This window comes from Trifolium pratense, linkage group LG4 (assembly GCF_020283565.1).
Source record: "Trifolium pratense cultivar HEN17-A07 linkage group LG4, ARS_RC_1.1, whole genome shotgun sequence".
In the NCBI taxonomy this organism is placed as follows: domain Eukaryota; kingdom Viridiplantae; phylum Streptophyta; class Magnoliopsida; order Fabales; family Fabaceae; genus Trifolium; species Trifolium pratense.
Window position 1 is genome coordinate 11,668,342 of NC_060062.1, and position 139,370 is coordinate 11,807,711.

General features: G+C 32.8%; 11 protein-coding genes and 2 long non-coding RNA genes across 20 annotated transcripts; 4 read left to right on the forward strand and 9 right to left on the reverse strand.

Annotated features, from left to right (window-relative positions):
* Positions 1-14,359: 14,359 nt before the first annotated feature.
* On the reverse strand, positions 14,360-15,103 carry LOC123924062. Its single transcript, XR_006814572.1, has 2 exons — positions 14,818-15,103; positions 14,360-14,710 (listed from the first exon to the last, which is right to left on the reverse strand). It is a non-coding gene; the product is annotated as an uncharacterized LOC123924062 (long non-coding RNA).
* Positions 15,104-26,293: 11,190 nt separating this feature from the next.
* On the reverse strand, positions 26,294-29,381 carry LOC123923201 (protein PROPEP914-like). Its single transcript, XM_045975879.1, has 3 exons — positions 29,244-29,381; positions 26,996-27,097; positions 26,294-26,595 (listed from the first exon to the last, which is right to left on the reverse strand). Exons 1-3 carry the CDS (start codon positions 29,347-29,349, stop codon positions 26,549-26,551), a joined length of 255 nt encoding a protein of 84 aa, XP_045831835.1. The 5' UTR covers positions 29,350-29,381; the 3' UTR covers positions 26,294-26,548.
* A 2,169-nt stretch (positions 29,382-31,550) lies between these two features.
* On the reverse strand, positions 31,551-32,909 carry LOC123924352. The gene is made up of 2 exons (XR_006814673.1): positions 32,752-32,909; positions 31,551-31,881 (listed from the first exon to the last, which is right to left on the reverse strand). It is a non-coding gene; the product is annotated as an uncharacterized LOC123924352 (long non-coding RNA).
* A 4,743-nt stretch (positions 32,910-37,652) lies between these two features.
* On the reverse strand, positions 37,653-41,676 carry LOC123923154 (purple acid phosphatase-like). Of its 2 annotated transcripts, none has more exons than XM_045975819.1 (8): positions 41,509-41,676; positions 40,456-40,656; positions 40,197-40,308; positions 39,345-39,574; positions 39,056-39,194; positions 38,394-38,614; positions 38,170-38,291; positions 37,653-37,871 (listed from the first exon to the last, which is right to left on the reverse strand). In XM_045975819.1, exons 1-8 carry the CDS (start codon positions 41,674-41,676, stop codon positions 37,685-37,687), a joined length of 1,380 nt encoding a protein of 459 aa, XP_045831775.1. In that variant the 3' UTR covers positions 37,653-37,684. The 2 variants fall into 2 exon arrangements, with proteins under 2 accessions (XP_045831775.1, XP_045831774.1); XM_045975818.1 differs by having other exon boundaries at positions 37,653-37,877.
* A 5,616-nt stretch (positions 41,677-47,292) lies between these two features.
* Positions 47,293-51,429, forward strand: LOC123920991 (purple acid phosphatase). The gene is made up of 8 exons (XM_045973364.1): positions 47,293-47,726; positions 48,326-48,526; positions 48,669-48,780; positions 49,011-49,240; positions 49,446-49,584; positions 49,984-50,204; positions 50,388-50,509; positions 50,938-51,429. The coding sequence occupies exons 1-8, from the start codon at positions 47,541-47,543 to the stop codon at positions 51,137-51,139; spliced, it is 1,413 nt and encodes a 470-aa protein (XP_045829320.1). The 5' UTR covers positions 47,293-47,540; the 3' UTR covers positions 51,140-51,429.
* An 8,618-nt stretch (positions 51,430-60,047) lies between these two features.
* LOC123924529 (actin-related protein 7-like) lies at positions 60,048-65,987 on the reverse strand. Its single transcript, XM_045977456.1, has 7 exons — positions 65,756-65,987; positions 64,216-64,416; positions 63,852-63,993; positions 62,375-62,619; positions 61,180-61,363; positions 60,742-60,809; positions 60,048-60,561 (listed from the first exon to the last, which is right to left on the reverse strand). The coding sequence occupies exons 1-7, from the start codon at positions 65,831-65,833 to the stop codon at positions 60,409-60,411; spliced, it is 1,071 nt and encodes a 356-aa protein (XP_045833412.1). The 5' UTR covers positions 65,834-65,987; the 3' UTR covers positions 60,048-60,408.
* A 678-nt stretch (positions 65,988-66,665) lies between these two features.
* Positions 66,666-71,748, reverse strand: LOC123921200. 2 transcript variants are annotated; one of them, XM_045973639.1, is made up of 4 exons: positions 71,454-71,732; positions 71,085-71,362; positions 68,584-68,972; positions 66,666-68,541 (listed from the first exon to the last, which is right to left on the reverse strand). In XM_045973639.1, exons 1-4 carry the CDS (start codon positions 71,623-71,625, stop codon positions 67,005-67,007), a joined length of 2,376 nt encoding a protein of 791 aa, XP_045829595.1. In that variant the 5' UTR covers positions 71,626-71,732; the 3' UTR covers positions 66,666-67,004. The 2 variants fall into 2 exon arrangements, with proteins under 2 accessions (XP_045829595.1, XP_045829594.1); XM_045973638.1 differs by having other exon boundaries at positions 66,666-68,972; positions 71,454-71,748.
* A 1,267-nt stretch (positions 71,749-73,015) lies between these two features.
* On the reverse strand, positions 73,016-73,922 carry LOC123923416 (photosystem II 5 kDa protein, chloroplastic-like). The gene is made up of 2 exons (XM_045976104.1): positions 73,490-73,922; positions 73,016-73,142 (listed from the first exon to the last, which is right to left on the reverse strand). Exons 1-2 carry the CDS (start codon positions 73,743-73,745, stop codon positions 73,072-73,074), a joined length of 327 nt encoding a protein of 108 aa, XP_045832060.1. The 5' UTR covers positions 73,746-73,922; the 3' UTR covers positions 73,016-73,071.
* An 8,135-nt stretch (positions 73,923-82,057) lies between these two features.
* LOC123881534 (tRNA-dihydrouridine(20/20a) synthase-like) lies at positions 82,058-87,548 on the reverse strand. Its single transcript, XM_045930243.1, has 13 exons — positions 87,416-87,548; positions 87,025-87,273; positions 85,773-85,899; positions 85,369-85,496; positions 85,202-85,271; positions 84,991-85,093; positions 84,074-84,191; positions 83,869-83,950; positions 83,652-83,713; positions 83,327-83,399; positions 83,140-83,220; positions 82,931-83,011; positions 82,058-82,513 (listed from the first exon to the last, which is right to left on the reverse strand). The coding sequence occupies exons 2-13, from the start codon at positions 87,234-87,236 to the stop codon at positions 82,349-82,351; spliced, it is 1,302 nt and encodes a 433-aa protein (XP_045786199.1). The 5' UTR covers positions 87,237-87,273; positions 87,416-87,548; the 3' UTR covers positions 82,058-82,348.
* Positions 87,549-89,316: 1,768 nt separating this feature from the next.
* On the forward strand, positions 89,317-100,796 carry LOC123924389 (altered inheritance of mitochondria protein 3-like). Of its 5 annotated transcripts, XM_045977263.1 has the most exons (10): positions 89,368-89,519; positions 89,610-89,708; positions 89,893-90,144; positions 90,268-90,483; positions 90,563-93,517; positions 93,690-93,874; positions 93,969-94,110; positions 94,192-94,245; positions 97,435-97,566; positions 100,463-100,709. In XM_045977263.1, exons 3-7 carry the CDS (start codon positions 89,938-89,940, stop codon positions 94,048-94,050), a joined length of 3,645 nt encoding a protein of 1,214 aa, XP_045833219.1. In that variant the 5' UTR covers positions 89,368-89,519; positions 89,610-89,708; positions 89,893-89,937; the 3' UTR covers positions 94,051-94,110; positions 94,192-94,245; positions 97,435-97,566; positions 100,463-100,709. The 5 variants fall into 5 exon arrangements, with proteins under 5 accessions (XP_045833220.1, XP_045833217.1, XP_045833219.1 ...); XM_045977265.1 differs by lacking the exon at positions 89,610-89,708 and having other exon boundaries at positions 89,371-89,519; positions 100,463-100,796; XM_045977261.1 differs by lacking the exons at positions 97,435-97,566; positions 100,463-100,709 and having other exon boundaries at positions 89,345-89,519; positions 94,192-94,439.
* A 14,113-nt stretch (positions 100,797-114,909) lies between these two features.
* LOC123921045 lies at positions 114,910-122,604 on the forward strand. Of its 2 annotated transcripts, XM_045973445.1 has the most exons (13): positions 114,910-115,292; positions 115,421-115,742; positions 116,594-116,771; positions 116,853-116,902; positions 117,744-117,836; positions 117,916-118,004; positions 118,554-118,632; positions 119,043-119,125; positions 119,608-119,686; positions 119,786-120,494; positions 120,845-120,931; positions 121,057-121,672; positions 121,986-122,604. In XM_045973445.1, exons 1-13 carry the CDS (start codon positions 115,261-115,263, stop codon positions 122,125-122,127), a joined length of 2,559 nt encoding a protein of 852 aa, XP_045829401.1. In that variant the 5' UTR covers positions 114,910-115,260; the 3' UTR covers positions 122,128-122,604. The 2 variants fall into 2 exon arrangements, with proteins under 2 accessions (XP_045829401.1, XP_045829400.1); XM_045973444.1 differs by having other exon boundaries at positions 114,996-115,292; positions 119,608-120,494.
* Positions 122,605-125,050: 2,446 nt separating this feature from the next.
* On the forward strand, positions 125,051-128,308 carry LOC123881662 (DNA-directed RNA polymerases II, IV and V subunit 11). The gene is made up of 5 exons (XM_045930383.1): positions 125,051-125,217; positions 125,300-125,389; positions 125,478-125,556; positions 126,393-126,488; positions 128,020-128,308. The coding sequence occupies exons 1-5, from the start codon at positions 125,165-125,167 to the stop codon at positions 128,050-128,052; spliced, it is 351 nt and encodes a 116-aa protein (XP_045786339.1). The 5' UTR covers positions 125,051-125,164; the 3' UTR covers positions 128,053-128,308.
* A 253-nt stretch (positions 128,309-128,561) lies between these two features.
* On the reverse strand, positions 128,562-132,497 carry LOC123922108 (cation/H(+) antiporter 28). The gene is made up of 4 exons (XM_045974854.1): positions 132,339-132,497; positions 131,087-132,091; positions 129,648-130,241; positions 128,562-129,170 (listed from the first exon to the last, which is right to left on the reverse strand). The coding sequence occupies exons 1-4, from the start codon at positions 132,495-132,497 to the stop codon at positions 128,562-128,564; spliced, it is 2,367 nt and encodes a 788-aa protein (XP_045830810.1).
* Positions 132,498-139,370: the final 6,873 nt, after the last annotated feature.

Genomic DNA, 139,370 nt, shown 5'->3' on the forward strand with positions numbered 1-139,370 from the left:
AGCGGTTCAGAGCTTGTATATCACAAAGTTCAGAGTTTGTTCAGCGTACGTTCAATCCTTAATAATTGTATATTTGTTGTAGCTGAATCTACTAGTATATATACCACTAGAAAAGAGTCGTTGCAAAAGGAGCCGTTGGAGTTGATAATCTTTTGTCTTCAAGCAGTCTGTCTTGATGCAGTTTGGTTGTATCCAAAACTAAGAAAGAGTTTCAGTTACTTTGACTACTGCAGAGTGGACTTTCCTTATTCAGCTAACAAAACTGAAAACCCACGTTCTCAAGTAAGGACAGACAAAACGAGAGTAGCTGAACTGATCAGGCTTGAAAGGTCCTTTTCTTCATTGGTAGAAGAGTTGACTAGCAAAGGAATCTTCACAGCTTTCAAAGAGATCTTCAGACTTTTGATGAAGCTTAGTAGTCAGTCAAGAAGTTCTGAAGACTTCATCATCTGAAGGTTGTATCTTCTGAAATCCAACATCTTCTGAGCGCTTGTGAACTTCTGAATTCACATCCTCTGAGGTTCACTCAGAGCTTATATGATACTTATATCTGCGCACTTAAAATAAATTTTTAGTCCTTCCAATTGTTTATTAATACTTTGTTATCATCAAAACCTTTATAGATTTAGGGGCAAACATTTTTAAATCAATTTTGTTCCAACAATCTCCCCCTTTTTGATGATGACAAACATAAGTATTAATTGACAATTGTTGTTAAATTAACTTATCATGTTTCTCTTAGGTTTATGAGGTTTGCAAGCTCCCCCTAAGATTGATACTCCATAAAGTCTGAACTTTATGTTTTATCCATGATATTTTAATTTAGTATAAGATTAAGATGGTTTGAAATAAAACAAATTTCATATCTTTCTTCAGAGTGAGAGGTTTGCAAGCTCTCCCCCTAAGTCTCATAAGGCTAAGTTAAAATTGCACTCTTAACTTATCCTTACTTATGAAATTTATTTCAGTTTCAACTAACTTAGTCTCCACCTTGAAATACGTAAAACAACTTAAAAGTAACAACTTTTAACTTAACGGATAAAAGCGAGATAAAAGTGTGGTTTCAGTTTTTGAACTTATCACTTATCAATTAATGCGTAACTACTCCCCCTTTTGTCATTATCAAAAAGTAAAAAAAATTGATATAACCAAGACAGTCAAAGAAGAAGAGTGGTTGTTACAAAGGTGAATTAATTTCAAAAGCAAAAACAAACGCGCTCAAAGGGTTATAAAAAGGTGAACGAGTTAACATGCCTGCTTCACGTAAAAACAAGAATAAACAAGTGAAACAAGAGAGATTAGGAATAATGAAAAGATTTAGTTTACGCATCGCAGAGTTTAAGAGAAGGAAAGAAGACGAAAAACGCGAAGAAGAGGAGAAAAATAAAGAAAACAAGAAACCACAAGATGCTGAGATAATAATCATCTCATCAGATTCTGAAGCTGAAGAGAATGAAGATGATGCTGACTATGTTGAGTTCTTGGCTGGCTATGTTCCAGAAGAAGAACATCAAGAAGAAGAAGAAGAAGAGCAAAACCCAGATCCCATAGAAATTTCATCAGATGATGCTGAGGAGAAATCAGAGATTTCTTCTGAGTTTTATCCATCTGATTAGGATTAGGTTGTCTTTTTCTTTTTCTTTTTACCAATGTACTCAACAATGTTAGATCATTAATAAAAATTTTCGTTTAAAAGCTTCGTGTGTTCTTATGTTCTTATTTACGAAAAAAAATTAGTATAAGCAAAACATAAACATAATAACGTGAAATATATAAACCAGACGAAAAGAAAATTGTTCAGAGGATAATCAAGAAAACAAACAAAAACACATCTTAAAACAAAAACAACTTAAAATAAGTGCATAGCATCCTAGGGTTTCTTAAGGAAGGCTAAGAGTTGGTCAAATTTGTCGTTCAAAGATCCCACATTGGAAACTAAACCATCCACCTTGGTTTCCAATGTTTGGTGAGCAGCTCTTTGCCTTTCCAGACCTTCTTGTTGCTCCCTCAGAGCTTCTTGAAAGATCTGCAACTGATCAATAACCATAGGAGCTTGATCTTCAACCAAAGGCACTTGTTCTTCAACCAAAGGTGCCTTGCCTTTATCAGAGGGTGCACCTTCCTCTGGATAGTCAATCATCAGCACATCCTCTTGATTCTGAGAAGCCAGCACATCATCCTCTGAAAAGTCCTCGGGTTGCAACTCATTTGCCAACTGGGCAACTCTTGCAGCAGCTTCTTCTAACCTTTCAGACTCAGACCTCTGAGTTTCAAGACTCTGAAACAGCTTGGAGTCTATCCAGATGACTTTGAAAGCGTTCAGACGTTGTTCAGCAGCAGCAAGTGCTTCCAGCTTAGCACGTTCAGATTCAGCATGATTAAAAATGGTTAACCTTTTCAATTCAGCCCTAGCCAGACTTTCCCTCATGAAGCTTATCACATCCAAGTCTCTTCTTCCAACTACAGCCTTAATTTTCTCAGCAGCACCATCCAAAGCATTGCAAATCCTTGCCTTAATGCTTGAAACTTCCAAATCCACATCAGAAGGACAAACTAGAAACCTGACCTTTAACATAGATAATCTAACCAAGTCATCATGAAACTGAGTGGATAGATTACTAAAAGGGTTAGATGATGAGGATGAAGGATTGGGAATGGTAGAGAAGTTGGTTGATTCATTAGCAGGATTGTCAATAATGACAACTTCTGCCTCTGAAGGCTTGGGGGCACAAGTATGAATACGCTCAGGAGAAGCATATTCAGCACTTGGTTGAGGTTGAGGTTCAGGGGTTGATTCAGATGATGAGATGTCAGAGGTTGATTCAGGATAAATGTGTTCAGGGGATGGTTCAGGAGATTTGTGGTCAGTTGTTGGTTCAGGGTTAGGTTGTTCAGGAGATTTAAGTTGGGATGATGGTTCAGCAGGTTTAATTGGAGATGGTTGTTTTGTGGTTGAAGCTTGTTCAGGGTTAGGAATAAGTGATTCAGGTTCAGATGGTGATATGATAGGTGTTTCTTTTTGGGGTGGAGGTTGAGGTGATTTAGGTTTAGGAGGTGATGAAGGTTTCTGGGTGAAGGTTTGATTATTAAGAGGGTCTGGACTAAGATGTTTCTCTAGTTCAGACAAAGGGTTGTCAGAGGTTGGAATATCAGAGGTTGGTAAAACAGTTCTGAGAGGTTTGGTGTAACCTATTCCAATCTCATTTTCATTAAAGACATACTTAGTAGACTTACCTTTATCTTTAGGGGTAGGAGCAGGTCTTTTCCTCAAACGTGCAGCCAGAGTCTCTTCATCAGATTCAGTCTCATCTTCTGACTCAGATTCTGCAGATGAACTGTCTACTTCAACAACAACAGGCTCTTTTGAAGCTTCTTCAGTAGCCTTGGTAGCAGATTCTTCATGTTTTCTCTTAGTCCTTTGCTCAGCCATAGATCGTTCAACTTTAACTTTCTTTTGAGCCAAAAGATCTGGCTTAGGTAGATCATCTTGAGCTTCAGCCTTTCTCTTTTGCTTCCTAGAAGGGTTATACTGGTTTGCAGGAGCCTTTGGAACCATACTCCTATCAACAATAAAACCTTCTTTTCTGAGCACTTCTAAGTAGTCCTGAATTACATGCTCAGCATCAGCTTCAGATATAACTGGGTAGCCTTCTATGTACAGACGATCTTCAAGCCTAACAGAGAACTCTTGAGGAGGAGCAACAGGCTTAGATGCAATCAAACGCATCTTGGATAGAAAACTAGCATTCAGAATCTCTGGATAAAACTTCTTCTGAACCAATTCTGGGTGGAACTTCTGCAAGTTCTGAACCACGTGACCTTGATATAGAAGATCTGACAACAACCTGGGATAAACTATAGTAGTTTTCCTCTGAGACTTACTTGCAAAAATTGCTTCACAAATCCGTTCAAAAAAGTAATCTCCAAGATTAACTCTCTTCCTTGTCAGAAGGAAATATAACAAATGACGATGCGTCCAGGAGATTGTATCAGTCCCTCCAACTCTTGGACTGATAGAAGCAAGGATTATCTTGAACAAAACTCTGCACTCGTCAGTCAATCCTTTGACTTTCCCTTTCAGCTTGAAGTCAGTGCAGATGAGATGCAGAAGATCATCTCTATATCTGGTATCCTTTTCAAAAGCATCTAACTCTATCCCAGAGTTAGGTAGACCAAGGAGAGCATTGAAATGAATTGGTGAGAAAGCCATATTCATCCCACAGATGTTAGACCTAATCTGAACACCTGTAAATTCCAGCAAGCCCATTTCCTTCCTAGTTTTACCCTTCAGACTAGGATTCCTCTCAATAGCAGCAATCTCTTCCTTCTTTGCTTCATGTTTATCAAACACTCTTGCTTTCATCCAAAATTTCTTAAGCAAGTCTGGGTAGATAGGACCGTTAAGCATGTCGAAGTACTTATCCCATCTTTGTGATGTAAAGTACTGCTTAACTTCAAAACCATTTGCAGAAAGACTATCAAAGTCCACAATCTTCTCAGACAGAAAGCAGAGTTCAGATTCAGGAAACTCCATCTCGTTCCCAACAATCTGAAGATTCTTGAACATAAACGGTGGAATCTTTGTTGAAGAAGATGACGAAGGTCCGGCCATTGTTGGAGATTAGGGTAGGGTTTGGAAAACTAACGAGAGAGAAAGAAAGTGTGTTGGAGGTTTAGAGAGAATATGAAAGTGTAGGTTGTGAAAGTGAATAGTGTGCAAGTGTATTGTGTAAGTTTATTTAAATGAGTACAGTTAACATGAAAATAGCAAATTTGGGAAGTTACGCTAATTGACAGAAAGTTGAATACCAAAAATCATCATTAACCACCCACTACCTGACACACGTAGACCACGTGCAGAAATTTACTCGGTAACTGCTATTTTAATGGACAACTGTTCAGCAGTGAATACTAAACGTTTCCCACTTAAATAGTTCAGAGCCTCTGAGTTATTTAAAATTCTCTATCAGAGTTAGGTACTTCAGAGCTTGTGTTTCAGATGATCTGAATCATAAGTTCTGATATACATAACTTCTTACACTTTAAAAGCCCCCAAAAAAATTTTCATTCAGAGATTGAAAACATGTTCAGATGTTTCTTTATAAAATCAAATCTTTCAACAGGTAAGGCTTTAGTAAATATGTCAGCCCATTGATTTTCAGTATCAACAAACTTAATATCTATAATGCCTCTCTGAACATAATCTCTGATAAAATGGTGTTTAATTTCAATATGTTTGGCTCTAGAGTGTAGAATAGGATTTTTAGATAAATGAATGGCTGCAGTATTATCACAATATAAAGGAATATTGTTACTGCTTACCTGATAATCTTCTAACTGATATTTTAACCAGAGTAGTTATGTACAACACTTAGCTGCTGAAATGTATTCTGCTTCTGCTGTAGACAAAGCTATAGTAGTTTGTCTCTTACTAGCCCAGGAGATAAGGTTTTCACCAACAAATTGACAATTGCCACTTGTGGATTTTCTTTCAATTTTATCTCCAGCATAGTCAGCATCACAGAATCCATTTAGCACATAATCATTGGATTTCTTATAGAGAAGTCCAAGATTAGTTGTTCCTTTCAGATACCTAAAGATTCTCTTTACAGCTGTAAGATGAGATTCTCTAGGATCTGACTGGAATCTTGCACATAAGCATACACTGAATAAAATATCTGGTCTAGAGGCTGTCAGATAGAGTAAGGAACCAATCATACCTCTGTAGACCTTTTGATCTACTTTTCCTTCATCATCTGACTTGCTCATGTTGGTAGTTGAGTGCATGGGAGTGTTCATTATCTTGCAGTCATCTAGATTGAACTTCTTCAGAAGTTCCTTGGTATATTTTGATTGATGAACATAAGTTCCTTCCTTCTTCTGATTGATTTGAATTCCAAGAAAGAATTTCAATTCTCCCATCATGCTCATTTCAAATTCATCCTGCATTATCTTAGAAAAGTTCTTGCACAAGGAAGCATTAGTTGAACCAAAAATAATATCATCAACATAAATTTGAATGATTAAAATGTCTTCTTTGGTTGTTTTTCTAAAGAGTGTGCAGTCAACCTTTCCTTTTTCAAAACCCTTTTCAAGAAGGAAATTACTGAGTCTATCATACCAAGCTCTTGGAGCTTGTTTCAGACCATACAGTGATTTCTTCAATTTAAAAACATGTTCTGGGTTTGAGACATCTTCAAAACCAGGAGGTTGCTTAACATACACTTCTTCAGAAGTAAAACCATTTAAGAAGGCACTTTTAACATCCATCTGATACAAGGTTATTCCATGATTAACAGCATAAGATAGAAGTAACCTGATTGCTTCAAGTCTAGCAACTGGTGCAAAGGTTTCAGTATAGTCAATCCCCTCTTGTTGACTATAACCTTGTGCAACCAATCTAGCCTTGTTTCTTACCACTTCACCTTGTTCATTCAGCTTGTTTCTGAATACCCATTTTGTTCCAATAATGTTCTTGTGTGAAGGCTTAGGCACTAGAGTCCACACATCATTCCTTTGAAATTGATTCAGCTCTTCTTGCATTGCTACAATCCAAGCATCATCTTTCAGAGCTTCATCAATCTTTGAAGGTTCCATCATTGAGATAAGACCAACTAAAGATTCCTCATTTCTTAGTTGAGATCTTGTCTTCCTTGGACTATCCTTGTTGCCTAATATCAGTTCCTCTGGATGTGATGATTTGTATTTGAAAGTATTTCTTGGGGGCTCATCATCTTCAGACTCATCAACATCAGGTTCAGCAGTTGCTTCAGTTCTTTGTTGTTCAGAGTCTGTAGGAACTGTTGTATTCAGAGGTTCTTCAGAGAATGGATGTTCTGAGTAGTTTGGAATATCTGAATATTGATCCTCTGATACCTGAAATCTAGACAAACCTTCCACAAGCTCTGACACTTGGTCAGGCTCTATGTCATCAAATTTGACATGCATAGTTTCTTCCACAGTATGTGTTTCAGAAATATACAGTCTGTATGCTTTTGAGCGTTCAGAGTATCCTATAAAAATACCCTTATAACCTCTAGCATCAAATTTCTTTAGATGGACTTTGTTATTTAAGATGTAACACGTACATCCAAACTGATGAAAATAAGAAATATCAGGTTTTCTTCCTTTGAACAATTCATAAGCAGTTTTGTTCAACTTAGATCTGATATAGATTCTATTTTGAACATAACATGCTGTGTTTACAGCTTCTGCCCATAAAAACTTTGCTACATTTGTTTCATGCATCATGGTTCTGGCCATTTCTTGCAGAGTTCTATTCTTCCTTTCTACAACCCCATTTTGTTGAGGAGTTCTAGGAGAAGAGAATTCATGCAAAATGCCATATTTTTCACAAAAGTTTTCAAAAGGTTCATTTTCAAATTCTCCACCATGATCACTTCTAACTTTTAAAATAGTGTAGCCTTTTTCATTTTGAATTTGTTTGCAGAAGATGCTAAACTCATCATAAGCTTCATCTTTTGTTCTTAGGAATTTTACCCAAGTCCACCTACTGTAGTCATCAACAATCACTAATCCATACTTCTTTCCATTGATAGAGGCAGTGTGAACTGGCCCAAAAAGATCAATGTGAAGAAGTTCCAATGGTCTTGAGGTAGAGACAATGTTCTTAGGTTTAAAAGATGATTTTGTAATCTTTCCTTTTTGACATGAACCACAAAGTGTGTTTGAGTGATATTTGATTTTAGGTAAACCTCTGACAAGGTCAAGCTTACTAAGCTTAGAGATTAACCTCCAGTTAGCATGGCCTAACCTCTTATGCCAGATCCATTTTTCTTCACTCAAGGTCAAAAGACACATCACTTTTTGTTCATTCAAATCAGAAAGATTAATTTTATAAACATTGTTCTTTCTCAGACCTTTGAATATCATGGAGTTATCAGATTGTTTAGACACAGTACATGATTCCTTATTAAAAACAACTACATAACCATTGTCGCAAAATTGACTTATGCTCAATAGGTTATGTTTGAGTCCATCCACTAACCAAACATCATTAATAGATAGGGAAGAATTACCTACTGTACCTGTACCTATTATCTTTCCTTTTTGATTACCTCCAAAGCCAACAGATCCTCCTTCTTTCATAGTCAGCTTAGAAAATAGTTGTTTATCACCAGTCATATGCCTTGAACATCCACTATCTAAATACCATGAGTGATTCATGATACTTCTTTGAGTGGTAGGCTGTATGAGAAACAACTTTAATCATTGCGATAGAACTCTTCATCAAGATTAATGATAAAGTCATCCCAGTATTCTTCCTCTTCATTTTCCAAGTTCTGATTGTTAACTTGAGAACTTGTCAACCATTGGTCTAGGACATAAGCCCTTCTTCCTTTGCATAAGACTTGTTTCCACACTCTAGGTAGGACATATCATTTCCTAGTTGGTAAATCTGAATGGTACATAATTTCAGCTTTTGGTACCCATCTTCTGGGTCCACGCTTGTTAGTCCACAAATGCTTACTATGTTGTCTAGTGTTAGAGAAAGATCTTGGTTTGGAATAATAACCTTTTTGAAATCTTTTCTTTGTTTGAAATCTGTTATTTTTCCAAGATTTGGATTATTTATGATTCCAGGGTTTGTATTTATCATCAATCCTATGTTCTGATTGATTATATCTACTGACTCTAGAATCATAAATAACCTGAGTCTTGTACTTCATCTGAGATTTGGAGTTTGAATTTTTTCTTTTAAAAACATCTGATCTCTTAGATTGACTAGCTTCAGGTACTGAAGTTCCTTTGGATCCAGAATTTGAAGTCTCAGATGTTGGAGCTTTCAGAACATCTGAACTAATGTTATCAGGTTCTGAACAACTTCTATCTTCTGAACTTTTCTTTCCAGATCCTGAGGAACTAGGTTCCTCTGAGCTGTCAGCTTCTAAATCACTCAGATCATCATTGTCATTTTCACAAATACCAGGATTCTTTCCCTCTTCACTTGGTGGAACAACATAATAAACCCAAGATTTTCCAACCTTTTTGGCAAAGGTCTTCAGCTTTGAATATGTTCTACCATATTCATAGCCAAGTCCTTCTCCTCTATGTCTCAAAACATTATAAATTCTATTAGCAGCTTTGCTCTTTCCAAGATTGAGATGCACAAACTGTTGAAGAGCTATTTCCTGCTCATCAATAGGTTTGTGACAAACAGCACAACCCTTTTCAAAGTCATTTACTCTATTCAGAGTTTCTTGATATAGACCTTGAAAATGTTCTGTTTGTTCAGTCAGAGTGTTAAGCTTTTCTTGTAAAACTTTTTGTTTACTTAACACTCTGAGATGTTTCTCAATGACCTTGTTAAGTGCAGTTATTAGTTGAGATTTAGAGCAGTCAGAAAATACCTCATCAGTTACTTCTGAATCTGATTCTGATTCATCGTCTGAGTCTACATCTGAGTCAGTTGAAGCCATCAGGGCTAGATTTGCTTCTTCTTCTTCCTCAACTTCTTCCTCAGATGATAGCTCTTCAAAGGTAGCCATCAGACTCTTTCTCAATTTACTCTTGAATTGTTGCTTCTTTGAGCTGTATCTTTTGCTTTTGTCTTTAGCAGACATTTCTGGACAGTCAGCAATAAAGTGTCCTGGCTTCTTACAGTTGAAGCAGTTCTTCTGATCATCCTTTTTGCTGACAAAATTTCTGGAGCTGTTACCTCTGAAATTTCTTTTGTTAAATCTGTTCCATTGTTGAAACTTGGTGAATAAAGCAAACTCATCCTCATTCATCTCATCCTCTTGACCATCAGCAGAAGATTCTTCTTCAATATCAAGAAGCTGAGTCTTAAGAGCCTTAGAAGTAGTCCTAGTTGACTGTAAAGCCACTGACTTGGACTTCTTCTTAGTTTCTGAGTCAGCATCCAGAACCATCTCATGGCTTCTGAGATTGCTTATCAGAGCTTCAAGACTCAGAGTCTTGAGATTTTGAGCTTCCTCTATTGCAGTGACCTTGGGTCTCCAAGCAATAGGAAGACTTCTCAGAATCTTCTGAACATGGTCATAGGTGGAATAACTTCTCTTAAGAGCTTTAAGACCAGATACAAGGATTTGAAACCTTGTAAACATAGTCTCAATGTTTTCATCTTGTTGCATAGTGAATAGTTCATATTGCCTTATCAGAAGACTAGCTTTGGCCTCTTGAACTTTTTCATTACCATCATAGGTAGCACACATAGAATCAAAGATAGATTTGGCAGTAGACTTATCCTCTATTCTGACATAATCTTCATGTCTAATAGCACCAACAACAATGTCCTTTACTCTATGATGCTTAGCGTAGGTTTTTAAGTTAGCTGGTGTGAGTAACTTTCTATGCTCAATGGACAATCTTCCATGTTCATTTAAGTTTTCAAAAGTTACTCCCAGCTCAACCAAATCCCACAACTCATGATCAATAGCAGTAATATTGCTATACAGTCTTTCCTTCCACCACTCAAATAATGATGCATCACCATTGAATATAGGGGCTTTTCTGTTGCCACTATGTTCATGTGATTCATTACTCAAGTAGTCAAAACCAAAGGCATTTCTAGGACCACCACCAGCTCCACTGGCCTCACCGGCTTCACCGGTTGTTCTAGTACTACTATCGTCTCCTCCAGACATAGTGTTCTCACAAGATCTTTACTGTCTCACTGTTAAGTGAAAGTAACAAACCAGGCTCTGATGCCAATTGAAGGTGTGAAAACACAAGAAGGGGGGGGGGGGTTGAATTGTGTTTTAGCTAAGTTAAAACTTTTTCAAGTTCTTAACTCAACTACGTTAGCAGCGGATAAATAACACAAATAATAACAAGAGAGAGAGAGAGAAATCACACAAGCAGTTTATACTGGTTCCTCTCACAAAACGAGAGTAGTCCAGTCCCCTTGCACTTCCAAGGGAGTTCACTATAATCACACAAGATTACACCTGCTCAAGCACACAAGCAAGAGACTTCTCAACAATGCTCAAGCACACAAGCTTAAGACTTCACACTTAAGCACACAAGCTTAAGTTTCTCAAGTAATAGTAAAGTATATAACAATATACAAATGCTCTTAACAGAACCTAATGAGAGCCAATACAAAGAGTACAGAGTATTAGACTAAAGTGCAAAAAACACTTAACAGCGGTTCAGAGCTTGTATATCACAAAGTTCAGAGTTTGTTCAGCGTACGTTCAATCCTTAATAATTGTATATTTGTTGTAGCTGAATCTACTAGTATATATACCACTAGAAAAGAGTCGTTGCAAAAGGAGCCGTTGGAGTTGATAATCTTTTGTCTTCAAGCAGTCTGTCTTGATGCAGTTTGGTTGTATCCAAAACTAAGAAAGAGTTTCAGTTACTTTGACTACTGCAGAGTGGACTTTCCTTATTCAGCTAACAAAACTGAAAACCCACGTTCTCAAGTAAGGACAGACAAAACGAGAGTAGTTGAACTGATCAGGCTTGAAAGGTCCTTTTCTTCATTGGTAGAAGAGTTGACTAGCAAAGGAATCTTCACAGCTTTCAAAGAGATCTTCAGACTTTTGATGAAGCTTAGTAGTCAGTCAAGAAGTTCTGAAGACTTCATCATCTGAAGGTTGTATCTTCTGAAATCCAACATCTTCTGAGCGCTTGTGAACTTCTGAATTCACATCCTCTGAGGTTCACTCAGAGCTTATATGATACTTATATCTGCGCACTTAAAATAAATTTTTAGTCCTTCCAATTGTTTATTAATACTTTGTTATCATCAAAACCTTTATAGATTTAGGGGCAAACATTTTTAAATCAATTTTGTTCCAACATTATCTTCATAAAAAAATGTCATGCTTTCATCCCTACAAATTGTTTATGCATGCAATTATCGTCATGTTGTTAAGTTGATTTGTATTTATGATAATTTTGCAAATACGTATTGAGCATTATAAAATGTTTATCCAAAAATAAGAAGCTCAATGTGATTTTTAAGTCAAAATATTTGTTACTTTTATCTTTATATTTTGATTTCAAAAACTCATTTAATTCATTTTATTTTGAAAAATGCTAAAGTTTTGTAAATAAACTTTTTATATTGTTCTAGAAATGCTTGATTGTTAAAATTTAAATTCATAAGTTATTGTTAGTTCAAGTAGGTGATATTGAACGACTTGATTGAGAAAATTAGAAATCCTTAATGAAAGTAAGTATAATTATAATGGTAGTATTTTTGAAAGAAATCAAAGTTGAAAGATGTTGTTAACTTTTGTTTAGAAAGGTAGTATCTTTGAATAAAATCGAAGTTAAAAGATAATGTTGATTTTTGCTTAGATATGTAGTATTTTTGAAGAAGATCGAAGTTGAAAATGTTAATTTTTGTTAACTTTTGTTAATTTTTGAAAGATGTTGAATGACATTAAAGAATAAAGTTGGGATGTTGTTTTACATTTTATTTTTATTTTTATTACTTTAACAAGATGATTATCTGTCTTGTTGATAAGTTGTATGCGTTGTTAACGTATGGTCATGGGTTCTAATTCTTTTTTTTTTTTGTCAAGTAGTCTAGTGTGGCTAGAAATTCTACCTTTTAAGATGGATGAGTGGAGTGTCCGGGGTTCGAACCCCGGCTCCTGCATATAAAATGCTGATGTCCCTACCAACAGCTAAGCTCAAGGAGACTGTTTGTTGGGGGGTTCTAATTCTAATCTAGATAAATTCTAATATGGACCACTTCATTAAGCGGTCCATTGTGGACCTGTCATGAATAACATTATAACGAATACGAATTTTACAAAATCCACTGTTGGATTGAAAGTTTATAACATATCAAATGATTTTCAATTTTTCTAAATTTTTTTTATGGATGATCTGTATGATATAAACTTTCAGTCTAACGGTAAATTTTGAAAAATTCTTATTCGGTAAATCACTTGTCCGCGGTGGGCCACTTACCGTAGCATTGGCCTTCTAATCCATCCTAGGCCAAATTTTATCTTACTATTTTTTTAATAAATTTTTAGTCTTTACAAAATTAGGATCTTTTGGTCTAGTGGCGAATGGTTTGGGTAGTCGCTTGAGGTCATGAGCTATATCCTCAGTTCCATTGTAAACTAAAAAAAAATCTATTTGGATTAAATTACTTTTAAACTTATAAAAAAATAACTTATACAAATAAATAATTGTCAAATCTCAACTAACTGAAATAACAGTTACTTAAAATTTCTTCATGCACCGGTTTTTATTTTGCTTTTATTTTTTAGCTTATGAAAAATATTTTTTACAAACAACTAAACTTTGATTTATAAGTTGCTCCAAAAAGATATTAATTTACAAATTTTACCTAGTGAAAATGGTGAAGGTTAACATGTTGGTGCACTTGTGCATGATAAACAAAAGTATACAAAATTCACCGTTTGGTTGAAAGTTTATATCATATAGATTATTCATACAAATTTTTTATAAATTTTTTGACAAGCTTATAAATAATACACAAGAGCTTATTTATTTTTCCAAGTTTAAAAATAAGTCAATCCAACACCCCATAAATTTTATCCTTAAATCATATTTAACACTACGAACCTACTAATTTCAAAAATTAACTCAACTCTTAATGCCGTATTAAATCATATTTCAATTAGATTGTTCAAAATCACTAAATTGGGATGATGGACAATAGATACTTAGAAATTGTAATTTAATGGTTAGTCGAACAGATTGCGGTACCATCCGTAGGATTTCTGTAAATACCCGAAATGGAATGATGGCAGAAAGAATTTTGATACAAACATAACAACTGTGACTAGGGAAATCAAATTTCTCTGAAACAATTCAATACCACCTAATTGGAATGACACACATATGGTTCAAAATTTTGACAATATAAACGCCTCAATATCAACTAGTTTGATTAATTGCTACTCAAAAAACCTATTTATCAAGAATTGATAATTAGGTCTCTACCAATTCTATCATAAGAACTAAGAAAATAAATTGACCAAATTGAAATGAAAAATATTTATGAATTTAAAAATCGACAATCTAACAGTTCAATATCAAGTAGTTAGATTTACTATTACAATAAAATATTTAAGTATATTAAAAAATTTAAGTTTTTTTGTAAAAAAATATAATTATATGTGTTAATGGTTAAATCATACGTTTTTTTATAGAAAATATCATGTGTTGTTAAAATACTAAAATTATATTATTTTAAAGGATATTAAATAATATTAAATTATTTGAATCTTGTTAAAAAAACGTGACAATCTAGATTATAATATTTGATGTATGTTTGATTTATTCTGGAACATGATTGATGACTATATTTATGTGAAGGATAAATTTATAAATATTAAAAAGTAGTGTTTAATGATGAAAACTTAATAAAGAAACAAAATCCGCAATAAATGATTGTTACCTATTAACCACCTCAGCGATGTACCGGTACACCTCCACATAATACGTGTACCGAAAAATTCACTTAAAAACAAAGTGATTTTATTTTACAGGAACAGAAACCAAATCTCGTTATAAAAGTAGGGACTGAAAACATATTTTATCATACAATTATTTATAACTAAATCGTTACATATAAAGTCCTTCAAGAATGTTTGATTTCATGCATATCCTATGGGCTTCATTAGAAATTCACACACACAATAATAAGCACGGCAGTCTGGAATCAAAGGAGCTGGGCACGTAAATTTGAAACAATCAGAATCAACTTTGCAGTTTAATCTTTTATCTGCTGTAATATAAAAAAAAATTAAAAAATAAAAAATTATTGTAAGTGGTGAATTATTTTGCATAAAAAGATAAACAATAAAGTTCAAAAGGATTCAAACAATTGTTTACCAGGCCAACCTTTGGCATCTTCAACTACAACATGAAATAAGGAAATAAAGAAGATCATTAAATGAATAAACTTAACGATTTCAACCATTATTTTTTCTCCTAATTAACCTTACAACATATAGAAATGTATTGACCACTTTATGTAGTAAGAGTATTGTGTTTTATTTATTTGTTTCAATTTGTTGTACATATATATATCGTAAAAAAAATCTTAGAATTAGAATCATTATTAAAATTATCATAGGTAATAAATTTTTCTTTTTTTGGTAATTTAGCTCACTCAATAGATAAGGGCAACATTTTATTATAATTTTTTTAAAGTCTAGCCTTTTATGAAGTATAGAGGCACAAACTAAAAAACAACAAAAATTTAAATTTAAACAAAAGGACAAGAAAAAAATAGTATTTCAATTGTCTTTTTTTTTTAAAAAAAAAATTAATAATTTTCTAACACATAGATAGGGTTTAACGACATTGATTAATATATTATAAGCCTATACCTGCGGTTTTTCGACCTTTACCTATAGAACTTTATCGTCATATGTCAAATTTTAGTTTTTTTTGACAGCTTATGCCTACGGTTTTTTTTTTTGTTGTTGTCAAATTTTAGTTTATAAATTATTATTATAATTCAATTTTTTACTGAAATCAAATTAAAATAAAATTAATATTTAATATTAATATAAAAATTATTTACACTTCAATATAAGCATATCTCAATAAAAGAGCATGATATGGTTCAACTTGAAGTCTATCCCATTTTATTTTATTTTTTTTTGTTTTTATCCTCTGGTTCTTAGGGGGAGGGGGCTCTATTAGTCCAGAGTTCGTGGCGAGTTCTGGCATCAAGTGGTTTCAGTCCTCTCCCAAATGCAGTTGTGGAGGATCGAACTATGATCCTCCCTACCAAAGTTGACTGTCAATCATCACTGAACCAACTAACATTTGGTAAGTCTATCCCATTTTTATATTTAAGCAAAACGTTTATATTTGTCGTTACAAATAAATGCATTTATATATGCAAATATTTTTTCTTTCTTGATTAATTTTTGCTTGAATGTATGTAAATTTTATTAATAGTAGTCTCAAGGGGTGCTATTACTATATATAAGCACTACAACAAGCAATCACATAGACGAGGAAGCTGGACCTCCAAATACATAGCCTCTTAGGATCTCGCTTTCCGCCACAAGAGAACACATGCTTTGTCATGAAAGGTTGCACAATGCATCTCTTGTGGCTATTTATCCAACAGAGTTCGCCACACAAAAACTAGAATTTTATAAGGTAACGAACGAACTCTTCCATAGCTTTCGAATTGCCTCCAAATTAGCATCCTCCAACCCCTCAAAATGTGGTAGGTACGAGGTCAAAAGACGACTTAGAGTGCGTTTGATCTGCTAAAAAAATAAGGGACTGAACATGACAATTTTTGTTTTACTGTGTTTGATTTTAAAACTGTTCCTGATATTGGACAAACTGGGGGCCAAGGGACAGGACAAAACTTGAAAGTCTTGTCCCCCACGGAATTACGGGACAACTTTTTGTCCTCAGCACAAGTTGTCTAAAATACCAAAATAACCTTTTATCCACCAAACATTGTACAACACAAAGTTTGTTCAATACCTTAAATTTTCGTCATGTGTTGTTCTGTCTTATATTGTTCTGTCCAGTAGTTATATTTTGCAGTTCAAACGCACCCTCAACAGACAAACGATTTGACTTATTGACAATCCAAGTCAACTGATCTTCATTCCCAACTTGTAGAGAGACCTGATTAAGAAGCCATATCCACCTCCCATTGAAAAAGTGTCCTTTTCCACGTTAGTTGCCATCTAGAATCGATCATATCACTAACTAAAGCTTCTGGATTAGCATTAACCAATGCGTTTGATCTGCTAAAAAATAAGGGACTCAACAGGACAACTCAATTTATACTGTGCTTGATTGTAAAACTGTTCCGGGAACTGAACAAACTAGGAGGCAAGGGACAAGACAAAAACTGAAATTTTTGTCCCTCACTAAACCACAGTACAACTTTTTGTCCCAAGTACAAGTTGTCTAAAATACTAAAATACCATTTTAGTCACCAAACATCGTTAAAACAAAAAAATGTTCAATAACATAAAAGTTTATTTTGTGCTGTTCTGCCATGTGTTGTGTTGTTTTGTCTTTTGTTGTTCTGTCAAGTACTTATTCTTTAACAGATCAAACGCAAATTTAACTGGTTAAGTTAGTTGACTTAATGTTTAAAGGTTGGAGGTCCAGTTAACAAGGAGCCCCATAAAGCCTTGGGAATAATTTCAATAAATGATCTGGCCCCAACCAACTATCTATATATGTTTCCAAGAAGCTGATTTGTTACCATTACTACCCTTATTGATCAACATCCAAACCCTCCATCATAAAGAGCTCAACCTACTATTAGCAACCTGATCACCTTCACAACAAGCAACTAGCTATATCACCATATTTGAACTTCAATAGATCTTGCCAAACGAGCTCTCAGATATGGGAGAGAAAGAAGTTACAACTTCACAATTCATGCATGCATGACTATCAAAGATCCCTATTACAATTATTTATAGCTGACTCATTACACAAAGTCCTTCCACATAGTGTTAATTTTGCGTGCTCTCATTCCCCTACGTGGTCGCATCTATTTCATTTCACTACTAACTAAATTATTTTCACCTAAATCCTATAGGCTTCATTTGACATCTACTCCCTTCGGTTATATATATATATATATATATATATATATATATATATATATATATATATATATATATATATATATATATGGGGAGGGATCAAATTACACCGGTGTAATTTTATCAATAATTACACTCATTAACAACCCTTGATCTTATTTTGATCTAGTGGCTATTAATTAGTCACTTATAAAATCACAACATTCTATATTAATAAATTAAAAGATCTATTTTTTTTCTCTTACCCTGTTTTTCTTTCCTTTTTGGTTTTTATTACACCTTACTCTTCTATTGTGCCGCCATAGTCCGCCAAACTGTCGAAATCCCTTTCTTGCAACTTGCTACAAGCATCACTAAGGTTCGTTGCTCAAAACTTGGTCATTATTTTCTTTCACCTTTTGACCTATCCTTTACTTTTGGTCAAGCAGGAAATGTGGCTATTGTGGAGAATATGGTCATTATCAATCAACTTGCAAGAGTAAAACAACATAGCATCATGCTCACTTTGTAAGTACTTTTTTTTTTGGGTTTGAATTAGCATTATAGAATCAAAATATTACTAGCACAACAAATAACGATATAGTTCTAAGTTTCATACTATTTTGCAGGTTTTTATGCAAGGACTTTAAATTGAAATGACTCGTGGATATTTCCTAGGCATTATTTCATTTCTTGTTTTATAGAATTTATAGTACTATTTTGGCAAAGTTTGGAATTCGTCATTACAATGGAAACATTGTTTGGGCACTACTTGGGGAAAATACTAGAGTTTGCTATATATGATTTGACATGTACATGATGAAAATCTCATTCTCGAATCTACGAGAATTTTTATAAAAGCCTTTCATTTGCTTCTTTTCGATGGAAGTTTTATTTTTCCGGAATTAATCCTAGATAATCATAATACTACAATGTTACGTACTACAAAATTTGTAGAATTTTGTCTATGTAATTTTTGTTTCATTGTGCTGATTGCTATTTTTTTTTTGTTGCTTCATGTGTGTCGATTGCTATACAGACAATACTAGTATTTTTAGTTTGATTTAAAAAAAAATAAAATAAAAGAGGATGTTGAGAACAGTAGCGACAAATATGACTTTATAATTTTGTATTGTAAAGAAGGTGTAATAAAAACCAAAAAGGAAAGAAAAGGAGGGTGAGAGAAAAAAAGAGATCTTTTAATTTATTAATATAGAATGTTGTGATTTTATAAGTGACTCATTAATAGCCACTAGATCAAAATAAAATCAAGGGTTATTAATGAGTGTAATTATTTTAAAATTACACCGGTGTAATTTGATCCCTCCCCTATATATATATATATATATATATATATATATATATATATATATATATATGAAAATATTTACTTTTTATATTTATCGTAAAGTTAATGTATCTACACTACAATGTGATATGGTTTTTTGTGTTTTTGTATTGTGGAATTTGGTGAGATATAATTTTAGGGAGAAAACTCTCCTCAAATATATGGTTATATGAAGAATACTAAAGTTCTTATTTTATTCATTATGTTTATGGCTCTATATATAGAGCTACATAAAAACAAATCATATATTTTTAAAACAAAACTAATCCTATAATAAATTCTAAACAAATCTTAAATATTCTAAATAGAAATATAAATCATAAAACCTAATATTATCATATTTTAAATATAAATCTAAATAGTATTTAAATCTAAGATCTTCAGAAGATATTTAGGCATATTATTCTCAACACTCCCCCTTGACTGAATATCTTTTGTGCGTATCCAATCTGAGCTTCTTGAAAAATTATTCTTCTTGTTTTGATTCTTCTTCTTATCGCAAGCTTTAGCATCTTTGTGCCTTGTGAACTTTATGGTAGAAACATTGCATTTGTTATGACTTTTAGGTGATTTTTCACAAGCATATTTATTCTCCTCCTTAACTTGAAATTTCTTCAAAATACCTGAATCTTCCCGATCTTCTTTGAATTTAAGTTCTTTTTTCTCTTCAATAATATGATCATTCTTCATTAAATCTAAAACAAATCTTTTGCCTTTAATCTGAGATGTGATCACTTCCTTATTGTTTTAATCCTTAATCACACAACTTTTATGTTCAAATATCACTCTATAATTTTTCTCCAACAACTGAGCAACACTTAAAAGATTCTGATTAATTTCAGGAACATATAAAACATTGGAAATTTGTTTCATACCTGCATGAGTTTTAATTGAAATTGTTCCAATGCCTTCTACTGCAATTTGTTCTCCATTCCCAATTCTGACTTTGGAAATAGAAGTTTTATTGAGCTCTTTGAAAAGATCTCGATCATAAGTCATATGGTTTGTGCAACCACTGTCAATGAGCCATTCTTTTGACGGTTTGTTGGTTGTAAAACCTGAGATTGCAAGTAGTAGTTCCTGGTCTTCTTCATATTGTTCATGAGCAATGTTAACATCTCCTTGTTGTTGTTGTGATGTGCATACCTTCATCATATGACCTAATTTACCACATTTTTCACATTTTGCATCAGGCCTCCACCAACAATTCTTTGGTGAGTGATTATCCTTTTTGCAATGAGGACATGGTTTGTGTTGGTATTTCTTTCCAAAACCTTTTGCTAGACATATACCATCTATAGTTCTTTCTTCCCTCATAAGTCTTCTTTGTTCTTGTGCCTGCAATGCATGTAACACTTCTGGCGGAGTGATTTTACTCAAATCTTTTGTGTTCTCCAAGGCGGCTATAGAGGCTTCATATCTTTCAGGTACCGTTATAAGGAGTTTTTCCACAATTCTGGAATCAGAAAATTGATTGTCTAGTAATCGTACCTTATTAGCAATACCCAATAATTTATCAGCGTATGTCTTGATTGTTTCATCCTCCTTCATTCTTTGCAACTCGAACTCTCTCAATAAATTCATAACTTGCATGCTTCAAATCCTTTCATCTCCTTTATATTCTTCTTTTAGGTAATCCCAAATTTCTTTTGGTGTTTTGAGAGTCATGATTTTAATAAAGACGGTTTGTGAGACACTTGCAAACAAACAAGTCTTTGCCTTTGCCCTCTTGATTTTTCTTTCTTTATGAGTTTTCATCTGTTCTACTGTGGGATCTTTTGGTAACGAAGAAACATCGTAATCATCCTCCACAGTTTCCGATAGATCTAGAGCATCTAAGAATGCCTCCATTCTCACCGCTCAAAGATCATAGTCTTCTCCATCAAAGATCGGAGGAGCAACCTTTGAAAAATCCATCTTCACAGGTCCTTATGAACGTTGGCTCGGATGCCACTGATATGGTTTTTTGTGTTTTTGTATTGCGGAATTTGGTGAGATATAATTTTAGGGAGAAAACTCTCTTCAAATATATATGAAGAATACTAAAGTTCTTATTTTATTCATTATGCTTATGGCTCTATATATAGAGCTACATAAAAACAAATCATATATTTTTAAAACAAAACTAATCATATAATAAATTCTAAACAAATCTTAAATATTCTAAATAGAAATATAAATCATAAAACCTAATATTATCATATTTTAAATATAAATCTAAATAGTATTTAAATCTAATATCTTCAGAAGATATTTAGGCATATTATTCTCAACACAATGTTATCTAGATACATCAACTTTATAATGTATCTAAAAAGTAAATATTTTCTTATATATAGGACAAGAGGGAGTAGAATAATAAGAAACACATTTTGGAAGAGTAGGAGCTAGGCAAGTAAACGTAAATTTGTAACAATCATGCTTAAATCTACAACTTAAACTTCCATCTCCTGTAATATAGAAAAATAAAAAACAAATATTATTGAAAATGGTGAATTATTTTGTATGAGATAAACAATAAAGTTCAAAGGAATTCAAACAATTATTTACTAGGCCTAACTCCACCAACTTCAACTACAACATGAAATAAGGAAATAAAGAAGATCATTAAATGAACAAACTTAACAATTTCAGCCATGGTTTTTCTCCTAATAAACCTTACAACATATAGAAATGTATTGACCACTTCATATTGTAAAAGTATTATGTTTTGTTTATTTGTTGTACTTATAGATCGTAAAAAGAACTTCATAGAATTAGAATCATTATTAAAATTATCATAGGTAATCAAATTTTTTATTTTTTTTTGGTTATTTAGCTCACTCAATCGATAAGGCAACATTTGATTATTTATTTATTTTTTAATGTGTAGCCTTTTATGAGGTTTAGAGGAAAGAACTGAAAAACAACAAAAATTTAAATTGAAACAAAAGGACAAGAAAATAATCAGTTCAATTGTCTTTTTTTTTTAAAAAAAATAATAATTCTATGTAGAAACTATTTTAAAATTAATTTTATACTCTAAAATAATAAAATATTCAATGAAAGGAAAATTAATTTCTTAAATTATAACTTACCATTTTTTGACATAAAATAGTGTAATAAAGTGAATTGTTATCACAAAATTATATATTTATGTTATTTTAACATAAGTGGAAAGGAAATTGCAACTAAGTTTCTTTTAAGAGATGCGGATGTAATTTACTCCTATTTTTAAACTTAATTAAATTGATTTCCAATACTGACAATAACCATCAACGCACTCAGAAGAATGAAATATATAATATGGACAATCATGGTCAGAATCGCAGGGAAACGTGGTTTTAGCTGCATTGTCAAAGAAGAAAAAAACAATGTTACTAAAAGGTGATAAAATATATTGTGTATAACATAAATTAGAAAATAGAAAATTGTGTGAAAAATAACTTACTTCTAATGGTAGCAAGCGAGGGAGAAAGAAAGATAAACAAAGCATAAACAAAAATGAGAAATTGAGCCATATTTTTTCTTCTTGGCATGTCACAAGCAATTTTTTTTATCACTTTATAAGTAAAACTTTCATACTTTTTTTAACTAAAATTAAATAGTATTTAACATTTAGGAGTTGCAAGAAGTCATTTAAAAAGGTTCAATTAATTAGAAATGTCACTAATCAATAAGTGTGTCGCTTTAGTTCACTCAATTAATCACTTAACCTTAGGGTCTGTTTGGTTTGGGGGTTTTGGAGGGGAGGTGAGGGGAGGGGAGGTAATATTTTAATTTTTTTGTGTTTGGTTCAATTTTTAGGAGGGGATATGAGGGGAGGGGAGGTAAGCAGAATCCCTCCTAAACTCAATTTTTGCTTCCCCCAAATCGGGGGGATTTGGAGGTGAGGGGAGGGAAGCTTTTTCAAAGTTTATTAAACTGACAAAATTATCCTCAGTATATTTTAAAATTCCAACAATGGCATCGAAAAAATATTGATTAGAAGTACGTTTCAAAATGCACGATTCCAGAGGAAGAAGATGAAGATGAAAGAGAGAAAGATAGGGAGAGGAAAATCGAGTGGAAGGGGTAAGGTGGTTACTGGTTTTGATGATGGCACCGTTACGCTTTTCAACCTCACTCTTCTTCTGTTCTCTTTCTTCAACACCTCAAGGTTCTTCTTCTTCTTCTACTTCTTTCAATTTTTCAATTCCTTCAATTTGAATAGCTTTTGTGGATGAACATTGGTTTTGGGAGAGGTGGGTAGTAAGTTGTAGAAAGTGGAAATCAAAATCATAGGTTAGAGGTGAAATTTGATTCATTCAATTGCTTCAGTTTTTGAATTGTTTGTTTTGGGTAATTGGGTATTTGATTTTGATTGGTAAATAGTAATCTTTACTTGTTTTAATTTGAGTGTCTTTTGGTAAATAATAATAAAGAGATATTATTTTTTATAATATGAGTGTTATAAGATTTTAAGGGTAAAAAAGTAAATTGCTTTTAAAATATCTCCCCTCCCCTTGTGAACCAAACATATATTTTATTAAAATACCTCACCTCCCCTCCTCTCCCCTCTTTTGAACCAAACACATATGTAATTAAAAAATTTCCCTCCCCTCCCCTTCCCTCCCCTCCCCTCTATAAAAATACCTCACCTCCCCTCCCCCTATTTTGAACCAAACATGCCCTTAGTAAATTCATTGTTTATAGGTCGTTCGGGTAGACTTTGTACTTTCTTGTATTTTTGATTGGAGTGTTAATCCTTTAGAGTGTATTCTTAGCATTTAAGGGATTTTCATTGTATTGTAAGGATTTGAGTACTCATTTGTACTCTTTATTAATATAATTTTTTATTATCAAAAAACAAAAACAAAAAAAAAACTTAACCTTAGTAAAAAACTCACATATAAAATCTTGTTATTGTCAAATTTCATTTTATTTTATTAAACTTGATTATATATATATTTTTATTTATATTTTAACCTTTCGTAAGTGATAAGTGAAATTCCAAAATATAAAAAATAGTAATAAATGATGAAAAAAAGGTTTAAATATATTTTTTCCTTTATATATATATATCGCTAAAAATGAAAATGATGGGTCTGCGAACAAACTCACAACATCCAAGTTAATAGCATAAAACGACATACCCAAGCCTACAAAATAATGTAACAAAATAAAAGTAACTGAAATACTCTTGTCGTCGGATCTTCATCGTTGATGACCTTATCATTGGTTGAATCAGTAGTTGATCAAACAAATACCGCAAAAACAAAAAGGCAAACGAACACCACACGAAAACGGAAAATCAATCAAACACCGAAAAAGAAATATACAAGGATGATCCTTATGGTTGTTTTCAAAGCATACTATAATTTGTTTTGCATCGTAAGGGATTGAGTACCTCTTATCCTCCCTTATAATACTATTTTGCTTATAAAAAAAAAAAATTGAAGCTTTTGATTATATTTGTCCAACCCTAACATAAAAGGCTTAGCTTTCTATTCATCACTGTCAAGTGGGTGTAGCTGGCTAGTTAGGATCTTTAATGTTATTCCGTAGAGACTTCTAAATCTTTTCATTATTTTTCTTTAGTTTAATTTTTAAATCAAGAATCAAAAAGTATTATGAAGATTTTTTTGTGTTGAATGGTGGAAGGTTTCTCCGATACAGCGGTGGAAGACAAACAATATTTTAGATATTGCAACCAAAGTGATTATTCGATGTTGAGATTTTGAGAATTTGTAGAAATCAAATTATTAAAGCTTTGTAAGAAAAATTACAAGAATAAGCAAAATTATAATAGAATTCAGTATACAAGAGGTACCAAAAGTATAATTCACTAATATCTAACAGGCTAGAGACGTGTAAGCAAATGACACATCAATATAAAAAATAAACACATGTAACCTCCGACCACAATCCAAAAATCTCATCGAGAGAGAGGCAAGAATCAACCACCAAGAGGATAGATATAAGAGGACTCCAATCAACCAGACCTCACGAAGACTCAAGTCCACACTTCACCCTATACAATGTGTAAGTTACTAGTTAGTAGAAGAAAAACTCACGCTAGTTCTTATTACACGGTCGGGTATGAGTATCGGTGGGTTAGAGTTTAGAGAACAGAGACCGACCATGTGCATCCGTGCCAACTCTATATTTTCCAATTCTCAAATCCGACCACCGACCGACCCGCCCGATTCATCAATGGTTATATCGGTTTGAGCGGTTTTCGGGCGGGTCACAAATGTTTGCACACCCCTACTACAATTGTACTCCCTCCGTCTCAAATTATAAGAAAAAAACCTATTTTTTTGTCCCAAATTATAAGAGAAAAAAATATTTTCAAAAATGTTTTTTCCTTATTTTTATAAAATTAAATGCAAACTGCATTTAATTTCTTCTATCTCATTTTCTCAATAAACAAAACCCACAAAAACATACATCCCACGAAGGGAGTAATAAATGTGATTTGGGACGGAGTGAGTAAATTGTAATTCCCACTAAGAATCAAAACAAACAGATATTTCAATTCCTGATTGTTTAAAATCTCTAAAATCAAAAAATTTCTAAACATCTCTAAAATCATAAGTTATTTTAAATAGTTAAACTCTCTAACCTGAACATTTATTAAATGTCAAAATTACTATTTTAATTTATAAAAAAATAGTAAAAATTAACTTTAACTATTTTAATTAAATCATCAATATAAAGTAAAAAATATATATTTGACTGGTAAAGCAATTATATATATTACGCTTTACCATGGTACGGCCAAAAATGAGTGAATGAAAAAATCAAGACCTGAAACCATGCATTTTGTATGTTTTTCTTCACTCTCGAGTTAGGGATGTCAAGAAAACCCAAATCTGATAGACCCACCCGAATTCAAACATCATTCAACGGGCGAAACTTGAGTTGACTGAGTTTGGGTTCGGGTGGCACCTGAATATATTGGTGTAGGTTTGGGTAGTATCAAACCCACACCCGAAACTCATTCACTCATCCGTTTATATATTAAATTACATATTTACCGCTATGTATTTTGCTCCCTTTTAAGTTTTTGAATGTTGTACTGGTGCATGTTGTAGTGATGATAACATTTGATGAATTGTTTAGTAAAAAAAAAAAAACTATTTTGAAATTTACAAACTATATTACCAAATTATGCTACATTTTGCATTTTATCAAATATAGTTCGGGTCGGGTTTGAGAAAATAATCAATTATGTGTGTTCTTGTTACGGGTTTCGGGTTTGGATGAAAAAACCCGAACCCAGCGGGTGTGGGTGTGAGTTTCATTTTTCCACCTGAACAACATTTGAGTTTGGATTTGGGTGGCACCCGAATATTGGGTGTGGGTTTGAGTAGTATCAAACCTGCACCCATGGGCACTCATTGTCATCCCTATCTCGGGCACTTTCAACCATGATAATCATTAAAAAAAAAAAAAAAGGGGTTTTGCAAAATAGAAAAACTATTCCTTCTTCATTCACAATTGACCTTTTATAGCCTAATTACAATCATGCATGGTTTAATTAATAACTCGCCAATAACCACAAGGTGGTTATAACTAACTAAACAGAAATCATAACTATTTTACAAGGACTAAACAACAACCTTTTACTCCCAACAAAGTTATTTCTAAAAATAAATTTTTAAACTTAAAATAAATGCATTCTAAATATACAATATCTTGTTTTCAATTGATCGAGGAGTGGCCTTTAATAATTGTGGCCCCGTGGAGCGTCTCGTGCTACAATTGTAATTCCTGCAATGCAAAGAACAAAAAAAAAACAGATATTTTAATTCCGTTCAAAATCTCTAAAATTATAAATAAAAAAATTAAAATGATCTCTAAAATCATAAGTTTTTTTTTTAAATAGTTTTTCATAAAAATTATTTATGAGAGAAGTTTTTTTTTGTTCAAAAATATTAATTTATGAAGTTAAAATCTATAACACGAACATTTAAGTTATTAAATATTAAAATTACTTTTTTAATTTATAAAAAAAATGAGGAAAAATTAACTTTAACTATGTTAATTAAATTATCAATCTAAAGTTTAAAAAAATATTGACTGGTAAAGCAACTATATATACATATACCAAAAAAACTATATATACAATTATTTTTAGGCAAAGTGAAAGAATTAAAGAGTTATAACTTACGAGAATTTGTTGGCTGAGGCATAGTTTCAAGCTTATCGTTCCTCGAAGCATTACGCTTTACCATGGTGCGGCCAAAGATGAGTGAAAGAAAATAATCAATACCTGAAACCATTTTGTATCCTTAATTTTCTTCACTCTCGAGCACTTTCAACCAATATGATTTTTTTTTTTTTTTTTATGTATATGTGTATATATCTTAAAACTTGCTTAATGTCTAGATTTATTAGGTATTTATAAAGTTTATGATTCTCATATTTTCATGAAGTCAAAATTTGTGCTCTTTGTTTTTATCCACGTCAACTTCAGCTTTCCTCACTTGTTTTTGTTTTTTCTTAAGCATGCTTTGCATGCATTTGGACTTCTTCTTTTCTATTCTTCGTTTCACACTTGTCTAATCTAATATATATTAATGTTTTGAATAAATCAAATATATTTAACCATTTTTGACCATTAACAATTGGATTCATATTCTATAAATTAGTAAAATTACTTGCAATAATTTATATCCACTCCACCATGCTTGATTCTGCGAATTTCAACAAAAAAATATATAGAACTACCAAAATATATAAGAGAGCACTTCTTTGAAGCCATATATAAACTCTTAGCAGCTTAATTGATAGTGAGAATAAATTGAACATGTATTTGAACTTCAAGGTACGTATGTAGTTCGATTCTCACGTAAGGCAAAAACTCTATTAGAGAGGGGTAGAGAAAATCGTGAGGTAAAGCGCCGGAATTGCCTACTAAATACGTAGAAAATGGCTCGGGCTGTTACACAAACCATTACAAGTTCAAAAGTTTGGTAAAGTAGCAAAAGGTAAAAAGACAAAGCAATTTCGGCATATCATTTGGTTGGCAACGACGTGGAGCATTTGACGTATGCGAAATAACTTACATATTGTTTAGAGGTGAATGTGTCAATGTACCTTCTATAGTTGATAAACTTATTTATATATCATGGTTTTGGTTTGTAGGTCGATTAGGAAGCAATGTTAATTTACCTTTTTCTAATTGGTGTAGCAATCCTTTATATAGTCTGCTTCCAATGTATCTAAAGTGGTTGTTCTTGAATTGTAAGGGTTGATACCCCTTGCACTCTTTATAATTTAATCTTTGCTTATAAAAAAAAAATGCTTAAAGGTAATATAATTATTTTTAGTGTAAATTACATTTTTCTTTTTTATGAGATGTTTAAATTACACTATACTTTTCACTCTTATGTTATAATATACACCATTCTCTTTTATGCAAAATATATTAGTGAAAATTACACTTTTCGCCCTTGAAAGATGTTTGAATTTCATTCAGCATCCCTCTTAAGTTAAAAACTACATTCCACTCATTTAAAAACGTACTCCACATCATCAAAACTTCAAAACCTCCAATGCATAAGTTTTCATTATATTTTTTTAGACCAAATGCATCCATATATGTCCGTTTAATTTTTCGTTTGTATAACAATTAAGTTCTTATATTTTTTAGGTAACAAATAAGTCATATTTAAGTTTTCTAGCTGACAAATTGGTATTTTAAGTTTATAATTTGTTCCACTATTATCCTTCTTCTAATTATCCTCCCTTCCAAATGGACTTCAATTGTCTGAGTCTCATGGTACACATCAGATTGAGTCTCAAATTCATCATATAGCTATCATCAAAATTAACGGTCACCTCATGTTTTTGTAAACGTATGATATATAACTGACCGAAAAGGTAACAGTGCAATAAGTTAGAAACTTAAAAAACATATTTGTTACCTGAAAATTTTAAAGAACTTAACTGTTACAAACGTAAAACTTAAAGGATCCCTCAATGCATTTGACCTATTTTTTACTCACATCATTAACAAATAATAATTATTGTTGTAATATAAAATATAAGATGTTATACAAAAAAAATATATATAAATCTTGGATAAATTACTAAACTCGATTAAAAAAATTATTTTAAATTGAATTTTATAATCTAAAAGTAATATTAAATTTTTAAAGAAAGGAAAATTAATTTGTTAAATGATAAATTATATATTTTTGACATAAGTGATGAGAAGAATTACATAAGTGTATACTCGCAAAAACCATCAATACACTCAGAAGAATAATATATATAATATGGACAATTCTGGTAAGAATTGCAGGGGAAGGTGGTTTCTGCATTGTCATAGAAGAAAAAATCGATGTTACCAAAAGGTGATAAAAAATTGTTTGTATAATATAAATTAGAAAATTGTGTGAAAAATGACTTACGTTTAATGGTAGCAAGCGATGGAGAAAGAATGATGAACAAAATATAAACAAACATGATAACTTGAACCATAGTTTTTTCCTTTGCATATAAACAATTTCTTATCATTTTATAAGTACAAATTTTATGTTTTGTTAACTTTAATTAAATAGTTTTTAGCATTTAGGAGTGGCAATAAGCCATGTAAAAAGTTGGAATTTATAAGAAATATGTCACTAATCAATATATTATTTGTATCCCTTTAGCTCACTCAATTGATCACTTAACCTAAGTAAAAATCTCACATAAAATCTTGTTGATCATCAAATTTCATTATTATTTTATTAAAGATCATTATTTATAGATGATAACCTTTGGTAAGAGATAGGGGAAATCCCAAAATAAAACAACATTATTAATTCTTTTAAAAATATATTTCATCGAATGATAATTCCTCTTTAATTTCTCGTCTTCAAATTTGTGTTCGCTATTAGCTCTCATTAATGAAAGTTGAAGTGTCAAATACACGTGGCATTTTTAGTATATTAATCGAATATAGTTGTCCAGAAAGAGCCATTCAAAAAAAAAAATTATCAGAAAAAGCAAAAATCCAACTAATGACGTGTACAACCAATGGAAAGGTCAACTATAACTGATACGTATTTAGCAAGTGTACTATTTTTTTTTTTTTTGGTTGATTTGTACTAAATTTATTATCAAGTAATAATATTTATAATAAATCCGTCTCTACATGAATTATGAATTTCGAAAAAATAATTAAAATAAGCTTAGGATTAAATAAACTATAAATTGGTGGAAGTTTGCAATTGATTGGGTTGATTTGAATCCATTCTCTATCACTATTTGATCTCTATCACTATTTGATAATTGCGGTCATAAATTACAATTCCTTCTTAATATTACGAGGAATTAACACTAAAATAATTAAGACCAATGTCCTTGCTTATAACTCTATTCATTATTAGTGCGGAGCGGAGTCTTTGTTTTGATTTCCCATTTTAGTATGATGTTTGTTCCGTCTTGATATGGTCAGTGACGGAGCCAGAAATTTTGGATACTAGGGGCATCATATATATAAATTCCTAGCATTTTACATAGAATATATATACATAGAAATTTGTTGACATACACTTATACATCCACTTATTTTTTAGAAAGAATATATTTTTTTAGAGTATAAATATACATCTTAATTGTTCTCTACGATTGTCATATTCTTTGCCTTAATCCAGAATCATTAGGAAGTTTTTCTAAATTGAATTCCAAGAATTTTTTTCAGAGATGTACCTAATTTTATATTCATCAAATGTATAATTATTAGTTTGATGATTGCTCTGGACTTGACTATATTTTGAATATAATTTCTATTGCTTATTGGTAGAAATAAAATAAAAATATCACATTTAATATGCAATCATATCAAAGAAATTGAGAGAAAATAAAATTGAGGAAATGCTAATACAGTACACAAAACAAAAACAAAAACAACAACAACCGTAAAACCATGTTGAAAAATCTACAACAGCACCAACAACAACGAGAGAGAAGAATAAAGGTAGAAGATTATAAAATAATGAAAATTGGGTTGGTTGATTTGTTTCTTTCTTATGTTCAGATAATATTATGTGGTTTGTGGTGAGTGTAAGTCAAAGTAAATGAAACTTTGTGCATAATTAATACCAAATTTCTATTGGATGAGAGAGAGAGAGATGTGAGCCTAATCAAATGTTAACATATGTTATGTATGTTAAAAAAAATTCTCCAAACTTTGTGCTGGCATGGCATGAGCCCCACATGCATGTATATGGCTCCGTCCCTGGGTATGGTGTTTGTTTTTGTTCATATTTACAGGTTTGATTTGGTCTTTTAACTACTACTTCATTCGTCCCGAATCTTTGATCTTTTAACTTTTTATTTTTGTTCCAAAACTTTAGTTCTTTGATTATTTTTGTTCCAAAACATTTTCTTTCGTGTGGAGTGTTTTCATGAAGTTCCGGGGTTGCGAAACAATATTTTAAACACCTTTAAGTAGTTAGGAAACATTAATATAGATAGAAAGGACGTAAGCTTTCTCTAGTGATTAGTTCTTGAGAGTGAATATCTCATTGAGGTTTATAGAAAGGGAAATGGTTCAAAACTTTCTCTATGGTTGCTCTTATTGAAGTTTTAAAGCTAATTTCTTATAACAATTTTAGTCTTATTTTTAAAATGACGATTATGATTCAAACTTTCAAATATTTTTAGTCGTTTCAAAAAAGAAAACAAAAAAAAAAAGTGTGGTTAAAAATCAAAGTTTTACACACAAATAGTTTTAACTAACTTAACCAATAACTAACTTAACAGAAATCATTTACAAGGACTCTAAACAGCAAACCTATTGCTGAAGAGATTAAACAAGAGCATCCCTAATGGATAATTAGTTGCTATAACAACTACTTATATTTATATTTATATTTATATATACAATAAAACTTTCAAACGGGCAAAATTACAAAAAGTAAAACAATGATACGACGATCATAGAAACATATATTAACTTATTTTCAACCCATGCATGGGAGGAGTGAGCATATGCTGCATATATTCCTTATTAATAATTGTGGCGCCGTGGACGGTCTCGTTCTACAATTATAATTGATGCTGCAAAGAAACAAAATAAACAAGAGCATTGCTATTTAGTAAGAAATACTTACATTACACATCACAAAAATAGGGAATTTGACCAATCAAACAATGAATAACCATACAATAGGAGAGAAAGTGATTATAATTTATAAGTGTTAAAGATTGTCACATAAATTCTTCTCTTACTAAATACTCTCTCTGTCTCAAAATATAAGCAAAAAGTGATCAACAAAAGTGAATGTATTTGGTTCAAATCTTTAACCAAATACATCAAGTTTTTTGACTCATTTTTTCTTATATTTTAGGACGGAGGGAGTAGCATTTTCCAGTAAACGAATATACCAATTCGCGATACTTCAGTTCAAAATAATGGCATATTATTTGCGTCAAAAAATAAATATACTGGCATATTATGTCGTAATGGTACCTTAGATGTTAGTCTAGGAACTAGGAACATTATTATTAAAAGAGTTGCGGTTGAAATTTTATATGTGAGTTTAGCCACTTAATTTTATTGGACAAAATATTATACATATATGTATTATCGACTCATATTCACATTTGATGACACACACTCCTTTGTCTCTACTTATAAATTCATACTTAGGTCAACTCATTCAATCTGTAGGAGTTCGTGACACATTCCCTCATATCCAGCACTGTTGGATTTGGTACATGGCCCAATAGTAGGTGGTATGTCGGATTTCGGAGGAGACTTTGATATTGTTGTTGGTGCTCCAAGAAGCACAAAAACAACACACACACACACAGTATATAATATATTTGCTTTATTTATATAATATTTAAGAGGATCTAAACCCGAAATGAATATAATCAAATTAGCATGAAGAAAAACAAATTAAACAAAATAGATTTAAAACTTACGAGACTTGGCTGGTTCAAGCTCAGAGTTATGCTTATCGGTTCTTGAAACGAAACGCTTTACCATGGTGCCAAAGATCAGTGAAATAAGAAAATCAAGACATGAAACCATTTTTGTTCAAGATGATTGTTCTGTTTCTGTATATTGTATACCTTCAAATTTTGCTAATCAATAGATTATTTTAAGGTATTTATAAAGCTTATAATTCTCACATTTTCAAGTAGTCAAAACCTTGTGGTCTTTGTCTTATCCACGTCAACTTCAGGTTTCCTCAATTTGATTTTGTTTAAATTAAACAATGCATGCTACTTGCATGCATTTGGACTTTGTCTTTTCTTTATGCTTCATTTAATAAAACAAATTTGGTTAGTTACACACTTATCTAATATTTTTTAACATATGTCAAAAACAATCTAATATTTTGTTAGACTTTCTGACCATTAGCGACAAAATTAGAGCTATAATTTTTATTACTTTCTTGAGTGATTCAACTTATACAAAAAAAAAAAACTTTTTCATGTATAGTATTTCCCAAAAAAAAGTTATAGATTATGTGTGTTGTGCAAAATTTGGTGCTTAGCTTATTAATTAAATGTTTATCTCAAGTGGCGGTTAGTTGTTAAATTGATTAGTTGGGGGTTTTCCGGATCATATGTTGGATTTTGATGATAGAAGATGTTGGATTCGTGTTTGTTAAGAAGTTTCACATCGTTCGCGATTGAGATGACATTAATATATAAAGTAGGGAAATTTTTTATCTTATATACAAGTCGGTTAGGTTGAGTTAGATTAAACTATATTAATTCTAAGATGATATCAGAGTCACTTCCACAATCCGCTGGGTGTCTGCTATTAGGTTTCTGATTAGATCATCTACAATTTATATTAGCGCTTCAAGCCTAATAGTACTGGGCGCAAGGAGTGTGTTAAGAAGTCTTAAATCAGTTGTGAGATGATCTGAATATATATTATAAAGTAGAGGCAATCCTCACATAACAAGTCGGTTTTGTAAAATTGAGTTAAACCCTCGATACTAAGACTATCTATGTTTTCTCGGGTAGTTTGTTAGTATTGATGAATGGATGTCCCATAGAGAACATTAATATGAACAGTACAAGAAAAACTTAATTTCCGAACAAAACTTGTTAAGAGCTAAAATCCCACAACAAGTAAGAATAGCTCTTAATAAATATATTCTAATAAAAAATTATATAAAAGAAATACTTTTTGAGAATTTTTGGCCGCCAACAATTTTTATCTGTTGTAAAGCAACTTTTTGAGAGTTTTTGACTGCCAACAAGTTCTTTAGTTTCTAAGTTGCCACTGACAAATATACACATGATACCCTTTTGTTAGTTTTATTTCAGTGGATGATTCGAGTTTGAGTGGAGGGTTCCATAGATTTTTTTTGGTTAAATATTTCTTGTCAGTAGAATATGTTTATTGGTGATTTGGCTACTAGGATAAGCATGTGTGGGTGATAGTCTCGCAAGTATATAAGAATATCCTCATAAAAAAAAGAGTATTGATCTACTAAGTTAAGTGAAGAGGGAAATGTTACGATACATCCACTAGTTTTTGTGAAGGTCTATTTTAGAATAAACAACTTTCATTTAGAAATTAGAACATAAAACTAGTAATTACTAAAGGAAAATACTAACCGGTGCCCTCGTGGCACTGGTTAAGGTAACTAAAAATAGTAATATTATCTTAAAACTTGTGAAGTCGACATTTTAAAAGCTTAAATTTTTGTTTTTTTAAAGCAATTTTTTTCTTCCCTTTCTCTTTTTAATTCCTTAACTAGTGTCCCGGAAGCACTAGTTAGCATGATCCAAAGTTTTGCATTTGGTGATAAAGGTGAGGAGGAGAGAAGAAGATGCATATGCATTATCAATTTATCAAAAATAACCAATTACAATCATACATGTGTTAAAACATTGTCATGTCAACATATTTTGGTCAAATTTTAATCGGAAAATGGGGTAAAATAAAACGGTCAAAATCGCACATTTAAAAAATTATACAATTCATAAACTGAAAGGGTCGAAAATGCATTTAAACTTATATATTTGAATAGTTGAAATTCAAAACAATGTTATATGAATTTAATTTATATGCACCGTCAGTCTAAAGTTATTTTGCACATGCGTCCAATAATACACCGACACATCATGTATGGTAATTAAAAACACATGATGTGTCACATTCATTAAATGACGTGGCAACGCGTCATTGGATGTATGTGTAAAAAAAGATTACACCGACGGTGCACAACAATTAAACTCATGTTATATTTATACGTGGATCCGACAATTGGTGCATGTTGTTTCTAAAATTTCAAACTGTGACTTCCCACAATAGTGCATCATGTAGATTTTGGTCGTTGTTTGAATTTATTGACTTTTCTTCAGTATTTCTTTTTACCTTAAATCTTTTTCTCATCAATATATATAATATAATTTTGAGAGAATTATTTTATTGATGAAAGTATTTATAGATTTCTTTCGATAATAAAATAGTATTTATTGAGTGATTAAAATTTATTACTGTTTTTTACATAAATTCAATGAGAAAAAAGAATATGTTCCGATAGTGTAAAAGTGTACGTATTTTACACTGTCAATCAATACCAACTATATTTTCCTCCACGTCATCCCACTCCACCTCACTTTTTTAATATGACATGGCAAAATGATAGTTATTTATTGGATGATCGTGTAAAACTATTTTACATAGTCGGTACATTTTTATTAAACTCAAATTCAATACCATTTCTATTTTATTTTTAAAAAAAATTAAAAATGTGTTATAAATATTATCAGCTCATTTAATTGGCCAATTATATTTTCCTATAAATATAAACTTTTTTTTTTACTCGTATAAATATAAACTATGTATTATGATTTAGATTTTAATGAAAACTGTAGTATATGTTAGGTGATAAGCTAAACTTGTGTGAATGCAAAATTAATATGACTTCCCCAAATAGACCTATTCACCATGTGAAAACGTAACATAACACGATAACATTTTGACCATACTATTACTATATTATAATATTTCATATGATTGTTTTTTTGATAGAGAATATTTAATGATTGTTGAAAAAACTATGGAATTTCATTTTTTATTTACTAACTGAAAATAATGAAAGTTGAATAAATGCAATTGGAACCAGGGACGGATAAGGGGGGGCAAGTAGGGGCTGAGGCCCCCCCCTCTTGTCGTATTTTTTTTCTTCATATATCTGTTCTTGATATATATGTACATATAAATTGATATTTGAGATATGTGTTTAAAGATTAGTAACTACCGTTTGATGCAAAGCATGTACCCACAACATAGTAATTGTAACAATTTACTTTAAAATATTTTGATAATATATATTATACACTACTAAAGTCCAAATTCAATTAAGTTAGTTCTGATTGTTTGCTACAAGTGAGAGATTATTTTTTGCTATGAAGATTGTGAAAAATAGGTTGAGAAACAAGATAGAAAATGAATTTCAAACTAATTATGTGATTACTTACACAAAGAGAAGAATTGCTAAAAAATTTAATACAAATTCAGTTGTTGATGAATTTTATGATATAGAAAATGTCGTGTACAATTTAGATAAACAATGTGATCTATTTTTTATTTTTTATTGAGTATATTTAAATACTATTATAATAATTATTTATTTAATATTTATTATTTAGTTATTCCGGCCCCCCGTTTTATAGATTCCTGGATCCGTCCCTGATTGGAACTTAACCAATATTATATTTTCCCTTGGCAGAATCACGAGTTTGCTTTAAATTGAAAGAGGATATATAGATAATCCAAAAAAAAAAGGATATATAGTAATTAAAATAGTGTAGCATAAGTGGTAGATACTCGAGTCCCTTAATTAATTGGTTCTAGATTCGATCATCGGCCGGTGCGTATGGAAAAATATTTGTTTGGAGAGATCGACCTCTTAAATGAATCTCAATTACACTTTGAGGGAATTAGTCTCTGCAGTTACATGCAAATGATATATTTTGTTTACCAAAAAAAGAGAATAGTAAGATTGCAAAATATAAGGATTCTACTCATAAATTTTTTATTTTTGACAAACTCTACTCATATAATATTAAATATATATTATAGTGCAAACCATCCAAAGTTTGAAATCTTAAAGCAAACATAATCACACAAAAAAAAAAGAAGTAAAATTCATATATAATCACAAGATTTTACTGGGTACTTGTGATTCTGTGCGATTTTACAAGGATTTTGCTTTGATTTAAGATTCTAGCTAAGTGATTAATGAGACGGTTATAACCAAGACATTGAGTTAAAGTGATTAATGAGCTTCGCGAATCATTCAGGAGAACTCAAGTTCGATTTCTGGTGGGACCAATTCTTGGTGAAACTTTACTTACTTTACGGCCACACTCTAAATTAAGACCCTTAAAGTGATTAAATTGCAGTCTGCGTTCGCAAAATATAAAATTTCGGTCATGTTCGTTCAAATTTTCTCACAAAAATAAAAAATTTGTGAATTTCAAATCTTAATTTGCATCAAATCTAATGGAAAAATATTACTTTTAACAATATCTCATCATTTTATGAAATAAACTAAGACCCTTATGCTTCCATTTCTCTCAAACCGCATCGCACACCCATTCTCCTAGTCTCTCTAGCGTGGCAGACCAAAAATCCATTTTTCTCATTTTCACCATTTTCACTGTTCATATCAAAGAACAATAGCAAGGAAACATCTCCATGGAAATTAGTCCTTCGAGAATATTGGCAATCGAAAATTCGAAAGGTAAAAAATAATTGTTCCTTGACACATGAAAAAATAACAGTTCAAGGATAAACTTGAAAAGATAAAAAGCCACACCAAAATTATACATAACACACACTATGAGTAAATCAATGAGTTGTTAATGGGAAACATGATCATGTGGAATCATCAACTGGCTTCCAAACTCTGTTGAAAAACCAAAGGGAATCACTCTTAACAGCATCACCATCTTGATTTCTGTGCCAGCTATAGTAAGCATGTGTTCTGTTCTTTATGTCAAAAATGGCATGTCCAAAGCTAGCTTCTCTAAATGCTGAGTAACTTGGCTGTGGTTCTGTGTAGCTGCAGCTCAAAACATGTTCATGTTAGAGTTACGAAATGGAAAAATATTATTTTAGTATTTTAGACAACTTGTACCAAGACAAAAAGTTGTCTCATCGTTGAGTGGGGGACAAGAAATCCAAATTTTGTCTAGCTATTTTACCCTCAGTTTGTTTAGGCCGAAGAATAATTTTAAAATCAAACACACTACAGATAAAGTTGTCTCGTCCAGTCCCTTATTTTTTAGCAGATCAACAACGACTCAAAAGTGATGAAGTAGTTCATAAGATTCATAAAGTTTGATTTATGGAGAGCTTACTTGGTTGCTAAGCCTTCAATATTCCCTCCATCTCCAATGGTTATGTATACAGGAGCTGATTGATCTTTTACAGGAGCGCAAATACCATTTACGATATTATATGCAATATTCGAGACACGTTCCTAACACAAACAATTCAATTGTGACATGAAGCAAATTATAATTTCAAATAGGGAAGTAATGTGCTGAAGTAGCTTAACAAGGTAAAGTATATTAGCACTTACAGATCTTTCATAGGCATGCACATGACCAGCAAACACAACATCAACCTTGTACTTAACAAACCATGACTCAAACATTACTCTCATTGTTTCTCCTTCCATGTAATGATAACTGTTGCTATTATACCAAGGTGAGTGCATGAGAACAATCAACCATGGAGTTTCTGTCCTGTTAACTTTCGGTAGTTCTTCTTCAAGCCATTGGTATTGTGGTGTATATTTTCCTGAGAAAAATGAAGATTATTATACCATCAGAAATATAACTTTAAAAACAGTGATGAGTTAGTGACGATATAGTTTACATAACACCGAGAGATCTTTCTCCAAGGTGTCACCTCAGTTTGACCTTGTAACCTCAATGGGCGGAGTTCAAAAATACCCTAAGGAACGATAAGTTATTACAAGGATTTAGGGATATGTTCTGTCAGCGTAAAACAGTTTTGCCACATCACCGCACTTATGCAAAGGCCAGTTGTAAATTGGTAGTGGTACATGGAAACGTTGCGGTCTCTCATTGTCAGTGTAAAATGTTTTACACCGATAGTGTATATTCCTATTAAACTTTTATCACAAATAGAATTGAGTCCATTGAAAACCATTGAATCCGCAAGTGTGTTTTACACATATACATGTATATATGGTGCAGAATAGAAATTTAGCAATACCATATGCTGAATATGAGGCCAAGACAATGATGTGTGCTGAAGCTCTCTTGATAGAATACCAAAATGGTGAAGTACTTTGTGATGCTTTATAAGGAGTACGGTATCGGTGCGAAAAAGGCTTGAATGGTTTGTTTTCACCCTGAAAACAATCATCAATTCTTGTTAATCATTACCAAAATTTGGATTTGGAATTGATGCATGTGAAATTATTAACAGTGTCAGTATCGTGTCCAGTGTTTGTGTCTGTGTTAGTGCTTCATAAGTAAATCAATTTCAATAGGAAGCTTACGATTTCTGGAGCAAAATCAAGTTCATGGTTTCCTACGGTCCATATCCACGGTTGATAAGCAGCGCTCCTCTCTGCAAACCTTCCCCAAGTATCCCATCTAACATTGTCATGATCCGGGTAGTCATCGGCATAAGAGAGATCTCCAACAAACAACATTGTTTGTCCATGTGTTGAGTTCAAATGATAGTGAGAAAGTGTCCTGTTTGAATCAAAGGTCTGACCAAGATCCCCTGCAAAACAATGCACATCAGTTATGAAAATGGTACATATATTGCATTGTTTCTAAATTTGTGATGAATATTCAATTTTCCATGTTGTAAAGACTAAATAGCTTCTACAAATATCATCTACATTATGAGTAAATGTTGAAGGATGGATTTAATTCATATGTCATGGAACTTGGGTAGGGTTTTACTCAACCCCTACAAAACCGGCTTTGACAGCCTCCCACTTATAAATTCATCTTCAGACTTTATCTCATCCAATGTGAGACTCCTAACAATATACACTGTCAGTGTAAATATTCTTTACTTTGTCTATCAATTTTAACCGTCAGATCATTACAAATAGTTGACAATAATCATAATCACTTCTAAAGTCACACATAATTGTCTGTGATTTGTTGACAATTATATAAAACTTTTTACGCGACAATATATAGAAATTAAACTAAACTAAATATATGTCCTTGAAAATGAGTTATTTATATTCTTTGTCATTCACATATGCCAACATAATCAAGAAATCGCCAATTTTTAAGAGAATTGATAAATGTGAACATGCTTTTACAACAATGATAGCTTATAAAGGCTAAAGCAACCATGAAACTGAGTTTGACAGAATAAACTTTACCCATGACACCAAATGTGTAGGGCACATCAGGACCAATTTCTGGAGGAGTTGTAAACCAAAACTGTCTTGTTGTGTGCTCAAGTCCAACCTCATAGTAATATTTGGTATTGTACTATTCAAAAAGTAACACAAACATCAACAATTGATTAAAAATAAATGTCATTTTTCGTTTCCATTCGTTTCGCTTAGAAACTTCTAGCTTGGAATCTGAAAGAGAAACAATATACATTGCATGGAAGTGATGGAATAGAGAAAGTACCTTCAAATTTTTAATAGTAGTGTGATGAATAAAACCAGATGTGTAATTGAAGTATCTATAAGTTACAGTTTTCCCTTTAGCTAACTTCTTGTGCTTGCTGTTTTCACTCCAGTAACGGACTGCATTCGACCCTGATTCATCCTCGGTCACCCACGATACGATTACTGCTCTACCCACAAGATCACCTTGTGTTATATGAACCTTCATTCCGAGAAACCATACATTAAAACATTGAACACTAAAACTATGAAAAAGGCAAAAAAAAAAAATCAAAAACTTTGTGATTCACCAAAATTTACCTATAATATGATGCTTTAAAATCCAACTCAAATATTAATAATTCCACAACAATGCATTGTTTTATAATGTAATGTTAGTAGTTTTTATGTTAGTAATCTCTCATTTACCGGCATTTAGGGTTCAACCCTAAGCTCAAAATAGTTAACCTAATCAACCATTAGCTCCACAACAATGCATAGTGATTCTAGCCAAAGACCAAAAATGTCTTATCATTACATCACTTTTCACTAATCCTTTAGTAACCAAATCAAAGTAAAAAATACAGAATGATCCTTGCCCCGCTCAAGACCGCGACATCAACGCTTTCATGATTGAGGCTGCATTTTAACTTTTTTTGGTGTTAACCCTCCAGTTTCTAGGAAAAGGGACTTAGTGATCCGAAGTTAGGGCACGAGATAATTAAAATCTCGCAAAAAAATTGTTTCTCCCAAAATCAAACTCAGGTTAATTCATTCTGGGGAAACTCATTAACCACAATTTTAACTTCACTTATCTTCATATCAAGAATTGTAGTGCAAGTATGCAATATCATCAATGCAACAACGATTAAGCCTGACTACATGTTTATTAGTGACGACAATCCGCCCGGTTTTATATGATTGAGTTAGGTCTAATAGTCTAATACCTAATCCTAAGGATTCTTTGTAATATCAAAATCGCAACACGGTCACCGCAATTTAAAAACAAATATTATCGCTCTTCCTTGGATCAATTTGGAAAAAGAAACAAAGAAAGGGAAATCAGAAAAAAGACCTGTTGAGGAGCATTATAACCAGAAGGAACATGAAAAACATCACTATCAAGTGGCATATCAACACTCTTCTCATCTTTCCTAACAAAAATACTAGTTGTACCTCCATTACACACAAACACCAAATTCAAAACCAAAGCTAGTAATAATAATCCTTGAAAACGACCCATTATTTTTTCTTAAAATCAAAGACACTAATCAGTATCATGTATTTATTATTTATACTAATAATATTAACATGAATTCAACAAGTAATCGAATTGGCATATAACGAGGAATATTCAATTTTTATGTCAACCAAAAACTACGTGTCCCGTGAAGCAAGCAACATCGTCCATCGTTTTCTCCGGCCACAAAGGTTTCAAACTGGTTTCACGGAGAACACGAAAAAGATATTATTTGTCGTACTCGTTCAATAAGTTCTTGTTGCATAATTTTGTCCTTTAATTACTTTAACTTTTTACTTCAAAAAATGTAATCTATTTAGGGCCATTTGATTTATTTTTTAGCTTACAAAAATAGTTTAGTAGGTAAATAAATAAACTTTTATATTAATTCATGAGTTTTCACTAACAAAAATTATATATTTTATTTTCTGGTAAATATCTTGAAAAGCTTATAATAATACATAAAAACTTATTTATTTGCATAAGTTGTTTCACATTTCATAATTTCTTGTTCTATAGTTTTGTCCTTTACCCATTTTTTTCTTTGAAAAATGTAATCTATTTAGGGTCCATTTGAATTGACTTATTTTTGTGCTTATGCGAAATAATTTGTGCAAATAAATAAGTTTTTATATATTATTATAAATTTTTCCAAGATAGTTTATGAGAAAATAATTTATAAAGATACAATTTTTATTACTGAAAAATTATGAATTAATATAAAAATTTATTTATTTGCATAAATTATTTTCTATTCTGGACTAGGACTAGAGTTAGCCCAACATCACACCCACTTGGCCCAATACGGTGTGCCCCACTATATCCACGTCAGCAGAGCATGGTGGAACAGCTCTACCAAGATAGAAGCAGATTACTGCTCTTCCCACTATCCAAGGGAAATATTTTGGCAATCTCTCTTATTGGACCAACCAAATGCAGCCCATTAAGAGGACTTTTGGCCCGGCGCTGGGGCTATATAAGCTCTCCTACACAGGAGAGCAAGGTATCTATTCACTCACTTATTTTCTCTCTCTTGTATCTCAGTGCTCTCTTCATCTCCATAACTTTGACATCGGAGCACTTACAGATACAACGTGCTCAGCTGCTCGACCAGGAGAGCTTACAAACCTCACCTCGTGCAATACAGGATTTAGGGGGTTACAAACCTCACCTTTTTGAACTATTAGACTTTGGGGAAGCTTACAAACTTCGGACCCTATAGTCAATTGGTTAATTGAATTAACAACAATATATCTTTAAATACCTATGTGTGTCATAATCAAAAAGAAAGAGATTGTTGGAACAAATTATTTTTTTTGGCTTACCGGAACAAAATGAATTTGAAAAATGTCTCTGAAGTTTCTATTATTTAATTTTTTATTTATCAATAAAATAGCTTATTTTCCACTATTCGATTTACAGCTTTGTACATTATATTTTCACTTGATCCAATGAGATAAAAGCAAACTTGTACAATACTCTAATTATAAGATCATTTACAAAAATTTGTTTAGGTAAAAAAATATATATTTTAGTTTCTTTTATTGAACAAGTAAAAATGGATTTTATTAATAATAACAATAAGTTTTGATTAGCACAAGGTGTGCCAAATATAACATCAAGAGTTTATGAGAAATAGGAATATATATACGGTAATTAACTGATGCCCAGACAAACGAGGGGATCGACCACCACATATGTTAATTTAACCCGAGATTCACATTATATACTTTCATCAACTAGAGTGAATGAACTTTTACTTTTTCTAGCATTTGGTGAACTGTACTTTTCTTAGCCTTGAATAGTCAATTATTCTGCTCATGCCACACCACCCAAATGCTACATATATAACCAAAGAAGTTACTGGTAGGAGCGGCAAGCATGCAGGCCTCTGGAAGAATTAGAAAACCGAATAAAGTGGTCATGTATTAATAACGGATCAGCCGAGGATATACCAACCCATGCTCTAAGCAAGCTCCACATGGGTTTAAAAATCGTGCAAGAGAGAAACAAATGTTGTGTTGTTTCCACTCCCCCACAACCAGTCACGCAAAAATGAGAATCTTGAGTAATAATGTGTTGCCTCACCAGGTTGTCTTTGGTCAGTAACCTGTTTCTAAGTAACCTCCAAGCCAGAAGAGAAACCTTTTAAGGGTACATGTTTGTGCCAAATTAAGTCTATTGTGGCATCCATAATTGCAATGTCTCTACAGGTGAGCAAAATGTATGCGTCCCACATGGAATAGCCACCACCCGGGTCGTGCCTCTACAACCATCTATCTGTGACGTTAGGCTGCAAGATAATATGTCAGAAAGTAACTCCCTACACTCCACTAACATTTCTTCCTCCAAAGCCCACAATTTACGGCGCCACATCCACGCCGCCCCTCCCTCATCCCACCTTAAACCTTTCATCATCGTTACCGTACACGTCTTGTTCAGAGACGAGTCAAACATACACTGAAACCTCGTGCTCAAGAGAGCACCACACCCAACCACAGATCTATCTATAAAAAAGGTGTCATCTCCATTATCAATCCGCCACTCAATACTCTCCTCAAACCACCCCCTGTCCACCTCATCACTCACACAATCCCGTAATCGCAAAATCTCCCTCCACCACGACGAACCGTTCCGACCCCCCTCCCCCAGCATCCCTGCTTCCTCACCATACCGAGCCACCAAAACCCGATACCACAAACTTGTTTTGTCTACTAGCATCCTCCATCACCATTTTCCTAGTAAGTAATATTAAACTCCTTAAGTTTCCTAACCCCCAACCCTCTAGCCTCATCTCGTAAGCACACAGTTTGAGGGGACATGACATTTTATATATGCAGAGATTGATGTTCAAAATTCAGACATTCCACTTATTAACTAAGAGTGAAATTATAGTATTAAACTACTTGAAATAAGAAAAAGAAAAGACCTTTTATAAATTCGTACACGCATTTATTGCTTTTTTTTCCTTTCAAATATATCATGTGAGCTTAACTTAGTTGGAAGAGACATTGCATTATATATGCGCGGGTCGAGGTTCAAACTCTGGTCATTTCACTTATCCACTTTATTATTGTAATTTCTAGCCACCGAACTAATTGACTAAAAAAATTATTATTTTTTACAAAAAAAAAATATTTTTCTAATAAATTTTTTAAATACATTCTCATGACACTATTATACGTAGAAGTAAAATTTTAAATTTATTGGATAATTATTTTCTAATCTACTTTTAAATTTATTGGATAATTATTTTCTAATCTATAAAGAAAATACAGAAAATTGGAAAATGTATCCTCTTCATTTTTTTCTCTCAAATTTTTTTTTTCAATTTTCTCATCTCAATTCTTAATAAACTTTTTTTTTCCTTTCAAATTCCACTTATATTCTCTTTATATAATTTATATGATCTACATTTCACATTATTTTTCGGGGATTTGTTTTTACAACTAAGGGTAAAATTTATATGGTCTACATCACTTTATTGGTAAAATTATATCATTTTGACTAACTATAAATTGATCTAAGTGGTAAGAATTTTGATCCGCTTAAGTATGTGATCAATAGTTTAATTATTAGGTTATGGGTATAGAGAAAATTTGGTTGAAAGGAAGATAATCACTATATATTTCCCAAAAAATTTCCGACGTAAATTAGTCATCGTTAACGACGGTAAAAACTTCGTACCAAAATATAATGATAATAATAAATAAAAAAAGTTATGTATATCGGTGCCATTTAGCCTGCACAAATTGTACAATTTGTGCACTGTGCACAAAAAGTTTCTAAAGGACAGCTGTTCACCCCCACTATATTTTACCGGTTATTGAAAAATGAAAATAAATAATATATTTTAATTTTTGCTAATTAACCCCACCTCTGTTATATGTGTAAAAAGCATATCATACTAAATTCTCTCTTTTGCCCCTAATCCAGTGAGTATTTTCACGTTTTTACTTTCTCATAAGCAACCACCACCAAACATCTTCTCTTTTGTTGTCCACCAAACCGCTGTTGTCTATTGCTTTCCACCAAACCACCACCTTCCACCTGCCGCTTCAAAGTCCGTTGTTGTAATCAAACTTTATGGCCCTTTCATAAAACTACAATAGGAGTCCGATCGTCAAAATTTTCATTATCATTCATTTGTTAGTCCAATTAGGTGATATTGAATGGTCGGATTGATAAAATTCAAAATCTCAGGTCAGAGTTTGTAGTTTTAGTCAAATTTCACGACCGTTTCATAAAAACTAGGTCTCCTATGAGACACTTACTACATTAGGAGTTCGTTCATCAAAATTATCATTCTCATTCGTTTGTTAGTCCAATTAGATGATATTAAATAGTCAGATCGAGAAAATTCGAAATCTCCAATCAAAGTGTGTAGTTTTGGTCAAATTTCATGGTCATTTCATAAACACTAGGTCTCCCATGACACAATTCTTACATTCGGAGTCTGATCATCAAAATTTTCATTCTCATCATTTGTTAGTCCAATTCTTACAAATATTTTTGGTGTCGATTTTTCAAAATACCAACAATATCCTTATTCCTTTTAGCAATAAAAATCTTTTATTAACAAGTTCATCATAACACATCATTTTTTAATAGCAAAAATCTTTTATTAACAAACTCACCATAACATAAGACATATCTTTTTTTGGACACAAGTTAGACACAGGCAGACTCTAGCCCGCTAGTAATAATAAAATAAATTAGAGAATTTTTTTTTGATATAAGTTAGACACAGGCAGACTCTAGCCCGCTAGTAATAATAAAATAAATTAGAAAAAAAAAGAATATGCACTGACAGTGTAAAATAATTTTACACTATCAATCAATCACAACCATATTTTTCGCCATATCATTCCACTTCACTCCAATTTCTTAATGTGACATGGAAAATTAAACTATTTCAACCAAATATTATAAACAATCTTATAGATGATTTTTTAAAATTTAGTTACCCTCGTCGACGTAGAATATATTGAAAAACGGTACAATAATATATAGAAATTTAATTGAGATTAAAAACAAACATAAACTATGGCCTCATCAAAATATTTGGGCTCAAAAAATTCTTAGCCCAACACACACAAAAAAAAAACAGAATTTTATGTTATTTTAATAATGATTGGTGGGGCCGCAATTTTTTTTCCCTCTTTACAATAAGTCACCAAAAAAGTTACAAGTAAAAAACCAAAATGAATCTCAACCATTAGAATATATTTATATCATATCAATGGTCCACATTTAATTGCATAAAGTTGTGCATTCATGCACAAATTGTACAATTTGTGCATGCTAAACCCCACCGTCATACCATGTATATCACTTGTTTTATTTTTTGTTGGTAAAGTTATATCAATTGTATACTTGTGAATTTAACTCAATTGATAAAGATATTGCACTATATGTGCAATAGTCCGGATTTGAACACAGAACACTCTACTTTTTTACTTTAAGTTGGATTTTCTACCCACGAGAGCTCTTAAAAAAAATTATATCACATGTATTAACAAGTGCCTACAAATAAAAAATAAAAAATTCAATTTTATAGAAAGAATATACGAATACGACATAACATAATCCGAATTCTAAATAAGTAAATACCGACTAAAAAGGTTATCTCTTTCACGTTGTTCGTGAAACCAAGTCTGAATCTTTAAATTGTCTTTAAAGAAAATGATAGCCAACAACACGCTGTTTTTAGTTGACTCTAAATCTGAATATTCCACACAATATGCCAAAATCCATTTATACATTAATTCATACTATTTCTATAAATAGTAAATATTAAGTCCACAAGATTACAACAAAGTGTGGTGAACATACTCAAATCACAAGGGTCTTTGAGTTTTAGAAAAATGGGTTTTCTTTTAAGATTTTCATTTTCTAGTTTTTTATTAGTACTAGGTTTGGTTTTGAATTTGGTGTTTGTTTGTAATGGAGGTACATCTAGTACTTTTGTTAGGAAAGTTGAGAAAGCTACTGATATGCCACTTGATAGTGATGTTTTTCATGTTCCTTCTGGTTATAATGCTCCCCAACAGGTATTTTTCTACTTACCCTTTATTTGCAATCTTTGGCTTCTTTGTTGTTTTCTACAATTTTGTTGTATGATACATCCTAGGAAGAAGGGATATATGTTTTTAAATTAGTTTTGTGTCGTTATTCTCAAAATAGATAGTATAGTTTTTTTTGTGTTTTTTTACAATCAATATTAGATAGTATTAAACTTAGCAACATTGATCCTTAAGGAGATGGTCAGAAGTTTGATGATTGACTTCTGTGTATGGAGAAAATCTGGTTGGGAGGGTAGAAATTATCTTGTGTGCCCCACAGGTTTTCCGGCGAGCTAAACTATGGTGGAAACTTCGTTAATAAAAATTTAAGCTTTTTTATTTTTATTTTCTTAACTATGGTGTGAATTATCCGTGGACTTTTGTAGATGACTGATCTACTTGGTATTTGTTATTAACCAATTCAATTTTCAGATTCAATGTCTTTTTGCTTTATAAATGTGTAGGAATTCTCCTTGATATGATCTGAATCAGTTTCGGTGAATCATGAACAAATAAGTTTTGTTCTTTTTCCGCCCTTTCCTTACTTTTTGTTTCAATGTTTTAATGTATGGTTGGTATGAATGAAGGTTCATATAACACAAGGTGATCTTGTGGGGAGAGCAGTAATCGTATCGTGGGTGACCGAGGATGAACCAGGGTCAAACGCAGTACGTTACTGGAGTGAAAACAGCAAACATAAGAAGCTAGCATCAGGGAAAGTTGTAACTTATAGATACTTCAATTACACATCTGGTTTTATTCATCACACTACTATTAGGAATTTGAAGGTACTTCCTATATTCCATCACTTCCATGTCATGCATGTTGTTTCTCTTTCAGATTCCAAGCTAGAAGTTTCTAACCGAAAAGAATCGAAAAATGACATTTGTTTTTAATCAATTGTTGATGTTTGTGCTACGTTTTGGACAGTACGACACCAAATATTACTACGAGGTTGGGCTTGGAAATACAACAAGGCAGTTTTGGTTTACAACTCCTCCGGAAATTGGTCCTGATGTTCCATACACATTCGGTCTCATAGGTAAAGTGTATTCTATCAAGCTATCATTGCGTTACAAACATGTTCGCAATTATCAGTTCTCTTAAAAATTGGTGATTTCTTAATATTTACTTGTTTCGGTTGTTTGGACCCTCCGAATAATATTTGTAGTAACCATTCAGTCTTTACAAAAATGGAACAGTTGAATATTCATCGCAAGTCTAGAAACGATGCGATATGTTTGTTATTAACTGATGTAACATTATTTGCAGGGGATCTTGGTCAGAGCTTTGATTCAAACACGACACTTTCACACTATGAATTGAACCCAACAAAAGGGCAAACAGTGTTGTTTGTTGGAGATCTCTCGTATGCAGATAATTACCCGAACCATGACAATGTTAGATGGGATACTTGGGGAAGGTTTGCAGAGAGGAGCGTTGCTTATCAACCGTGGATATGGACTGTAGGAAACCATGAAATTGATTTTGCTCCTGAAATTGTAAGCTTCCAATAGAAATTGATGTAGTTTGGTTGATGAAGCACAAACACAGACACAAAAACTAGACACGATACCGACACTGTTAATAATTCGAGAAAATAGAAACTAACTGTTAATCACATACGTCAATGTCAACATTTTGTGTACCTTACTTTCCAACTCCAAATTTTGGTAATGATTAACATGAATTGATTATTGTATGCAGGGCGAAACCAAACCATTCAAGCCTTATTCTCACCGATACCGTACTCCTTATAAAGCATCACAAAGTACTTCACCATTTTGGTATTCTATCAAGAGAGCTTCAGCACACATCATTGTCTTGGCCTCATATTCAGCATATGGTATTGCTAGATATATATTCTGCATCATACATACATGCATATGTGCAAAACACTCTTGCTGATTCTATGAAAAAATTGCTTATGACTTATAAAATATCAAAACCTATTAATTTCAGTTTCCTGTTCATAGAGCTTCAGCAGATGATAACTCTTCATGCAATTACGATGTGGAATTCGATGTTGATCTAAAGCATCATATATGTTGCATGTATTAGAGTATATAGCTTAAATGTATAGCCTACTGAATAACAGTTTCTCGAAACTGTTATTCAACATTGTAACTAATTTAACTATAGTTAGAATAAGTTGGAAGTAGTTAAGTCTCTAACTAACCGAATCAGTAAAAGAATCTTCAGAGTTTTCCCTAACTCACTGTTTTCAATCTTCATTTTTTCTCAGGAAAATATACACCACAATACAAATGGCTTGAACAAGAGCTACCAAAAGTTAACAGGACAGAAACTCCATGGTTGATTGTTCTAATGCATTCACCTTGGTATAACAGCTACAATTATCATTATATGGAAGGGGAAACAATGAGAGTAATGTATGAGCCATGGTTTGTTAAGTACAAGGTTGATGTTGTCTATGCTGGCCATGTGCATGCCTATGAACGTTCTGTAAGTTCTAATATACTTACAAGTTACTCAACGTAGTTTTTTATTATAATCACATTTCAGATTTTTTCTAAGTTCTGGTAGTTTGAAAAGTTTAAACACACACTTCGAAAATCCGTAAAGTAAATTATTTAGTATTTTGTTTGGCATTGGCTTCTTGTGACAAGTGATTTGTTTGTGTGTCAGGAACGTGTCTCGAATATTGCATATAATATTGTAAATGGTATTTGCGCTCCTATAAAAGATCAATCAGCTCCTGTATACATAACCATTGGAGATGGAGGGAACCTTGAAGGCTTAGCAACCAAGTAAGCTCCATACACGAAACTTTATGAGTCTTATGAGTTACTCCCTTTGTTCCTTTTTAGTGCCGTTTTTAGGTTATTTACACATACCAAGAAAACTAACAAATTTTGTTACATATGATGAAATTATTTGTCTCTATTTTACAATACCTTTAACTATTTTCATCTCACTCCATCTATTTTTGTCTTTGTAATATATAGTTAGGGTGAGTTTGATATGCTAAAAAATGAGGGACATGACAGGACAAATATAATTGTCCGGTGTTTATTGACAAAACAATAGTTAATGTGCATTGAACTTTGAAAACAAAAAATATATAGAAACACAATTTTTCTACAAATACGACAATTAAAAAGGAACAGCCTGAATTATTTTTTTGCAGTCCGTTTTTATGCAGCTAAGTCTGATATAAACATGATTTGTGCTGCAGCATGACAGAACCACAGCCAAGTTACTCGGCATTCAGAGAAGCCAGCTTTGGACATGCCATTTTCGACATAAAGAACAGAACACATGCTTACTATAGTTGGCACAGAAATCAAGATGGTGACGCTGTTGAGGCTGATTCCCTTTGGTTTTTCAACAGATTCTGGAACCCAGTTGATGATTCCACTCGCCACGGTTCCCATTAACAACTCATTGATTTACTGATCTTTTCCGAAGATTACTCATTTGTGATGTTAATCAATAAAGTCATGATTTTGCAATAATTGTTTGTGGTTCAATACCACCATCAGTTATGATGATCATTACCTTTCATTTTAGTTTGTATTATAAATTCAAAGGAGCAAACATTTTCTATTATGTGCAACTTTTTTATGTAAAAGTTATTATAGGTACTGATACGAACTTGGATTTAAGAAAGGAAAGAAAGTGTATTGACTCTGATAAGAATATAAGACTCTGATAAGAATATTTGTGACTGTCAATATTGCAGACCTTATTGCAGTCTCAAGGATATGCTAATGATCAAGGTTGTCACATTTGCTTCCTCAGCTACATACCACAAATCATCATCATCTTTGTAATCGCATACGCAAGATCATTTGTAATCTTTTGCTTCAATCGATTTATTAGTAGTCTTTTGCTTTAATCGATTTATTCTTAACACTGAGAAACATGTAACAAGTCCAAGCGGTGCTTGAACTTGTCACTGGTGACTGACTTGGTCAACATATCAGCTGCATTCTCTTACATGAACCTTCTCAAGTAATTTTTTATTTTTTTTAAAAAAAAAAAACTTGGTATCCGGCTCTAAGACCGATTAATTCAAGGGAATCAATCTCACCGCCCACACCAATCCCGATCCATTAGGTTCTTCGATGTGTTCGTTTACAAAGTCAGTCAGTCCCTTTGATCTTTCTCCCAATCGGCAATTCTCACTGCTAACTCGTTGTGGAGTTTGGAATTCCTCAATTCATCTTTATGTTCCACCTACATCCGGGGAGAGAAGGGGTTCTCCTCAATTCATCTTTATGTCATTCAATAGCAACCGCTTATTCCACCAAATCATCCCATTAAACTCTGAAGTAAATATAAATTTACATCTCATACAAAAAATAAGTCATAATAAGCATAAATTTGGCCATAGAAAAATAAATTGTATAGCTTTTTTTTTGACGGATAAATTGTATAGCTTTAAATAATACATTTTTTGGAAAAAAAATAGAAATTGGTATTTTTTTTTATTAATATATACCTATGTAAATTATGTAAATCAATATTTTCATTAAAAATTATCCTCAATATTGGTCTCCGATAATATGGGTTCGAACCATGTGTGTTAAAAAAAAAAATTAAAGAAAAAAGAACAAAATGTTGCAGGAATGGAACTCAAGACCAGTACATGTGTGTTTTGGTCTCCACTCTTTTATTATTGTTCATTCGTTAAGAGGTTCAAATTCATAACAAGAAATCTATAATGCACCAGCACATGAATTTGAAGAAACACTAACATGTAGGATCCTTTCTTGGTGCAGGTTAATATAGCAAAGACACAATTAATATATGATGGAAAGGAAATTATTATATATATGATTAATGGAAAACTGGAAATACAACCACAACTAAGGCTCCTTAGTAGAGAAAGTTTCTCTCACTGCCTAACCACGATGGTGAATACAAAGATGAAGTGATATACACCAAGATTTTCATGGTCACGTGATCATATAGACGCATTCACATAATATTTTGTGAAAAATTAAAATTTTGTGATTGTGACTAAGAAGATTATATTTGGTCAAGTGGCCATATATAAAAATAATCCAATGATATAACTAACACTAATGTTTGTACCAAAAAAAAAAAACTAACACTAATATTTAAACACATATTTCTACCAAAAATACAACAAAAGTACACTTTGTACAACACATATTTAAACACATATTTCTACCAAAAATACAATCGTGCTATGAGTAAAGAGAATACGATTTCATATTTTTGTCTAGCTTTTTGATGTTATTATAACATTGCTCCATAACTAATTCTCACTGTGATATTTGATGTAGAAAGAAGGTTGGACCGGTTGTGTATAAGTTACACCTACCCGCAATAAATATCACGGTGGGAATTAGTTATAAAGCAATGTTATATCAACATCAAAATTTAAAAAGCTAGACAAAAATACGACATCGTATTCTCTTTATTCATAACACGATTATCGAAACATACAAAAAAATATTAAAAAAAAGTTAGAAGTATACTTTTGTTGTAATTTTATTAGAAATATGTGTTTAAATATTAATTGCACATTTGGTCTTTATGTTTATTTTAAGTTTTAAGTTTGTCTCTTATGTTTTAAAAGTTTTAAGTTAGTCTTTTATATTTATTTTAGGTTTCAAATTTGTCCCTTATGTTTTACACGTTTCAAGTTGGTCCCTCAAGTTTTGAAAATTTGAAAATCGGAAGACAAATTATTCAACTATTTGCATTGACATAAATATTTTTGAAGACTAAAGTGTGTTATTATTTATAAAAAAAATTTAAAAGTCCGGGATCCTCCACTGAATCTGATCATAAGAAATGGTTTTGTACAAAAGCGATTTCTCAAAAGCAATTTGAAAATAAAATTTGTTCATTGTTGGGAAATCGTTTTTCCAAAGTACGATTTCTATTCTCGTATTAAAAAAATAAAAATTCAAACCTTGTTGAAAAATCGTTCTTTGCTGCAACGATTTCTAAGCTTATTAAAATTTTGAAAAAAAATAAACACTATTGAGAAGTCGTTTTTATGGGCAATGATTTCTCAACATTAAAATAAAATGGGTTCAAAACGTTGGTAATTTGGTACATAAATTTTAAAACAATGCTATTGTAGTAAAAAAGCATGTGTTGGAAAGGGCTTTGTACAACATCCCAATATTGACTATGAAGAGACATTTTTCACAATATTTGTATCTCCTCCCATCATAGTCCCTCCGTCCCAAAATATAAGGGAAAATTGGTCAACAAAAATTAATGTATTTAGTCCAAATTTTTAACCAAATACATTAACTTTCTTTGACCAATTTTCCCTTATAATTTGGAACAGAGGGAGTATGTTGCTAATGTTTGTCCCATCGATCATGTCAATAGTTTTTCATAAAAGTTGGTAATTAAGTGATGGGATCAGAGTACACAACAGAATATACAAGAGTATTTAAATTATTTATTTCTTGTGGAATCATAACAACCAAATTATAGCACAACTAACACACACAATAATAGCAATAAAGGAGTAAAAAATTGTAAATAAAGACAATGTGAGTAAAAAAATATGGGTCATCCTTACCAAAGAAATAACTCCAATATAATCCAATAGAGTACAATCAATATCTTTATACTTTCTTTAGGAACTGACAAAGCATCAATAATCACCGACTATGGTGAAACTAACAATAAGAGGGCAAATAACCTCTCAAACAAGTTGATATGTCAAACTGACACAAAAAAAAAAATCAAACCACTCAAAAATATTATCTAAGTAACAAACTTGATGACATGAATAACATATTCAAATTTTAGCTGAAACAGAGAACGTTTTCCGAACACACTTTCAATATTGGTACCAAATCTTGTTTATTCTCTTCAGTTCTCTCTATTTTCTGACACACTGCGCCCTTTCTATGTTTTCATGTACTATATCATGAATTGCACAATTCCAATTCTTATGGATTTTATATCCCTCACACCAAACAAATCACGTGTGGCAAAGCCTTTGTAGTTACTGTGATTTAGTTTTTAAATGTAGAAGAGCTCATGGTGGGCGTAACAAAATTCACCTCACGCAAAGGAGGAAAACCCAATTGACTATGACGAAACGTTCTAAAAGAACAATTTTCCAAGATAGGAAAAATAATACGATTTGCCAATTAACTCAACCAAAACATCTTGTTCATGGTTGTGGTGAAGAGATCATTGATCTCACAAAATACTTGTATGAGCTATAAGGGGTGTTCCTTGTGATTGTGGTGTAGAGATCATTGATCTCACAAAATACTTGTCTGGACTACAATGGGGTGTTCCTTGTGAATGTGGTGAAGAGATCATTAATCTCACATAATATTTGTCTGGACTACGATGGGGTGTTTGCGACGAGATTTTTGTACAAGGTATTTATTCCAACAATCTCATGGCGAACACCTCACCGTAGTGCAGACAAATATTTTGTAAGATCAATGTTCTCTTCACCACAATCACGGCAAACACCCCATCGTAGTCTAGACAAGTATTCTGTGAGATCAATGATCTCTTCACCACAATCACAAGGAACACCTCGTCGTGGCCCAGACAAATATTTTGTGAAATCAACGATCTCTTCACCACAACCATGAACAAGATGTTTTGGTTGAATTAATTGGTGAATCATATTATTATTTTTGCTATCTTGGAAAGTTGTTCTTTCAGAACAACGTTTCCTCATAGTCAATTGGATTTTCCTCCTTTGCGTGAGGTAAATTTTGTTACAACCACCATGAGCTCTTCTACCTTTAAAAACTAAATCACAATAACTACAAAGGCTTTGCCCACACGTGATTAGTTTGGTGTGAGTGATATAAAATCCCTAAGAATTGCAATTGTGCAATTCATGGTGCGGTTCGTGAAAACAAAGAAAGGGTGCTCCGTAGTGTGTCAGAAAACAGCGAGAACTGAAGAGAAGAAACAAGATTTGGTACTAGTGTCGAAAGTGTGTTCGATACATGTTCTCTGTTTCAGCTGAAATTTGAAGATGTTATTTTTTTCATCAAGTTAGTTACTTAGATAATATTACTAAGTAGTTTGGTTTTCTCTTTGTGTCATTTTTAAATGTCCACTTGATTATGAGATTGTTTGTTCTCTTGTTGTTAATTTCACCATAGTCAGTGTGCTTATTGATGCTTTGTTAGTTCCTAGAGAAAGTAAATAGGATATTGATTGTACTCTATTTGATGGCTACACATCAATCTTTCATGGCGACAATTGGAAGATTTCAAAGGGTGCAATGATGATTGCTCGCGACAGAAAGAGTGGTACCCTTTACAAGAAAATATGAGCATCTCATTTTATTGCAGTTGCAACAAATGAAAATCTCAATCTATGGCACTAGAGAATAAGACATATGAGTGAGAAAGGGATGATGGTTATGCAATCAAGAGAAAAACTACCAAGTCTTCAGTGTGAAGATTGTATACTTAGAACCCCAAAGAAAGAGAGACTCGAGCTTATTCATTCTGATGTTTGGGGGTCCAACAATTGTCGCATCCATTGGTGGGAAGAATTACTCCGTGACTTTTATTGATGATCATTCTAGGAATGTATGGGTATACTTTATGAAATATAAGTCTGATGTATTTGAGAATTTCAAGAGATGGAAACCCATGGTGGAAAATGAGACATGATTGAAGATCAAAAAGCTCATAACCGACAATGATGGTGAATATGAAGACACCATATTGAAGAAGTTTTGTTGAGTGAATCCCCCACAAACACAAGCCTCTTTTTCCTTATCTTTCCATGAAATGTTGTGGCACTAAACCTTATTAAAATATAAATAATAACCACATTCCACAAAGCGAAAACCCACAAACAATGCTAGTAAAATGTTCTAATCACAACTTAATTCAACTTACTTTCATGAATGTTACCTAGGATAGAAAAAAAAAATACGATGTTCACATATCAAAACTACAAGTAGAAAATGTAAGAAAAAAATACCATTATCAAAAGGACTCAGCATCCACAAAATTTTAATTAGATCCGAGAGAAACACACAAACGCATTTCCAATAATTTTTCTTGCTGCTTTTTCATAGGGTTGATCTACATCAAAATAGAAAAACAATGTCATAAAATTTTAACTAGATAGCAAAAAATTGAAATCTCATTGGCTTCAAAGAGTGGGCAGATAAGACATAGTGAAAGGTGTAAAATCCAGAAAATTTCATGCTATTATTATATAAATCCAACTCATATAGTGTATCATGAATAACACTCGAAGAATAATTCATACCAATGAACTAGGGGAAATCCTCAGAAAGCATATCAATGTAAGTATTGAACAATTTATTTTCTTTCATTCTTTATTAATAATTCTATTTAAAATGTACGAGAGTATATCTTAGCTGATTTTATGCATCTTTCTTGTTATTTGACATAGGGAAACGTGCAACACTTTAGCGCAATGTGTCGGAAAATGGCCAACGTAAAATAAAAATTTATCCTAGTAATGTATGTACATGTACTGGGATAAATTCTAATTTTACCTTTGCCATTTCCGACACATTGCACAAAAATGTTACATTTTTCCTTATGTGGACTAACAAGAATAATGCATAAAGTTAGCTATAGATTTACTCTAGCATTTCAAATAAAATTATTAATAAAGAATGATAGGAAGTAAATTGCTCAATACTTACATTGATATTGATATGATTTCTAAGGATTTCACCTAGTTCTATGGTATGAACTATTTCTTTTTCTTTTTTTTGTTACCCAACTATTTCTTCTTGAGTGATATTCATGACACAATATGAGATGGATTTATATAATAATAATAATAATAATAATAATAATAATAATAATAATAATAATAATAATAATAATAATAATAATAATAATGCAGATTTATGTATGTGTATCAATTTATGAAATAAATGAAATGAACTCATCAAAATCAAAACACATCCCTCAAAATAAATCACAATAATAACACCGAATGAGATTTATGTATATTATTAATTTTACCTTTTCAAATCATCACAGAAATCACAATCGTTGGAGATTTACGTTGGACAATAACAAATCGAACGATATAGCAAACCATAGTAAATAAGGTGTACATATATAAAGCGACATTAATAGTTCTTATTTGATAAAGCCTGAAATGACATTCTATGAACTGGATTTTGTTTGTTTCTCATGTGGATCTGGTGGAGACAAAACAACAAAAGATTAAATACGAGAAAATATGTCAAGAACAAAATATATGAAATCGATGATAAAATAAGATAATTGACCTGATATTTTTCAAGTATATAGTATTGACTTGACTAGAACGAAGTAGCAAGAGCCAAGAGATGTCCCCTCCCAAACATATAATCAGTTCAATTGACATGCTTGAACGTTTTAATATATGAATCAATACTATATGGTTAAAGATCATATTTACAATATATCAAGAGAAAGAGAAAATGAAGACTGCGGTTTTAGGGAAGCGCCGTCAATGTATTGTCAAGATGAACTCGAGTGTACATATTTATAAGGATCTCGCTAGGTAGGGTTTCTACGTAGTTAGGTTAATTTCAAAATTATCAATTTTAAATTATAAATTAAATCATTTTTTATAACTATTTCTAATTAAACAAATTATTTAATTATTAATCTACATTAAACCTTTTCACGGTAAAAATATTGGTAAAAATTACATCCATTTAAGAATTAATCTTCAAGAATATCTAAGGTCTCTCTTCCAAGAGAAGATTATGAGATTCCAAAATTCTCGAGAGAATATCTTGGTCTGTGAAGCTAGTCGAGAAGCAAAATACCAAAAAGTTATTCATGTAAAATGGATCTGTTGAATGTGAGGAAAGAAAGAAAAAAAAAAGGGTTGTTCTGGAATTGGCCAAAAGCTAGCCCAACTACTCTTCTGCCCGGAATTTGGGGCACAGCCCAACAAGGGGAGACCTCCCCGACACGTCAGTCTATGACGTGTCCTCCATGACATAACGGATAGGCAACACGTTAAACACGTGCTCATCCATCCACCACGACTTCCTCTGGGAGCTTATCCATTACCCACTTATAGTGGAACGGCTCCAACCAAGATAGGGCGAATAACCGCCTCCCCTACGATATAGGGACTACCTTGGCAGTTGAGTCTATTGGGCCGGTTATTCCGGCCCATTAGACCAACCTTTGGCCCAGCGCCAGGGGCAACTATATAAGCTCTCCTATACAGGAGAGCCAGGTATTCAATTCATTCTACTCTTCACTTTCTCTCTCTTCTTTTTGTACTCTTTGTTGACTTAAGCATCGGAGCACCTGCAGGTACAACCCCCTCCGGTGGACGAATTGCTCAACGGACCAGCCATCTTTATTCTGATCAACAGGTTAGATCAAGGGTTAAATTGTGTTTTAGGGTTTTAAAAACTTTTGCAAATAAACACAACCACAAGGATAAAGTGAGAGAGTAAGAGAGGGAAAGAAAAGCACACTCTAACATATTACAATTAACCCACTAAGACAAACTTGTCTAGATTTCCACTAAGACACGCTAGTCCTAAAATTTTCACTAAGATACACTAGTCCTAGATTTCCTGCCTTAACAAATAAGGACTTCCCTTGCCTCACTGAAGAGGACTTCCTTGCCTCACAAAAAAGGACTACAGTGTTTACTACAACACATAGAGGATGGGCGATGGGTAGGTGCCCCACAAAACCAAGGTGTGTACAATTTTTGTGTTCAACAACTTATGCTCCCGGGTATCAAATGTTGGAATTATGAAAAAATTAATTGTCTATTTTCAGAGGCCGTTGCAAAAGCAATACTAGCTATCCCACTATTAGATGTGATTCAAGAGGATAAACTAACTTAAAATGAGGAAAAAGATGGGTCCGATCCGGCTACCAGAAATTGATGGAGGAGAAGAAAGGTAGGGAAGGGTATTTATATAAACTTTTTTTTTTTTTAATCTAGCGGAGCTAGAGACTATCCCTTATGGTACTAGGGTATATTTAAAGGGTTAATCTCTCCTAATGGATACTCACTCTTTCATACTCACGAGCCTGAGTTTGCCGTTTTGACCACGTGCGTAAATAACTTGATTATTTATCAACTGTGCTACACTATATTGATAATCTCACCATAACCTGATGATGACAACAATTTTATGCAATCAAAGGTTCCATGCCATAGAAAATCTAACTCTCATTTTACAACACTAAAGGCTCGAACCAATGCCACATTAAACTCAGGTGTGGCGTGTGTAGAACCAGGATTAAGGGGAAATGTGATTTGTAGTCTAGCAAATATCTTCCCTTTAAATTATTGTAAAACATTATTGATAAGACAACAAATTACTAATACACATAAATTAACACATTATCATTTACAGAGAACTATTTAAAAAAGGAAAGAAATGAGTGTGCAAGTGCCAAGTAGTCGCATAGCTACAAGATTACAAAGGGTCGAAATAAATACCTTAAAGGCGATATTCATGTTCCAAAGAAAAGCAAACTCCTAGTGCTCCAACATACATGTACATGAACGAGTATTTTACTTAAATAATATACCTGCATAGCTGTATTGGCGGTTGTGCAAAGTAAGATGATTACATTGCATAAATTAAGAACACTGCAGCTTTCAAAATCAAACAAGCGTGTGGACATCTAGGTTCAAATATTTACAGTACAAGTGGAATAAACGTTTGTGCAGATGAATCCAATCAGAAGCATTTCCGGTGAACAATGGAAGGCCCGGTTTCATCATAATCTGCCTTTGTTATATGCTGATTTTGTGGAAAAACTACTTTAGCGAGTATGGCACCTCCCACCCATGCAGAATACGTGTTTAAATTTTCTGGCATGTATTCTGGAGGCTGCAGTAAGCGAGAAAATTATCCACCAGCATAAACATTTAACATAAGATTATATTTTTTTATGTACAAGAGGCAAAATCCATTTTCCTAGTTTAGTTTTGATTTTAAATTCACAAAAGTTAAAAAGTATCCATTTATAACAATTTAATTTGAAGTTACTTTACAAGATAAACAAGTTACCTTAACCAGGGTAGGTTGAACCGCTGAAGAACTTAAGGTAGATTCCTTCTGAAACCTCACTTCAAAACCTGCAGCAGAAGCAGAACTAGCCTGTCAGAAATAAGAATTCACAAACAAGAGCTTCCTTGTAAATAAGACGTCAGAATGTTGAGAGATAAGTTGAAACGAAATTCCTATAAAAGTCCTGTCTGACCAATAATTCCAGATTTAAATTTACAAATTTACCACTTTTTATAGTTTCTATTCAGGTTTTTAAGCATGCACTCTGATATTTATCAGTCCAAAATGTCCAATGTTAAGCTGTTTTGTCCTCAAACTTCAAAGAAAAATAAGATCCTTACTCTTAAATGGGAACAATAACAAAAAAGTATAACAAATTAAAAGTTCACATCAAGTTTATACTAAATTAACCATAACTACGAAAGATGAAAATTTTACCAATCATGGAAGAAGTGCCACCACAAACCACAGTATTTTCCAGCAGCTGTCGATGATTATCAGATGATACATTTGAAATAGCACGGACAAGCTGCTCAACAATGCCATGAGCTTCTAAACCCAACAGAGATGGCTGGAATAAAGCTTCACCAACCGTGTATCTTTCTCTCCCAATTGTTATCACCTATAAGACAAATTCAACCTTCAAATTAAGCCTGGCAAGTAAGCCTGGCAAGGAGAAGGGAACAAAGATTGGCAAATCTGAAAGTTTTTAGCCTGTTGGGACAGCGTGTATGACTGGCAATTAGGGAGCTTTTTTTCCCACCCCCAAAGTAACTTCAAAAGTATACTTCCGAAAAGAAAAAAAAAACAGTTCTGTTGCCTCCGGCAATTAACCTTCAAGGTGGTCTAGATTAATAGAAGAGGACTTTTGCCGGATTGGCATGACAAAAGTTGCTGGGAACGCACCCTTCAAGGAAATAATGTTACACAGCCCCTCCCAAAAGAATATGAAATGTTTATATACAAGTTTTAACAGTCTGAGCTTCTTCTAGAGAACTTGCAACGGATTACCCCAAAACAAGCTAGTTAAAGCATACAAAACGGTAAAAGAAATTTGTATTATAAGCCAGAAACATAAGATTTTAATTGCTGCACATGAAAAGTTAAAAACAGAATGTGTTATGAAGTAACCAACATCAGCTACTTCATCATTTCTACTCGAGCTTTTTTTAAATTCTACAATAATCTGAATGTTTAGATCACGTGCAATAATCCAAACTCCAAAGAAAAGTTTTGATCTCTCTTAGGGTATGTTTAGAATTTGTAGGGTGGGGGGGCTAAGTCTATATCTTGACATATATTTGAGAATTTAAAAACAATTAAAGAATGGCATGATAGATGACCGTATAATATTTCAATCACCCTTTTAATCGAGTTAAGAAACATTTTATAATTTCTTCAACTTAGAAATGAAAAATAAGCATGCTTCTCCCAAACATAGCCTTAGTCTCTCTCCTTATATATTCTTCACCCCCACCTTCCCTTTCATTTTAAGTTCCTTCTCATTCTTGCAGTCAGTATTAATTTGCATACCATAATACCAAATTATCAAAAAAAAATTACATAAAAATCACGGATAGCAAATTAGTCAGTATCACAAGTCAATACTATCATAGAAATCCGGAAAGCAGACCTGTCCATCAGGAAGCGTATGTTTCTCCACAGGACAAGAATACAGGGTTTTCTGATAAGCTAACTCATCTTCAACACAGCATGAATATTGCTCTTTTATTTTCTCCACATCAGACATGCTGATATTTACTTGCGGATTTGATTTGCCGAGTTCTTGAGCGAGGAAATTAGTTAGATCAGTACCTCCAAACTCAAATCTTCTGGAACCGATGTGGTGAACAGCACCCTCAATCACAGGCGCAATATCTATTTATAAAACCAAAAATATGACGATGTACAAAATAACCAGAAAACTAATGCTCAAGAACATGTTCATATTAGAAGAACGACATTCAGGCATCTATTTATATTTTTCAACTGTATTTAATGCAACATCATTAAACTGGCTATCTCAAAACAATAGAAAAAAACATATGCGTATATGTATTACAAGAAAAATAATCTGTCTTCATGGCACAAATTAATATTTGCAAATTATTGACAAACACATGCACTCGATCCTATATTTGCATTTTTTAGTTCAAAAAATAGGAAGTATAGAAAAATAGATACAAATATATTATACTTCAGAAGAAATTACTATTCTTTTACGAATAAGAGTTTGTTTGTTGTAGATTAGTCGATCGAAAATTATAACATGTTTTTAGTAGCTTATGAAAATAATTTAATTTTAATGAGTATCTCTAAAAAGAAAATAATCTCAAATTTTAATCAAAAACAAATGGGCCCTAAATTTTTAACAAAATTTTCCAATTTACATATAACAAACAACCAAGCATTATCTCACTAGATTGGCCAGCTCGTGGATCATATGACATCATAATATATCATGTATTAAGTTCAAAGATGCATCATTTCCCTCTAAATCTAGTATGTTGCTGTAAACTTTCATAGTTTCCCTCTATCTCTAACCAGTGCAATCAATAGCGGAAGGCCAAAAACCCACCATAAAAACACGCCATTGTGGCCTATAGCACCAACATGACGAGCATTCCTTCACAAATTGCCAATGGTGGACATAATGAATATGCAATGGCAAGAATTGGATAACATTTTTGTCATCATTTTCAAACTTCTGGTCTGCCAACTTCCGGTGGACTCATTAAGATGTCAATTTTTTTAGATAAAGAAACTTAGTTTATCATATTTATTTCTTTATTCTGAAGCAAACCATATAAAACAAAGCACATCAGAACTTTGTTACCTACACTCCTACAGTGCATGAGCACAATATGATTATACGCTCGAGATAACATACTTCCACATCAAAATAAACTACCTGATCCACACAGGTAGCAAACCAAAGTTCCTCCTATTTAAAAAATAAATTAGTGCTTTAAGAGCAAAATTTAACAAATATTTTGCAGGGACTAAAATTTAAAATTTGTGAATTTTATAGGAACTAAATATATATTTAACTAATTAATGTATAACTTATTTGTAATGAGAAATTTCCTATTGCTTCAGATGTGGGTTACCTATTTTTCCATGTCCAATATCAACAGTGCACCCTGAGATACGTCCAACAGCATACAATGATAACACTGATTGTTCTGATGCATAAAACCCCGATATGTTGAAGTTTTCAAACATTAGTTGCACCAACTGTTCCTTGTTGGCCTGGAAAATAATTATATACATTGCTTTAAGAAAAGACGTAAATTACATATTCAAACAAGACTATCAATTAGTACTGGCAATCCCATTTAACAAACGGCCAAAGGCGTACATGAGAAACAAAAATCTGATCACGAAATATTATGCATTAATAAAAAAGAGTGTAAAATATTATATAGGAATAAGTATGCCTGTATGAAAAGAGTGTACATAAGTTTCACAAACCTTTGGAGTACAAAGTGGGTCTGTAAATAGTATGTTTCCTTCATTGCCGATTTCCCACCCAAGACCAGTATATAAAACATGGTGCAACAAATCCTCCACAGCATCCCAATCACTGATATATCCTCGCACGACTGGATCAATGGTGACTTCATCAACCGGTGAACCATCATCAAGCATCCGTTTCATCTGAGTGGGAATTATCTGAGACATATGAAATTAAGGGTTCTGAGATCATTATTAAATGAAGAGAAAGGTAAACAGATCAAAATTGATGTGATGATTGAACAAAAGCTCTTCCATGAAAATTGCCAAGCCAGCAAAAACGTTAGAGTTAGAACCAATTTGGATAAACTTCCCCATAAGAACTTACAGAAAAATAAACGTTACAATTCTTAAAAAAATTGAGTGTTTTAAACAATAGCGTGCAATAAATTAGACTGTGTACTCAATTTTTTTTCGTAAGCTCACTCGTTTTTAGTTTATCCATTAATAATGTAAGTTTATAAAGATACTTTACGTAAGTGAACAACCATAAACTTATTTTAATTGTGAAGCACTCAAGCTAATTCAAACTATAAGTGCATTTGGAAGAGCTTATTTGAACATCTTATGGCACAAACACTTTATTATGTGTTTGAATTGTGGGTCGTATCTCAATTCAAAACAAAACTGAACCCAACTGATACAAATCGTTGTGCGTATCTATTTTGACATGAATATCGATTCATTCTTATATACTTCTTTAGGGGTTAAAAACTTGACCTTTGTGTAGCTAACCAATATTTTTCTCATTTTATTTTATGACAGGAATCTTTAATTTTATTCAAGCTTTTATGAGCTTTCCTAAGTTGTCAGTCCCATATAGCGGAGCAGGATGGCCGACCCTAAAACTGAGATTGCGGGATTATTGGGTGCAGACTGCAGAATGCTATTTGATGTATTTAGGAAACACGGGTAATACTAATAGAAACATAATTTCTACAAAATGAAACAAATTACTCAAAATTCATGCAAAATGGATAGCAGAGGACGACGCATGGGCTGGAAAGACCGGCTGACACAACAGCTGGTTTGTGAAGTGATTTGATGAGTGCTTGGAAAACACCAAAATAACTGTAGAAAACCTTGTTGACCAGAAGTTACACATTTGAGTTGAGCCTCTATTGAAGAGCTCTAAACTCACAGTGGCGTATTGCCCACCGGCCTCGCGTCGCGCTCAACCAAAGGCGTTCTTTTTTTCTTTTTGGGGTCAAGCAGTCTAGTAGCTAGAAATTCCACCTATATATCAAGAAATTTCAGCCTTCAGGTGAATAAGTGAGGTGTCTGAGTTAAGCTGACGGGGACAACCAAACGCATTCTTATAAGTTATTTGCCCAAATGTGCAACAATTCCACATGATTATTAAGTAAATAAACCCTCTCCAACTACAGAGAGTGAAGATAGAAAATCTGAATGAATATCCATTTTTCACTGAACATCATAGTAATAAATAAATAAAAGATGAGAAAATGATGAAAGGGTGGGACAGAAGAGTGCATACCATGGCAGGAGTCTGATCAGGAATTGCAAAACCAGCTTTGAGAAGTTTAGAACCGACGTCAACCACAACCGCTTCCATATCTATCTGCAACTGCAATTCTAAACCCTACCCGTTTCGTTCTAACTCATTAATACACTCACTCTTCACTCTTCACTCTTCACCTTTTCTATTTTCAGCTCAGCTCCACCCAAATTAACACCCAGGTGTGGTAGGTATTGGTTGGTATGCGAGCGAAATACTACCGGGTATTTTTAAGAATTAATAAAAAAACAATCTTTAAAAATTTAAAATGATTAATTATTTAAGTAAATATAATTCTTATACAGGTCAGTTAATAATTATTACAAAATTGAGGGATCAACTTTAAATTCTGGATTTTTCATTTTTTCCACACACATGCATGACATTGACATGTGAGTCTAGCTATTAGATTATTAAACTACAAAAATGAGTATTAAGATGTCCTCGTAAATATAGTTCGGTCGACAATGATATTGTACTATGTTATTGTAGAAATCAAGGTTAGAATTCCGATACTCACTTATTTATTTAAAAGTGAAATTCAAACCATTGACAAAAAAATATATATAATTATTCGTGGACCACTCACCGTAACAGAGGTTAAAGCCATGAATTCTTTTTCCTAATGGTAAACATCTGAGAATTATAATTTATATTTTTATGAGTTCGATCTATTTTTTGTTTGAATTTGTATGTTTTATCCAATGTTATAAAACTTTTATCTTGATGGAATGATTTAGTGAATAACTATAATGTTTTACTATATATTTTCTCTACTTGATGTGTACTTCTTTTTATTATACATTTCATTCATCAGGACACTCCATTCAAGGAAGCCGTAACCAAATTTCGATAAAAGCAACAGTATCATATATGAACAACTACAAAACCCACCAAAAAAAACATCGGTTTCTCATCACTCTTAACATGTTAATGCAAGTAAAAGTAATTTCACACCGAGCTACTGGTCTAGACTATTTACAGTCTCCATGCAACTGCGCCGATATAAACAAGGAGCAGCTGAAACATGTTTCTACAAAGTTACTTCTCTTAGCTCTCTAAGTAAAGAACTTCCTATTGACTGTTGAAAATAAGGGAGCACATAGATCACATTCATGAAAACAGCAATTCTATCATAATGGCTAACAGATCAAGATCCATGAACTGTGACGGGACTAAGCCTCACGCTTGCGTTTATGATCTTCTGCCAGAGTATCACCCTTAATGTTCACAGGTTCAGTTCAGTTATTGAAGCACACAAGTCTTCAACCGGTACAAAATAGGGATTGCTAGCTGGATTCACCGGTTCATATTCGTCGACTGAAATTAAGTTAGAGTGCTCCTCAATTGAAAGATCACCATTGCCTTTAAGTTGTTCCTTAATGGAAAGATCCTCACTGATTTCCTTGACAGATGGATCTCTTGAGCTGGTTTCTGGTGTCTCATCCAGAAGGGATTCAAGGAAACCGTCGGTTATAGGACTTGTCTGAGAATCAAATTTCACATCCAATAATGGAATTTCAAAATCTACTGCATGGGAAGCAAGTGAAAATCCAAGAACATTCTCTATGATGTTGTCATGGAAGGTGTTTTTGGGGGGCTCAAATGTATAATCACTGGGTTTCTGACTATCTACAACCTCATTTGGAATGTTACTTATATCGGACGAGAAAACATCCCTTTCCTTATCAGTGATTTCACCATTTTTGTCATCTTCAACGTTGTCGTTAAAATCCATTCTTAGACTAGGTTCAGCTAAAGTACTTTCAACACACACCTCATCTTGATCTCCTTGTGCACTGCATAAAAAATCACACTGTTCAGCTTCCGGCATAGTCTTTTCAGAGCTTTTATCATTAGAATCATTTTTTACATTCTCTCCGATTTCCAATGAATTAGCCGACAAAGCCAACACTTGATCTCCTTCTGTGTAATGCATTGAGTCATTCTTCACTGTCAATTTATCGTTGTCTGTGGGATACACTGAGTCATTTTTCACTGTCTCATTATTGCTTTCGTGGTCATCATCTTCATATGTAAACTCAGGGGCTTTAACATGTAGACTTTTGGTATACATTGTAAACTCTGATGACAGAGAAGACGACAAAAAATTAGCTAATGCAGAAGATAAAGCATCATCAATTGACGGTTTTGCTTTATCATTCGAAGGACTAATTTCTTGTTCTGATTCATTATCTTCTTCATCCTCGCCGTCAGGAAACTCAGGGGCTGTAACTACAAGACCTGGGAGCAATTGAGTGGTATTTTCAGAATCAGACATATCTTGAGGAGAGTCATCTGGAGCAGAGACATTTAGTACCTCAGTATGTAAAGATTTCTTATCTGATTCAATTTCCCCGGTGACTGTACAATCAAGACAATTCTCACAATAGTTGGTATCTGACTCAATACAAGAAGCATCAGGAGCAGATATTCTATGACATGATGGCAATTCAGAGTTTTTCCATTTCATAGACAACGTCTCAAGTTGCTGCTCAACTCGCTGGAGTCTAGCATCAATCTGGTTCATGGGCATTATCATTTTCTCTTGAAAGCCCAAACAGATTTCTTCTATCCTGTCCATTCGTGACATAAGCTTTTCCAGGACCCTTTCAACATTACCACCCGAAAAATCACCTTGATTGATAGAAGCTTGTGAGGGAACAGCATGATGATAGTTTTCCGCTTCAGCAATTTTTGAGGGTATAGCTCTGCAATTGCTGTCCAATTGAGCAGCTTGTGAGGATACAGCATCACGGTTGCTCACCATTTTAGCAGCTTGTGAGGGTACAGCAGCACAGTTTCTCTCCATTTTAGCAGCTTGTGAGAGTGTATCTGGCTGGGATGGACCCTCTTTCAATTCAGCATGAAGATCAGTTATGATATCCTTTCCTTTCATCTGATTTTCTTTCAAATCATCCTCCAAAACAAATTGTTTTTCCTTTCTAACAGCATTTAGACTGCTGAGACCAGTTGTCTTGGAAACTTGCATTAAAGTCGGAAGAAGCATAGCCATCAGAGAACTGTTGGATGAGTTTTCGTTATGGGTTTCTTGGATTTCTGAATCAACAGGATCGCCGAACACATAAATCTCATCCACACAAACGCTGCCTTTGCTCTGAAGCGAGAGCAGACGAATTGAAACAGAAATGCAAGGATTCGCGTCATTAATCTCAGCTGTGGCTTCAAAAAGATCCTAGAGACCAAAAAAGAGGACATTAATTTCAGATAATAAATCTAACTACATTGGCATGAAATTACCATCATATATTCATCTTCATGTGGTTAGCATGATATAACACCATATATTTATTCTCATTAACTATTAATTATAAACACTTACTCAATAAACTATTCTGGAGACTTTGAGAGCTTAAGTATACACTCATACATAAGCTATTCTATAGAACTTGCTAAAATTCTTTTATAAATGTATCCAAACATGAAATAAGGCAAATAAGCACTTCCAGACCCCTCTAAGACCACATTTAGATTGGCTTATAAGCAAATTATTTAGCCATGAGAAGTGATATTTACCACGAATCACATTTTAACGAGAATCACGAAGGAAAACGTGTCATGCGACTGATTGGCTCTGGTTTATTCTTTTTTGTTTATTTATTTTAATTAAAAATCATATCTTTTAATTTTTGAAAAGTCGGTGAATTTTATAGCCTAAACCACCATCTTTGATAGAATGGAATTGAATAGAAACACAATGGCCGGTAAATTAAGATGCTTCAAAATAACCATATTCCATTGGAAATTAATCGCAAAGAATTTGCATAAAATCCCAAATCTTTCTTCTTAATATTCCATCAATTTGATTTTGATAAAGCTTGAATAAACAAGAAGCCACAAAAATTGAAAATTTCTGTCAACAATCAATAAATAAACTACAACCCCATAACCTAAATTTAAAATTTCAACAAAATAAAACTCTCAAATTGATAAGAAAAGGGGTAGTCTCATGACAGTGGTACCAAGAAACTGATATAAGGAAGAAGATAAGAGTGGAAGGAAACAAACGATGAGGGGATATGAGAGAGGTGAGATTAAGTGAGTTTTTAATTTATTTATTAATATTTAAAAATACATTTAGCCATTCGTTGTTCTCGTAGAACACAAATTCGTGGCAATAAGTATTTTCCTTTAGCCATATACTAGATGTTGAGAATAAGTATTTGGGGGGCTTGTGAAAAACGGGTTGTAACATCATCACAAAAACAATTCAGTTTATTTCAATAAGCTCTCAAGAATAGTTTTGAAAATATTCTCTTTGTCCCTCTTACATGTCTTTTACAATATCACAAAGGTACTCATTTGTTTTTTCCGGTGTTGTCCATGGTGGTCCATGGCGGAGAGACAAAATCCCGCCATACCGGTCGTTTTGCAGTGCCGCAACAGCGTATTATGGCGTGAAAATCTGCCATATTGGATGATATTTACCATATCGGAGAGGCCAAAATCTGCCGTGGCCGATATATTCAATAACACTGTTTTTTTCTTACACCCCAAGTATTTATTACTCTCTCTTTCCAATTAGTGTGATCTCTTTTTTCTATACCATTTATAAATGAAGTGAATAAAGGGTAATTTTGAAAAGTACTATAATTTTGATGAAATCCGGGCTTCGAAACACTGACATGTACACCAGACACAATACCATCACTACATGATACATACACCAGTATTGATTTGCGAGAAAAAAATGTCAGCCGACATGATACCAACATTACAATGATACAGACACCGACATGATACCAACACTACAATAATACAGACACCAATATTAATTTGCAAAAATAAATGTCAATCGTCACGATACCAACACTACAATGATACAGACAGCAATATTAATTTGAGGGGGAAAAATATGTCAAGAACACCTGATGCCCCTTCAATCTAAAGTGTTGGTGCTGCCTAGGTGAAAGCTCGATATTCTACTCTACTCTTCCAAATAATATCTATTGCTTCTTTTGTTGTATCCTAATCACTTGCTAGGGATAGAATCAATAAATAAATAATAAAACCTTCATACTTGAGCATTATTTGTTAAATTGATGTCGGATTTTGTTTGTTAATTACTCATTAAAAATCCGGGCGCTATAGCAGAGTTGACATATCATATCAGCTACCCCAAATGCCCATACACAATAGCGATATAGCCTCGATATACCAGTTTTTTAACAACATTTTTTCTCATACTATTTATAAATGAAGTTAATAAAGGATCATTTTTAGAAGTAAGGAAATTGATGTAGGGTTTTGTTTGCGAATAAAATAACCATAAATGAAATCTTCATACCTGAGCATTACTAGTTAAATTGATGTAGGGTTTTGTTTGCGAATTACCATCAACAACTTTAACTTCAACCCAATCATCTTCATTTCTAACATTATCATCACCAATTTCATTAACACATCGAGAACGAAGAATTTCACCATCTCTAGTAGCAACACCACAACGAACCGTACAAAGATACTCATTATTTGTTTTCAGATCAGGTGCAGTATAAATCTCATACACTCGAGCAGTACTTCGAACGTAGATTTGTCTCACCTCATGTTTCTCCGCAAAATTAACTACAAAACAAACAAGGAATTAGAAAAAAGTGATTATTTTTAGTGTTAGGGTTAAAGAAAAAGAGTGAAATTGATGATTAATTATAATTACTTGTGATTTCGCAAGGGGCGGAATCTGGTGAGGGAGAGTGTAGGAGAAGAGGAAGAGATTCGGTATCGTCTTCGTCGGAGAAAGAGAGAGATGATTGGAAGGTGAGAGTGTTATGGAGAGTGCCGGAGGTTATTTTCCAGTTGGTTTGGGAACTCAAATTTGGAGCTTCCATTGTTGTGTCGTTGATCAAGGAAGGTTTTTTCAAGAAGAGTGTGAAGAGTAGAAAGGTAAGTGTTTTTGTTTTATAGATTTTGTGGTGCGTAAGTTGTAAGTTTGGGTGCGTACAGCCTGCGTGCATAATAAGTCAGATTTGGGCTAAGGAACACTTGATTAGGCGTGTCGTTGTATTTGACATGTGTTGGTGTTTGATACTCATATGACACTCGTGTAATATTAAAAAAACTCAAATTTTCTTTTACTTTGATATTTCTTTGATCGGTGTCTGACATCTGTAAGACACTCGTACGAATACGACACGTGTCGGACAAGTGTACCAAAAAAATTTGTTTTTTCTTTGTTTATACTCTCATTTAAACACATATCAGACATATCTATAAAAGTTAAAGATATGTCGAAACAACAATATTGAATAATACATTTGTATTATAATTTTTTTTTAGTTTTTTTTATAGTAAATGGATAAATCAAGGTAAAATATTATCATATCTTGTTTTTAAATTTTTTTTTAAGAAATAATTTGCTCAACTTAGATTTACATGTATATATTTTGATTCGCAATTTATATTTTTTATTATAAATTTGTAGCGGTGTCGATTTTTATAAATTTGTAGCGGTCTATATATTTTCATTCACAATTTATATTTTTTATAAATGTATGTTTATGTAAAGGCTAGTTTTGGTCCCGAGGTACACAATTCAATCACTTTTCACTTGACTTTCTTTTGATCACATACTAACTTGAGTGTTGGAGAGCTAACGTTTCTTGCTGGTACATCTCTCCACCGTGATTCATTGTATCTGAGCTTTACCTCCACTGTAACCTTCTGAAGCCTCGTCGTTAGAATCATTTAGTTCTGCCCAATGCAGATCAGATTCCAAGATTATACTTTTGAGAACTAAATGCATAACTTTTTAAAATAAAATTTTATTTGTAGTTTCTTAACATTGCTCTTAGAACATATCATTCGTCTTATCTTAAAAATTTTACAATTAAATGAATATTTCATTCTCATCTTATATATATATATATATATATATATATATATATATATATCTCGATACATCGCTAAGATGAATAATTATTATAGATTCACAAATAATATTTATTAAATTTTGAATTAATCAGAATTATCAGCATCAACGATATACTAATAAAAGTGTTCGTCATACAAATATTGACAATATAAAAAACTTAAAAAGACAATGCATTAAAATATGCACTTCAATGGTGTAGAGTGTATACAACAAACATTACTTCCCTTCTCAAAAGCAAGATGAAACTTCAAAATTGAAACTAACAATAGCAGAGACATGGCAAAGTTGATTGTTTCATGAACAACTAGATTCATAATAAAGGATCATAACATGAAACCAAAACATTACATCCCCATTGTTGTTTTCATTACAATAGAATCAAAGAAAAAAGACTAAAACATCCTTAGTAGCGACAAATTCTAGCTGTTGGCATAGTAACACAAACAGGAGTATAAGCTTTTTTAGCTTCAGGTGTCTTAGATTTTATATTGGGCCTAACTCAACCTTACAAAATCGGCTTTTAAGGTGAGGATTGCCTCTAGTTTATAAACACTTAGTCAGGCCATCTCTCAACCGATGTGGGACTTCTTAACACACCCCCTCGCGTCCAGCGCTATTGGGCTTGGTACGCGGATATAAATGGTAGGTGGCCCGATATCGGGTGGCCCAACGGATCTTGGAGAGGCTCTGATACCATCTTAGAAATGAGTATTGGGTCTAACTCAACTTTACAAAACCGGCTTGTAAGGTGAGGATTGCCTCTAGTATATAAACACTTAATCAGGCCATCTCTCAACTGATGTGGGACTCTTAACAAGGTGAACCACGTTTAGGTTCATCAGCCAAAGCAATTCCAGCAGCAGAACAAACAGCTGTTGCAACAGCAGCAAACATGATGTTTCTCCTTCCATTGGTTTCTTCTTTTTCATTGTCATAACTTAACTTCATTTTTTCTACTTCAACTCCTCTTGCAGCATTTGCCACCACTAGTTTCCTCTGAGTTGCCGCCACCGGTGACCGGTTAGCGATCGCTGAGCTGCCGGTGAAGAATGGTGCTGTCATTGTGATTGATGCCATTGCTGCTATGTAATGTTGTGATCTTGAGTTGTGAAAGCTATAGTTGAAAGATATGTTTGCAAGAGGTTAAGTTTGATAAAAAGAATATATTGTATATGTGATGTAAATCACACAAATGAGAAACTTTGTAGGGTCATTCACTACTATCTTATCTTGTAGAAGAAATGACCAATATATTATTGCCAAGTTGAATGGTTAATCCTCTTGAACTAGTGGCCCGCATATGTAGAGTGATGCCCTTTTTTTATGAACTCATGATGCAGCCCTCAAGTCTAGGTGTCTTGTGCCCTTTATGCCCTTTAACAGGACTAAAAGGTTTTTTTATAGCCGTCTTTTTATAATTAAGTTTTGGTCTATTTTATTTTAAAAAATAGTTTCATTTGGCTTTATCCTATGTAATCTAGGTTGTAGGTCTATAGAGGTCGTTCTGACCTATTCTTACCTATAACTGATCTGGGTCATTTGATCTCTGATTTGGAAGCTGAGATCGTTTTGCTTTATAAAACTGTATTTTAAATTTAAACTGTCTGATCTCAAATCAATTGTCATAATTTATTACACAGCTGCTTCAATAGTTAACAGCAGTAAATCTGGATCCATTTCCACCTACTTAGGAGGATTAGAAAATATGAGGAGTTTAGTGCCTTGAAAAATTGTTGGCTTCTCTTAATAACTTTTGTGTTTTACAGCTTCTCTTAATAACATATTAAAAATGCTTAAACTGATTTTTTCCCTTCTATGTTTTGGAACAAATATAATAAAGAAAGAGATGAGGAGAGAGTAGAAACATCATGAGAATATGAGAGAGAATGTTGTCTTTAAAGTTGTCCAAAATTTGTTGTACAAATATCATTTATCTTCTTTTTATTGACTAATTTTTTTTTCTATATCATCTTTTTTTTTGTATTTATCTTATATTCTTTTTTTGTTGTACAAATTTTATATTTTTTCTATATTTTTTTAGTGACATTATAATGAAGAATATAAAACTTGCAACGTGGTTAAAAGTAATAAGAATAAATTAAGGGTAAATAGGGTTTTACCCCCTGCAAAATAGGCCAGTTTTGCGTTACCCCCCTACAATTTTTTTTTTTGTGATTACCCCCTGTAAAATGAAGATTCCATCATTTACCCCCCTCAATCGACAACATGGATGTTGACTGGACAAAATTGATGACGTGAGATGCATGTGTGGCTTTTCATTCATTTTTTATTAAAGTTATTGTGCCACGTAGATAAATAACTTAATATAATTATTAATTTTTCAAAAAGAAAACGAAATTAAAAAAAATTGTTAATAGAATTTATTTATAAACATTCTTCTTCTTCTTCTTCTCGGTGTAATCACAAATCAAATCCCACACAATCAACAAAATCTTCTTACCCAAATTTCTCTCAAATTTCACATCTTATTAACAACCCTAAATTATTTCTCTTCTATAACCATAACTATACGATACAAAAAAAATTCTTTTTCTTTGTATTCATTGCAAGTTTGCAACTGATAATTGTATCAAGCATTAGCTTGAAATTGCATATTATTTAAAAGGATATTACCTCATATACAGATACAACTCTTAATTTTCCTGGTGCTGCGTCATTTATTGCATCTTCAATTTCTCTTGGTTTAATATCCTTCTTCCAAGTGTCTGTGCAAAACGAAGACTAGATTAGGGAGAAAGGTTCAACCAAATCTGACAGAGTGCGATAAAAGAACCATCAAATTTCTCAACCTCAATACCCATGTTAGTTTTTAAATTTTTTGTTACTTTGGCTTAGTTTTGTATCGTATAGTTGTGGTTATAGAAGAGAAATAATTTAGGGTTGTTAATAAGATGTGAAATTTGAGAGAAATTTGGGTAAGAAGATTTTGTTGATTGTGTGAGATTGGATTTGTGATTACACCGAGAAGAACAAGAACAAGAATGTTTATAAATAAATTCTATTAACAATTTTTTTTAATTTCTTTTTCTTTTTGAAAAATTAATAATTATATTAAGTTATTTATCTATGTGGCACAATAACTTTAATAAAAAATGAATGAAAAGCCACACATGCATCCCACATCATCAATTTTGTCCAGTCAACATCCATGTTGTCGATTGAAGGGGGTAAATGATGGAATCTTCATTTTACAGGGGGGTAATCACAAAAAAAAAATTGCAGGGGGTAACGCAAAACTGACCTATTTTGCGGGGGGTAAAACCCTATTTACCCATAAATTAATAACTTTAGTAATAATTGATTTTAATATATTAGTAATAGAAAAATTAGCGCATCACTGATACCGTTAGCATAGCAACTTAGCAGGTAAAAATAAAAGGGTCAAAAGCCTAGCAAAAATAAAATATTGCTTTCATTTTTCTTTATATCCTTTTCCTTTTTCTTTTGCTACTTTTTTGTGAAGGATGAAGGGTTGGCTACTTGGCTTATTTGAGACAGTAGTATGAGTCAGTCACCCAACATTCCACCTGTCCAAAACAACCGCTAAAGCAAAAGCAACACAAAATTGCAATCGACTTTTTAGGCAAAATACATCTATAGGTTATTTAAATTTTACGTTTGCATTAGATAGAATTTTTAGGTCATTTAAGTTTTACTTTTTTTATAAGCAAAATATTGTATTAATAAGGAGTATAAAAAGTATTCAATCCTTACAATACAATAGGGCAAATAGCCTCAAATACGTTGTAAACAATACAAAGGCTCATTACACCAATTAAAGTAAAAATAACCAGTTTTGCACCCTGCTCTACCGCTAAATAAAAGCCATGATATGAATTTAATTTGATCTATCAGTGCAAAAGGGAGTGAAGGTTAGACATTTAATTTGGTTAGCAACAACTTTGTGTTTATGACGGATGACAAATAATATTTTGTTTCGAGGGGTGGTTGCTGATTTTTCTACCATGATAAATCAAATTAAATTCATATCTTAACTTTGGTTTAGCTGTAGAACGGGGTACAAAACTAGTTATTTGTACTTTAATTGGTATCTGATTATTCAGAAACCAATAACATAAAACCCATAATCAACTCAACAATCTATATTCCAAAAAAATAAAACATAAAATCCAGTTACAGCCTAGAATCAAAATCTTCAAGAGTAGTTTTTGTCATCTTCTCTGCTCTTAACTCCACACACAGATCAGTCTTTATGTTGCCTCCTCTATGAGTTTTGTCGGTATTAATTTTTGGGCTGTAACGTATTTTAATTACACATAAGAGTCAAATGTTTTTGTTATGTGTGTGTTTGTATTCTAAACGTTCGTGTAACTAAAAATTCAGGGGCGGATTCAGGCACTCTGAGGGTGTGCACCTGCACACCCTGAACTTTGAAAATTTGCACCAATAATCCTATATTTTTGCATTATGCCCACTCTGAATTTTTTGTTTTGCACTTTGGACCCAAAGATTTTGCAACTAGACCCAAATATATCTCACATCGGTATTAATTTTTGGGCTGTAACGTATTTTAATTACACACAAGAGTCAAATGTTTTTGTTATGTGTGTGTGTTTGTATTCTAAACGTTCGTGTAACTAAAAATCAGGGGCGGATTCAGGCACTCTGAGGGTGTGCACCTGCACACCCTGAACTTTGAAAATTTGCACCAATAATCCTATATTTTTGCATTATGCCCACTCTGAATTTTTTGTTTTGCACTTTGGACCCAAAGATTTTGCAACTAGACCCAAATATATCTCACATCATCCGAAGAGAAAAAGAAGATATGCAGTAAAAACACAAGTGATAGAAGAGATGAAGAGCGGCGGCTGTGTTGCTATACTGTTATGAGAAGAAAGAAGATATGACTTAGTGTGTGTTTGGTTTAGCGGTAGCTAGAATTGAGTTTGGTAGAATTAAGTTTGACTGAATTGATTTTGGTTAAAAGTGAGTTGAACAAATTTGGTTTATGTTTGGATATATAGATGTAAAAGTGATTCTCAATATTTGATATTGTTTGGATGATTTGAGTCAAAATTACTTTTAAATGTGTAAATTATCAAAAGGGTCTTAACATAAATCAATCGTTAGTTGGTTCAGTGTGATTGACGTTGAACATGGTAGGGAGAACTTGGTATGGAGAAGCATTTGTCGGAAGAGGTCAACCCCTTAATTATTTTTTTTGTTACAAGAGAAGTAATTTTTATGTATACTATAAAAAATAAAATTATTTTAAATTAATTTTGCTTAAAAATACTGATACCCAACGGAAGTAGTGAGTACCTAAAAATTACCACAAAATTAATTGTCCACAGTTCACACTGTTAAGTATTAGAAACAAATATATATAAGTGTATAAAATATGTATAAAATAATTGTCAAGGGTAATTGAAGAGTGTACTGTACATTAACATGAATAGAATTGATTTACATTAACGGAGAAGCTAGAATTTCCTGCTTCTGGTAGAATCAAGTTTGAACCATAAAAGTGATTTTAACAAAAAAATCCAAACACCTTTACAAGCCTCATAAATCACGTTAGAGGTAAAAAAACGCACGTCCATGGCATGTAGAAGCTAAACCAAACAGAGGCTTAATGAATTAGGGTTGTTTTTATGTTGGGCCTAATAATGTGTACCCGACGGAGTATTATTACTTTTCAATTATTTTTAATTTTTACTGTGTGTTGTTGTCGATTTCAATTGTCATGCATTCCTTTTTTTTTTTTTTTTGCAATGCATTCTAATTTTCTTGGAAGAAATATTCCTAAGTTTTTTTTTTAAAATAAATATTCCTAAGTTAAACATGTCTGCATGTGTCTCGATTTGCCTCACATAATTTTTTAGGGACAATACAAAATTCATGTTTTATTTATTATTTTTTTGATAAAAAATAATAATTCGTCTCATAAATGTATGAAAGTCTAGCCACTAGGCTACTTGACAATTTTTTTTTTTTCATATTGATGATATTAATGCTTATAATATTCTAAATGTGTTTTTTTTAAAACATTAATTTTTTTTAAGATAGATCAACATTAACCTAACAACAAAGACAGTTTGTGTAGAAAAAGATTTTTGGAGGATTGAAATGTGCAATTTTTATTTAAAAAATAAAAAATTAATTTTGTTGTACAAAATTTTTGCACCCACTGACTCGGTGTCCTGGATCCGCCAATGACTAAAATACATGAGATATTTGATCACATGGAATTTATTTAATATAGTATTCAAGTAATTAGCATTACAATTTATATAATAATTAAAATTTAATAAAAAATTATTCTAATTGTATAATATATTTTGACTAAGTTAATATTTAATTGAAATATTTGACCACAATTCTTTAAAACTAAATTTTGAAAAATTGTGGTCAAATATTTCGATTAAATATTAACTTAGTCAAAATATATTATACATAATTAGAAAAAAATTAAAATTTTATTAAATTTTAATTATTATAAAAATTGCAGTGCTAATTACTTAAATACTGTATTAAATAAATTCTATAAGATCAAATATCTCACGTATTTTAGTTACACACACATAACTAAAGTAAACTAGCATCACATAATTAGATTCAGTTAAATTAGAATATTTTAAAATTTGTTATTTTCCTATATAAACCCAAAAACCTAAAGATAAGAGTTCTAAATTATAGCCAAAAAATGTTTATGTTCTTTTGGATGATCGTAGTGTCGATGTTTCATCATACATGTGTCGGTCACAAAGTATAATGATGTTTCACCAGACTGTTGTCTGTCGCGAAACTCAAACAATATCAAACATCTAAAATACATAATATAAATAAATAAATAAATAAATAATTGATCAACATTTTATGTAATATTAATGATCAAAGTGTTATGTTTCACCATACAAATGTCGGATATCACGAAGCGTAAACAACATGGAATCAATTAAATACATAAAAAAATGATGCTTATTTATTTATTTAATTTTAATTATTATTATTTGATCTTTATAAGTGTACAAGGTTCAAACGATTCATAATTATATAATAATCAAAACTAAAAATTACTTGTGATTTGTAAAAATAGAATAAAAGTTGCGTACCTCAGTTGGTAAGCTCGTGCTGATAACGTGTTATAAACTAATGTAAATAGGAGCAATAATATAGATGAAGAAGAGAGAAAAGAGAGAAAAAATAGTGTATGTTATTCACTATTAGAATTAGGGTTACAATATAGTGATACATAGTATCTATATATAGGTAAACATAATACCCTAATTCTAATAGTGAATAACATACACTATTCTTTCTCTCTTTTCTCTCTTCTTCATCTATATTATTGCTCCTATTTACATTAGTTTATAACAAAATGAGATTTAAGTGTAATATTATTTTACCTTTTAAATCACAATCGTTGGAAATTTACGTTGGACATTAATAAATCGAACGATATAGCAAACCATAGAAGATAAGTTTGATGCCTCTTACCGCCTTGGGTGACAAACGTGCTACAATGGACAGGACAAAGGATCGCGACCCCACGATGGTGAACTAATTTCATAAACTCATCCTCAGTTCGGATTGTAGGTTGAAGCTCGTCTACACGTACATATAAAACGACATTAATAGTTCTCATTTGATAAAGCCTAAAATGTCATTCTATGAAGTGGGTTTTGTTGTTTCTCATGTGGATCTGGTGCTGGATCTGGTGGAGACAAAACAACAAAAGATTAAATAGGAGAAAATATGCCAACAACAAAATATATGAAATCGATGATAAAATAAGATAAATAACCTGATATTTTTCAAGTATATAGTATCGACTTAAGTGGAATTAAGTAGCAAGAGATGTTCCCCTCCCAGACATATAATCACAATTTATTCGGCATTCCTGAACATATTTGTATATGAATCAAAACTATATGGTGAAAGACCATATTTATAATATATCAAGAAAAAAGAAAAAATGGGGACTGCAGTTTTGGGGAGCCGTCGGCGGCTATTGTCAAGGTGAACTCGAGTGCATATTTATAAGCACCTCGCTAGGGTAGGATTTGTGTGGTTAGGTTAAAGTTAACATTATCAATTTTAAAATATAAATTAAATTCCTTAAAAAAATATAAATTAAATATATTTTTTTATAAATAATTCCAATAAAAAAATTATGTAATTAATTTACCTACGGTAAATCGTTTCATGGTAAAAATATTAGTAAAAATCACAAAAGCAGCTATTCGTGTAATATATTAGTAAAAAAGAATTAATCTTCAATGGAGCAGCTATTCGTGTAAAATATCAATGGTCTCTCTTCCAAGAGAAGATTACGAGATTTCGAAATTCTGGAGAGAAGATCAGTGAAACTAGTGGAGAAGCCAAATTACAAAGAAGTTATTCGTGTGAAATTGGTCTACACAAGGTGAGGAATAATCTAGGCGGTTCAGTCCTATAGAACAAATCAATATCTGTTGCAAAGGGTACTCACAACAGCACGATATTCACTACGAAAAGGGTGGAAGTTGTATCAACTGGTTTTGTAGTCAGCATTCTTGAATGAAGAATTGAAAGATGTCTATATGGAGCAACCTTAAGGCTTTGAAATTGAGGCTAAGAAGAAGAGGCTCATAGATTGAAGAAAACTTTATGGACTGAAACAAACAGCAAGAGCATGATATAACAATATCGACAAAAACATCATGAATAAAAGCTTTGAGAAGAGTGAGAATGAGCCTAATTTGTATGTCAAACAACAATGTATAGTTGATATTCTAATTGTTGCACTTTAAGTCTATTAAACAACTGATATACCCATTTGTTGTGAATGAAAAATTGAAGAAGGAAAATGGAGGAAAAAAAGGTTGATGCTAGCAACTATATAGAAGTCTGGTTAGTAATTTATTTTACCTTACAAGACTTGATATCATATTTGTAGCAAGTTTACTTTTTCGATTCATGAATGATCCAAGCCAAATACAACTAGGAGCGACAATAAGGGCGTTGAGATATATTCAAAGGCACGTTGGACTATGGAATCAAACATGACGACAAGGTTGAAACTAAGTTAATATGGTATTGCGAAACTGGTTGAACAGGTTGTATGGATGACATGAAAAACACCTCGGTATATGTTTTTTTACTGATTCAAGAGCATTTTCATGGTGCTCAAAGAAACCACAAACTGTTGTTCAATCTAACACGAAATTGAGTATATTTCAGCTGACTTAGCTACCCCGAAGAATGGTTGAGGACGATACTTGAAGACTTTTTTGGTGAGAAACAAGAAGTTGTGACTATCCATTGTGAGAATAAATCAGCCATTGATATGGCCAAGAATCGAGTCTTTACTGGAAGAACAAAGCATATAGACATCAAGAAACAATTCATTTGAGAAGTAATTGAAGATGATGAGGTGCAACTGAATATTTTCAAGACCAGTGGTCAATTTGCTGGTACATTAACAAAAGCTCTTCCTAGAGAGAAAAATCCAAAATTAAGGGAAATCCACTGTTTTACTTAAAGCTTATACATTGAATTGAATTAAATATATTACATCTTGGAATCAATAACTTACAAAATACAACTTATGCATTTTTGTTGTATTAATTTGAGCTGTTACATGATTTCTATCACTTCATTTCACACAAAAATAGTAACGAATTAACTCGGTTTCTCAGAGTGCACAGAACCTATGCACATAAAACAATCTCTTCTTTTGTTTCGTATGGAGTAGGCAGTAAACTGTCTATATTAGCAAAAAGATCCGTCCGGCCAGGAGGTGGTTCCAAAACAGGTGAATCCAACACCGAGTCAGGAATAGCTTCAAGGGTTTCTTCAAAAAATGATTTTATTGTCTGCATAGTTCAAAAATTCAGTTAGCATCTGAATCAATTTGTGCAATAACATATAAATTGACAGTTGACAATAATCGACTTATGTAACAGAAAAACCTGACCTAACTACTGCAAATAATTATTTATCAAGTCTTAAACCATGCAATTACAGATGAATTAAGATGAAGAATTACTTAAAGCCAGTGTCATATGACCACTTATCACATAACTTTGTTAAAATAATGATCATTTGTGTAAGATTTAAATAGAAATTGCAGAAAACAACAGTAAATTAAGAATAATAATATAATTTGCTTGATGAATGATTATCAAAGTTTGTATATACTGTAAATTGACTATTTTGCCTAAAGTCAAAAAATAAAAATGGCCTGCTCTTCTAAGTAATCAACTAATCAGTTTTCACCACAGTAACTATACCGTGCAATTCCTAAAAGCAGCATCTGCATTGCGCTTCCACTGTCCATTCCCAGGTGCTGAATGGAAAAGATGAAGTAAAGGCTGCAGTAACACAACTGACGATGGTCATATAATACTAGGGAATTGAAGGTGGAAATTTGAATATAAAAAAATGTGCGCATACGGTAAAAGAAAGTAAGAAATTGTGAAATCAACTTAAGGTTACCGACCTTCACGATGTCTCGTACAGTTGGCTTATGTCCATATTTTCCCAATACCGAGTCTCCATAGATTGCATATTTTTCAAGAACCTTAAGTAAACAAGAAATAAATTAATACCAAAAAATGGTAAACTGAGTAAAATGGAAGCATCAGCGCAGTTTATTCCATGGAAAGTCGAGCATTGTGTAAATGAACCTGACGACGTGTAAGACCACAGCTTGGTACACCGTAAATTGCAGTATCAACATGTCCCAATATATTCCAAGGGCTGTTTAGATTATCAACAATGGTTACTAAAGGTACCACATATCAATTTACAAAAACAATTAAACAATAATAAGAGGGGTCGATCAACAAAGCATTGCTATAGATATGAAACAATTTCCTTGCCCCCGCTTAAAAGCTTTTAGGAAGATGTTTCCCCTTTTATAGAAAAGCGAAATCCAGGAACTTGGAATAAAGCAACTTTTTGTTTGAAAAATCATATGAGCAAAAGGGGAATTTTGTATTTGACACTTACTTATTGTATGCTGCACGTCCAATCATAACACCATGAGCTCCAGCTTCTCGAGCTGCATTGACCTACAATCAAGGTCCCCGTGTAAACAGGCGAAGATAGAATAATCAGAATAACGTGCAGTGATTATATGAGAACAAATTTAGTGCTGGAAACTTCCAATTATTCCTACAAATATCAGGTTTCAATATACAGAATCATTACAAAGACAATAGCTCACCTCATCAACACTAGCAATACCCCCATTTATTGTAAATGTTAAATCTGGAAAGTCGCGCAGAAGGCCATAAAAGTATTCATATCTGCATTAGAAGAGCGTGCATATGATGATATACAATTCTACACAGACAAATGCTCATATTTGTGTATGCACATGGATATGAATAAATGAAAATATACTACAAAATTCAAATTATACAACGTACTTTAGCGGAGGAATACTCCTATTTTCAGCTGGACTAATTCCATTGAGCAGTGCTTTTCTTGAGTGAATTATGAAATGCTTAGTGGGTGATAACGAAGAAACTTTGAATATGAAATCACCTGACAGACAACAGAAAGTTCACTATAAAACCCAACAAACCATTATTCAAATATTTTATAGAAGAAACTATAACCTACATCTAAATCACATAAAGGGACATAGTTCAAATCCCCTTGGGGCCAAATGACCATTAAATCCCATGTAACATTGGATAGAGAAGTTAAATTGCTAAACTAACTAATTTCAATTCGTAACAGTATTAGAAATTGCAAAGTAGAGATGGTAGCAGGTTTGATTGGAAGGCAGAATTTATACGAAGCAATATAACTTTTGGCCATGTTTTACCACAAAAAAGGGTGATCCTAAAACCTCCAATATTATTTTCTATCAGATTCTGATATCTCTTCATTATGATCTATAATCAATCCATAATTTATTCAGTTAGTAATGGTTAACAACCAAATACAAAACTGTGCCCCCATTGCTAGTTGCTACTGTAGCAGTCATGATTTCATACATGAAGATTACTAGTTCCTATCAGCATATTCCAATTAGACTCCCACCAATTAGGTATTGAAGGAAACAGCAACAAAGGGATTTTGTGATAATATGCCCATTTCCCAGCACGCGCCTAACAGATTGAATAATGTTTTTGAGTGCAATCTAAAAGCAAGCCACCGTTTGAGTACAGCTTAGTTGCATACTCTTATAAAAGATAGCTGATGCAAACATATATCTGGTGTAATGTAAAATGCTGCATAAATTTTAAAAGACAGAAAGATGAAACATTTTAATTGAATCTAAACTTTACAGCCTTACAACTTGGATAGACAAAGAATGTATAAAGAAGGTCCTTACATAGTTCATCGTAAGAATCGTGGTCGTCCACACCAATTCGACATTTGACACTGACAGGTACATTTGTATTTGCAGCAATTGCTGACATAGCCTCGCCAACAAACTTTTCTTGTATACATTAGATTTCTATATTAATGCACGTTAACAATGAAAATTTATATATTCAATCCATTTGCATGTTGTCATATTTAATTAAGGGAGACTTTCTAACCTTCGGGTCAAGCATAAGACTTACACCAAAGCACCCATGTCCAGCTACTTTTGGACTTGGGCATCCACAGCTAATATATGTTTATTGAAAAAAACACTGTCAGAGACAATAGTAGAACAAATGAACAATGAAACTTTAAGATTTATGCTGATAAGATATATACGAACTTTAAATTGATCTCATCATAGCCATAAGCATTAGCGAGTTCGGTTGCTTTTGCCAAATTTTCTATATTACTCCCTCCAATTTGAAGAACAATGGGATGTTGTTCCGGAGAATATGCCAAGAATCTGTCCTGAGCAGAATACACAAAATAAAAGAATAAATAGTTTTGCAATACAATTTATCCAAAACTGATGGTGTTGAATGTCATTCCGTCAATTTCTTCTCTTGTTCACATACTAACACACATATGCCACTGCTATGATATAAACAAAGATGTTGAAAAAATATGTCATACGGATATTTTATGTAGTCATTCACATCAGAAAACCCTTTTAGTTCATATTTTCTCCCTTCATTTTCATTCTTTATTTTCTGTTAACAAGATAACTTGTACATTTAAACTTACCAGATTATCCTTTTGATGAACAATTGTTTCAGCTGCAAGCATCTCAGTGTACAGCCAAGCATGCTTTGATATGAGTCGTGCTAGAGTTCTATAATGATTGTCTGTCCAGTCCATCATTGGAGCAACACTGAAATTCACCAAACACGAAACAAAAAGCAGACCAAGATATGTTAACAAAATCAGTATATGTATAGCACAACGAGGTTATATTAATAAGAGGAATGAACCACCAATATAATCTCTAAAATTGTAATAATAAGAGGAACTCGCAACTTGGTCATTGAAATTATCAAAATTTCAGAATGATCCTTGAATATGAAAATTAGCAATCATATTTGTCCCTATCAGATAATTTCAATGACAAAACTAATTAATTCGGAATGACTGATATGATCAAGAGCTGTGCTATGTGAACATAAAATCTAACATCTCCAATTGACACCGTACATGGCTGTGGTCAAAATTAGCAATCATATTTGTCCCTATCAGATAATTTCAATGACAAAACTAACTAATTCGAAATGACTAATATGATCAAGAGCTGTGCTATGTGAACATAAAACCTAACATCTCCAATTGACACCGTACACGGCAGTGGTAAAAATTAGCAATCATATTTGTCCCTATCAGATAATTTCAATGACAAAACTAACTAATTCGAAATGACTAATATGATCAAGAGCTGTGCTATGTGAACATAAAATCTAACATCTGCAATTGACCCTCCCCAAAATAAACGACTATTTTGATCTCTGAATGTGTCTCACACTGTTGTTGAAATCTCTAAGGATGCGCTTGATCTACTAAAAAATAAGGACCGGATAGAACAACTACAGCTGTCCATCAATAAGTATAAGTTTCTAAAACATCAAAAATAACCTTTTGTCCATCAAATATTGCACAAGACAACAAAAATTTTAGTACCTTAAAACTTATCAAAGTAACAAAAGCATCCTCAGATGTGCCTTCAGCTAGTAAGTTTGGTCATCAACTACATCTTTCGTTAGTTAGTTTGGTAACTACTAATACATATACTTTGGGGGTCTTGTGGAGAAACATTCAATGAGAATCCATCATATTGCCACATAAGCATATATTGTATTACTCGATTCTTATCGGATTATCGGATGTCAATGTTAAACTACAACCATTTTCTCTACATTATGAGACTCCGGTGACACTGTCTTAACACATATAAGGACCAAAATGACTCTTAACTAAAAAAAAATGTTCACAGATAGTACTCACTCACCTAAACCAAGGAGGAAGATAGTGTTTGGCAACTGCCTCAGGTTTATCATATGAATGTTGATTCACAGAAAACAACCTTGAACTGCATAAATTTCTCCGGCTTCTTCGAGATATACTCACCGGAAATCCACAACTATTTCTGATGAAATTTGAACTTAAAGGAGAAAATGAAACCGAAATTGAAATGGAATACCCTGCAAACTTCATATTCATCTCTTTTAACAAACCATGGCTTTGTTTCTTTTGTAACCTGCACATTAATAGAAAGCATTACTCACAATGTGAAACTCAGTCATTGATACAAGTAATTTGTAGATGGCGGAGAATGAGAAATTGAGAGGAGTTTTATGGAACGTAATTTGATTGAAATTTGTAGGAAAAGTAGAATTTACGTGAAGGATGGAAACTTTGTTCCGGCGCCGGATTTGTTGTCAGTTTCGGCGGCAGCGTTCGCGGTTTGAGTTGGGAAGGGAACGAGAAGTTAGTTAGTGTATAGCTTAGCCTATCCCGTGAGTGAACGGTAAGCGCTTGTGTAAGTTTTTTTTTTTTTTGGTTATGTAGACAACAGTAGCAAGTTACCAAAAACACTATATCGAATTGTGCACCATCCACAAATTACCGAAAATACTATAACGAATACAAATTTTACAAAATTCATCGTTGGATTGAAAGTTTATATCATATAAATCATTCATAAATTGTTTTAAAAAAATTGAAAATCATTTAATATGATGTTGAGACCCATCAAAATTAACGCTTTATGGATTTTTATTGAATACCGTTAATCTTGATGGGTCTCAATAACATATCAAATAATTGTCAAAAAAATTTAAAAAATTTATGGATGATCTAAACGATATAAAATTTCCATCCAACGGTGGATTTTGTAAAATTCGTATCCGTTATAAAAATATCGAAGACTTGTGCACCATGCACCACTTAATCAAGTAGTGCATGTTAGACAAAGCCATGATATATGAGGTGACTTTTTTTCCGGTCGAATTTTTTCATAGGCATCACCGCATGTTTAAGGGGACCAAAACCATTGTCATATGCTAGTATAAGTTGTTACTCAAAATAATTCAAATTCAAATAAAAAATATATTAAAGCCTTTTTAAACAAAAAGCGAAAAGTTAAGTTTGACATGACCACAAGATAGAATTTGGTTTTGGATGTTTGCAGGTAGCGCATGCTCATGATTTTCTTCTTGACATGGATTATGTCAGCATATGTCACCAGTAGAGTATCGTACTATCTAAAATAATCTTTCATGATTTTTTTATTTCTTGTTGATGAGGTTTACGTCGTTTGACGTAAAGCGTGTTTAGATAACTTTGAGGAGCACATAGTACATTGTAAAAAGTTTTCAAGCTTCAAATACAGGTACGACTTCGTTCGATATGTCCTTTTTGATATTTTTAGGTGCGTATGAATATCTTTGAAAAAAGAGGTGCTTGTGAACTCCACATGACTAAATATCAACTCTCAAACATGCGGATATTATGGTGTATTGGTGGATGGGGGAAAACATGCATGTGTGGACATGACCGAGGTTTCACCACTTATGGGATTGTGGACCGAAGCTTTTAGTGTTGGACACACGGTCCTCAAAGCTGCTTTAAGCAAAGAGACCAAACATTAGAAAAGAATGAAAACACGTTATGACATTCAACATGCTTTTATACCATTTATGTTTGACAGTTTTGACTTCCTAACACAAGAGGTCGCGAGTTTTATACAAATAGTTCAAAATGTCATCCATATCAATGTTGTGTCTTCTAGGTTGATGAATATTGTTTTTAAAAAAACTAGTTTTATCATTAAAAAAAGATTGACGGCGTAACTTATTACTCGTTTGCCTTCTAATAATGTGTAATTATCATACAAATACCAAGGAATCAGGATTGATTAAGTGATATCCACAAATTTTTAGGTTTTATTTGAGTTCTCTCTTTTGTGATTTTTTCATCAAGTGTTGTTTTAATCCTGTCTTAGTGCGGAGTTTTTGTTTTGATTTTCCGTATTTGTACGTTGTTTGTTTTGATTTCCCGCTTTGGTACGATGTTTGTTTTTTTTAAGATTTGCAGGTTTGTTTCTATCTAAATTCAGTGTAGATTCAATGACTTTAACATCATCAACATTGCTGATCGAATGCATGACTATTTCAGATATTTGAAGTTTGTCATATTAATCGTAAACTTTTTTTTGGTACATTAATCGTAGACTTTATCATACTGTTAACATTGTTGTTTTTTTTTAAAAAAAGATAAAAAAAAATATCAGATTCAAGAGAGTCCAGGGGAGGGGTAATTAACGAGTCTAGGGGGTATAACACAGGCGTTGTTTTGTTTGTAAGTGTTTTCACCTTCACCCGTCTCACTAATAAAAACGCATATTTTCATTCTGCACTGAACCTTCTTCGTTTCGGCTACGCTCTCTTTCTCTCTCTCGCTCACAACGCAATCTTTCTCCAACCCTTGGATCTCATCTTTCTGGTAACCGTTTCTCACTTCATTTCAACTCTTCTCTATCAAAAAATTACCATCTTCCACAATTTTTTCTGATTCATGATTTTTCCTTAAAAGGTTCGGTTGGGGTTTTTCGTTTTCGAGTTCAATCCGTAGCTTTTGGTTATCGAATCTTCGCAAATTCTTCTAGGTTTTATCTATTCTTGTTTTCATTAGGTAGATTCACCACATTCTTTTGCATGTTCAAGCTTAATTAAATTAATTCGTGTATTTTATCATTATTATTATTATTATTATTATTATTATTATTATTAATATTATTGTTGTTGTTGTTGTTGTTTAATATCTGTTAAGAGTTCATTGTTTTGATTGAATTTATTTATTGTGTTTTGGTAATTAGGTTTATGCATGATTGGAGGTGAAGCTGTGATTATATAGTTAAAAAATGGGTTTTGATAATGAGTGCATAATTAATATTCAATCTCTTGCTGGAGAGTATTTTTGTCCTGTTTGTCGTCTTCTTGTGTTTCCGAATGAAGCTTTACAGTCGCAATGTACTCATTTGTATTGTAAGCCGTGTTTGACGTATGTCGTGAGTACTACCAGAGCTTGTCCTTATGATGGTTATTTGGTCACCGAGGCCGATTCCAAGGTTATTTTCTTACTTCTCATTTGAATGTACTTATAAAGTTATGTGCAATGTGCAGTGTTTTCCTTTGTTTTAGACTTTTAGCTAGGTGTTTATGAATTTGTATTTTGGGTGTTTTAATTGCAGCCTTTGAAAGAGTCGAATAAGCCATTGGCTGAAACTATTGGAAAAATAGCAGTTCATTGCCTGTACCATAGGAGTGGATGCTCATGGCAAGGAACTTTGTCTGATTGTACAACTCATTGTTCTGGATGTACTTTTGGAAATTCTCCGGTGGTTTGCAATAGGTGTGGGATTCAAATAGTGCATCGTCAAGTAGAAGAACATGCACAAACTTGTTCTGTAAGTGTTGTGTATATTCATTTATATGTGTCTTTCGTGTATTGGTGGAAGGCTGATTCTTATGCTTGTTAATTGGCAGGGTCAGATGCAGCAGGGGGCCGTTACCCAGGATCCTTCAGCTACCGGTGCTACTGCTGTTGCATCTACTGATCAGAGCCAGACTGCTGCTCCAGCTGCAGACACAGCTTCACAACCGGTGACTTCTCAAACAGTTGTTGCAACTACTGCAGCTGGGCATGTTCCGAATCAGCTACCCAACCCGGCATCTCAAACCCAAGCTTTAGGTCAAGCTGTTGTGCAGCCAACGGCAGAGCAATGGTATCAGCAGCAACAATATCAACAATACTACCAGCAATACCCCGGACAAGATCCATACCAACAGCAGTATCAACAGTATTACGCCTATCAACAGGCTGCAGTTCCACAATACCAGCAGGCCTATGTCCAGCCTCAGCCACAAGCACAACCCCTGTCACAGCCTCAACCTCAAGCACAACCGGTTTCACATGTGCAGACTCCTGCGGTCCCACAATCTCAGAATCAGATGCAAGTTCACCAACAACCACAACAGCTTCAACCTGCTGTACAGCCACATGGTCAGATGAGTCACCCACCTGGCCATGGTCTCCCTCAGCCACAGTCTTATCCTTACCCCCAAGTTCAGCCTCATTCTGGGCAACCTCAACCCCATATGCAAATCACTCCTTATCAGCAACCTCATCCTCAAATGCAGCATTCACAGCCTCAAAATCAGCAACCTGTTCAGAAGTATCCTGTTCCTCAACCTCAAGTTCATTCACAAATGCAACCTAATGCTGCAGTTCAACATCCTTCTCAGCCTCAGATGCAATCCCACCAACCCATGACTCCTAATGTACAACCTCAAGTGCAAAATGCAATGCCACATGCAGTGACAGGTCATCAGTCTTATCCCCAACCTCTGCCTCATCAGAATATGCAAGTGGGAGCCCCTCAATCTAATATCCACTTGAATCCTCAAAGTGGGCCTCAACACCAGCAGGGCCAGCATGCTGTCCAGATGCAGAATCAGTTTCCTCAGCAAACTCCAATGATGCGCCCAAATCAGTCACATGCTATGTATCCTAACCAGCAAGGTCAAAACACCCTTCCTCTGCAGCAGCAGCAGCAGCCAGGATATAATCCTAATCAACAAACTGGACAAACCAATAATCAACGTCCTATTTCACAACCGGTTCAACAAATATTACCTCAACAACCATTTGCGCAACACCAGATCCCCATGCCATCTCATCTACGACCCCAAGGTCCAGTAAATTCATTTCCCAAGCAGGCTTATCCACAGCCCAAGGGTAATATTGCACCATCTCAAAATGCTGTTGGAAGGCCTTCAATTCCCAATCATGCAGGACATGTACAGCCATCTGCACAATCTGCCAATACAATTCCTGTTAATAATCAAGTGCAGTCAAGGGCACCAGAACCAATTGATAAACAAAATGTCACTGAGCAACAAACCGACTCTGCCTCTGGGAAACTTGGAAAAAATGAGTTGAAATCTGAAAAGGAAACAAATTTGAAATCAACTGAGGTTGGGAGTAAGCAAAATAGTGAAGATCCACACTCTGTGAAGACTTCAGGTCCAAATGCTAATGCATTAGAAAATGGTGATACATTGCATAAGAATGTTGGAAAGGGAGAGGCTTCTGGAAACACTGGGGTTCAACATAATAGTAATAATGAGCATGCTGTTGTTCAAGGCAATGAGATTCAAGATGGACCTCCGCTGAAGACAGACACTAAATTATCTGAATCAGAAACTGACAAACTGCATAGCGACGATAAATGTGCTCCAAGACCTTCTGGTGCTGACTCTCAGACCAATGGTGGTCATGGACCTGGGGGGTTAGCTCAGCCACATCCAACAGGTCCAAATCAGCATCTCTCTGCAACATACGCTTCAACTCTTCTCAGGAATCATGGAACCGCACCTGCTCATCATTCTGGACAGCACTTAAACTCAATGGATAATTTTCAGCCAACCATGTTCAAGCAACCACATGGTTCTGATGTCCAGTTTAATATTCCAGGGCGTAACTTTCAACCCCAGCCTCATGGACCCCCAGCAGGACCATATAACCATGTTCATGAACCACCTTTCCATAATGGAGCTTCCAATTTGTCTCGAGGGCCACCGTTCGGTGCACCCCCACATGGAGATATGCATGGTGGAATGGCATCCAACTTTCCACCACACACTCCTGAAGGTTTTGGTGTGCAAGATGAAAGGTTCAAATCTTTTCAGATTCCTAGTCAACAAAATATTGATCGGAGAGAGTTTGAAGAAGATCTCAAAAAATTCCCTAGGCATCCTTTGGATGCTGAGCCAGGTTCTAAATTTGGAAATCATTCATTTGGTCCACATGAAGCTGGAAAGAGGCCAGTTGGTTTTCATGATGAGGCCATCAAGAAAGCAGGTTCAAATCTTCATCCTGGTCATCTTGGACCAGGTCCTGGATATGGGGTACATCACATGGATGGTATGGCTCCAAGAAGTCCTGGTAGTGAATACATTGATATGCCTTCCAGGAGATTGGGGCCCCTCTCTGGTGGTCTTATTAGTAAGTCAGGTATTGATGATTTTGAAGGCAGAACTGCAAGTCGATTTGGTGATTCAGTTGGCATTGCATTCCGTGATGGTCGATTTCCTCATCCCCCTAGCCATTTGCCTAGAGATGAATTTGACGGTTTTGGTAATTTTCGAATGGGTGAACATCCAAGGAGGGGCAATTTCATTGGTCAAGACGAATTTACTGGCCATTTCCAAAGGGGTGAGCATTTGGGTGCACACGATTTTCCTAGACATTTGCAGCTTGGGGAGCGTATCGGTTTTGGGGATCATCCTGGTCATATGCGAGCCTTTGAACTTAGTGGTTCTCGGAGTTTTGAATCTTTTACCAAAGGCAATCGGCCAGGTCATCCACAGCTCGGTGAACCTGGGTTTAGGAGCAGCTTTTCCCATGCAGGATTTAATAATGATGCTGGATTTTTAACAGTTAAGTTTTGATTATTGACATTCATTTTTGTCTGTTATTCTTATCATTTAGATAAGAGTTGGAGACATTGAAGTTGAGTTGATGGAATGTGAAAGTTTTTGGTGAATATTGTGATTGAGTTGTTTCTTTGTGAATTGAAACAAGGTAATTGAAATTGATTTGTGTTTTCAGGGAGATACCAGGTCCTTTGATAATTTGAGGAGAAGAAAGGCTGCCAGTATGGGATGGTGCCGGATATGCAAAGTCGACTGTGAAACTGTCGAAGGCTTGGAATTGCATTCTCAAACAAGGGAGCATCAGAAGATGGCCATGGATATAGTTAAAACAATCAAACAAAATGCAAAGAAACAGAAACTGTAGGTTTTTATTGTTGATATCATATGTTGTTTCATACTTCCGGAAAAAAATTAATTTAAGCGTTTGTATAAACCCTTTGTTATTGTTTTTTAGAATACCCAGTGAACAATCCTCAGTTGAAGATGGAAACAAGATGCGAGCTACTGGTTATGAGGGTCACGGAAATAAGCATTGAATGGTTGTGGTTTGCTGTAGTTATGATCCACTCTCATGCTGTTTCGCCAAAAGTGTTGCGGTATGATTGCATTTATCAATACTTAATATTCCACCAACTTTTCCTTTTTCAAAATTATTTATGCTGCTCATTTCATTTCAGGTTGCAGTTATCATGTTAAATGGAGATGCTTTTTGGATCTGAAGTCCTGTGGCAGTTAAGTTTGTTGGTTTTTGAATTTGAAATCCATACTTCATAACTAGAATAGTTGTCTCAACCTTTGTTCTATTTAGCAGTTTATGTCATTTCATTCTGCACATGTTACTTACATGCAATTGGTAAGTACAAATTTTATGGATTGCAATATTTTGATTTTTGATAGAAGCCTCCTGTTGATGATTGTGCGTTGATGTTAACTGAATATCCTGGTTTTTCCCTAGTTATTGTTTCTTGATCAACCCTATCGAATTTTCAATATTAGATGCTGTTATTTTTAGGCTAGGTTATCTTTTTTTTACGGTGCCTATCTAATCTTATAGAAACTAGAAAGGGTTCTCCCCTTTTAGTGTCGTTGATATTTTTCTTGAAACCCAGATTTTATTTTTACTGTGCTATAAAGAGGGGACAAAATTGTCATTGCAAATTCACCATAAAGAGATACCACTATAATTTGCCCTTCAATTATGCTATAAATTGCATTTTAAAACTCAGTTTATATTGAGTTTTTAAATTTAATAAGATAAAAAAATTGATGTATTTAAAATTACATTCCCTCAACACCCACATCCCGAGAGCTGCAACAGCATGTAATCATTAGATGTTGGGTTCAATGATGTCAAAGGTGCTAGGGCAACACCCTTTTCAGGAACTTGCCTTTGCCTCCATAGCAAACTTGTAGGCTAATAGTTGCTGGCGATCTATATTGCTTGTTGAAATTAGGGTTTGACATGTGTCTTGGTTAGAAATCACTATAAGTGTGCAGTAACTGTGCTACTTCAGTGATTCCAGTGGTTCTTATATAATTAAAAAAGAGAGTAGATTGGCTTGCAACTGACCTGGTTAGTTCATGTACGCCACAAGAACAAGATTGTGTATCCCCGCTTCTTTTTTTAATAAAAAAGAAACATGGACGAGCTTAAATTTCTCGTCTAAATTCTTGCATCAAAATTAGCCTAGTTGTTGCTATTCTTATATATATTACTGAGGTTGAATCTCATCAACATCATCTTAGCTCTAGTTAAAGATGTATTTTATTAGGAAAAATAGAAAAAATTGAAGTGTTGTGGAAAGTATTAAATTTGGTGAGAATGATGCAATGTTTTTTGAAGAGAAGGAAATAATACAATTGTGTTAATAAATATAATGCTGAGCAAAAACATGAATTTTATTTGATAATTGACCAAGAAATCATTTGTTAATCATTGGATTGTACATCATTTAGAAAACTAATAATGAAGATAGAGTGAGACAAACTGAGAGGAGAATCCTAAATGCTGGTTTGGTGTTTTTTAACTGTAAAGTTCCTAAAATAGCCCAATCAAAAAGCCCCAACATTTAGAGGTTTTTTGTTTTGGAATTTTTAATCTTCCTCTGAGATGCAATGCTGCAGTACTGTGACAACTGTTATTCTGGTCATTATAGCGGCTGCCAGCTAAATTGCTCAGCCAGTATGTGTCCTGTAGTGGCTAGGGTCTGCTGTGCTGTTGACAACAATAAATGATTTTCACGTGATTGAATCAAATTGTAATTTGGTAGCAATTCCCTCTCTCTAATTTTGTTCTTCGATCCAAACGAAATGAGGAGCACACTTTTGGCAGTTCGGGTCTGGTGACTTTCACCTTTCACTACCATGATTGGATTATGGATATCTAGTAATAGAAGATTAAGTTTTGTAGCTTATCAGTTATCACATTATTTGTCATTTGTTCTTGATTAATTGCAGAACTTTTGGCATGGTATTGAACCACTTCATTTGAATCATTCAATATAGGAACCTCATAAGAATTACTTAGACCAATAATGAAGCCTCATAGAATTTCTTATAGCCGGGAAAAGGGTAAAGCTTTTTGCTCAGTCAGACTTGAGGAAATTCAGAGTGATCAAGCATAAACGGCTGATATTTTATGCAACTGGGGCTATATTTTTTTTCTATTTTGAAATTTTTTGTTTTGATTGATGGGAAAACTAGAAATGAATGTGCAGCTTAGTTTTTGATTTTTTTTCTTTCACATCTGAGCAGTTTACGCGTTAGGTTGTGAGCTAGCTGTTCTATATTATTTATTAATTGCTCAATACATTGGTGCAGTTCATCCTTGATGGGAGGTAGTTCAAAATATATTTTTTAGTGAGGACTGAAGGTTAAATGGTGGCTGCCAAGTTTCACGACTTTTTACATGATGAATTTCTTAGTTAGGAGAATTAACCCACTTTTAGTTTAAAATTATTAAGGAAACCAAAAACAGTATAATCTTCTTGGAACTTGTGTAGTCAATATATTTAAAATATTAAAAAAAGAAGCTAATTTCAATGCAAAGTTTACCATTTTTAGTCCCTTAACTAGTGCCCCGGGGCACTATATAGCATGACCCAATTATTAATTAATGATTTACTGTCTATAGGGGTGTCAAGGAACTAGTGGGGACAAATATTGCCTGTTTCTCACTTGGTCCCAAATTTTAATTAAGCAAATTTTTTAACTTGAATCCGACCCTAGACTAGACTCAATTCAATTATGAGCAAAGCTAACTGAGAGCATGTAAGAGACTTGTTGGTCTTCTTGAAGTGCAAACAAAATAAAAAGATAGAATGGTCATATACTTAGTATATGGAAGGAAAAAAAAAGCAATTACTAAATATACCATAAACTTGACCCTAAATAGGCTTTCGGATCATGAACACCCTACACTGGCTATGATTTTGAGTATAATTGTCTACCAATACCGCAATATGGCAATATTAAGTAAGCTTGTAAAATGGGAAAATTTAATAGAGAACAAGAATTTCTTTAACGGTGACATTTGTTTTTATGAGGTGTGTCCGCCTCAGCTTAGGAATGTGTTAGAGGCTGATGCTATGGGAATCTCCGTCCCTCGGTTAAAAAGCATAAATGACTTGATCGTAGCTTCAAATATGACATTTAGGGTTTGTTAGTTAGGTTAGAAAGTATGTTTATGTTATGATAGTTGGGGAATTGAGTCTAGGGTTACTTTATGTTCTTGGAAACCTTTTCTAATAGTTGGTAGGGATGTCATAATTTTGCTAATATACATCTAAGATTTACTAACTGTAGTGCAAGTGACCTGTAGTCTATATTTGGATTCAAATAATATGAAGTGGTGGTAGTGGCAATAATTTAAAAATGTTGTCTTCTAATTTAGGGGTTGTTGGATTTTGTTTTATTCCTAGAATCGCTTCCTAGTTAAAGATTATATCATCTTTCTATCACAATGTTGGGAGCTTTCATTGAAGTGGTGAGATAGACTTCTTGATTGGTGATTCTGGGTCTCAATCTCTACCTTGTCAATGTGTTTTTATCAGGTTTGTGATTTTCAATCTTAATAATTTATATTAACAAGTTCCATATTTAACTACAATAAAAGTCTTTTGCTTAGCCTGATTTGAATTGTCTATTGAATGACTAGTGCCTCTTGTTTATTTATTCTTTTACTTCTGTGATTTTTTTTCTTCAATGATACTAATTTTATGATTAAGTAGAATAGATAGGCCTTGTGTTGCACCCATCTCAAGAGGGTGAACTGAATGGTCAGTTAGCTCTTTTGAACTAAATTTTAGGAATAATCCACTCTCAATCCAACCCCCCTTTGAACAAGAGAGATCTTTACTTAGTCTTTAGTGAGAGATATAAACATTCTAAGTTATTGAACAAGAGATATCTTTACTTAGTCTTTAGTGAGAGATATAAACATTCTAAGTTATTGATTACAATAACGGCGACGCCGCTCTTAGGACTACAACACGAAAACATAATTAGCTTTATGTAGGAATATGAAACTTTGATAAAGGATCAAATAATTTGGAAAGAAATGATGGAAAGAAATTAACAAATGAATATTTTAGAGGTTTTACGTGCACTTAGCTTTTAATGATAGAAATAACTGATTTTTTGTACCAAAAAGGAAGAAGAAATAACCGATGTTTGAATCGAGTTAAAGATGGAAGGAGAACTACTTCTCTACATTAAGAAATAGTACATGCTTGTCAGGGATACTCGCTGTAGTTGTTTTACAAACATAATTTGGCAAACAATGTGCGGCTATTTGGGCAGACTAGGAAAGGGGTGATGGGAATTGGGAAGTGGATATTCATTTAAATTTCTCATGATATTTGTCATGAAAAAATTGTTCTCTTTAATAGCATTGAATAAGTGGAATTCTATAAACACGATTTATACATGCATGGAGAACACACGATTTATAGAAATATTTTTTTTTAGAATGTTTAGGTAGAGAAGGATAAATGAATGTTTATGGTTAATATATCTTTAACATTAAGAGTATTATTATAACATGAGTTGGTTGGATTTGGAGAATTTATCCAAGCCCTTAAAATTCTCCTCCAACACACTTTTGTGGAGAGTGGATTCTCTCAAAATAAATTCTCATATTCCTTAAGTGTGTACTTCATCCTTAAATCCATCTTTTTCTTTCTTTTTTTTCTCTCCTTGCAAAAAAACTCGACTATAATGTCAATAGATAGAATCCTTTCTCCTTTTTGTGAGTTCCCTCGATCAAGGAATTTTGGGTGTTTGTTTAAGCTTTTAAAAAATGATTTTGTTTTGAAAAAATTTATAGATATTTTAAAAAATCTAAAGCTATTGTCTGTTTATTTACCATCATAAAAATCTGTTTTTAAATGTGAAGTTTCTACACGTAAGTTCTATAAAAACTATTAGGATTAGCTTTTCATTTTGGAGTTAAAATGATTATTTTTACAAAATAATTTTTTGAAAAATCTATAACAAACACGGTTAAAATGATAAAATAGATACTTTTAAGAAAAAAAATATTTTTAGAAAAAATCTAAAACAAACGCACCCTTTGTATCGTAAAGAAAAATGAATGCCCAAAGCCCTTTGTTCTTCCCATTTCATCATTCTTTATTTTCAAAACCCTCTGGCAAAAAATATCGAAAAATATCGAAATTTTTAAGTAGAAAGACTTGGCCAAAAGTTTAAATTCTTAATAGTTTGTATTAATGATTATTGACAAGGGTGCCCTAGCTTCTCTCCACTGCCCCTTGTCCCTTGATGAAGTTGGTTATGCAAGTAAATTTTACCTTTTTAGATTCATTGCATAATTAATATATTTGGATTTTATTATAGTCTAATTATGCAATAAAATTAAAAAAGTGAAATTTGCATAGAAAATATCACGAAGGGAGTACTTATGGATGATAAAATTTTCCTTTAGTTAATGTTTTAGTAACAATTAATTAGTTAAACTCTTCCGCTCCTTGTCCTCGTCTTTAATATTCCCCATCTTCGTTCCTATTTTAGGGCATAGCTATGATTTAAGATAGGGTAGCCAATGCTACCAAATATTTTTTTGTACATCCGGAAAACAAGTTTTAATTGAATAATATAGTCTATTTTTTTAATTAGTTATCCCAATAATTTATATTTAGCTACTAAAAATGTTTGTCAATAATTACTAGAAATAGAAAAGGTTTCTATCCAAACAAAAAAAAAAATAGAAAAGGTTAAAAGGTACTCATCTATATAATAGATGTATTTTATCTTATTTTAAAGCTTCCAGACTTAATCAACTACGAAAAATATATACTCTCACATCTTGGAGAATTTCTAGCTAGCTTCCCCCTTCCCAACCTTGGAGAATTTCTCTCTCACATCTCACATAGGTTTCATAAAAAAAAATTTATAATCAAAATAGCAAATACTAAATACTCTAAACTTGATAAAATTTAATAAATTTGGAAAAGAAAAATACATATTTATTTATGTTATAAGGGTTGTTCAACTTTTATGGGTTCAAAAAAAAAACATTTATGGATTACTCTGTATTTTTATATGCTCAGTAGTTTTTTTTAACAAAAAAAACTAATATAGATATACATATTTAAGCTGGTGAAGAGTTTGGATAGTATGCATGAAATTTTCATTGGCCTTGTAAACTAAAAAAATGATATACATATTTAATTTTAGACCAAGAAAAATAAAATAAAGATATATACATATTTCAAATGGATTTAATTTCTTCTATACAACTACAATGTAATATTTTTTACCCGAACCCAATTACTAAGACATTACTAAGAGTCTAAGACACCCTCCCCAACCCAAATTACCTTTGCAATATAAATTACTAGTAAGTATAATAGATTGCATTGTGATATAATTATATTTTAAAAAAAATTATTGTACACTTTGTACTCTTGACAAAAATTCACGATGCAGATAGGAGCTGATAAGTGACAACATTGTGTCTCTCTAAGGATTTTGCTCGAGGCATAGAATGGTGATTTTAGTCTGCAGGACAAGTATACACAAAATATGCTCGTTGATTTTATCCTCTATTGTTGGTAAAAAATAAATAAATTTATCCTGTATTGTATTGACTTAGAGATTTTAAAATATTTCAAATTATGATTAGCTCTTTGTTTTAGAACCTGATATCATATATGTTCCAAATGTCAAATTGTCAATGCATATGCACTGCTATATATTTTTGGTTACATATGCACTGCTATATATGTAACATGCGATAAATGATAAATTATTAAATTCAACATTTTTCATTTTTTTTTTTGACAAATTTTTTGAAATTATTGGTTAAAATTAACTTGAATTAATTTTTTTCCTTCAACTTATAAAAAAATAATTTAAACAAATTTGTATTATGGTCTTGAATATGAGAAGGAAATATCCACATTTGATGGTTAAAGTATAAGTAAATGTTAGATCTTGTGTTGGAGATCTGTGGCAAGTACTTGTACAACAAGAAGATAAAGAACATGAAGATGGTTGTACAAATAAATTTTAAAGCGTGTGTTGATATACTAAGCTTTAAGTTCAATTGACATCCACTTTAACATTCTAGATTTTAATTTGAGATATTACTCAAAAAATACAGTTTTTTTTTTTTTAAATCATGGTTTAGAATAATAATTTTGTTGATGATAAGAAAATAATAAACTTGATTAAATAAAATAAAATGATGATAAGAAAATAATTCAAGTGAAGTTCTAAATAAATAAAAAATAATAAACTTGATTAAAACTAAGCAATAGTTTGATTGTTCCTATTGGGGAAAAAAAATCTACATCCGCATTTCTCTCTGAGTTTAAATGTGTGTGAATAACGTCAAGCGAAAGTGTGTATGAAAATCACACCAAGAAGTGATGGTATAGAAATCACCGGTGAAATACCAAGTCGTACAATGGTATATTGTGTGTTTGATCATGGAGTGTGCACGAAAAATTGCGTGCAATCATGATAACTCAACAAGTGAGTATCATGATCTTTAGTGCAAATGAAAATGCACTAAAGTGTTTATGCCTTGAACTTTTTAGGTGTGAAGTATACACCTTAGAGCACTTCTAATGGTGCACTCTTTATATTGGTATTTTGTGGATTCAATTAAAGTCGCATCACTTTGAAACAACTCACTCATACTTTATTTTAATGGTGCAACTCCAAAGAACTTATTTTGGGTCCCACTGCTTTACCTCATATATTAATATTTTATTCATACTTAATCTTATCATAATTTTTTATGAAAGTACAAACAAAATAATAGTATTTTAATGAAAGGTCATGCAAAATAATATTGCATCATGAGATAATCGTAACGACAGCTAGTGCACTCCATTGATGCGACTTGCCATGTGGCGGACGAACCAGCAAATTTTCCCCACCGGTGCTGCTCTTACATGTTAGGATGATGGCATAACAAAAACACTTTGATAAATATTAGAGGAATTGAAATGAATGTATTAATGTTTTTTTTTTTGAAGAAAAATGAATGTATTAATGTTAATTTTAATCATTCAACCTCTTGATATAAAAAAGACAATGTTCTTAATTCCATTGATGAACATTATCTTTTTCATATCAAATATGTTGAAGTCTAATTCCGATACATCATATTAAACTCATATCAATTAATTAAATAATTAATTTAGAGGAGGGATATATTGACTCCAAAAATAACTCTTTGTAGTTACTTCAAATCTTTGATTCTAATATAAACCAATGGTTATAATTAATTAATAATTAATTCTTAGGGTGTAGTTTATTTTTTCCTCTACGGCAAAACTCAGAGGCAAAATAATTAATTCTTAGGGTGTGGTATATGTTGAAAGTTTGATATGGTTTATTAGCCTGTTTAAAAGTTTGTTTCATATACTTTGTTTTTTTACGAAAGGTTCATATAAACATATTTAAATAAGTAATGAGATCTTATAAAAAAATAGACTAATGAGATTCAACCCAGTTTTGATATTTAACATGACATTTGATTTTAGAGAATTTGACTTTTATAAGATCCGTTTAGATTGACTTATTTTTTACCTATGCAAAACAACTTTTGCAAATATATAAGGTTTTTAAGGTAGTTTATGAAGGTACAATTTTCGTTAGTGAGAACTTGTGAATTAACATAAAAGTTTATTTATTAGCATAATCTGTTTTTCATAATCTAAGAATAAGTCAATCCAAACGAACATGACATCATATTTTAATTCTAGCTTATAATAATACATTTTTAATAAGAAAAATTAATGTAAACTACTAACTAAAATTACTGAAAAATTTAACATATTTATAAATTAATGAAAAATACAAAATTTAATATAATAATAGTAATAAAAATATTATTCATATTTACTTAAATAAATCGGTTCATAGCCTCATAGGTGCATGAGATTATCGTCGTAATAATAAGAGTATCGATTCATAGAAACTAAGGAAGAAATAAAGTAAAACCCTACTATATTTATAAATATTAGAAAAGTAGGAAAAATAAAGATAATATTTGGAGACATAAAACATACACACATTATAAAGAATCACACTAGGATCATCAATTTCATCACTAAGTACATAATTTCAAACCCAACCTTCTTTCTCTTGTCATGAAAAATCAATTTATAAACAAGTTTCAAGGTGAGAAAAAAATATAGTGAATGTCCTCTTGAGGTAATTAACGGACGATCCGCATAAGCACATTAGATATCTATTGCACCTCAATCACACGTTACCTGAACATAACATATAGTTTTGGGCATACCTCAACTTCACTTCTCGGTATTCGCCTCTCGTCTTAACATTGTCACCTCTAGCTGTTGATCCAAGATTAAGGTCAGGAAGTAGAAGTAACTCATCTTCCTTGCTTATATTCTCCCATGAAGATGAGTTTCAACATAGCATGGTTACTAATTTCAATCCAAATTTTGGAATATCTGAACTCTGATCCGATTATTTAAAAGTCTTGTATTCATTCAATATTAATAATTTTCTTTTACAATATATATTCATTCAATAATACTGATAATTGAAATTTTCATTCCAAAAGTTTATAATCATCGATCTCTTTATGATTAGAGGTACATATCTCTATGTAATGTAGTTTAATTTATTATATTTTGTCAATATAAACTTATTTTGTGGGATTTAAATTTAAACAAATTTCAAATAGAAGTGTGAAAAAAAGAAGGTTACAATGTGTTGCTACCATTAATTTTGTTTTATTGGTTGATTGGAATACTTATCTTGATATATATGCAGATTGATTCATGAACCATGTAACCATATGTACCGAAAGAAAAATAGATGGATACTACCTCCGTCCTTAATTATAATATCACGTTTGATTACTGCACGTACGTTAATGCACAATTTTGATCACTAATATCTTTAATTTTCAATTAATAAAAATTATAAAAATTCAATATTTTGAAAATACTCATCAAAACAAATTGAACAATATCTTATTTGTTAATATTTATATTTATATATTATTAAAAAAATACGATCAAAACAAGGTAAATGAATAATACATTTTTGTCAAACAGAGTCTTATAATTAAGGACGGATGTAGTAATATAAAATGAAAAGAATAAAGGTATTCCTTCAAAAAATTAAAAGTACTAAGCATATATAATTCTAAATGCATATTAAAAAAAAAAACAACTAAGCAAAGCATAAAAGAGAAGTCCACATGACTAAGATGGTAAGATGTTAAAATATAATCACTCAATTATCTTTTCAGAAGTACTTGCAATACTTAACACGCATTTTAGAAATATGCCCCCACTAATTCATGTAGATCCCATATTACTTTCGTGGGACTTATATGCATTGTTTTAAAAACTGGACTGATCATCGAATCAGAGAGGGTACTGGATCACTGGTTTATTGGTCGAACTGCATGATAAACCGGATTAAATCGGTGGAATTAACCAGTCTCTATAATAAAACTATATAGTTATTAAACCGGTCGAATCAATTTAAAAAAATCATAAAAAATTTGAAAATTTCATAAACTCATAATGTTACAAGTTCTTAAATTCAAATCATAAACATTATCGTCACATGCATTAAAATAAGATATAACATTTTTTTAAAATTAAAATTGATTGTTAATATTAATAATATATTGAAAATTTTCTTATAAAATATTGCATATTGTATTTAAAAGAAACATGTGATAGAGAAAAGAGAGTAAGCTAGTATTGTCTTCAAAAAAAAAAAACTAGTGTATTATTAAAGCATTAATTGACAAAAGCATTGAATATATATATTACTTGGCAATTATTTTCAAATTAAATGAGCTGTCCCAGTGGCAAAGAGTGGCCCTTTTTACCATGAGGACGTGGGTTCGAATCCCTCTGGGGATTTTTCTGAATTTTTTCCTCCTGTTTTCCATTCACCCGCACGAACCGGCCGGTTTTGACTGGTTTAATTGCATATTTGGTTCAACAGCCAACCAGACCGGTGATGTATCCGGTTCAAGGTTAGAAAATATTTGAAGGATTAAAATTTGTTGAAATTTTTTATAAGGATTAAAAATGAAATTTGAGATATTTGTAAAGAAAAAAACTTATTTATGCTAACCTTTTGAGAATTGTTGTTCACACACCATAAGTGGGAGAAGAGGGTGGAGAGTCATGCAGTTAAGTTAGTGGTAGGGTGTTTTGAGAAAATATCCCAAAATCATTTGTGTTTCTGATGTTATCTAACATGTTTCTTTAAGTGTGATTTAGTATATGGATGATTATCTCAAAGAAATCGGAGTTAATCATGATCATATGAGATCAGAAGAAATGATCAAAAACATATGTGTTGAGCACCATATGAAATCAGAAGCAAGTCATCATAAACATTGATCATCAAAAACATATTTATGTTTCTCAAAATCACTTTGAAGGTTCAAAAGATTCAAAGTAGACAAAGATATATATACATGGGATCAACAAGCCAACACCATGTGAGAAACATTTTATGAAGTGGTCAATGGATATCTATGACTAGCAAAGAGTCTCAACACTTCAGAAGCAATATCAAAAAGATCATAAGCATCATCAGAAACAACTTTAGAAGCAAAAAGTTGTTAATGTCAGATGATCAAGAACAATCTCACTAAATGATTGAAGTGAAAAAATCATCAAAAACAACATTAGTAATCAAGATCATAAGCATATATTTGTTTTTGTCTCAGGTGATCAGAAGTAAGATTCAAATGTGTAACGACTAGTTGAGTAGCTCATTCAACAAGAATGGCCCAAAAATCAAGGATAACAAGTAACAACTATTTGGTGTCTTGGGCAACAAGTTCATAATCACAATCTATTTTAAATCACTTGGGCTTATCACAATCTATTAAGTGATTTATTTTTTAGAAGTTTCTTATCTAGTGTGAGATTAGAAATAACTTTATCTTTTCATTGGTTACTGGTGTGATTATGGTCCATAAGCTTCTTCCTTATGCACCATGCATAAACAATGAAATTACTCAATGCACCCCCCATTTACTTCACGAACCCCACATATGCTACCTCATTACTCGCGCGACCCCCCCCCCCCATTTACTCCACGAACCCCACATATGCTACCACATTACTCGCGCGCCCCCATTTACTCTGTGTGCCCCCCATATGCTACCTCATTACTCGCGCGCCCACCATTTACTCTCGCGCCCCCATTTGCTTAGCGCACCCCCAATTTGTTTTCCTTTTCTCCCCTAGATTTCTTACGAACCCCCCAGTTTTTTTCCTCCCCCAGATATCTAGCGCGCCCCCCAGTTTTTTTCCTCCTCCAGATTTCTAGCGCATCCCCCAAATTTCTAACGCGCCCCCCATTTCCAATTAAATAATAACTTTTGTTCCTTTGAAGTACATATTATAAGAATCTATTTTCAATTAATTGTGTTGGATAATTATATAGTCATATTTTAATTTAAAATTACATACTAAAACATGTACTGTAATTATGGTTTAATTTATTACATTTAACATAAATCATTAGACGAAACCATTGGTTTTTTGTTTTATTACAAAACCATTAGACAATTATTTTTGTTTCAAAAACTATCAAAACCTTAAACTATACTTATGGTTTCAGTAATAATCAGTATTTAAAATCATTAAACCATTTAGTGTAAAACCATTTTACAATACAAATGGTTTTAGTGTATAACTATCTGAAACCATTTAACCAGCATAATGGTTTCCAGGATTTTAAAACCATAAAAACACAATATTGGTTTCAGTAAACACATAAAATCATTTTACAATACAAATGGTTTCACTGTTTATCTCTCTGAAACCATTTAACCAGCATAATGGTTTCAAGAATAATACTGCATAAATAGTGTGTGTGTGTGTGTGTGTCTCTCTCTCTCTCTCTCTCTATATATATATATATATATATATATATATATATATATATATATATATATATATATATATATATATATATATATATGTTTCTCTCACCTTAGTATTTATATAAAACCATTTAACAATACTAATGGTTTCATTGTATAATATCTTGAAACCATTTAACATACCAAACAGGATAAGATTCCAAAAATACCAAATATGATTAATATTAGTTTGTCTAGCTTTATCGTTCGATTATTCGAGGGATGAGCAGATGTAAACCCGTCTATCCCCTTTTTAATCCAATTTTATTTATTAATTTTATTTGCGGAAGACAAACAACAGGTAAGCAAAGCGCACGGCCAACGTTCGGTCATTCGAGGGTTTAGCGGATGTAAACCCGCCGGTCCCATTTTAAATCCAAATTATTTAATTACAATTTGTTTTGTAGATTTTTATCATTTTTTTTTGGTTTAAATTAAACAAATTAAATAAATTAGATAAAAAATAAATAAATAAACAAATAACATCACAAGGGTGCATAAAGTAAGCAGGAGAGGTGCATGTAGCATGAAAGAATACAAACCCAACCCACAAGAAGGCCCAGCGCAGCAACAAACAGAAAAAACAGGGGGATGATCTGGGTTGTTTGATTAATCAGACGACTCATGCTTGATCAGGAGGGTGGAAGCACTAAGGCTGCTTGATCAAGAATCAAAGGCTAAAATGAAATGGTACGTGGAAGTAACGATGCGCGCACACGTAGGGGATTAGCGTCCCTGTCTTATGCACACCATGCATAAGAAAAACACTGATACATGATAACTTTTGCCCTTGTAAACACCTTTAATCTTCTTAGACTTAAGGAATGGTTAATAGGTTGTTTGTTAGGACTTTCTAGACCAGATTATTAGCAAAACCTGAGAGATTATCTCAGGCACACATGCAGAATTTGAGAGGTTATCCCACATAGTAAACTCTCACAATTTGTGAGGATTTGAGTAGTTTTGAAACAATATAAAATCTTGTGTGTCTCAATCTTCTATCTATTCTCTTTATCTTTGCATAATTAAGATACAATCATATCTGTTAAAATTGACTTATTTGTTTTGAAAGTTGAGAATCAATTTTAAAAAGGACCACAATTCAAACACCCTATTTCATCTTTCAAGATTACGTTTTTCTCTTTCTTCTATTAAAATAGTTTTCTTGAAAGGCTAATCAAAATAGTTATTTCATCTTGTAACATAACAAATAATTTTAAAAAAATTTAAAACAAACAGGACCTATTATCATAAGTTATAAATAGTTATTTCGTTTAGGGATAAATTGGTTATTTAAACATTTTTTGAATTTGGAGATTTCATTTGAAGATGTGAGATTTTTGGAATTTAGAGATTTTGAGAGAAGGTAAAATGTGATTGACTTAGACCGACGGAAATTTATAACTTCTTCAAATAAAATCTCTAAATTCCAAAAATCTCATATCTTCAAATGAAATCCCCAAATTCAAAAAATGTTTAAATAACCAATTTATCCCTGTAAGTTTGTTATTTTTTTTTGTCCCTATATTTTTTTTTGTTTTAAAATAATCCCCGAAAGATCAATTTTTTAGGATTTGGTCCATAACGTCAAAGTCTGTTAAAAAAATGCATACGTGGCATACGGAGGCTAACGTGGCGGCGTATGACATGACAAACGATGATGATGTGTCAAAGATGATGCTCAGTCATCCCATTAGAGGGACCAAATCTAAAAAAAATAAATTGAACCCAAAAACATATTTTTCTTCTTGTTTCTCAATAGATTAATTCAACAATATACTAAATATTTATATTGTTTCAATTGATGTTACATGAATCACCAAAAGAAGGACATCAACTTTGATAGCAAAAAATACAATTTCTTTTGAATTTCATGATAATCGGCATTTTAAATCCTCCCGATTATTATAAATTCAAAAGAAATTGTTTTCATTGCTAGCAAAATTGTGTCCTTTTTAGTGATTTATGTAACATCGTTTGAATTTGAAACAATATAAATGATTCCTTTGTTGTTGAATTAATCTATTGAATTCATAATTCAATATAAATATTAAAAAGTTAAGCTTTTTTTTTGTTACTTAAAAAAAGTTAAACTTATGATTATAAGAGACAAAAAAATGAAATGGATTTTACATTTTACCTTACAAATACGTTTTTTTTACAATCGTTACAAATACTTTTTAAAGAAATTAGAAATTCATAATAATTTTTTCATCTCTAATTTATGTGTGTTACTTAGTACAATTAATAAAACACCATGTGTTATGAAAGTATTATTTACTAGTAAATTAAGGAGATTAGTATGTGTGTACATGTATTGGAGTAAATTGTCCCTTTGCAAATTCCCGAAACATATAGTGAAGGAGATTAATAAATTATAAACGATGTAAACTCATCAAACCAAAACACACACAACAAAATAAATATAAATAATAATATCAGATGAGATTTAAGTATAATATTATTTTACATTTTTTAATCATAGAAATCACAGTCGTTGGAGATTTACGTTGGACATTAACAAATTGAACGATATAGCAAACTATAGCAAATAAGTTTGATGCCCTTTACCATCCTGGGCGACACACGTTCTACAATAGACAAGACATAGTATCGCGACCCCGCGAGAGTGAGCTAATTTCAAAAACTCGTCCTCAGTTCGGATTGTAGGCTGCAGCTCGCCTACATGTACATATATAAAACGACATTAATAGTTCTCATTTGATAAAGTCTAAAATGACATTCTATGAACTGGATTTTGTTGTTTCTCACGTGGATCTGGTGGAGACAAAACAACAAAAGATTAAATAGGATAAAATATGTCAAAAACAAAATATATGAAATCGATGATAAAATAAGATAAATGACCTGATATTTTCCAAGTATATAGTATCGATTTAATTGGAATTAAGTAGCAAGAGAAGTTCCCGTCCCAGACATATAATCACAATTTAATCGGCATGCCTCAACGTATTTGTATATGAATCAAAACTATATGGTGAAATGAAGACTGCAGTTTGGGGAGGCGTCGGCGGCATATTGTCAAGGTGAACTCGAGTGCTTATTTATAAGCACCTCACTAGGGTAGGGTTTGTGTGGTTAGGTTAATTTTAACATTATCAATTTTAAAATATAAATTAAATTCCTTAAGAGAAATATAAATTAAATATATTTTTTTATAAATAATTCCAATGAAAAAAAATTATGTAATTAATTTACCTACGGTAAATCTTTTCACGGTAAAAATATTAGTAAAAATCCCAACAACAATTATTCATGTAAAATATTAGTAAAAATAATTAATCTTCAAGAATATCAATGGTCTCTCTTCCATGTGAAGATTATGAGATTTTGAAATTCTAGAGAGAAGATATGTGAAACTAGTGGATAAGCCAAATAACAAAGAAGTTATTCGTGTGAAATTGGTCTCCAAGGTGAGGCATAATTAGACGGTTCAGGCCTAGAGAACAAATCAATATTTGTTGCTAAGGGCTACTCACAACAGCACGATATTCACTACGGAAAGGGTGGAAGATGTATCAACTGGTTCTATGGTCAACATTCTTGAATGGAGAATTGAAACAAGATGTCTATGTGGAGCAACCTTAAGGCTTTCAAATCGAGGCCAAGAAGAAGAGGCTCATAGATTGAAGAAAGTTTTATGGTCTGAAACAAACACCAAAAGCATGATATAACAATATTGACAATAACTTCATGAATAAAAGCTTTGAGAAGAGTGAGTGTTGAAATATGCCTTGAAATCTCAGTTACAGTAAGTCAGGAAAAATTTGGTGTGAATCTGCCTGTTGTGCGAGGCGCAGGAAAGCTGCGCGAGGCGCAACTTGTTTTGTTTTCAGGATTTTGGTTTCTGCCTCCTGCGCGAGGCGCAACGCGTGACCAGAATTTTGCATCTTTGCAGATTTTGTGAAAAAATATATTTTCTTGGAGGACATTCTGACTTGGATTTGTTTTATTTTAAAACAGATTTGTTACTAATTTTTTGGCGTATATTTTTCTATAAATAGGGAGTGCTTTATTCATAGAAAAATGGAGAAAGAGAGCAACTCAAGAGAGTAGAGATGTAGAAGCAAGGATTAGGGTTTGCCACCACACAAAGGCTAGAGTTTTAGAGAGGAAAAAGAGTTTTCTCTTGGTACAACTATAGGGTGGGTGAACTATCTTTGTGGTACACCTTGGGAAACACTTATCAAATTGAGTCTCTTGGCCACGGGAAGAGATTCGGGTTTTGAGTAGAATTAGGATTAAGTCTCGTAACCCAATTGAGAATTTCTTTGTAAAGTTACTCTTTGATATAGTGGAACGGAGGGGCTGCTCTCTCCCCCAGACTAGGTCATTATTGGATCGAACTGGGTAAACAAACATTGTGTTCTTTCTTCTCCTTTATCTTTTATCGGTTGTTATTATAATTGCTTATTCCGCTTGTTATTGGTTGCCGTTCTATTGCTCCACACATCAAGTTATTCATTGGTGTGATTTTTATTGACGAATTCACAACAGTGAGAATGAGCCTAATTTGTATGTCAAATCACATTCATTAAAACATGTTTTGGTGGTTGACGATGATTTCATCTGATAATTGGAAGAAATTGGATTGTGTTTTAGGGTTTTTAATTGGAAAAGTCAGTGATGATTTCACGTTTGGATCTAAGGCTTACTATTTACGAAATGTAAATAAAACAACAATAGCAACATTTGAATCTCCCTCTCTCTCTCTCTCTCTCTCACTCTCTCTCACACACACACACAAAAATTGATACACCATTTATTTTGATTTAATGAAAAGAACTTATTAATATACCAATCACCATCTTCAAAATTTGACATGATTTTTTAATCAAACAAATTGTTATATTGCAAAATCCGAGTTCCATTAAAATCTTTATTGCACACCTTGAACCTAATCCCAAACATTTATCATCCTCCAATCTCAACCCAAAAATTCACAATTGTTTTTGATAAAATGACTCATTTTTATTCTTTTTTCCTTTTGAATCTCTCAAATCACATCCATTATGTAACAGCCCAGACCCCACCACCTTAGGTGGTCCCGACACTGTCACCTCACGATCTTCTCCACCCCCTCTCTACTGGAGTTTTTGCCTTCCGTGGGAATCGAACCACGTACCCTGGGGTTCAAGTTCGTGTTCAATCCATTCCCACAACGATGATCAAACTTGGGAACTTGTAGAAAAGCGGAGGTAATTGGATGCAAGGGGAGTTTGATGTTGCAGCTTGTGGAACCACCTAAAATTCTAAGGTTGGTTTGGAGCCAAGCAAAAATCCGAGAGTACGAAAGGCATTCCGGGGTCGAAGGGTGGTGGAGGCTTGTAGGGTTATGCTAAAAATCCATGGACAGTCGGAGGCAAGCAATTCTTCAGGAGGACGGAAAAGGCACAATCCGGGGCTGAAGAGGGATGGTGTAGCTTGTAGGGTGGTCCTAAAATCCAAGGATAATTTGGGTACAAGCGTTTCTTCGGGAGTACAGGGAGGAACACTCTGGGGGCCGAAGAGGGATGGTGGAGCTTGTTGAGCTATCTAAAATTCCGATGATAGTTGGGAGCAAGCATTTCTTCATGGGGTACGAACTTGACCAGTTCGGAGGCTGAAGAGGGGGCGGTGAATCTTGTGGGGGCTACCTAAAAATCCTATGGTAGTAGGGTTCAAGATCTTCATAAGGGCGGAAGGCATTCTGAGGATGAAGAGGAAGGTACAATCCGGTGATCTTGAATAGAAGATTCAAGATGGAGAGGGCAGCACGGTGGTTGATGACCATCGATTTAAAGGCAAGGTGGAGAATTGTTGGATATGCCTTGAAATCCCAGTTACAAGAAGTCAGAAAAATATGTGTTGAATCTTTGAAGATTTTGTGAAATAATATCTTTTCTTGGATGACACTCTGACTTTGATTTGTTTTATTTTAAAATAGATTTGTTACTAGTTTTTAGGCATATATTTTTCTATAAATATGGATTACTTTATTCATAGAAAAATCAAAAGAGTAGAGATGTAGAGAATCAATTACGATTTGCCGTTGACACAAGGCCAAGGTTTTGGAGAGAAACAAGAGGGGTTGTCTCCTGGGTTGACTCTAGGGTTGGGCAAAGGGGATTGATTACACCTTGGGAAACACTTATCAATTTGAGTCTCCTGGGCACATGAAGAGATTCAGGTTTTGGGTAGGGTTAGGTTTAATCCTTGTAACCTAATTGGGAATTTTTTTGTAAAGTTACTCTTTGGTATAGTGGAACGGAAGGGCTGCTCTCTCCCTCAGGCTAGGTCATTATTGGACCGAAATGAGTTAAATGAATTGGAGGTCCATGATTTAAGTTCCGTCGATGTATAAAAAAACTAACATAACAATTAACATACTAACAAGTTGAGATTCACTCCTTCTAAACCCTAGTCTATTCTTTTTCTTCATCCACCAAAAAGGGGTGGTAGTTGGGTCAATTTTTGACCCAAAATCACCCCTATAAGTTATTTTTCATTTTCTTTTCATTTTAATAAGTGATTTCCACATATTTGTTTGTTTTGTTTTCCCGTCTGCGGTGTATTTTGTTGTCCCGCCTTTGTGCGGTGTATTGCTTTGTCCCATCTTTGTGCGGTGTTTATTTGTTTCAGGTTGAAGGATTAATTTTGATCTAGTGCAGATTCAATCAATGTCGACTTTGGTGTCATCAACGCTACAGATCCGGAGGCATGAATATTTCGGATACCATATAGTCGTATTTAAATTTGTAGGCATATGCAATTTGCCGGTTTATGGTATTAACATAGATACTGTGAATTTGTTCGCATATTTATCCTTTTGTTTTTTAGACATTTTGAATTTGTATTGCATCGATGTACTCTATCAATTTGAATGAATGAATATCGTTTATTTTAAATAAAAAAATACTAAGAAGTTACCATTAAAAAACAAAATTTAGTTATGAGAACAAAATAAAACCAAATAATTATGGTGACTACAAGGATAAACTTCAAAATTTACAAATTGCTAAAAATTTTAATACTATTTATCAACTATCTCAATCTACTTAATTCAGTCAATGAATCATGAGGGCATAAGTAGTAAAAATTAATATAAGTCATTATCATTAATTAACAGTCTTACACTTTTTATTTTTATTTTTATTTTTTGAATGTAACAATCTTACAATTAAAACATGGTGAACACTAAGCGATTAGGTTTGCTCTAGTAGTGATAAATTTAGATAGTATGTTATAGGTCCTAGGTTCGATCCCCAACTCATTGTAAATAAATAAAAAAGGTGAACACTCCGGTACACATTATGTAGATATGTACCGGTACACGATTTGAGTGGATGATTGCGATTGGTCCACAAATAGTATTTAATATAGAAAATCAATAAATATTATTTGTAAACCAATCAGAATTTTTCACCTTAGCAAATGTGTCATATTCACATAATACATGTACCGAAGAATTTACATTAAAACATAGTTAAAATTGAATATTTTCTCTTTTTTCCTTTATATGCAATTTATGGTCGTTCGAATGATTTTATTTGATTTTTTATAATTTTAATGAATTTATTTTTAAGCTTATGTAAAAAATTTATACAAATAAATAAACTTTTATGTATTATTTCATAAATTTGACAAATTAGTTTATGAAAAAAGAACTTACAAAGATACAATTTTTATTAGTAAGAACTGATAAATTAACATACAATTTTTTTTTTGATAGGCAAATTGTTAGTATATTACCATGTTATGTTATTTTTTCTTCTTGTCAGAACTTGAACCCTGGACCTCCAACTTCTTAACCCTTAGCTCAATTAGTTTAACCAATTAACATACAAAATTATTTATCTGCATAAATTATTTTTCATAAACTTATTTATTTTCATAAATTATCTTTCATAAGCGAGTGATTTATTTTTTGACGATTTTTTTCTTTTTTGTGGTTGAATAATTGGTAATGGGCCTTAACAAAAAAAAACGCATCACAATCCAATCCAGTCCAATAATATAGGTTCAGCGGCGTTAGGATTTTCTTTCTCTCTTCTATTTCCTCTTCCTCATCTCATCGCACTTACAGCACTCACTTTCTCTCATCTCAAATCCTAGTACTACTACCCTTTTATTATTTTTTATTTTCAATTAAATTTTCAATTCCCCTTTTTTATTTTATATATATTACACACATATATATATAAAATAAAAAATAAAAATTAGAACAACTAATCTAAAATCTAATAATTTTAGAGAAAAGGGAGGGGTTGGAGGGAACGATCCCCCTAAAGACTCAAAAAAAAAATTGAAATCTAAATCTCAACACAATATGGCATTTCACGTTGCTTGTCCAATTACATGGTTAGTGTTAATTCTCTTTTCCCTCTCTTTTTTTTCTTTCATATTTTCTTTCTCTCCTTTTCCCTTCAATTTCAATTACAATTACCAATCGAAACTTAATTCTTCTTATCATATTTTCTTTCTTTCAGTCGGAGAATTTGTTTCTGTTCGTTAGGGTTTCCGCGTTCTCTTCAACGAACGAATAACCCTACGAGTGGTTTTCTCCAAGATGTTACGGTGCTCGGTGATTTTCTATCGGATAATAAACGGAAAGATGATGGTACGATTCAAGTTGTTGTTCCTAAAGTTGTTCCGCCGCCGCCGGAGATTGTGACTGTTAGTGGTGGTGATGTGCTTATTGATGAATCTGCTTCTATGAAAGCTAAACGTCTTGCTCTTCAGAAAAAAGGTGCTGCTGCTATGATTGCTGCTGAGGAATATGCTAGGAAGTTTGAGTCTGGTGAATTTCTGGTGAGTTTTTGATTTTGAGAATTTTGTTGAATTTGCGATTTATTTAGTTTAATTGTTGTTTTGGAACCCTAGTTAGGGATTTAGTCGGTGGAATTGTGATTTGTTATGGTTGAATTGATGTTTTTGGTTTGAAAATTGAGCTGGTGTTATGCTTAATTTTGTTGTTGATTTCAGTGTTTGTTGTTAACTTAGATTGTGGTTTGTTCTAATTCCGCTATGCGACAATTGGAACAGCTAGTTAGGGATTTATTCGGTAAAATTGTGATGTGTGGTGGTGGGGACTGGGATTGATGTTTTTAGTTTGAAAATTGAGCTGGCGTTATGGTTAATGTTGTTGTTGATTTCAGTCTGTGCGAAATTTCTGAATATTTTGTACTAAATAGCGTGTTGCGGAACAATAATGATTTGTTCAAATTACTCTATAGCCGGCTATGTTGTTAACCTCAGATAGCAGCGTCGATCCCCAAAAGAAATAGCAGCCTCTAAATGCTACAGGCCCGCTAATCATGGTGCTATGGACGCCTCTTGCAACAGCAATTCGCGGCCCTCTGGCGTGGCGTAGAAGGGGGTCGCCGTGGTGCTATATTAACATCATAGATAGCCTCTATTTAACAATGCTTGATTTTTGGTATGAAATTGATATCGTGCTTTGATATTTTGTTATTGTTATTTTTGTGTGTGTGGTTCTTAATTTGATGCAGATGTTATTCTTTTATCTCGTAAATTTCTTGGATTTTTTGGGAATTAGGTTTATACGATTAAGTGTGGTTGGTTTTGATGCTGTTTTTTTGTTTTATTTTGAAGAAGGCTGTTTTTTTATTACTGACTTGTGTCTGTGGTTGTATGAGCAGGATACATTGGGAAATGTTAACGGAGAAGAACAAGGGCAATCCAATGTCAAGGTCTGTTGTCGAATGTGCAATCGCTTTGAGAACGAAGGAAGTGAGAAAGCGAAAAAGATGCTGTCGTGTAAAAGGTGTAGTAAGAAGTACCATAGGAGCTGCTTGAAAAGTTGGTCTAATAATAGAGGTGAGAAGGTATATTTGTGCAGATATGCTATTATGTTCTAAATGACGCGTGTTTTCATTTTTTGGATCTGTTTTTTTGCAGATTTATTTCATTGGAGTTCGTGGACCTGTCCTGTTTGTCGAATTTGTGAGGTAATGTGTGATGTACAGTTCTAGTGAGCTAGTGCTTTTTCATGTGTTGTTGTTTGTTTAAGGTTCTATTCTTTCTAAACGATAATGTAAAAACTATTGCTCCAATCTAGCTATTCTGTTTTTAAAAGTATCTTCATATTGGCCACAGTTAAATGAAATAAGTATTCTAACACTGTCAATGTTTCGTGTTATTTGCTTGAATGTTACTTTGTACTACAAAAAATGTTGCTTGACATCATAATTATTTTTATGGTATTTGACAGGAGTTAAGATTTGCATGTTAAATCAAATAAGGTTGAGTATTTGTTTTATAGTACATAATGGGGAACCTGGATTTGTTTGTCTATTTAAAATTTTCATGAAAGTCATATTATATATGATATACAGTATACTGGCAATTATGATTTCATTCAATATCCTATGTGCTGTATATTTTAATTTGGAAACTAAATTGATTTTGTATCCTTTATGGCAATATGATTAAACCATTTATTTACCATTTAACCTCAAACTTAGTAATAACCTGCCCTCTGTGTGATAGAGTAATCAGTTGGTTTTACTGGCTTTGGGGGATTAGTTATCTCTGTTTTACTCGTCACCTTCAAAATATCCTCAGTCCACTTATTTCCTTTTGAAGTGTTTGTAGTTACTTCTCACGTGCTTCACCTAAGTGCCATTGGCGTTGGTGCAGCTACTGTCTTACTGACGTTTTACATTTTATGCATATACAACTTTTTTATATATAAATTGAATGTCTTTAGTTTTTATTTGAGAAGTTTCTTATACCAGATAATGTTTCATTTGAGTTCTGTCGGTCTTATGCTTTATTTGCTTCTTACAGGCTTGCAGAAGGACCGGTGATCCAAGTAAATTCATGTTTTGCAAAAGATGTGATGGTGCTTACCATTGTTACTGTCTGCAACCAACTCATAAGGTAGAGTCTGTATCCCTTACTAGTGAACTTAGTATTGATTTCATATGCACCATTTCATATATGCTTATGTATAATGCAGAATGTTAGTACTGGGCCCTATTTGTGCCCAAAACACGCAAAGTGTCACAGTTGCGCATCCAATGTCCCTGGAAATGGACTAAGTGTGAGGTATGAATCCAGAATAATTATAGTTTTTACCTAGATGTGTGGTGTTGGTATCCTCAATATTGTTTCCATGTACATGATTTATTATATGTCCCTTATAATTGTGTTGACGTCCACATGACTGGAAGATGAAAGCTATGTTAGTTTTTATAGTCAAACTGTTAAAGCTTATCTTCCTAGTTGAAACAAATCCAAATTCTTTTGCTAGATGCATATTTAGTTACTACCCATGTTTATTATAATTGTTAGCTTTATCTTGACTTTACTGCCTGCTGCTCAGTGGTTTTGGAAATGGAAAAATGATTTAGTTGATATTGTTTTGAACAGGCAGATATTTTAATTTTTAATTATTAACACTTCAGAATAATTTATCTATCCCAATTTTGAAGCGTGTAGATGGATTTTTTTTGTTGTTAATGCCTAGCAATACTGCAGTAGCAGTAAAGTAGGCTACTTAAAGTTGTTTGAAATTTTCTGTCTTCACTTTGCAGATTTTGTAGAATTAATTTGATGGATTAACTTATGACTCTTCTCTTGTAATTAAATTTATAGGTGGTTTCTGGGATACACGTGTTGTGACGCATGTGGAAGATTGTTTGTGAAAGGGAATTACTGTCCTGTTTGTCTGAAGGTGCCAGTCCTTTCTCTATATCTCTTCCTTATCTTCTTTTAGCATGTGGTTCCTAGAACAATCTTAAAGGAAATTCTTTGATATATTTTCTAATTTTGAAATGAACTTATTTGCAGCATTTTTATCCCATATGTTATCTTATTAGACCGTGAGTCTAATTGTAGGAGATGAAACATGTGCATGTTGTTTTATGAAATATTGTCTAGAATTGTGCAGATTTGGATTAGGCCCGATTAACATTTAGGCTGCATCTGAGATATTATGCTGTACTTGCGCAAATATCATAATATTGTCACTTAATTTCATTTTGGCTTCACGTCCATGTCGTTTTGAGCAGCCTAAATACTGTGTTATACCTGTGGTCACCGCTCACAGGAAAGGAATTCTGAATTATCATACTGTTTTTGTAGGTTTACAGAGATTCAGAATCAACACCAATGGTTTGCTGTGATCATTGCCAGCGCTGGGTACATTGCCAGTGTGATAATATTAGGTTAGTTTGCGTCTTGTATTTGTGAAGATATGTTGCTTTTGCTGTACGGTATTTACTGCTTTCCTTTGCAATTCCAGAATATATATATGTTAAGGAACACTTCATTATTATTTTAATATGATATAGCCAATGATAACATTTTGGCGTTTACTTCTCAGTCCTATTTTTCAATGTCTAGTGAGTTGCAACTGTATATCTGGATGGAAGTGTTGCCAATATTACGTGTTACGGTATACAGTGTAAAATAAAATTGAAATTAGCCCTTTAACATAGTTAATTGTACTTCTTTCTTCTTTTTCATGGGCTACATATAAGTGCTTGGTGTCGGTAGATAATTTCCTTGGAACACGTTTCTGCTTCTAATTTCTTTTACTTGAATGATTGTGCTTGCTGATTGTCTTGTAAATTTTGCTACAGTCTGTTTTGGCTGTGCAGTTATTAGACCAATTCGGTATGCTTATTTTAGAAAAAATGTTTTGCAGCGATGAAAGATATCACCAATTTCAAGTGGATGGGAATCTGCAGTATACATGTCCTACTTGTCGTGGGGAATGTTATCAGGTATGCACATGCCTTCAGTATATAATTACTTTTGTTTCTCAATGGAAGAAATGCTTTGAATGTTATTTTCTGAATGCACTGTATATCTGTATGTTTCAGGTCAAGAATCTTGAAGATGCTGTTCAAGAGCTTTGGAGGAGAAAGAATATCGCTGATAGCGATTTAATTACAAGCTTGAGGGCTGCAGCTGGTTTACCGACGCAAGAAGAAATATTTTCTATTTCACCATATTCTGACGATGAGGATAGTGGGACTCTGAAGATAAAGAGTGATTCAGCACGTTCCTTTAAGTTCTCTTTTAAGAATTTTTCCAATAACTCGCCTACGAAGATGAAAGATTATGGGAAGAAATCTTCAACCAAGAAGACTTCTAAGAAAAAGGACTCTCTGTCATTCATGACTGGTAAAATTGATGCACACCATAGTTTTGAAGGACATAGTTTTGATGACGATATCCAATCCCAGAGAAATGAAGGTCCTGACGTTTATTCATCACTTGCTACCGGAAGCCTTAGTCAAACTGAAGTTCCTTATCCTGTCAATCAGCCAGGGATTTTGAAACGTAAGTTTGTTGATGAGGTGATGGGCAGTGATGAAGAAAGGAAACCCAGAGTTGTTCGAATTAAAAGCAATAAGTCAAATATTTTGGATAGTGAAGAGGAGAGTGGAAAACATGGTGATAAGACTCAGAATGTTAAAGGGAAAAAGTTGGTTATAAATTTGGGAGCACGGAAAATTAATGTAGCTAGTTCTCCGCTGTCTGATAATGCAAGCTTCCAAAGAGATAAAGATCTTGTTACTGCCAATGGTATACGTCTAAATGAAGTTTCATTTTTTTTTTCTTTCCCATGTCACTGTTTTTTAGTTTGAGAAACAGGGTGGGATTTCATTACTATGAAAATGGGTTATGGTTATTTTCAGTTAATATCATTTCTGTCCCCATAAAATCCCCATGTTTTATACATTGTTAGGTAAAATAAATGTAGTTAGTATTTAAAATAATTATTACAATTTTGCAACAGCAATTATAGTTAGTTATTGTATGATTTGTGTCTGCTGCATAGTTCATGTGTGTACATTGCTCTTGAATGGTTAATAGCTTTTTTCTGTTGTCTCACTCTTTCTTTGTGTGACTTTTTTCCTGTTCAAATTTATCAGGAAATGAAAATCTAGCCCATTTGACGAAGGGAAACAAGTTTGCATTAGATAGACATGATGGAACAGCTAGACATATTGACGGTAAAGGTAGGGTTATTATTCCCCCCTCTTGAATCTGTACCTGTTTTCTTCACCATACCAAGCATTAAGCATGAGTTGTTAATGTTGATATGAGATGTCTCGGGAAAATAACAGGTTAATTTAATTTTCAGGAAGTAGGGTTGACTCTGGCCAATCAAAACATCTAAAGGTTTCGGGAAGAGAAGGAAATATGATCAAGTTGGGAAAAGTCAAGCCAGGTGTTTCTGAATTCAACTTAACCTCTGGAAGAGGCAATATGTCTGATGGGCATGAAGTTGGTCCTTTAGAGCGATCTCACTCGGTGCGGGGAAAACGCAGTACTCATGGAATGGTTGCTCAAGCTGGATTAGATGCAGCATCAAGAGGTGAAATGACATATTTGGCGAAGCAGTCGGAAGGTAGCTCAGATGTATTTGACGAGACACATGACAATAATCACACGCCTTCACATTCTTTGCCAAAAGATTCGAAACCTTTACTGAGATTTAAATTCAAAAGGCCTAGCATTGAAAGTCAAAGTTCTCCTCATCAGGAAGAGAAGACCACAGTTAAGGGCCAGAGGTCGAAAAGGAAGAGGCCTTCACCTTTTAAAGAAATATCATTGTTTAATAACTCTGAAGGTGTAAGTCAATCTCCTGGAGACACTATAAATGATGAGATCATGGATGCAAACTGGATTTTGATGAAATTAGGAAATGATGCAATTGGAAAGAGAGTTGAAGTTCATCAGACATCTGACAGTTCTTGGTTAGTGCCTTCTTTGGCTTTTTAATAGTAGTTTTGTCAAGGCAATGGGAAAAAGCTGAATATTAATATTTTTCACCTTTTTTTTTTACGCATATTTTTCACCTTTTTTTTACGCATATTTTTCAAACTTGAAAACTGAAATTTAGGAATGCATGAATCTTACAAAATTGTTTTATTTTACACCACTGGTAAAAAGGAACTATGTTTATTCACAATGATTTGATCAATACGTTTAAAGGCTGTTGTTGCAAAATCATTCTAGACTTTGGAAATGATTACAATTTTTATATATTTTTTTTCCCATTTTGTCCAGGCACAAGGGAGAGGTTACAGACATAGTTGAAGGCACCTCAAAGATACATGTTACTTGCGATGATGGAAAAGTGAGTATCGTGGAACTAATGCAGCAGGGGATCCGTTTTGTTCCTCAAAAGCAAAAGAGATCAAAATCATGAATGAACTCAAGTTATCCACCCTTGGAGATTGATTTATGCAGAGACTTTTTATTCATTGACTTAAAGATTATTTCATCTTTGAGGCCTCTTACTGAAATTAATACTCTTAGCCGCCCAACTTTGCTGTTGGTTTTAGAGTGAATCATTCTTGATTGGAGCAGTTTCAGTTTTCTTGGTAGGATTAGCTGTATCCTACCTAATCCCTTTTCTGGACCGCAGGTTCTCGATCACAAATTAGTTAATTAGATTCTTTTCTTTGTTTTTTTACATGTAATCTGATTTCACAAAGTAGATTTCTGCCTGTAATGTACAGGTCACCATTGCTGTTGAATAGGGAGGTATTTGCCCTAGGGATTAGATGTATGATTAAATGCTGCTATTAGTTATTTGTGAATTGCAGTTTTCATGAGTTGAGATATTGTCTTGAAAGTTGACATTATTGATTTTTGCCGTTTCTTTAAAGTGAACGGAATTTTATTTCTGTCTTCTTACTCTCAATACTTGTAAACACAAATCTTCCAACACCAAATAGGGGGAAAAATGCATGCTTGTCGTAAACTGAATAAAGCATGATCATGCATAAAAAAATACTTTAATCAGCCACAGGTGACTCTGCGCCTTTACCATTGGTTATAACCACTTTGCGTACTCAGGTAAATGTAAGTGGTTCTTGAAGGGGTGAAACTTTTCAATAAGTTGATAACTATTGCAAGGGTTTATTATTAAACAATAGTTACTTGGGTCATAGACTTTGATGTTAGTGTTGTATCATATGAAACATGAGAACTTATATTAGAGGTGTTCTGGTGTCAGAAATGTGTCGGTTGGCGTTAGACACTGACATACTGACACATTATATTGGATCGTGTCATTTTTTTTAAAGTTATTATTGGTGTTATGTGTGTCATTGTTTCAAACATTGCTGTTCTGGTGTCTTTGCTTTATAGGTAACATTTTAAAATTGTTTCAAACCGTCACATGTAGACCTTGAGAAGCTTGAGTGATTTCTGTAACAGGTAAGTTTCTGGCTTTTTGTTAAATCTTTTGGCTGAAAAATACTCTTTCAAAAATAGTTGCCAAAATTGGTGATTAATGGTTTTCTTTCTACGAGATGCCTAAAAAATCAATAATGTCTAGGCATCCTTCACTGCAAAAGTGGGACTTCAGTGCAAAACCTTGTGACATTTTCCTTTGACAACATGCACCACCATGCTCATTCCAATTCTAATTTTTCTACACTGTTTTGTTGTGTAGTATACAGAGTAGTTTCTTGTTATTTTACACTTCAAAATTTGTCAAATTGAGTAGAAGTGAACTAGTCACCTCTATCTGTTCATAAAAGTCATAAAATTTCTTGATTCTTTCTCAACCTATGACTTATATTTCTTGAAGACAACAATGTAGTAGATTTTCAGAGGTAATAAAATACATTTCTTAAAGACACCAATATACTCCCTTTATCCTAAAATGAGTGATAGAGTTTGACCATATGCACTATTCATATATATTGTTTTGATAAGTTGTTTGGGATATAATTTTAACCATATTTTTCTATTAATAAATAAAATTAATATTAACATATAAGATGTTGCCGAATTTGTTTCGGTGAATATTTTCAAAATATCAATTTTTATTTTTTACTATTATACGATTAAAAATATTAATGGTTAAAGTTATGTCAATAAAATAGTTGACTCATTGTGAAACGAAAGGAATAATAGATTTTTACAGAACATACATTTTCCTGTTGTGAGATTCTAGTTTGATAAGCACACAATGAACTAGTTACAACCTTTGCCCTCCGATTAATTTAGAGCATCTAACCTTCTAATCTAATAATTGTGTAACCCTAAAAACTCAAATAGATTCTAGTTGCTTAAGTGGTCCTCACTATAATTTTATTACCAGATTATTATTTTTTAATTCCAAATATTAACAAGTTATTTGTAGAGTTATGTTTATTTTACACGAATTTGACAAAAATGAATTAGTTTTATAGTGGATCTACATGATCTAAGCTGTAAGATATCATGAGACGCCTATTTGAAGTGGAATATTTTTTTTTTCCTTTTCATAAGCAATATTAGTTGTTAGTATTACAATCTACGTAGTATGTATGAGTACTCTTAAAATGGTCAAGTACCCGTACCGGGTACATACCAGTACCAGATACTCCATGGTAGTCGTATGGTACGCATCGATTCCGTACCCATTTTTTTTTTTTGGTAAAGATTCCGTACCCATTCTTATTTGGTTGATTTATGATGATGAATACGGAAAAAACATATTGATCGTTGAAAAATCTCTTAAAATATTATAATTTTTTATTATATTTCAATTATCTTTCATTTTTTATGAAAATAATTGAGACGGTGGACCAAAAAAATTAAATGTTCAAAGCATGATAATAATTCCCTTAAAAATAATTTTTCTAATATTTTATATTAACGTATCCGTAACTTAAATTTTCTAAAAATGTTGTACCGCGTACCGGTACCGTACCCGTACCTAGGCAACATATTCACAATGTTATGTTAATTTTTTTTTCTCCTTTACCGGGACTTGAACCTAGACCTTTTGCTCTTAACCCTTAACTCAACCAGCTTAACCAGCTTAACCAACTGAGTTACCCATCCCACCCCTTGAACATCTTAATTATAGTGAATTAACAAAAAGAAATTTAACTTATTTTAAATATTTTGATAAGATAAAACTTAATTATGCAAATGACCCAATAAATAGGGATCACTTAAATTTTAGTCCACTTTTAATTTGTTCACTCGGTTATTTCGATAAGATTAGTCTTTCTAGTTGCGCGGAGATATCTTTGATTAAAAAAAAATTGTTAAATTTGCAGTATATTTCACGGTGGACTTAAATTTTATTTTATTTTTATATAAAACTGATTAAATTAAATAAATAAAAGCTGATAAAATCTCTCACTGACTCTCGTTGCTCTGACGCAGACCAGTTTGGAGAAAGAGTGGTAGCAAAGTAAACAGAACAGAGCGAAGAAGAAGAAGAAGAAGAAACAACCATGAATGCACCTGATCGTTACGAGCGTTTCGTTGTCCCTGAAGGCACTAAAAAGTATTCTCTCTCTCTCTCTCTCTCGATTCTTGTTTCTCCTTCTATTACCAACCACACTAATTTTTCTGGTTTGTGAATGAAGGGTTTCTTACGAGAGAGACACGAAGATTATCAATGCTGCATCTTTCACCATTGAAAGAGAAGATCACACTATTGGCAACATCCTTCGCATGTACCCATTTTCTCTCTCTTTCTCTCTTCATTTTAATCAAACCCTAACTTTTTCTTATTTTAATTTGTTGATTTTTATGTGTTTTCAGGCAGCTTCACAAAGACCCCAATGTGTTATTTGCTGGATACAAGCTTCCCCATCCTCTTCAGTACAAAATTATTATTAGGGTTAGTTACTTAGTTTGTTACAATCTATTTATAATGGTTTTTCCTATGGATTTATGTTTAGTTAATAGGGTTAAAAGAATAACAAGACGCTAATCATTCTAGTTTTGTTTGGAAAATTTGTGCCCTGTTTGTTTGGATAAACAGCTCATTTGCAGCTTATATAGTACAAGCGTTTATCTTGATAAGCGCTTATGTATAATTTCAAAAAACAAGCTAAAAAAAACAAGCTATTTTCATAAGCTATTTTGGAGAACTTATAAAACCAAGCTAAAAAAAAGCTTATGAAAAATATCATAAGTTGTTTTTATAAGTTCTTCCAAATAGTCTCACAAAATTTACGCCAGTAGATAAGCTCAAATAAGGCCATCCAAACAGGTTGCAATTGAGCTTATTAATCTTTAGATTAGACAGATACGTCATGTTCTTACAACTAAATTAACTGAATTGGTTTCAGTCGAACTGTCTCGATTGGTTCATTTAAGCTTACTGACATAAGCTGTTTTGGAGAGCTTATGAAAATAACTTATAAAATGTCTATAGGCTGTTTTGGAGAGCTTACTGACCATAAGCTCTACAGAATAGCGTACGGAAACAGCTTACAGCTTATACGAAAACAATTTAACTTTATTTTATCTTTTGTGAAGAGATAGCTTGTACATAAACACTTATGCTATAAGCACTTAATTAAGCTGTTTATCCAAACATGTATATGTTCTGTGTTTTTTATTTGGTTTTCTTACACTAACTAGGAGTTGGAAGTGCATATTCCTTTTTATCTGTATGTGAATTGGGAGCGCCTAAGCATCTATTGTTTTGTTTTGTTGTTGTTTTTGCAGATACACACTACCAGCCAGTCTTCACCAATGCAGGCATATAATCAGTCTATCAATGATCTGGACAAGGAACTTGATACCTTGAAGAGTGGTTTTGAGGTACAACGTGTCACCTTTTTTGTTGTTCTTTGTGTGATGCCTCCACATTTTATTACATTACTGTTTATGTTTACTCTCCTTTATAAGCAATTCTTATACATGTTAAATACAGTATTAGCACCATTACTACCAGCCTATGCTCGTTAGTTGTTATACCAGTCCCTTTTTGATATCTTTATTTGCACAACCTTGAAAGTAGTAGCAGATTTTAACTTCAATATTAGACCTGTCATTTGACCGTGGTCATGGAAAAATTTGGAGATTGACCGAGGTTCAGCATATATAACTCATTTCGTTAATTAGATTTGCATGCATTAGGGAATAGAAGAGGAATAGAAGGATATTATGAAGTAAGAAGTTGATATTGAAAATATTGTGAAGGAAGTGAAAATTTTAGTGTGGAATTGGTTGAATGTAAAATCAAATGGATTTAATTGCTCAATTTCAAATGAGCATGAATACATTTGGCATGCTTTGGCATAACACAGTAAGTCATTCTGGGCAAAGTTTGAAATGTATTGTAAGAACTAAGAAGTAGTTGAGTTTTGATAGGAAAGAGGAGTGCGAGTTTTAAGGGTTCAGTGTGCAAACGAAGTGATCAAAGGATGTAAACAAAGATGTAAGATGGATAAGGAATGTAAGATTCTTAATCTTTGATCTAGTGATGTGATCACATGATAATGTATTATTGGAGGTTTTAATGAGATCTTCTGGGATAATTGTGTGTATGGGCGTAGTTTTTCTGAATTTTATAGGCTATCTTACATCATCCAATACAGAAATCTAACTTCACTTTATCAATATTGGATTGAAGAAAAATATTTGAAGATTCGGCTGTTGTCATATTGAAGCTTCTTTTATATCATTGTTACTACATAATAAGATGATGCTACATACAATAGTGAAACTGATATTGACATGGTCCGAATTTTGGTGGAAATGAATGGTGCTCGTTACTGTGATAATATGTGAGAAGTAAGCAGGAGAGATGACACAATGTCCGTGAGACTGCGTATTGGGGCATGATAATAAGTTGACACTAATAGATAAAGGTGTTGGAATTTGTAGTTTGTGATGTACTGTGTTAGGTTCTGTACCATTTGTATGGGTGGCTGTTAATTATTATCTTATCTATAGCATGACTTGTTTTCTTCAGTTTGGGCTAGTCTCTACTTGTGCCTTGGACCCTTGTTTGTCAATTATAATCTTCTTTGCCTTCTTTAAAAAATATGTTTTCACAATCGTTGTCATATGCTCTTCTATGGGTCAGTATTTTGTGTTGGCTTTTCCTTCTCGCTAATATAAAATATGCATATTGATTATTTCTCTTGGGGGCAAACATTATAATGTTCCAGCTAAATGAATTTTTACTAACATTGAAAAGAATTTTATGGAACTGATATATTTCTTAAGGATGATTGTAGTATGCGTTGCCCATATTGGAAGAGGGGATAAATCCTTCATGGATTCTACTAAATATGCAATTTTTCCCGAGAGTACTATTACTAACAAATTCAAAATTTAATTGCAGGCGGAGTTGCTGAAGTTTTCAAAGGACTATTGATTGACAACAGTCAAGATGGAAACTGTGTTACAAACCTTTGCAGATACTGTAATAGCAGATCACTCTGGTTATATGGAATTTAAATAGGATATTTTGTATGGAATTCAGTGTTATATTAACAAAAATGCTTTAGAAGGAGGATTTCTACTGTATTGAAACTACCAACTACTAGTTTATTCCTGTCACATGGATATTGTGAATCATGGATTTTGTGTTTAACTGTTTATGTACCATGTTAAGTTTACTCTGCTAGGAAGCATCTGGTGTTATGTAACCAGTAATCTATCTCTGTGTTTGTTTGCCCGTTAAAAAAAGCCAAACCAAACTTCGGCTATTAGTTATGAAAGAAATTTTAATCTATGATGCGCGTACTTGAAGGCAGCATATTAAGAATTTTGTCACATTTTACATTTATCTTTACAATTTTCACAAAGTGGATCTTTCTACCAATGTTCTGTTTCTTTGCTATACAAGAAGTATCTATCTCTACCCTACCTATCCATCTACACCTACATGATATTGAATTCTTCATCAAGTCCATCTATTTCTCCTTTATGTTTGTGTTGTTGGATTACTAACACTGACACTGTTTTTGAGAAGTCCGGTCCTGAAAGAACATCCCCTATCGGTCCAAGTTCCGGACACTGTTGCCAATCATTCATTCCCTTTGTCAATATCGAGTTCAGTCCACCTTCTCTTCCTACAATGACCAGTGAGTACTGTCCTTCAAATGATCTGAGAGTAGAGAAAGTCTCAGCTGCATTAGCAAGATGCTTCTCCATATACGAAATTCGACCTCCAGAAATATATTTATCATAGAAATGTGCAAAGCATTCATCGTCTAGCCCCATCTCCTCGCCGTTATCTGGAAGGCTTACCCTATATGCCGAAATTCTTGAAGATTCAACACTAGTATCTACTAGGAATCTTATAACTGTGAGTTTCACTCCTGGATGCCCTGCTACGCGACCGGTGTAGGCAAGTGCTTCTCTATCGTCTTTTCCACCAATGAACAATGTTGCCACATTGAGTGATACCTGAGTCTTTGATATCTTTTCAAAGGACCCTAAGCCTCTATTCACTAGAATCCCCACGGAACAAGGAGCACTCTTCAATAACTGAGTATCAAAATATCTATTAGGAAAAATATACATTTTAGTAGAAAAGTTGTCTTTTTCATAAAAGATGCAACATGAAAATGATGGCTTGAATACTGATGAGTATGCATTTCATGTTTGAATGACTATAATTGAGTGGGTCTGCAGTTACTTTTTGTAGTTACCTTTTTAACAGTCTTTTCATATCAAATAACATTGTTGAATATATTATTGGAAAAAGGTACATCTGATTGAGCTATTAAAGTACTTTACTAAAACAGTAATATATTGTCTAAAGGTTCATATAAATTTGTTCTGTTCTCAGGTTTTCAGCTTTTATATTTGGCCAAAACTTCAAGCTCTTTAGTTTGGATAAGAGATCATAGTAGTTTGAGGTGTCAGCCTAGCTGAAATTCGGTTATTATCGATGTCATAGTGATGTTTTGGCATATCAATTTTGTTTTAAGAAAACGAATAGATTCAAGTTCCTAACATTACCTTTCTGTTCACATATCTGAATCCTTGATGGCCACCATCCAATTTTCCATCCACACATTGCCTTCTATGGAATGGTAGAACGATAAGAGCAATCATCAAATCCTCTGCCAAAGTGCAAATGTCCTGGGCCATGTTATTAATTGTCGACACTGCCATTGTCCTTTTGAGCGTAACACCATCACCATCATCGTCTATATAAGCTTGAAATGAGCTAGTTATTGTGTCTCTCATCTCCATGACATCCTTATCTTTTACATTTGTTGTTTCTATTCCTTCACCTCTTTCTACTGTGACTGCTATTTGATTGGTAAGTTCAATCATTTCCGTGACGTATACAAGAATGCCGGGATCTGATTTTCCTCTTGTGATCTCCATGAAGTTGATGGAAGCTGAAATGTTGTCAGGTCCATGAAGGCATAGCAGAATCCTTAGCTCACTTAATGGATCAAGCAATTGGAGGGACATGCGATGAGTAGGTACTTTTCTCTTGGCTCGTTTGATGATATGTGCTACGACGGACGGGGCATGCACCACTGTAAAAAATATTGCAAATATCAACCCAATGCCGGCCGAAGTATTGGAGCCACAACCCATCTGGTAGTAAAAATGATTTCTGTTAATATTATTTTTATAACTAGAAAAAGTTTAGCTAGGCATATTTAATTGGATCATCATAATTTATAAGTGACTCTATAAACAAATTTGGATTACACGCAGTCACAAATTCGTGCAACCATGCAGTCAATATATCTCAACAGTAGCCGTTAGATCAAGATTAGACAGTTTAAATTTTAAACTCAGTATTATAAAGTTCAAAAAAGAATCAAAATCTGCACATGTTTTTTGCACATTCCGATCTTGATCCAACAACCACTGATGTCATGACTGCATGACTGCACTGATTTGTGACCGCATGTAATCCAAATCCTTTATAAACCCTTCATAGATTCTCATGATGCAGAAATATCACTCAAGAAGAGTGATTGATACAAAGAAAAATCTTGGCAGGGGGTATTTCTGGCCTTTTGCCTGCATAATGATCTAATCCTAGATTTTCTGTTGACATGTTCACAACAAGTAAGATTCACATGTTTTCATTTTCCATCAGTGTCTCATCTTTTTTCTTAAGATATGTCAATTCACACACATAAAATAGAGACTTTTTAAGTTTTGTTCTGACATATGATACGATACTGACACATCACTGGTAATAATTCGAGGAAATGAAATATTTGAATGTAACCAGACATGTTGTGTCATATCCATATTGGAACACTGAGACAAGCCAGAAACCAGACTCGTCTTCAATCTAAAGTGTCAGTGCTACATATTTTAATACATATATAGACTAACAGAAACATATGATATTACATGTTATGAAGCTAGAAATATGAATTAACACAAAACATAGTGAAGAGAGAGATAAGGAGAATACTTGCCACTTTGATAGCCATGTAGATATGAAAATGTCCCTTGGTAGCAAGTAACAATCCAATAGCAACTGATTCAGGCCAATGAAATCCAAGAATTGCACCACAAACAAGTGTTCCAATAACTTTACCTCCCATTACAATTAAGACAGGTATAAATAATCTTCCCCATGTTCCTAATTGTGAAGGCTGAAATTGCCTAAAATCAGCTGCATAACCCATCCACAAGAAAAATATTGGAAAAAATATAGTTGTTAACAAGTAATTGATTTTGCTAATAACCCATTTGGAAACTCTTCCTTCCCTAGGAAAACAAATTCCAGTTATAAATGCACTTAGAATAGGACTAAAATTATATAGTATTGATGAAGCACAACTCATAACCATGAATGCTATTGATAATACTAAATGTGAGCCTTTCATAGGTTTCCCTTCTGGGTTTTCATTGTTAACCCATCTCATGAAAATTGGCGAAACCGTTGCTGTGAACAATGCTTGGCCAATAACAGCACTATTCATTACAACCGCTCTTTTAAAACGCCCTTTTTTTTCTACATTGTCGCAAAATGTGTCCAAAGGCATTGAAATGTAGCCGACTGAAAGAAGTAAAGAGCTGAGAAAATCCGAATACATCCCTGCTGCTATGACAAGTTTCCCGATATCCGACTTTCCTATGTTGAGACTTGTTATAAGACGGGTTAGGACAGGCGATGCAGTACTTGAGAGAAGAATTGAGAGGGCGAGATGGAATTCTAGTAAATGCGATTGCACGTCACTTGTGAAATAATGGAGAAGGGGTGTTATGGCTAATGCTAAGATGAATGTTATGATTATTCCTGCATATGCAACTTGAACATCTCTACTTGGTCTTCTGAAGAGTACATAAGGATCCATTTCTACACCCAAAGCAAACATGTAACACATCATGCCGAAATCAATGATAAATCCAAATGTACGATTGAATTGTTCATATAAATTGCGTAAAAATGGCGCATTTCCCACAACTAGTCCAACCTGCAAGAATAAACACGAATAAAACAACTTGTATATAAATAAAACTTTCATTTTCAATTTTTTATTTCAAACCCTACATTCTTATGTTTCTGATTTCAATTATTCGATCAAGATCAAATGACTCATATTTTGACTCGATATTATGGTCGCCCGATCTTTGATCTAATGGTCTAGATCGCATGACTGTGTCAAATGCGTGATTCTCTAATATGATAAGATTATGGTTCTTTTCAGGAGAGAAACTTACAATTATGTCGGAAGTAATGCGGGGTTGTTGATAAGGCTTTATTAGATAATGTAAACCATTGCATGCAATCACCATCGACATAAACATGATGAAGTTTTTGCTTAACAGAAATATTAGGTATCCTAGCTTTTCTGAGCATTGTGTTAATGCTATTGCCATGCTAGAGATTTGATTTGATTAATGATTAAATATAACAATGTATCTTGGTTTTCTTATGTTTCTTTACAATCTCATCACCAAGTACACAATTTTTTCTTCTCATTTTTGTTTTGCTAATGATCAAATGTTGCCAATTTTTGTGTAAATCTCTTGGAAGAATTAAGTGAGTGGTTGTGATTCATAGCTTACTTTAAGGAAACAATGGAGGAACATTGTCATAAGTATATGATGTTTGTAGATTTTGAGTTATGGTTAGAGACTGCAAAAAGAGGGTAATTAACCGTAAAACATGGATTAATCACAAATGTTGTATACAATCTCCATCACTAATTATTTTCTTATATCAGTATTACTTGAAAATGCCACGGTGCCCCATCTTATCTTATAAGTTATAACTCAATATTATTTTGAAAGCTATATACCTGTTTGCCACAATAGAAGAAGGTACACACGGTTAGAGGGAATCACCAACCTCATTAATGATATATAATGGAATTTACGTTTAATCTATCAATTTTAATATAAAATTGACATTTATAAATGCATTGAATGAATATATATATATATATACACACAAAATTATATAACTTTTCTGACCGATATTATATATATTTTTCTTACAAAAACATATATCTTGTTATAAAGTCAAGATGTTAATTAGATCAAGGTCGGAACTTTCAATCCATATATATATCCACCAAATTTACATTAGTATTGAACTTTAAATCAATGTATGTAAGTCCCCAACAATGACATTGTGTAGATATGAAAATGAATCTCTCTCGATCTTAGACACATCGGTGTCCACTCAATGTGTCACCTTCATCAGCAAAATTTCTCGCCAATGAGGTGCTTGAGAGAAAAAAGTAAGCATAAAACAACAAGATATATATCGTTATTTAAATAATCGGTGTCTTAATGATAATTTTCATATAATTTTTATTAAAATCTTTATAATAAACTAAACAAATGAACAAACATATTCCCATAACATCGTAATATATGATTATAATGTTCTGCAAATGTGTTTGTTCATTAGTTTATTATGAACGATTTAATAAAAATTATATGAAAATTATCATTGAGATACCGATAAATCTCATTGTTAAGAATATAGCTAGTTAGTTAATCAACTAGAGTTAGTTGATAGGATACCAAGTTGGTTAGGATATTAGAAAGTTAGTTAGGAGTTAGTTACTCCAAATAGTCCTATAAATAAATTACTTCATTGTACATTTTACTCATTCTTTTATCAATCTATATTCATTCAATATGAATTTCTATGAGTATTTTCCTCATGAATACTCTTATGCACTCTATTTTGCCGACATATATGATCTTTATCCTTTCGATTCTATGATTCATAACATGGTATCAGAGCGATACCCGAGGGATGAAGATGAAGATTGCGCTTCCGCTTATGATTCTGAAAGTTATGAAGAAGATGAATCTGACGTTGTTGCAATTCTCAACACTTCTTCTCAAGATCTAGAATTTTAAACTTCGCAAGATTCGATCCTTTTTGGCAGCTTCGCAAGTCCAATCATTCCGGTTTCTATTCCTTCGATTACACCAGATTCTGATGGTTTCTCCCTCAAGATTGGGGAGATACATTGTTTTATTGGTGATTCTTGTTGTAGTAATGTCAATTTCATGATCACTGCTTCAGAAGAAGACAAGCATTCGAAGGATTTTGAAACTGAGTTTGTACTTTCTGCAGTCAGCCAGAAATCGCAGAATCAATAAGTGTTCAAGTGTTCTCCTCTCCGATCAAGGTCAACCGTCAACATGGCGACAACGTCCGATTCTTGCAAGATCACGTCCAAACCAGCAAGAAAGGTGAGTTGCTTTCTGATTTGCCACTGCGTTCATCGGAGATCATCACTTTCTTTTCTTATCACCATGACATATGCATCACAGTTTTTATTATTGCTCCAAAAACTTTGACTTATCCACTACATCGTATTTAATCAAAGAAATCACAGTCGATTAAAAGCTTATGATATGTCATTACGAACATAAATAAACAAAGTGTATTAGACTTATAATGATGATCCATAGATTGGGTTTAGTTAACTTTTCCATGGATCTAGCAGAGATAAAATGGCATGGGAAATTAAGATTACAAAGAGAAGGAAGATAAATAATTTTTGAAAACATGTATATGAATGAGGGATAAGTATTGAAAGGCCCCTTTTCAAACTATGGACCATACAATTTAGAAGAGGTGGGATTTATCAAACTTATTAGTGCAACAATTAAATTTATAGAGTTCTCTATAATTCTACTAGGAAATGGTCGATAATTACATTTCTAGTAATAAAATAAATGTGCACCAAAAAAAGAAAACAATAAATACAATAAAATACTTGGAAATTTATATTTATGTTTTTATCAAATACTATATTTAAAATTAGAAATTAATAATATACATAAATTAAATATTATAAATAACAGATATGTTCTTTGTCATCAATGACTAGGATTTTTAATTTTTATCCTCTAAAATTAGATAATCATTGTCATCAATGACTAGGATTTTTAATTTTATCCTCTAAACTAAGAATATAATAAAATCCTAAATTTTTATGTAATATCTTTTTTTTTACTGTATGTACGTATGTAATTTTTAAAAAATATTTGAAGTCGTCGTAGACCTAAATAATCAATTATGTTTTTAAAATAGTGACGGTTCAAAAATCGCAAATTTAAACAAGATATTATGTAAAACGCATAACACGATTTGTGAGGTGGTTTGTAAAAGCTCCGCCAAATAAGTTATGAATGCCTTGATTGACAACAAATTTCAAATCGCCGTAATATAAATATTGCAGTGGTAACCGATCGTTAGTTGGTTCAGTAGTGATTGACGCTGAACTTGGTAGGGAGAACCGCGGTTCGATCCCTCGTAATTACGATCGGAAAAGGACTGGAATCACTTGATGCCAAAACTGATCCCCAAACCAGATTCAACTGGTGGTGAAAAAAAAAAAAAAAAATATTGCGGTGGTTGATACCACTGCAACTTGTTCTCACAACCATTGTAAGCTGGTATTTGTTCTCACAACCATTTTTTTTTAGACACATGTTCTCACAAGTCACAACCATAGTAAGCATGTAATAGTTATTTAATTACTTTATTGGTGATTGGTGAACAATTATTTAATACTATTACATATAATCTCAAATTTTTTTTTTTTATCCAATGCGCAAATGATCTTTTGATCTAGATCTCAAAATATTTTTGCAAAAGGGACATTGCATGATATTAATTAATTAATTAATTAATTAATTTTGGTGGGAGATATAAATTTATTTTACTAAACCGTATATTGAATATATTGCATAAAAATGACACTTATAAATGCATCGAATGAATATTCACAAAACTATATAATTTTTTTTACTAAAACATACTAATATTTTGTTATAAAATCAAGATGTTAATTAGAACAAGATCAAGATCCTCCCTATTATTATTCAACTTTCAATCCATATATATACCCACAAAATTTACATTAGTATTCAACTTTAAATATCCATGTATGTTGTTTATGGAAATGCAGAAACGATAAAGTATGGGAAGCGACACAGTTGCCGACACGTGTATCAATTGAAATGGCAAGAGAGCAGCTATAAGAATGGCGTCGAGTGCAACAATATGGAGGGCTGGAACGCAATAGTAATAACAACAGAATTCAATGGCAACCTCCAAGGGGAGGTGAACTGAAGTGCAATTGATGTGGCGGTGTTTAAGGATCAACACAAATTTGGAGCGGGAATGTGCATCCGCAATGACCAAGGAAGATTCGTCAAAGCAAGAACTATGTGGTTTCATGGTAATCCCCCACCGATGGAAGCAGAGGCTTGGGCTTTAAGAGAAGCCATCACATGGCTTGTTGAATTGGAATTATCAAGAGTGGTTATAGAACTAGATTACTTACTAGTAGTAAACGTCATTAGTGATACGTCCATCAACAATTCAGAATTTGGCTGTATTATTAATTCGTGTAAACAGTTGTTACGCAATCATCCAAACTTTGACATAAGTTTTGTAAAGAGATAAGTAAATTTTGTTGCTCATTTTTTAGCAAGAGCGTCAAAATCGTACGCTTGTTCTCAGACTTTTGATTATAGTCCATCTTGTATTACCACTACTTTGATTAATGAAATAATATGAATTTGCTTGTGTAAAAAAAAAATATCCATGTATGTTAGTCCCAACAGTGGCATTGTGTAGATGTAAAAATGAATCTATCTTGATCTAAATCACATCAGTGTCCACCAAATGTGTCACCATTATCGACAATATTTCTGCCCAATGAGCTCACCTTTAAAGCGTCTTCCTTCTTTCCATTAAATTTCTTAAGCTAATAAAAAATTCATTGAGAGAGAAAATTAAGCACAAAAATATTTATTTGAATAATCTATTTTTTTTTATTAAAAATCAAATGCTACTACTCCAAAATAATAATAATTGTATGTTTTAATCATGAATATTTAAATTAAAAGTCTCTCTACCTTTCAAACAAATAAAGTTTATCTAAAAAAACTAAAAAAGTCTCTCAATCTATAAGCAGGAATGTTAAGTCACTAGGTTCGATTTAATAATAAAATGATTTAGATAGAGAGGAAAAAAAAAGCAGGGAGGTTAGCATGGTGAAGTTGCAGTTGCACTAGTATCCCATCCAAATATTTGACCTTGAGCAAAGAATAAGGGATAATTGATGTTGCTACTCATCACATTCCTCATTCCAAATGTTTATCCTCCAACATTTATTATAACGTGCCAAATTAAATTATCCAAAACGTACATTAGTAATTGATATTGAATGAAATAAAATTATGGTCAATGTTACATCTTTGGCGCAGGTGCATTAAGTGATGGATTTTTTATAAATGGCGTTTTTTATAGTTTATTGCCATTGAAGAAATGACACTTGGCATACTGTGTACTAAGAGCATCTTCAATGGTGATACTACTTTAGGTATCGTACATTACTAACAAGTGGTTCATTCAATGCCATGTAATATTTATGCAACTCATACATATTTTGCTCCAATGATGATATCACTTTGTGAGTATCATACATTAATAACAAATGGTCCATTCTATATTTTTTTTTTGTCTAAATAAAAATAAAAATTATTTAATTTAATAAATACGTAGATAAATAAATTAATAATCAATTTTTTTTTTTTTTGGTTACAAGGCTAATCAAAACAAAACAAAAAACAAACAGAAAAAAAAGAAAAGAAAAGGGAACTATAAATAAAAAATGGTGAAAAATGCATAAATATTATGGGAAATATATAATGAAAAATATAATAATTAATTTTGATCTCTTGTCCGAAACGCTTCTCAATGTTTTCCATGAGATCTGCTTGGAGTTGTCGTTAATTTGTTTTTTCACGAAGAAATTTTTTGAAATGAAAGGCAACAAAGAAATAAAATCTTCCTATAGTAAAAAAAGAAAAAGAAGATATGGTCATTGAATGTCAATGGTAATATTTTTACATATATGGAAGCTAATAATAACATTATAATGATGATACAGTACCTTATTTAAGGTACCGGTATCATCAATTTTGATACCCTATGTGCCACGTCATGGAACTCCAATGATAAAAACAATAAGGTACCGTATCATTAGTCTATGAAACTCTCTTAAATACTCTTATTGGAGATGCTCTAAGTACGAACTCAACTGGAAATGACAATATTGTTAAGTTGAACATCTATGCTTGAGTTTAAACTTGTGACATTGCAATTGTGAGTGTGAGTTTTAGGTAATACGGAGTAGATGTTATGCTACTCCCTCCGTTCCAAAATAAATGATCCAAATAGAATAAAGATTTATCCCAAAATACTTGACATACTCAACTTTCAATTCAATATTTTACAACAATACCCTATAACATTACTACTTTCACGACTCTCAAATAAGTCACAATACTTTCTAAGGACAATTTGGTAAAAACTACATTCTCTCTTTAATTATTACACTTTTCTTACTGTGCGTTTGATCTGCTAAAAAATAAAGGATTAGACTGGACAACTTTTGTTGTACCCTGTTTGATTTGAAACTGGTTATGAGACTGGACAAATTAGGCAGCAAGGGACAGGACAAATACAAGATTTTTTGTCCCTCACTAAATCACATGACAACTTTTTGTCCACAGTACAACTATAAAACATACGAAAATACCCATTTTATTTTCGAATATAAAAATATTATTGCCCTATATTTCTCCGGTACAGTTTTGTCCTATCATGTATTATCTTGTTTTGTTCAGTTCTTGCTGTTTTACAAATCAAACGCACCCTAAAGTGGGTGAAATAGTCAAACATATCATCTAATATTGAACGGAAGGAGTATTTTTTGGTTAAATAGTTCGGTGGCTAGAAATTTCACCTTAAAGGTGAATAACTGAAATTTCCATATTCGAACTCCAACTTATGTTTTTATCAACTTAGATAAGTTTATGAGGACAATGAATAGAGTATTTTGGCTCTGTTTGGGAAGACATATAAGCTAGCTTATAGCTGATAAGCTAAAAGCTATGTTTGGTAACAATTTTAAAAAAAGAGCTTATAGCTTATTTTTTAAACGCTATTTCAAGTAGCTTATGAGTTTATAACTTATCATTTTTTTCTTCCAATATTACCTCCTATCATCTTACTTGAAAAAATTAAATATTATAGTAATTAAATATATATTTTTTATGTCATTTCATACATATAAACTAGTTCAACCACTAAAAGCTAAAAACTAGCTTATAAGCTACAAATTCGATCAGCTAACTTATTCGCTATAAGCTAAAAACTAGTTAGTTTATAAGCTATTCACTATAAGTTCATTCGGTATAAGT

Excerpts from the sequence above, each read along its gene's own strand:
- LOC123924529 (XM_045977456.1), bottom strand. The coding sequence starts at position 65,833 with ATGGAAGCGGTTGTGGTTGACGTCGGTTCTAAACTTCTCAAAGCTGGT. Across the intron at positions 62,620-63,851 it reads TATTGGACATGGAAAAATAG|ATATTGCGCCTGTGATTGAG; the intron begins GTAACCCACATC and ends TTTTATAAATAG. Across the intron at positions 60,810-61,179 it reads TGGCACTTCTTCCATGATTG|GTTTTGAAGTGAGGTTTCAG; the intron begins GTAAAATTTTCA and ends CTTCTGCTGCAG.
- LOC123881662 (XM_045930383.1), top strand. The coding sequence starts at position 125,165 with ATGAATGCACCTGATCGTTACGAGCGTTTCGTTGTCCCTGAAGGCACT. Across the intron at positions 125,218-125,299 it reads GTCCCTGAAGGCACTAAAAA|GGTTTCTTACGAGAGAGACA; the intron begins GTATTCTCTCTC and ends TTGTGAATGAAG. Across the intron at positions 125,557-126,392 it reads AGTACAAAATTATTATTAGG|ATACACACTACCAGCCAGTC; the intron begins GTTAGTTACTTA and ends TTGTTTTTGCAG.
- LOC123920991 (XM_045973364.1), top strand. The coding sequence starts at position 47,541 with ATGGGTTTTCTTTTAAGATTTTCATTTTCTAGTTTTTTATTAGTACTA. Across the intron at positions 48,781-49,010 it reads ATACACATTCGGTCTCATAG|GGGATCTTGGTCAGAGCTTT; the intron begins GTAAAGTGTATT and ends CATTATTTGCAG. Across the intron at positions 50,510-50,937 it reads CTTGAAGGCTTAGCAACCAA|CATGACAGAACCACAGCCAA; the intron begins GTAAGCTCCATA and ends TTTGTGCTGCAG.
- LOC123923416 (XM_045976104.1), bottom strand. The coding sequence starts at position 73,745 with ATGGCATCAATCACAATGACAGCACCATTCTTCACCGGCAGCTCAGCG. Across the intron at positions 73,143-73,489 it reads TGATGAACCTAAACGTGGTT|CACCTGAAGCTAAAAAAGCT; the intron begins CACCTTGTTAAG and ends TAAAATCTAAGA.
- LOC123921045 (XM_045973444.1), top strand. The coding sequence starts at position 115,261 with ATGGCATTTCACGTTGCTTGTCCAATTACATG. Across the intron at positions 115,743-116,593 it reads TTGAGTCTGGTGAATTTCTG|GATACATTGGGAAATGTTAA; the intron begins GTGAGTTTTTGA and ends TTGTATGAGCAG. Across the intron at positions 118,005-118,553 it reads GGAAATGGACTAAGTGTGAG|GTGGTTTCTGGGATACACGT; the intron begins GTATGAATCCAG and ends TTAAATTTATAG.
- LOC123923201 (XM_045975879.1), bottom strand. The coding sequence starts at position 29,349 with ATGATAAGAAATTGTTTATATGCAAAGGAAAAAACTATGGTTCAAGTT. Across the intron at positions 27,098-29,243 it reads ATCGCTTGCTACCATTAAAC|GTATTGATTATTTTCTTTCA; the intron begins GTAAGTCATTTT and ends AAATGGTTTCAG. Across the intron at positions 26,596-26,995 it reads GCCTCAGCCAACAAATTCTC|GAATTACAATTGTAGCACGA; the intron begins GTAAGTTATAAC and ends TTTGCATTGCAG.
- LOC123923154 (XM_045975818.1), bottom strand. The coding sequence starts at position 41,676 with ATGGGTCGTTTTCAAGGATTATTATTACTAGCTTTGGTTTTGAATTTG. Across the intron at positions 39,195-39,344 it reads TTGATTTTGCTCCAGAAATC|GGTGAAAACAAACCATTCAA; the intron begins GTAAGCTTCCTA and ends GATTGTTTTCAG. Across the intron at positions 37,878-38,169 it reads ATTGAAGGCTTAGCAACCAA|CTGCAGCTACACAGAACCAC; the intron begins GTAAGCTCTCCA and ends ACATGTTTTGAG.
- LOC123922108 (XM_045974854.1), bottom strand. The coding sequence starts at position 132,497 with ATGGCAATAGCATTAACACAATGCTCAGAAAAGCTAGGATACCTAATA. Across the intron at positions 132,092-132,338 it reads GCATTACTTCCGACATAATT|GTTGGACTAGTTGTGGGAAA; the intron begins GTAAGTTTCTCT and ends TTATTCTTGCAG. Across the intron at positions 130,242-131,086 it reads TCTACATGGCTATCAAAGTG|ATGGGTTGTGGCTCCAATAC; the intron begins GCAAGTATTCTC and ends TTTTACTACCAG.
- LOC123924389 (XM_045977264.1), top strand. The coding sequence starts at position 89,938 with ATGGGTTTTGATAATGAGTGCATAATTAATATTCAATCTCTTGCTGGA. Across the intron at positions 90,484-90,562 it reads AACATGCACAAACTTGTTCT|GGTCAGATGCAGCAGGGGGC; the intron begins GTAAGTGTTGTG and ends GTTAATTGGCAG. Across the intron at positions 93,875-93,968 it reads AATGCAAAGAAACAGAAACT|AATACCCAGTGAACAATCCT; the intron begins GTAGGTTTTTAT and ends ATTGTTTTTTAG.
- LOC123921200 (XM_045973638.1), bottom strand. The coding sequence starts at position 71,625 with ATGGAAGCTCCAAATTTGAGTTCCCAAACCAACTGGAAAATAACCTCC. Across the intron at positions 71,363-71,453 it reads CGCCCCTTGCGAAATCACAA|TTAATTTTGCGGAGAAACAT; the intron begins GTAATTATAATT and ends TTTGTTTTGTAG. Across the intron at positions 68,973-71,084 it reads ATTTAACTAGTAATGCTCAG|GATCTTTTTGAAGCCACAGC; the intron begins GTATGAAGATTT and ends TTTGGTCTCTAG.
- LOC123881534 (XM_045930243.1), bottom strand. The coding sequence starts at position 87,236 with ATGAATATGAAGTTTGCAGGGTATTCCATTTCAATTTCGGTTTCATTT. Across the intron at positions 83,221-83,326 it reads GTGGTCTTACACGTCGTCAG|GTTCTTGAAAAATATGCAAT; the intron begins GTTCATTTACAC and ends TGTTTACTTAAG. Across the intron at positions 82,514-82,930 it reads CTGCTTTTAGGAATTGCACG|ACAATAAAATCATTTTTTGA; the intron begins GTATAGTTACTG and ends TGAACTATGCAG.